This window comes from Myxocyprinus asiaticus, chromosome 40 (assembly GCF_019703515.2).
Source record: "Myxocyprinus asiaticus isolate MX2 ecotype Aquarium Trade chromosome 40, UBuf_Myxa_2, whole genome shotgun sequence".
Lineage (NCBI taxonomy): Eukaryota > Metazoa > Chordata > Actinopteri > Cypriniformes > Catostomidae > Myxocyprinus > Myxocyprinus asiaticus.
Window position 1 is genome coordinate 18113614 of NC_059383.1, and position 121896 is coordinate 18235509.

The following is a 121896-nucleotide window of genomic DNA, read 5'->3' on the forward strand; positions in this document are numbered from 1 at the left end:
TCCAGACCTGATCCCCATTGAAAACCTCTGGAATGTGATCAAGAGGAAGATGGATGGCCACAAGCCATCAAACAAAGCCGAGCTGCTTGAATGTTTGTGCCAGGAGTGTCATAAAGTCACCCAACAGCAATGTGAAGGACTGGTAGAGAGCATGCCAAGACGCATGAAAGCTGTGATTGTAAATCAGGGTTATTTCACCAAATATTGATTTCTGAACTCTTCCTAAGTTAAAACATTAGTAATGTGTTGTTTAAAAATTAATATGAACTTGTTTTCTTTACATTATTTGAGGTCTGAAAACACTGCATCTTTTTTGCTATTTTGACACCTTGTCATTTTCTGCAAATAAACGCTCTAAATGACAATATTTTTTATTTGGAATTTGGGAGAAATGTTGTCAGTAGCTTATAAAATAAACCGCCTCGGTGTGGAGTGCTTCTATTGTTTTGTTATTTTTGTTTGTTTGTCCTGTGTTTAGTAATCTTTTTTCAGTCAGTTTTACCAGAGACGAACTGCTGAACATTCGACAGCATACACCAGTCAATATATTCCCGGATTTTGAATATTTGGACATTTTGTTTGACATTCTAGTCGGAGGCGTGGCTGTGTTGTTTAAACACGCTAGGAGACGCAGACAAGGGAGACGAGCAGGCGCGCTGGTCAGGCTCCGTCGGCGCGGCTTTCGAACAATGCTGCCGAGCATTCATCTAGCAAATCTCCGCTCTCTCCCTAACAAAACGGACGAACTACATCTCCTCACCCAACAAACAAGGACTTTTCAACCTCTGCTGCCTTGTGCTTCACAGACACCTGCCTGAGTGAAGCCATTCTGGACAGCGCATTACATCTGCTGGGCTTTCAGCTGTTCAGAGCAGATCGCATCGCGGAGTTAACAGGGAAAACGAGAGGCGGTGGAACATGTTTTACAACAATAAAAGTTGGTGTACAGATGTTAACAACGTTAAAGAGTGTGCTGTCCTAATTTGGAAGCGCTCTTTATTAACTGTAAGCCTTTCTACTCACCACGGGTGTTTTCCTCATTTATTCTGGTGAGTGTGTATATCGCACCAAACGCGTTTGAACACAGCGCTGCAACAGCTGGCTGATCACATCACAGACACGGAACAACAATACCCGGTCTCAGTTATTATTATTCTTGGGGATTTTAACAAAGCAAACCTCACATGTGAACTGCCCAAATACAAACAGCACATTACATGCCCAACCAGAGACAGAAATATACTGGATTATTGCTACACAACAATAAAGGATGCATATCGCTCTGTTCCTAGAGCAGCTTTGGGACTATCTGATCACTGTCTAGTTCAACTTCTTCCAACCTACAGACAGAAATTAAAATCTGCTAAGCCTGTATTAAGGACTGTAAAGAGATGGACCAACGAAGCAGAGCTGGAACTACAAGCCTGCTTTGACTGCACTGATTGGAGTGTTTTTGAGGCTGCAGACACCAATCTGGACTTATTTAACATTTAACAATGACAAACCATGGTTTACAGCAGAACTCAGGCAGCTTCGTCAGGCCAAAGAGGATGCTTACAGAGTTGGGGATAAAGTCTTGTACAATCAGGCCAGGAACACACTGAATAAGGATATCAGAGTGGCTAAAAGAAGATACTCTGAGAAGCTGAAAAACAAGTTTTCAGCTAACAACCCTGCATCAGTGTGGAGTGGCATGAAACAACTTACGAATTACAGGACTCCTGCCCCCAACCCTGTGGTGGACCAACAACTGGCTGACGACCTGAAAGTGTTCTACTGTAGATTTGAAAGGCCCAATCTCACACCCCACACCCACTCTGACCTTCACTTCACACAAACACCAACACCTCCTGCAACCCCCCTCCTCCCCCCTCCTGCTACTCAACCTGCACTTAAGATCTGTGAAGATGATGTGAGCCACGTCTTTCGACAGCAAAGGATAAGGAAAGCACAGGGCCCCGATGGTGTTTCACCTGCATGTCTTAGATCCTGTGCTAACCAGCTGGCCTCCATCTTCACACAGATCTTCAACAGATCACTGGAGCAGTGTGAAGTCCCATGCTGCTTCAAACGTTCCATTATCATCCCTATCCCAAAGAAACCAAATATCACAGGACTTAATGACTACAGACCTGTCGCCCTGACGTCTGTGGTCATGAAATCATTTGAGAGACTGGTGTTGGGCCACCTGAAGAACATCACTGGACCCTTTCTAGATCCCCTTCAATTTGCTTATCGAGCAAACAGGTCTGTGGATGATGCAGTCAACATGGGATTGCATCATATCCTGCAACATCTAGACAGACCAGGGACATATGCAAAGATTCTTTTTGTGGACTTCAGTTCGGCTTTCAACACCATCATCCCAGCGATTCTCCAGACTAAACTACACCAACTCTGTGTTCCCTTGCCTATCTGTCAGTGGATTACCAGCTTTCTGACGGACAGGCAGCAGCTTGTGAGACAGGGGAAACTCACTTCCAGCACCTGTACAATCAGCACTGGTGCCCCCCAGGGATGTGTGCTCTCCCCACTACTTTTGTCCCTCTACACCAATGACTGCATTGCCAAGGACCCCTCTGTCAAGCTCCTGAAGTTTGCAGATGACACCACTGTCATTGGCCTCATCCGAGATGACAATGAGTCTGCATACAGAAGGGAGGTTAAACAGCTGGCTGTTTGGTGCAGTCAAAACAACCTTGAGCTGAACACGCTCAAAACAGTGGAGATGATTGTGAACACCCCAACACTGACCCCCTCACCATTCTAAACAGCACTGTGGCAGCAGTGGAGTTATTCAGGTTCCTGGGCACTACCATCTCACAGGACCTGAAGTGGGAGACCCACATTGACTCCATTGTGAAAAAGGCCCAGCAGAGGTTGTACTTTCTTCGCCAGTTGAGGAAGTTCAACCTGCCACAGGCGCTGCTGATACAGTTCTACTCAGAAGTCATTGAGTCTGTCTTCTGCACTTCAATAACTGTCTGGTTTGGTTCAGCTACGAAATCAGACATCAAAAGACTACAAAGGACAGTTCAGACTGCTGAGAGGATTATTGGTTGCCCCCTGCCCCCCCTTCAAGAACTATACACTTCCAGAGTGAGGAAAAAGGCTGGAAAAATCACTCTGGACCCCACTCACCCTGTCCACTACCTTTTTGAACTGTTGCCTTCTGGCCGACGCTTCAGAGCTCTGAGCACCAGAACCGTCAGGCACAGGAACAGTTTTTTCCCTCAGGCTATCCATCTCATGAACAGTTAAATTGCCCCATTGAGCAATAACTATGTGCAATACACAGTTTAGTCTTTCTTATATTTATCCAACACATCCAACCTCTTCTGCCATTTCATTCCTCTGTAAAAAAAAACAAAAAAAAAAAAACATTTGCACTGTACATAACAGATTTGTATTTACACTGTACATAACAGATTGTATTAGATTTGCACTACTCATGTGTATGTGTGTATGTATGTATGTGTGTGTCTGTACGTATGTGTATAATTCTTTTTTATTTTATTTTTTTTATTATTATCTATGACTTGCTGCTGTTTTTGTACGGTTGTACACTGGAAGCTCCTGTCACCAAGACAAATTCCTTGTATGTGTAAGCATACTTGGCAATAAAGCTCATTCTGATTCTGATTCTGATTCTGATTCTATAAATAGTAAATCCAGAGAAACTGATAATTTTGCAGTGGTCTCTTAATTTTTTCCAGAGCTGTATATACTGTATATTAAGTAAAATTATTAATAAATTGCACATTAAATTTTATATTAAGTACATTAAAGTGTATGAAAGTAATGTTTATTTACTATACATAGCCTAAAGTTCTGTAAATGGTCATAAGACTATATTACATAATGTTTGTTCATATATGTACATTACCATTCAAAAGTTTAGGGTCACTTACTCATTCTTTATTTTATTTATTTTTTCACATTTTAGAATAATAGTAAAGTCATCACAACTATGGAATAATAGAAATGGAAATGTGGGAATTATGTTGTGACTAAACAAATCCAAAATAAATCAAAACTATGTTATATTTTAGCATCTTCAAAGTGGCCACCCTTTGCCTAGAATTTGCAGACATGTACTCTTGGCATTTTCTCAACAAACTTCTCGAGGTATCACCCTGGAATGCTTTATAAAAAGTATTGAAGGAGTTCCCATATATATGCTGGGCACTTAGTGGCTGCTTTTCTTTATTATTCCGTCCAAGTTATCCATTTCAAAAACTTTTTTTTTTAATTAAATTTTAGTTTTATAATGAAATAAATTAATATGTTGCCACAATGATATTTTTGTCTTCAAAACTAATTTCAAACATTTAAGCATACACCTTCAGATCAAAAGGTTTTTTAGATCATGAGAAACATTTCAGGCAAGTGACCCCAAACTTTTGAATGGTAGTATATATGATATACACCGATCAGCCACAATATTAAAACCACCAGCCTAATATCGTGTAGGCCTCCCTCGTGCCGCCAAAACAACTCTGACCCATTGAGGCATGGACTCCACAAAACTTCTGAAGGTTTTCTGTGGTATCTGGCACCAAGACGTTAGCAACAGATCCTTTAAGTCCTGTAAGTTGCGAGGTGGGGCCTCATGGTTTGGAACTGTTGGTCCAGTACATCCCATAGATGCTTAGTTGGATTGAGATCTGGGGAATTTGGAGGCCAAGTCAACACCTTGAACTCTTTGTCATGTTCCTCAAACCATTTCTGAACAATATTTGCAGTGTGGCAGGGCACATTATCCTGCTGAAAGAGGCCACTGCCATCAGGGAATACCGTTGCCATGAAGGGGTGTACGTGGTCTGCAACAATATTTAGGTAGGTGGTACGTGTCAAAGTAACATCCACATGAATGCCAGGACCCAAGTTTTCCCAGCAGAACATTTCCAGAGCATCACACTGCCTCCGCCGGCCTGCCTTCTTCCCATGGTGCATCCTGCTGCCATCTCTTCCCCAGGTAAATGATGCACACACACCCAGCCGTCCACATCTAAAAGAAAACGTAATTCATCAGACCAGACCAACTTCTTTCATTGCTCCATGGTCCAGTTCTGATGCTCACGTGTCCTTTATAGGCACTTTCGGTGGTGGACAGGGGTCAGAATGGGCACTCAGACCGGTCTGCGGCTACGCAGCCCCATACGCATCAAGCTGCGATGCACTGTGTGTTCTGATGGCCAGCATTACGTTTTTCAGCAATTTGTGCTACAGTAGTTCTTCTGTGGGATCGGAGCAGACGGCTAACCTTCGCTCCCCTCGCACATCAGTAAGCCTTGGGCGACCATGACCCTGTCGCTGGTTCACCGGTTGTCCTTCCTTGGACCACTTTTGGTAGGTACTAACCACTGCAGACAGGGTACTAACCCTGTCAGTGGTTTTAATGTTGTGGCTGATCAGTGTATGACGTAATACTGAAACATTTGGCACTCATTATTAAATGACCTGCAGCGATTGTGTCACTTTTGAAGACATTAATTTAACAGCTGGTGTCATATGGATGAAGTTTATGCTGACTCTGTGATTTTTGGACCTTCAAAAGAGAAATCACCATTCACTTGCATTTTAAGGACCTACTGAGCCAAGATATTTTTCTATTTTTCTTCAAATGTGTTATGGTGAAGAAAGAAAGTCATACACACCTGGAATATCATGAGGGTGAGTAAATAATTAGAGAATTTTCATTTTTGGGTGAACCATCCCTTTAACAACACCTTTTTGCATTTGTAGATGAGTTATTAGTCATTAATAAACCTCTTTACAAAGGGAAACTTAATGTAAATTGTTACCAATACTCTTTGTATTTTGGTACAAATTCTGTACTTGAAATGAATTGAAACTTAATGTACATTGTAACGCCTATCAGGTTACTAGGAGAGTGAGCTATTGGATCATTTATTTATTCATAAAAACAATGCAGCTGATACATTGTAAACATATCAGTAAGTGTTTACATGCACACCAATATGCTGATAACTATTAAAATGATCTAACAACACAAGAAAACTGCTTTTACATGAGATTTGAAATCTTCGGGTTATTCTCTGCTTTTGACATCAAAATGCACAATGCTTATTAAAGGAACATTTCACCCAAAAATGAAAATTCTCTCATCATTTACTCACCCTCATGCAATCCAAGATTTGAATGATTTTCTTTCTTCTGCTAAACACACACAAAGATTTTTAGAAGAACATCTCTGATCTGTAGGTCCATACAATGCAAGTGAATGGTGGCCAGAACTCTCAAGGTCCAAATACCACTTAAAGGCATAGTAAAAGTAATCCATACGACTCAAGCGGTTTAATCAACATCTTCTGAAGTGATCTAATTGGTTTTGTTTGAGAACAGACCAGAATGTAAATCTTGATAGCAGTCTTCTTGCCGATCATGATTTCAAGCTCGATTACACTTCCTATAGCGCCATCTAGTGCTGCGCGCATGCTTGAAATCATGATGGTGTCTAGAAACTGCGATGACATGATATACGGTGAAATAGGAGTTATTTACTGGTTTGTTCTCACCCAAAATCGTTTGGATCGCTACTGAAGACATTGATTAAACCACTGTAGTCGAATGGATTACTTTTATGATGCCTTTATGTGATATTTGGACCTTCAGAGTTCTGGCCACCATTCACTTACATTGTGAGGACCAACAGAGCTGAGATATTCTTCTAAAAATCTTCGTTTATGTCCAGCAGAAGAAAAAAAAAGTCATACACATCTGGGATGGCATGAGGGTGAGTAAATGATGAGAGAATATTCATTTTTGGGTGAATTATTCCTTTAAGCATAATCAGTGTAAGATTGTAAATGTGCTCATTGTTGCTTTCAAAATGTAAAAATCATGGTACATTGTGCAACTAAAATTTTAAATAACTTATACATGATAACAATACATCATCATGAGTTGTAAATAAGAAGCTGTTACTATTTCAGGCAAATTTACAGTGGATGGCACTTGACCCAACAAACCCATTTTGGGTCCTAACAATTTAGACATGAATAATGCATGCTTTTTATTTCAGCCTGATAGGTCTGTATAAATTATTCATATCTCTCTAATCTATTAGAGTTAATAAGCTCATACATTTGTTGAGCTTCAAAATGGTTTTGGGGACTATGCATGGGATTTGAATGGCATTTATTTGAATTACATTTGCACAAAAAGTTCATAACATTCATAACAACATTATGTTGTTTTGTCACAAGATGTAACTTCTACTATGGTCTTTGCCAATTTAAACTATTGTGAGCAATAATCAGTTTAGTGGAAGACTACTATGACTGTTTGAATAAGACAAGGCGAGTTCTGGTCAGTCTGGCCAGACAAGTTCAATTAAGGTGTCCTTAATCATTCTTAACTCTCCCCCTGCATGTAAAATTTTATTATTGAATTATTCATGCTTTTCTCTTTTATTTTGTCTGACAGCTGCATAACTGCTATCTACAGTCTAAAATGACTCATGAATCTTCACTTTAAGACAAGTACACTCACATAGCATGACCTCATTTTAAACTTTTCTTCATACTAAACTTAGTGACACAACAATACAAAGTTAACCTGTCCTTTGTGAAAAGAAGACAAAACATTTTCTGGCAAATGAAACTGGCTGATCCTGTCATCTTTGTTGTTTTCTCTTTAACAATGCTGCTGTCAACTTTGTACATGCGTTTCCGGACTGGCTGTGAAAATGTGATGTGTACAAATAATTTAAAAAAGTAATACCTATCAACAATCCTGTTTCCTTAGCTGATGGCCTTTAACGTTGTGTTGTCAGCTATGAATTCAGACCCCAAACCCTTGAAATAGGTGCATTCATTCTTATCATTAACTTCAAGGTAAACACATTATGTGATAGTGTCAGCTTTGACATATTTACAATTGTCAGTGCCGGTGTGACTGTGGGCAAGGATGGACCTTATAAAGATGATGAAACACTGTTATATTGAGTGCAAGGTCATGTACTCCTGTTGTACTTGCAGAAGTACCTGCATTCTCTATGCAGAGTTGCTGCTGTCGGCTGTGATTATTGTTTATCACTTATCGGTAACAGTTCTTGGGCACAGTTTTTCTTGCCCCAGAGCACCAAAATTTTTACATTAACTAAACAGGACATGAGCTTACATTTGTAAAACTTTCAAGCTAACGACTAGAATTTTAATGTTCCTTATTAAAGCCCCACTCACTGTCAGGATTCTGGGCTAGGGTTGTCACGATACCATAATCATATCTTACGATACTATACCGGCTAAAGTATCACGATATCAAGTTGTATCACGATACCACACGATAGTGTGTTAATTCTTAACACAGTTTGTCATAGCAAAGGTGGTTCTTAGAAACTAGCCATTCCACTTGTTCCTCCGGAAGTGGTGAAAATAACTGATGGATGAATTGGGAGAAGGTTCAAATGGACTAACTTGTTACCTAATACATTCTCAGTTTGACATGAAAAAAAAGAAAAGAAAAAAATCTTCGCTGCATCAAAACAGCCAGTTCATATGGCAACAGCTTTAAACTTTTATTCCATTATTTCTGTGATTATTTGATTGCTGGTAACATAAAAATAAAGATAGTGTAACGCTGAAAAGACTGTTTTGAGCAGCTGTTTCATTATAGACCATTTTCACAGACTGTGATGACGCGTTTCCGCATTATTTGGCAGCATAAATCTAGCAAACATTTTATGATAATTTTTTAGAATATTGATTGTACATTTATAACATTATTCTTTGTGTTATATTACCCTGGAATTAGTTTTAAAAAATGAATTACCACAGCTGTGAGCAGTAGCAGATTTAGGCATGGGCGACATGGGCGGCATCTTGCGAGGGGCGGCATGAGGCAGCCACTTTGGGGGCTTGTTGAAGCTGGTTTCGCCCAGGGCACCAAACAAGAACCGCCACTGGCTGTGAGGGTGTTTTGATTACAGCTGGTGAGAGAGTGACAGTAAATTTGGCATCTTCTCTCATCTGATTGTCTTAATCCACTGCTCTAATTTTTTTCTTCTGGAAAGTCTTTCATATGTAATAGTGGACTTTTTCTTTTGCTCTTGGAGCAAATGTGTGAGTAAAAATAATATTTGCTGTGGTCTCCCATTCACTCCCATTCACCGCTGTCAAAGTTTACCCTGCAATTGTTTACTTCCGCATTCCAAAACTCGGAGTGTGAAAAAGGTCTATTACAACCACTTCAGCCCCTCTCTCCAGGTAAACAGCAGCGTGAGTGCAGATTACACACACACACACACCAGTTTGATCGCACGGCACAGGGACGTGATCTAATCATAAGTGTGAAATTTGCGAAGTTACCGCCACCATGCATTTGTTCTTGGAAAAATGTTTAACAAGTACAATGTTCAATTTTTCAGAGAAACAGTAAATCTGTATATGTTAAGATAAAGCGTTTAGGTTAAATTAAGTGGCACTAACCCGTGTGTATTTTGCAGAGGCAGAGGGATGTGCCGAAGGTGTTTAATAAGGTTGCTGGTGTTTCCCCTTTTGGCTAGAAATCTCTGTCGACATTTACGGCAGATGTGTTTTCCTAGTCTCAGGCAAAACCCAAAATAATTCCAAATCTCGCTACGTGAATTGTGTTGTGTAAAAAGCATCTCACTCTCCAAAGTTTTACTTAAATCCATATTATCCATTAGGAGACATGACCGCCAAAATAACACACTGGGATTCAGGCGTGTGTGTGTTTGAAGCATGGGGAAACCACTCATTGAAAAATACCATATAAGGGGGAAATTCTAAACAGCATTTTGTGCTCTTAAAGGGCACTGTGTGAAGGGGACGCCACTCGAAAAAACTATATTTTTAATGTTATTGCAGACATAGGTCTGATTCAAATGAAGGTTTTAGTGAAAATAATATTTACTATTGCACATACAACATAACTTATGGTACTACCGTATCGACGGTACTACAGTTTAAAAAATACTGTGGCACCACCAGTATTTTTAAGCTTTAGTATCGCGATACTACCATAGCACCGGTCTACTGTGCAACCCTACTCTGGCCATTGCTGTGTGATCCGCTGTGTTTGTGTATGGGTGAGACTTCCTTCTCGCTGACGGCCATCACGGAGCAAGAGCCCATGCAACTTGGTCATACCCCGTTGCCTCAAAGGGAGAGGGACCGCCAGCATCGACTGGGGTTATTCGTGTACTGTGGGGGAGAGGGCACATTGCCTCAAACTGCCCAGTAAAAGCAAGGCACTCACCAGAGACCAGGGGACTGCTGATGAGTGCCACCAACTCTAATAAGTCCCCCATGCTCCTTACATCTCTTACTGCCATTGTTGTCTCGGGTCAAATGCGTTGCCAGGTCTCAGCCCTCGTTGACTCTGGAGCGGAAGGTTGTTGGATGTGGACCTGGCTGTCGCCTGGGGTGTTCCTGTGGTGCCAGTAGATCCACCTATTAACATCTGCTCCCTCAATGGCTCTTCCATGGGCCAGATAACTAGAGCCACGTTCCCGGTGAGTCTGAGGATTTCTAGTAATCATGAGGAAGAGATTGTGTTTTATCTACTATGGACTCCTTCTAACCCAGTATTCTTGGGCCATCCATGGTTGATAAAACACAATCTGCGCATAGACTGGGCTGGCAATGTTGTTACTGAATGGGGAGCCTTTTGTTCTTCCCACTGTCTCTGATCTGCACTGTCATCTGTCTCTCCCTCTGTTTGTATGTTTCAGGAGGAGGTGGTCGACCTGTCAGGAGTACCGGCAGTTTTTCATGATCTGAGGGCGGTCTTCAGTAGATCCTGGGCCACATCTCTACCTCCACATTGCCCGTACGTGATATTGATCTCCTCCCAGGCACTTCACCACCTCATGGGAGGCTTTCAACACCCCCATGGGGCACACCCAGCTGTCTTCCAGGCGCTCGTTAATGACGTGCTCCAGGACATGATTAACAAGTTTATCTTCATTTAACTAGTTTATCTTCGTTTAACTGGATGACATATTGATTTTTTCTCCATCTCTTCAGGTACACACGGGGCATGTCTGGTGGGTGCTGCAGAGGCTGCTAGAGAACAAGCTCTTTGTGTAGTCGTAAAAGTGTACATTCCATGCACAGTCAGTTCTGTTCCTGGGGTACGTCCTGTTGTCTGAGGGCATGTGCATGGACTCTTCCAAGGTGATCACCATTACAAACTGGCCAATCTCAGATTCCCGCAAAGCTTCGCAGAGGTTTCTGGGATTCGCCAATTTCTACCAGCATTTCATACGCAGTTTTAGCCAGGTAGCCGCCCCTCTTTCGGGTCTGACCTCCACCAACACCAAGTTTTTATGGTCAGATCAGGCTCAGAAAGCCTTTGATATCCTTAAATCCAAGTTTATTTCTGCCCCCATTTTAGTCGTTCCGGATCCGACCTGTCAATTTGTGGTGGAGGTCAACTTGTCAGACGTGGGCTTGGGTGCTGTTCTCTCTCAGCGCTTGTTCGAGGATGGCAGGATTCACCCCTGTGCATTCTATTCACACTGCCTCACACTGGCAGAACGGAATTACGACAATGGCAACCATGAGCTGTTGACTGTCAAGCTCGCTTTGGAGGAGTGGCGCCACTGGTTGGAGGGGGCAGGTACACCCTTTCTGGTATGGACCACAAAAATCTTGAGTACTTTTGGATTAAAATCTCACCAAGCCTGCTGGGCTCTCTTTTTTGGTAGGTTAAATTAAACTATATATCCTACCGACCGGGGTCCAAAAATGTCAAACCTGATTCGCTCTCCCATCTGTTTATGACCTCTAGTTTCTCGGATCCTCCCGCCATAGTCATTCCTCGGCACTGGGTGGTGGCTGCTATGCCTGGGAAGTTGAATCAGAGGCGCAGAGGGCGCTTCTGGAAGTGACGGCCCTGTAGAGAGAGTACGAGCAGGTCGGTTATTTGTGCCGCGGTCAGTCCACCCGTCCATCCTGCGGTAGGGTCATTCTTCCAAAGTGGCCTGCCATCCAGGTGTGAGCGCTCCGAGGCTGTTATTCAGCAAAGTTTCTGGTGGCCCGCAATGGGGCGGGATGGATGACTTTTCGTGTTGGCTTGTCCTGTCTGTGCTTGCGGCAAACATTCTAACCGCCATCCAGTGGGGATTTTAAAGCCTCTGTCTGTGCCTTCAAGACCCTGGTCACGCATCGCACTTGACTTTGTCATGGTGCCACCCATCTTCCATGGCTTTATGGTCCTGTTGATGGTGGTGGACAGGTTCTGGAAGTCTGCCCACTTTATTTCGCTTCTTGGACTCCCCTCAGCTCGCAGGACAGCGACCGCTGTCATGGATTACATCTTTTGGATTCATGGCATTTTGATGGATGTGGTTTCCGACAGGGGTCCCCAGTTCGTGTCCCGGTTCTGGAGGGAGATTTGTCGCCAGCTGGAGGCTTCGGTTAGTTTGTCATCAGGGTTTCATTCCAAGTCCAATGGCCAGACGGAGTGGACTAAGCAGAGGGGATGCTTCATTGTGTGACCACTAGGAACCCCTCATCCTGGAACAAACAGCTTATATGGGTCAAGTATGCTTACAACTCACAGCCAGCGTCATCTATGGGACTCTCCCCATTTCAGCCTCCTGTGGCTTTACAGTCCTTTTGACGGTGGTGGACAGGTTCTCGAAGGCTGCCCACTTTATTTCACTTCTTGGACTCCCCTCAGCTCACGGGACAGCGACCGCTGTTGTGGATCACATCTTTCGGATTCATGGCATTCCGATGGATGTGGTTTCCAACAGGGGTCCCCAGTTCGTGTCCCGGTTCTGGAGGGAGTTTTGTCGCCAGCTGGGGGCTTCAGTTAGTTTGTCAACTGGGTTTCACCCCAGTCCAACAGCCAGATGGAGTGGGCTAACCAAAGGGGATGCTTCATTGTGTGGCTGCTAGGAACCCCTCATCCTGGAGCAAACAGCTTACATAGGTCAAGTACGCTTACAATTCAGCCAGTGTCGTCTACAGACCTCTCAGGTATATGGTAGGCCAGAAGGTCTGGCTGTCTGCCAAAGATATACCGCTCAAAGTGTCCTCGTAAACTTTCTCTCAGATTTATTGGCCTTTTTGCTGTGGCTAAGGTCCTCAGTCCAGTGTCCATCCGCCTGAAGCTGCCCCATGCCCTGTGACACATACACCTGGTCTTCCATGTCTCCAAAGTCAAACCAGTCTTGCGATCCCCGTTTCAGACCACCATTGCTTCTGGACCCCCTCCACCTAGACTTATTGATGGGGTCCTGGCTTATCCGGTCAGTTATTTACCGGATGCCAGGCGTCAGGGCCGAGGGCATCAGTATTTGGTTGATTGAGAGGGGTATGGTCCGGAGGAGAGAAGTTGGGTTCTGGCCTGGGACATCTTGGACAACTCTCATCCTTGAGTTTCACCGACATCGCAGGGCTGAGTCCCTTGAAGCGCCAGGCGATGCTTCCTCTGTGGGGGGGACTGTCGGGACTCTGGGCCAATCGGCCATTGCTGAGTGATCCACTGTGTTTGTGTGTGGGTGTATGTGCAGATGGCGTACCGCCTCGTGTTCTTTCTTGTGTTCGGTGTTTTTGACATTTGTCACGTCATGTGCCGCCGCACATGTGATACCCATCGGGGTAATCAGCATGCCAGTTGGAGGTGTGATTATCATCACCTGTGTCTCGTTAATCTACGTATATTTCTTTCCTCTCCACTCACCAGTTTGTTGCTGGTTTATCTCCAGACTACATCATTTTGCATCAGTCTCAAGTATTCAAAGTGCCCTGTGGGGGTGTTGAAAGCCTCCCATGAGGCAGAAAAGTGCCTGGGAGGAGATCAATAGCATGCACGGGCAATGTGGAGGTAGAGATGTGGCCCAGGATCTACCAAAGACCGCCCTCAGACCATGATAAACTGCCGGTACTCCCGACAGGTCGACCACCTCCTCCTGAAACACACAAACAGAGGGAGAGACAGACGACAGTGCAGATCAGAGACAGTGGGAAGAACAAAAGTCTCCCTATTCAGTTTTAGCCATTACTATTATTGAGCGATCTCCCGCTCAATAATGTTTATTCTGTCTACTCTGTCAGCAATAATTCGCTTCTTGTATTTATTTTTGTCCTTTTTATTTTTTATTTACTATTTACACTGTTCTCCTCTCTGCTGCCAGCCCAGTGTCTGCCTCCTCTGTTTCCAGCCAGTCCCCGCGGACCTGCTGGTGGTGATGCTTCACTGGGTGCCTGATGTGTGTTCTCTCCCTGGATGTCCTTCAATTCCGCTCTGCGAGCCATCCACAGACCTTTCCTACTATACTGCTTACTCTAATTTTCATTGACTGTTTCAATACATTTTTGATCACCTGCATCTCAATACCTTGACACTCACAGTAAAGCGCTTATTTGTTCTTTGCTCAGAGTCAAAAACATGTTCTACGCGAACGATCATACAGATGTAGGTAAATTTGCACCAGCTCGTTTATATAACTACACACCAGTTTGTTCATGTCGACTAATCTTAACTGACTGAATGGGAATTAGTTGTCAGTTTCAAAGTAGACGGAGCTCCAGGTCACACCTACCGATTACGTGGACCAATGGCAGAAAGATGGTGTTTAGCAGCGGGTAAGACGTTTTCCTCAAATTTCACCCTGGTGAGCTGTTACAAATCACCGAAGCAAACTCAAAAACACCTTTTTTGTCATATTTTGTTCTAAAAGACACAACACCCTTTCGTACTTCAAATGCCTTTAAACGGCTCCCAAGAACACTGAGTTCTGATCGTGAGTCGTGGCATTCTGCAGTCAAATACTTTTGAATGATGACCACAAAACTGTGTAATTGATTGTTGTCCCCTGGCAACCAATTTCCTACATGGTGCTAGTATCTTGTGTCACTCTGTACTCTCTTTTTTCTCACATAATAAAATAATTTCATCTTCATCTTCAAAATCAATTTCTATTTATTTATTTTTTGGAATGTAGCCATGTATAAGCGATTTAATGTATAGTCAGCTAATCATTATCAAAAAATAAACCCCTTCAGGATGATACAAGTCACACTGTCGATGATGCAACCCTCATTCTAGGTTTATTTATGACTATGATTGACTGACTATACTACATTATTCTTTACATACTGATCTCACTTATGTTGCACTTTATTTTACTTACAAACATGTTGCTGGAAAGCCTGATTTAGAATACAACATGTTTAGTTTAGTTTAGTTTAGTTTAGTTTATTGTTTATTGTCATTCCAAAACATGGGCTACATGAAAGGAATGAAACTAAGTACTGAGGTCCCGGTAACAACAGCAAAGAATAAAAACACTAAAATATCAAATTAAGCAGATCAGATAAGTACTATGAATAAACAATAAAACAATACAACCATAGACTCTCAAAATTAAGCAAAGAGTAATCTCAAAACAACAGCAAAGGATAAGAACACTAAAATCTAAACTAAGCAGAGCAGTGCAATAAAGTGCAATAAAGTGCAATGACAATAAAACAATACAACCGTAGAATCTCAAATTAGCAATGGTAAAAACAGTGCAAATGAGTAGTATTAATAAATTAATAAATATGAATATAATTATGGATATAAATATTCAAATGCTACTGCACATAAGAGACCATAATCTATTAGTATTATTGCACATGAAAGAGTCTTTGGTGTATGAATGTTATAGCACATTAAAAAAAGTTTTTGAATCTGACAGCTTCTAGAGAGAAGCTGTCTCTGAGCCTGGTTGTTCTTGCCCTAAAGCTGCGCAGCCTTCTACCTGAGGGAAGGAGGGTAAACAGTCCATGAGCAGGGTGGAAAAGTATTTCATGATATGGTCAGCCCTGTTCCTACATCTGCTGGTGTAAATGTTCTCAATAGTTAGAAAACTGCATCCAGTGATCCTCTGTACAGACTTAACTACACGCTGCAGAGCCTTCCTGTCTGCAGCAGAGCAGTTTCCGTACCACACTGCGACACATGATGTAAGGATGCGCTCCACTATGCACCTGTAGAAGGATATGAGGACTGTGGTACCTAGGCCAGCCCACTTGAGCATCCTCAGGAAATACAGTCATTGATGGGCCTTCTTTATTAAGCTAACAGAGTTAGTGTGCCAGGTGAGGTCATTATTAATGTGTATCCCCAGGTATTTGAAGCTGGGGATGACCTTGACAGCTGTTCCTCCGATGTAAAGAGAGGCAGGAAGGCTCCTAGTGACTTTCCTGAAATCCATAATAATTTCCTTTGTTTTCTTCACATTGATGCAGAGGTTGTTGGCTCTGCACCAAGCCTCTAGTTGTTCCACCTCTAGCCTGTACTCTGTCTCATCCTTGCGGGAAATTAGTCCTATCATTGCTGTATCATCCACAAACTTAACAATGTGGGTGCTCGGGAATGTAGCTGAGCAGTCGTAGGTCAGCAGAGAATACAGCAGGGGGCTCAGGACACATCCCTGAGTAGAGCCTGTGTTGAGGATGATGGAAGAGGAAGTGATGTCATGGATTCTGACAGTCTGTCTCCTATTTGTTAAAAGGTCTAGTACCCAGTTACATAATGATACACTCAGCCCAAATGTCTCTAGCTTGTGTATCAATGTTTGAGGTATGATTGTATTAAAAGAGGAACTAAAATCTAGGAAGAGCAGTCTAACATAAGAGTCCCTGCTCTCTAAGTGGGTGAAGACCAGATGTACAACATATGAGATGGCATCTGCAGTTGATCTATTCCTCCTATATGCATACTGATGGAGGTCTATGCCAGCGTCAATTTTACTTTTTATGTAGTCCATGATCAGCCTCTCGAAGCACTTTATGACTATCGGAGTTAGTGCTATAGAGCAATAGTCATTCAGATCTGACACTGTCGTGGTCTTTGGAACAGGGATGATGATGGCAGATTTGAAGCATGATGGTACCTTTGTTTGGGAGAGTGAGATATTGAAGATGTCAGTCAATACCTCTACAAGCTGGTGTGCACAGTCTTTCAGGACCCAGCCTGAGATGTTATCCTGACCTGCAGCCTTGCCGGGCTTGATTTTCAGGAGGGACCTCCTGACATCCTCTGTGGTTACGCTAGGGGACTACTCACCTGGTCTTAGGGTGAGTCTGGTGCTTGGAGAAGTGTTGAGGGCTTCAAATTGAGCATAAAAGGTGTTGAGAGCATCTGGAAGAGACGGGTCCCTGGGGCATTCAGTGTCTCTTCTGTTGTAGTCTTTGATGGTCTTGACCGCCCACATGCTTCGGGGGTCATTGGTGGAGAAGTGACCCTGTATTTTTAGAGCGTATGCAGCTTTGGCTCTTTTTATGCCAGCAGTCAATTTCCTTCTTGCTACCCTAAGCACAACTACATCGCCAGATCTGAATGTAGAGTCCCGGGCACGCAGAAGAGATCTGACCTCAGCATTCAGCCAGGGTTTCTGTTTAGGGTGGATAGTAATTGTTCTGGTGGAGGTAACATCATCCACACACTTACTAATGTAGCTAGTGACAGTTGATGCATATTCCTCCAGATCCATCTCTCCAGCGTATGTTGCTGCTTCCCTGAAAACCTGCCAGTCGGTGCAAGCAAAGCATTCCTGAAGCACAGAGCTAGTGTCATTAGGCCACACAGTGATTGTCTTTTGTGTTGGTTTCATTGTTTTCAGCACAGGGCTGTAGGAAGGGACAAGCAAGATGGAAATATGATCAGAGAGTCCGAGGTGGGGGCAGGGGACTGCTCTGTATGCTCCTCGTCTGTTTGTGTAAACACAGTCAAGAGTGTTGTCTCCCCATGTCACAATGGTGACATACTGGTAAAACCCGTGTGTAATATCCGTCAAGTTGACGTGATTAAAGTCTCCCACAATCATGAAAAATGCCTTGGGGTGTTTATTTTGGAGAGAGCAGATGCTGACATGTAGCTCATCGAGCGCCTCGCTAGCTTTAGCACTCGGAAGGATGTAAACAGCTACAATATGAACTCCCGTGTTAGATAGTGTGGCCGGCATTTAACAATCAAATATTCAACTACTTCAGAGCAGTGGCTGCTAATGATGGAACAGTTTGTATACCAACCTTTGTTGATAAATACACAAAGTCCTCCTCCCCGAGTTTTCCCCGACAGATAATTCCAGTCGTCTCGGAAGAATAGCATGTCGCTAATCTGAAAAGCTGAGTCCAGCATGCTACTATTCAGCCACGTTTCAGTCAATAAAAGTACACAGCAGTTTCTGTGTAGAGAGGTTCACCCATGAACTCTTTGCATCCATCAGTCTGTGCTTCCATATTCTCTTTGTACATGCAAATAAGGTGGGGGGATAGTCACCAGACACCTCAGTATATGTCCAGCACTGTTGGGAGCAGAGGTGTGACAATGATGAATGTAACTTGTAAGAGTTAATGGGTTTTGGGGGTCATCAGGTTGTCACGTAATAGAAATTCTCCACCATGGAAATAGAGCCACCTCAAAGTGTTCATACAAAAAGACTTTTAACTCAAATATTTGTCCATTGTCCATTTCTTCATTATCTATTTTTTTTTATTTAATTTTTTATAAGTAGGAGAGGGATAATGGACAGTAAGCCCTCACAGGGTGATCAGGACCCTCACTTGTGGAATTGGGCATTCCAAATTGGGAGAAAAAAACAAAAAAAAAAAAACAAACAACAAATGGGAACTCAAAACAACATCAAACAAGAACTGACAAATGAATGCAATAATCTAAAGGGTATTTATACTGTACAAACAAAAGCTAATGAGGGAATGGAAAACAGGTGAGAACAATCAGGAACAGATGGCAGTGATGAAGGCAGTGCACACTTGATAACGTAGTCCGGGGGAAACACTTCAAAATAAGAGTCCTAAGAAACACGAGGGAGATAGACTGTGACATAACCCCCCCCCCCCTTTAAGAGGCAACTCCTGGCACCCCAAAGATGGCTGAGGAGGGTAGGAAGATACAGGTGAGGAAGGGGACCCGGAAGATGACCAGGTGGCCAGGGAGGAGACCCCAGGGTAAGGTTTGGGTCCGGAGGTCTGGGGGGGCCATCTCAGGGTAGAGACTGGGTCAGGAGGTCTGGGAGGCGGCCTCAGGGTAGGGATAGAGTCGGGAGGCCTGGGAGGTGGCTACAGGGCTGGGACTGGGTCAGGAGGCCTGGGAGGTGGCCACAGGGCCAGTACTGAGTCAGGAGACCTGGGAGGTGGCCACAGGGCCGGGACTGAGTAAGGAAGCCTGGGAGGCAGCCACAGTGCCGGGACTGAGTCAGGAGGCCTGGGAGGTGGCCACAGGGCCAGAACTGGTTCAGGAGGCCTGGAAGGTGGCCACAGAGTGGGGACAGGGTCAGGAGGCCTGGAAGGTGGTCACAGGGCCGGGACTGGATCAGAAGGCCTGGGGGCAGCCACAGAGCGGGGACAGTGTCAGGAGCCACAGATCGGGGACAGGGTTAGGAGGCCTGGGAGGTGGCCACAGGGCCGGGACTAGGTCAGGGGGCCTGGGGGGCGGCCACAGGGCCGGGACTGGGTCAGGAGGCCTGAGAGGTGGCCACAGGGCGGGGACTGGGTCAGGAGGCATGGGAGGCAGCCACAGAGCAGGGACAGGGTCAGGAGACCTGGGAGGTGGCCACAGAGCTGGGATTGGGTTATGAGGCCTGGGAGTCGGCCACAGGGCAGGGACTGGGTCAGACAGTGGAGCCGCTGGAGGAGGGGCAGGCAGAGCCGCTTAAGAGGAGTCATTGGGAGGGCGGCCAAAAACGGAGGAGCCGTGGGAGGCTCGAGGGGTGAAGCCATGGAAGGCGGAGCCGTGGGAGGCTCGAGGGGTGAAGCCATGGAAGGCGGTGCCGTGGGAGGCTCGAGGAGAGCTGGCAGCAACTTGAGAATGACCTCCGTGGTCGTGAGCACGGGCAGAGACTGGGGAACAACCTCTGTGGTCGTGAGCATGGGCAGAGATTGGGGAATGACCTCCGTGGTCGTGAGCATGGGCAGAGACTGAGGAACGACCTCCATGGTCGTGAGCATGGGCAGAGACTGGGGAACAAACTCCGTGGTTGTGAGCACAGGCAGAGACTGGGGAACGACCTCCATGTTCGTGAGCACGGGCAGAGACTGGGGAAGGACCTCCGTGGTCGTGAGCACGGGCAGAGACTGGGGCATGACCTCCATGGTCGTGAGCATGGGCAGAGACTGGGGAGTGACCTCCGTGGTCGTGAGCATGGGCAGAGACTGGGGAGTGACCTCTGTGGTCGTGAGCACGGGCAGAGACTTGGGAGAAGGTGTCCTTTTCCTTCTCCTCCTTTTCCAGACAGCTGGAAGCGTAGTTACGGGAGCAAGTGAGGCCACAGGCATTGGCTCTGGGACAGTTGAGGCTACAGGCATGGGTGCTGGCTCGTTGGCCGTGGCAGGCTTGTGCGCTGGCTCGTTGGCCATGGCAGGCATGGGCGCTGGCTCGTTGGCCGCGGCAGGCATGGGCGCTGGCTCGTTGGCCATGGCAGGCATGGGTACTGGCTCACTGGCCGTGAGTGCTGGCTTGTTGGCCGTGGCCGTGGAAGGCTTGGAGCACAGAGCCATGGAAGACTTGGAGCACGGAGCCGTGGAAGGCTTGGAGCATGGAGCCGAAGATGCAGGTTTTGGCTCAGGGTTCCCACCATAATCCACTGTGAAAGGGGAACCGCAAAGTTCCAGAGCCTTCTCAACATATTCACGAGCGTTCAGTGAGGATCAGTCAGAGGCATCAGTTCCTTCAGTGCACTATTCAGACCGGTCCAGAAGAAAACCACCAGAGAGTGGTCTGGATAGTGCACTAAATTCACTTGTTCTAAGAACTCATGGACGTGATCCTCAACTGGACGGTCCCCTTGCTTGAGAAGCAGAATTCGGACAACCGTTAGATCCATGTTGGGTCAGTTCTTCTGTAGCGATTGGTTGCTGAGATGAGACAGGAGACGTAGGATCTATTTGCAGGCTTTAATGAAAATGATAATAGTGAAATAACAAACGGGAACTCAAAATAACAACAAACAAGGACTGACAAAGGAATGCAAAAAACTAAAGGGTATTTATACAAACAAAAGCTAATGAGGGAATGGAAAACAGGTGAGAACAATCAGGAACAGGTGGCAGTGATGAGGGCAGTGCATACTTGGTAACGTAGTCCAGGGGAAACACTTCAAAATAAGAGTCCTAGGAAACACGAGGGAGATACAGTAGACTGTGACAACTTGAAGCAAACAATCCTGAAGTGGTATCCTTTGCAATAATGTCCGACTGACTGAACATTTCCGTTCTTAATACACAGTTACTTTTTAAATGTTACTTTCACACATAATTATTTAATGATGTAAAAAATAAACAAATAAATCAAATAAAAAATAAAAAGAAGAGGCCATGGAATTCTATCAGACAATAGCACAGTGTAGGAGATTGGTTGTTATAGTGTCAAATACAGTTTAGCAATAATTATTCAATATTATAGTACATAAGACTGCAGAATGCCACAATTGACCAATCAGAATCAAGTATTCCAGAGAGTTGTGTAACAAATGGTGACCAGCTGACAACATCATTCCTAAAATATTTTCATGTCTCTTTTTTGCACAACTTTAAACATTTTTTGGGAACACATAGCATTAATGTAAAGACAAAAATGCATTTATTCTCCACCACAGAAATAGAGCCATCCAAAGTTTTCATTCAAAACACATTCAAAACACATCAGAAGAATCAGAGGCCTGTGGCCATTAAGGGTTATCTTTTGTTTGGTTTGAGTGAGAACGAGTCACCACATGAGTTTTCTCCATCTGCTGGCAGAGCATCATCAGATCACTTAATGAATGCTAGCCTAGCTGGTCTGGCTCTCCTGTCTGGAGCTTTAGAGAGAACTCTCTTAATGGCTCGTCATTAGTGACTCTACCTGGGAGAGTATTGCTGAAGTCTTATTCTTGATGATTCTCAGATTCGAGCCAAGGATTCACTTTAATGATTGCTCAATAGAGTAGTAACCAACAATAAACATTCACCTTAGTTTAGAATAAAAATGGATTTTGTCGTTGCTTGTCTGAATGTGAAATGTGTCAAACATTGGTGTTGATATAAAAAAAATATATATATAAAATATTATGGGAGACTCAACTATCAGAAGCTGCTCCTTAATGTAAAATTCATAGCTGATTTGCCTGGAGGAACTTAGATCTTTGGCATAAATGACTTTTACAATTGCCTTATTTTCTTATTTTCTTTTTTAGCAGTGGCTCAGACACCTGCTTGTTGTTTCTACCTTGAGAAAATGTAACACTCACACTAAAACAATCATGAGGCATTTGTTGGCTTAGAGAGAGACTCATTAAGATATATATTCCAACACAGTTTCCTTCTCAAAACATGTCATTTGTGACAGCCCTGATGAAGAGATGGGTTTCTGAATTAAATATTGATCTTCATCTCAGAGTCATGGCCCTGCCACTTTTGGACTGTTGGATTTCGGGTCTCTAAAGACCAATTAACTTGAAGGTTTGTCAGTTTTCATGCAATTATGAATCACTTGGGTTTAAATGACTTATACCAAAAGGCAGTATTATAGAAATGTATAAATCAAGGTAGCAAGTAAATGTTTTGAAAGATTCAGTATACTCTTTTACAATGTACTTTACTGTTATTACAATATACTGTAATGTGCTTTTCAATACATGGTGATATACTAAAGGATCTGCTGCTGTTGATTATTTTTTAGGGGAGTAGCCAACAGCATGGCTGTTACATTAAATTAGATAATTAGGTAGGTCTGTGGCAAGGTGTAAGTAATAACTGGGAATGTTAATAATTGTCATTTATAATTATGTAGCCTAGTTCTGCCTGTAGTTCAGTTTAGTGCTAATTTTTTTTATTTTTTTTTTATGTAATGTAAATTATAGTATTTCATTTAAAGTTACCCTTGGAGATTAGTCCTGTTTCAAAGCACCTGTGACCTTGTTTCAGTTCGTTTCTTAAATAAATCTCACTTAGTCTATGCAGTATAACATTAAAAGAGCAAGGGTAGATTCAATATCTAATTTTATACGAATGAAAATGAGGCTGTAGGTCCATTCAATTGCCAGGTCTTAATGTCTTAGGTCACATTTAATTTTTATAACTAAGTTCTTTTACCACTGGAAATGGAAAGGCATTGTCAGAGGAATGCATCTTTTGAAATGTCACAATGACACTAGAGGATTAAATAATTTATTAGTTTAAATATATCTGTCTTCCTGTGTGATTTCTGCAAACTCTAAACATAAAATGCATGAATAAATCACATTTTACATGTGCTGTGATCTTGAACATACACCACAATTTAGAGTGGAAATGAGATGATGTGAAAACATTTGATCTTGATTTCTTTTGAACATTCTGTTGGTTGAGGTCTTTGTCATACTGCTGTTTGGCTATTGTTCAAATCCCGATAAAATCCGCAATGTTTACAAATCACTACCAGATGGTTGAGAATATGCCTTGGCATTATTTTCTAGCTCCTCACTATCAGTCTCACCATCTTTACCCTGTTCCCTCTTTTCTCCTCCGTTGTATTGCAATTCCTTATTTTAAAATGATTTTGCTCTTGTTTGGTTGTTTTTAGGATTTCTATGTGCTATTCTATGTCTCTATTGACCAGTTCTCCCAAATCTTAATACATCTAGTGCTCATAGTGTAACCTCAGCTCTGACTTTTGCTTTGTGTTCACTAACCCGGCACAGAACACGATAACAGACTCTGTGCTCATTGTCCTTGTGGTTAAAATCAATCAGAGGCCAGCTTTCAATGTCTGCAAGGTCAGATTGGCTGGGAACTAGAAGAGTGATGCTAGAACAACTAGAACATTTGGAATGGGTGGATTGTCTAAAAGTGTGTGTGTGGGGTGGGGGGCAGTGGTTCTGGCACCCTTCACTTCCTACTTGCCTCAACAAAAAAAAACAAAAAAACACCCCCACACACTTTTTCATCATGCACACTTAATACAAATTCTGTCTAAGATGATGTCTGAAAAGGCTGTCGGCTACAATTAGATGGGTAATCTGGCAACAAGATCACACAGGAAGTCGGCTTGTTGCTTTCAAATGTTCCAGTACCTGGTCCTGGACATCGGCACCATTATACATTACTGACAAGCGGCATCTCCAATTACCTTCTCCTGTGGTGTGACCAGAGACCCGTATGTGTAAGCAACTAGAGAGATCCAGGATTTCGTCCTGCGGTGAAAGAAGGGAGTAATTGCATTTGCATAATCAGTGACAACTGTGATTTGGATATCCCATTTTCCTACTAAGAATACATTTTTACTCGACTGAGGGTTAGGGTTTGGGGTTAGAGATAATAAAATATGCATTCCTCTTCACTGCATTACATCATTTACAACAAAAAACAACTTGCTTTACATCTCACTTTTGGCACCCCTCTGTGGGCATTTCACACTAAAACTGGTGCCCACACGTGCCCTCGTGTCCACTGGGGGCAGTGCTTCCAATTTTGGTAATCACAGACCGACTTTACCTCATGAAAAGACAACATACTCTTTCATGGTGAGATCAGTCTGATCTGGGACACCTAGAATCAATTTCTTGGTCTATCACAAGCAAATCTACAGTATGTTAACATTAACATATTCTATCTGGGTTGTCATGTGATTAGGTCAGTCAATTTATTAAAAACATGTTATCATTTTAATAACATGATATGCCAACACATTTTTCGAATTAATCACAATTAATCACATATATCAGTGTTTGCTGTGAAAAGCCCCCAAATAAAGATCTAAATAAATAAATAATTCAATTCAAAGACCACATTATTGTGGCAGACAAGTAAAGGATTGATTAGACAATACAAAAAGTGGCTTTAGAAGTCAATTTATTGTTTCATTTCCATATCACTGAACATAAGTGTCATGTGTATTTTGTTGATTCATGTTTTTCATGTCTTTTATTCTGAAAAGTTTATTTCTAGTTCCTGTTTCATGTCATGTGGTTCCATTGTCATGTGATTTCATGTTTTCCCTCCATGTTCACGTGTCTTGTTTTCATTGGTTCATTGTCTTGTTATCTTGTTATTAGTTCTGTCTGTTCATTGGTCATCTTTGTCATGTGTTCTCCCATGTCCAGTATTTAAGCCTCATGTTTTCCTTTGTCCATTGTCAGGTATTGTTGAATGTAACTCAAGTCAAGTCAAGTCAAGTCAAGTCAAGTCAAGTCAAGTCAAGTCCATGTTTATGTTTTGTTCATGTTTGGATTTACGTTTTTGCGATTTCATGTTTGTAATAAATTGCACTTGGGTTCTTCAATTCATCGTCTTCATCATTGTCAGTACCGCCAGCGCAACATTACAATAAGCCTATCACTGGCCTACAGTCCACAGCAATCAGTTCATAAAACTGTCCAAAGTAAACATGGCTGTTCTTGCGTCAGTCTGTGCTAGTTTTGTTGGTCTATGTACACATGCATAATGGATGCTTTGGGAGCATCTCACTCTGGTTGTATTTTACTGATTTCCATTTCATGCCATTAACACTGCTTTTTTGGAGGCAATGTCAAGTTAAATGTAGTTGAAAACTTTGAAAAATGCATCTCGGGACCACTGCAATTTGTCATGCTCTGTCCAACTGTCTTTGAACAGCTGTCGGTTTGTTGCCTGTCCAGCTGTATTTGTGCTGATTGCCCACTGATGATTGTGACACACAAAAATTTTAAGGTGAAACTTTAAGCTTGAATTGCTCCATTACAGTAATATATTTTTTGCATAATTTATGTACGGTCAGATGGCATAATTAATTGTGTTTATATTTAACGCATTGTTATGTAATTAATTGCATTGAATAAAAACTTTAAATCGACAGCTTTACATGTGATAAGGTCTCTGTTGTTGGTCTGAAGTGTTGATTTGACTGTCGCAGTAAACTGCAAAAACTGAAAGTGAAACATTGTCCCAGAATACTTTAATTCACCCTTCCCACCATTCTTCTCTCAATGGCTATATTTATAGCTGAACTCTGAGGTGCCCCTTTCTACCCATAGCCTATTTCCAGATGGACCATGTGAGCTGCATTGGCAGCATTGTGATTCAATCTGGAGACCTGCAGGTCTCTCAAAGCCTTGAGGTATCTCTGTGTTTTCCTCTGCCAATTGAGCCTCCATTCTCTGTAATTAGTGAACACAACCATGGGAGTTGTATACATTTGGGTGTGGGTGTGTTTGCAAGGAGGAGAACATTAATGGCATTGCATTTAGGTTTTGATGATTTCCATATCACAAACATCAGCAATTATTTGCTAGAATCAAAATAAATGTGATCAAGTTAGCAATGTGATTTCATTTGTCAAGTTTGAAAACATTTTAATCCATCATCCAAATATAGTTTTGTTTTTGACTAGTTTTGTAGATGCTGAGAGGTATTAATGAATTCTATTAACACATGCTGGTTGATGTATGTTGCTGCATGAATTCACAATTCCTCTGTTAAGATGTCATGTAAAAGCAAGTCTCTCGTCCATATTAAGCACGTCCTTGATTTCACTTTTCCACTAATGCTGTAATGAATCAAATCCTGCCCACAGCATTATTCTCTCTCTCTCTTTCTCATTCTCTCTCAGTCTGTTTTCATCTCCCCCATCTCCCCCTTTTATACCTCATCATCCAGTATATCGGTTAAATCTCCCATTCCTCTTTTATTTTTGACTTATTAGGGTTGTCACGATACCGTAATCATATCTTACAATACTATACCAGCTAAAGTATCACGATACCAAGTAGTATCACGATACCACAAGATAGTGTGTTAATTCTAAACACAGTTTGTCATAGCAAAGGTGGTTCTTAGAAACTAGCCATTCCACTTGTTCCTCCAGAAGTGGTGAAAATAACTGATGGATGAATTGGGAAAAGAGTCAGATGGACTAACTTGTTACCTAATACATTCTTAGTTTCATGTAAAAAAATAAAAAATAAAAAATAAAATCTTCGCCACATCAAAACAGCACGGCAACGGCTTTAAACTTTTATTCCATTATTTCTGTGATTATTTGATTGCTGGTAAAATAAAAATAAAGATATTGTAACATTGAAAAGACTGTTTTGAGCAGCTGTTTCTTTATAGACCTTTTTCACAGACTGTGATGACGCGTTTCCACCTTATTTAGCAGCGTTAATCTAGCAAGCTTTTTATATGATAATTTTTGAAATATTGAGTGTAAGTTTATACCATTAGTCTTTGTGTTATATTGCCCTGGAATTAGTTTAAAAAAATGAATTACCAGCTGCGAGGGGGTTACGATTACAGCTACTGAGAGAGTGACAGTAAATTTGGCATCTTCTCCCATCTGATTGTCTTAATCCACTACTCTCTTTCTTTTCTTCTGGAAAGTCATTCAAATGTAATAGTGAACTTTTTATTTTGCTCTTGGAGAAAATGGGTAAGTGAAAATAATATTTGCTGTGGTCTCCCATTCACTCCCATTCACTGCTGTCAACGTTTATCCTGCAATCGTTTACTTCTGCTTTCCAAAACCTGGAGTGTGAAAAAGGTCTATTACAACCGCTTCAGCCCCTCTCTCCAGGTAAACAGCAGTGTGAGTGCAGATTACACACACGCACACACATGTTGGTGTGGCTATCCTTATGAGGACTCTCCACAGACATAATGATTTTTATACTGTACAAACTATAGATTCTATCCCCTAACCCTACCCCTAAACCTAACCCTCACAAAAAACTTTCTGCATTTTTACATTTTCAAAATAACATCGTTTAGTATGTTTTTTAAGCAATTTGAATTATAGGTACACTAGAAATGTCCTCATAAGCCACATTTATAGCATAATACCCTTGTAATTACCAGTTTGTAACCTAAAAAAATGTCCTTGTAAACCACCCAAACCCTCGGCTCAGGGACGTGATCTAATCATAAGTGCAAACTTTGCGAAGTTACCGCCACCATGCATTTGTCTTTGGAAAAAAAATTAAAGAAGTACAATGTTCAATTTTTAGAGAAACGGTAAATCTGTAAATGTTAAGATAAAGCATTTAGGTTAATTTAAGTGGCACTAACCCGTATGTATTCAGCAGAGGCAGTGGGATGTGTCCGAAGGTGTTTAATAAGGTTGCTGGTGTTTCCCCCTTTGGCTTGAAATCTCTGTCGACATTTATGGCAGATGTGTTTTCCCGGTCTCATCAGGGAATTCCTTTTCCACAACCTAGTTGAAGCTTTTGTATCATAACGGCAATATTATGATTGGCAATGGTGTTTGAGCCCCGCCACTTTAGGTGCGCATTTGCCCTATATAAGCGGGCGCTCACACACCATTTCTTCAGATTTTTCTGACTGAGTACAAGAACGCATCACTCGTACCTCGAAACTCGGCCAAGTTTGCAACGACTCGTTCCCTTCATCTCAGGGAACCGAGGTTACAAGAGTAACCGGAGACGTTCCCTTTCGATTCAGTTCACGAAATATTGCTGAACGCTTTGGGGAATGGAGTCCCATCACGCCGCGCTACGTAACGTAATACCCTTGGATGCACCAGGGTATAAGGCCTGTCGGGTGGTGACTTAGTTAATATCTCTTAGTGTGTATGAAAATGAGTAACCCCACATAGTGAAAACCAGATGGGAAGTTAATCTTAGTCTGAGAATGTGTATGAGTTATATAATACACACAGTATAATTTAACCCCTTCGTACCAGAGGTAGTGAGGAAGGTTTTATTATTTTTATTGGAAGTGCTTGTGACTTCTAGTGGGAGTATTGGGTAGCGGCCTACACAGGCGACTGTGTATTACTGTAAAATACAACAGGTAGCCCGCCCGTGATAAGGGACTCGGGCTCACCTGCCAGGTGTTGGAATAGTAAGTTCTCTAGACAAAGAGGACTCATGAAGCGATGGATGCCACATCTAGGTTATAAAACCTCACAAACGTGTTTTGAGGAAGACCATCCTGCTGCAAAGCATATATCCTGTAGGGATATACCATTTTTCATGCCCATGAAGAGGCTATGCCTCTAGTTGAATGCACTTTCATGCCAATAGGGCATCTCATGCCCTGTGATTCACAAGCGAGGGTGATCGCATCAACGATCCAGTGAGATAGCCTTTGTTTGGAGATGGACATGCCTTTTGTGCATCCTCGATAACTAACAAATAGCTGTTCTGACAGTCTAAACTGGCGGGTGCGCTCCACATATGTGTGCAATGCCCGTACGGGGCATAATAAATGTGCTTACTGCTCCTCATCCGAATTAGACAGTCTAGAAGAGAAAGCTTGTAGGGGCACTATCTGAGCCCTAAAGGGTGTGGAAAGCACCTTTGGCACATAGCCTTTTTTGGGTTTGATGGTGGCTTTTGAAAGCCCGGGACCGAATTCCAGACATGAACTGTCAACTGACAGTGCTTGTATATCGCCAACCTGTTTGACTGAGGCCAGAGCCAACAGCAGTGCCGTTTTTAAAGAGAGCACACGTAACTCAATGGATTCCAAAGGTTCAAATGGGGGGCTCGTGAGCGCCCTCAGCATTCAAGTCCCATTTTGGAACCGTAGCAGAGCGAGGGGGGTTCAAGATTAGATCATGTCTGCCTATAAAGGAGCCAGCCTCTTGGGCATGAAATGCCGAGATGGTCGCTACATAAACCTTAAGCATTGACGGAGTAAGACCTGCGTCCAACCCCTCTTGAAAGTAAAGAGTACCAATCCGCAAACACATGCCATTTTAGTGGATAAAGGCGTCTTGTAGATGATGCTCTAGCCTGCAAAATGGTGTTTATTACAGACTGAGCCAATTCTGTCTCGTTTGTTTCGCTCCGTTCAGGGGCCATATGTGTATGTTCCACAGCTTCGGCTGGGGATGCCAAATCTTGCCCTGTGCTTGAGAAAGCAGATCCCTCCTCAGCGGTATTTCCCATGGAGCGCCGCCTAATATCTCCATCATTTCCGGAAATCATGGTTGGTTGAACCGTTTCCTTGTACTGCTGGACTTTGCTGATGACAGCGTGGCGGAGACGTGTGGCCACTTGTGGGCCAAGGCGTCCACTCCCAGCGGGGCTTGGGACATGGAGTACCAAAGAGGGCAGTAGGCTGTCTCTGCGGAGGCAAATAGGTCACTTCCGCTTTGACGAACAGTTCCCAAATCCTCATAACCGTTTGAAGATGAAGTCTCCATTCCCCTGCCATCGGCCCCTGGCACGACAGCAAGTCTGCTGTTCAAACAACCCGGGACATATGTTGCGCACCGGGAGAGGAGATGGCGCATGCTCCACATGAGGAGGCGTTGTGCCAGGCTCAACATTGGTAGTGATTGAGTGCTGCCCTGGCGATTTATGTACGCTACCACTGACATATTGTCTGAACAAATCAGGAAGTGATGATTCACTATGTCAGAATGGAAAGCTTTCATCGCAAAGAAGACGGCTAGCATTTCCAAGCAGTTGATGTGCCATGCTCGTTTTGCACCTGTCCAAGTGCCAAAAGCCAGGCGTCCATCGCACAGTGCGCCCCAACCTGTGTTGGACGCATCTGTGGTCACCACTTTTAGTCTGAAAACCTGACCCAGCATCACACCCTGCTGATAAAGGTTTGGAGCTGTCCATGGTACTAGAGCAGCCAGGCAGCGTTGAGTCACAGTGATGCGCATGCGCCCCTGACGCCAGGCGTGACTCGGTATATGGTGTTTGAGCCAGCACTGGAGAGGTCTCATGTGTAAAATACCTAATGGTATGACGGCGGATGCTGCCATAAAACCCAGCATTTTCTGAAAAGACTTCAGTGGAAATGTTTGACAGACTGAGACAGACACTGGTAAATGGTCTGGACGCGCTCGCTCGTGAGGTGCGCACGCATGCTCGAACCCCCAAAAAGGAGATTTGTTGGCTGGGAGAAAGTGTGCTTTTCACCCTGTTGACATTGATACCCAGGCTGTTCAAATGGTGATGTGTAATGTCCTTGTGCTCACATAGCAGAGCCTTCTGATCGGACCAGTAAAAGCCATTCACTGAGGTAATTTAGAATGCGCATGCCGTTCATCTTCAAAGGGGTGATAGCCGCATCTAAACATTTTGTGAACATGCACGGTGCCAGAAACAATCCAAAGGGAAGGACTTTGAATTGATATGTCATCCCTTCAAACACAAATCTGAAGAACAGCCTGTGGCATGGTACAATTCAGATATGAAAGTACATGCCCTTTAGATCTATTGATGCAAAACAGTCCCGTGGCCAGATGTGCGATAAGACCTGTTTCTGAGTTAACATCTTGAATGGGCATTTTGACAGCACGCAATTCAAGTGTCTCAGATCTAGGACCAGCCGAAACCCGCTGTCTTTCTTCATAAAGAAAGGGTAGCAGCTGTAAAACCCTTTGCGGCTGTGGCAGCTCGGAACAACCTCTATCGCGTCTTTTGCGAGGAGATTGTGAATTACAATCAACTGAAACAAAAGTCTGTCTTTTTGAGAGGTAACTTTGAGAAACTTCAGCTAGTGCAAGGGGCTGTTCAAACTGAATGTGTTTTTGCGTCTGCTCGCACTGTTTTTCAATCGTTTTCCATGCAAACATTCGCTAGAAGGATGTCTTTTGACAACTGCGGCACGTTTTACTGTGATTTTAGCATCTCTCACAGGAGCGCTGCATTTTTAGACGCTGTGTTAAGTTAAAAAGAACTTCAACTGATAAAAATGCATCTCAAGACACCTGCGTTCTGCTCTATTAGTTGTGGTCTGTTTTGCTTTTTTAGCACACATTTTTAGCACACGTTTTTTTTGCTGAGAACACATCTGTCTGAACGGTTACTGAAAGTAATGCTTTAGCCAATAGTTACATGAATGCTATTCATACTCGAGAAAATAAATAAATGCTTATCTCAAAGTCACCAGAATTGAACGCTTTGGTGTTGTTTTAAAAAAAATAAAAAAATAAAAATCTCCCGGTGGAACATGCCTCCGGACCCCTGGAGGTGAGCAAAAACGCCCGCCCTATATACACACACAGTACTGTGCAAAAGTTTTAGGCACTTTTAGGCACTTTAGGAACTTTCAAAGTGAGGATTTCTTAAAAAATAATGACATAAATAGATTTCATTTATCAATTAATATCATACAAAGTCCAGTAAACAGAAAAATAGCTAAATCAATATTTGGTGTGAACACTTTTGCCTTCAAAACAGCACCAATTCTCCTACTTACACCTGGACACAGTTTTTCTTGGTTGTTGGCAGATAGGATTTTCCAAGCTTCTTGAAGAATTCACAACAGTTATTTTATTTATTTAGGCTGTCTCAATTACTTGTCAATTACTGTCTCTTCATGTAATCCCAGACTGACCCGATGTTCAGTGGGGGGCTCTGTGAGGGCCATGCTATCTGTTGCAGGGCTCCCTGTTCTTCTATTCTATTCAATTTGCAAAAGGAATGTTTGGGAGTATTAGATGTATATTTCCTAATGTGCCTAAGACTTTTGCACAGTACTGTGTGTGTGTGTGTGTGTGTGTATATATATATATATATATATATATATATATATATATATATATATATATATATATATATATATATATATATATATATATATATATATATATATATATATATATATATATATATATATATATATTCATTATAATTTTCTGACCATTACTTTGTTTGTTTGTGACCCCTGTGCTTTTTAAGCACAATGAATGATCAATGAACAATTTGTTCTGAGTTAGATTTAAATAAATTTGTTTGGTTGGTGTTTTTATGAGTGAAGCCAATTGTGTACCCATGCCTTTTAAAGTTTTGCTGAAAAAGTAGAAAACAACTGGAGACTAATTGGTAGATTTTGCATTCTTGTTTATGATTTAGTTTCTGTGTTCACAGAGTGTGCTTTTTACTTTTTTTTAACTTATTGCATTTTTTTAAGGTGGTAGATAACATGAACAGAGAGGAACGTACAGAGACAAGCAGCTCCATGGCCACACAGTCACCTGGAGCATCATTGTCTGTAACACCAAACACTGTGACCTCTGACAGCTCTTCACCAGTGTTCCTTACGTATCACCACCTCCCATCTCCTTACTTCCTGTAAAATCCCAAATTCCAGAATCTCCAACTCCAATCGTTGCCCTTCTCGCATGCACCGTCACCAAGAGGCATTGCGCAGCATTCCTTCCAGTCACCATCTCCATCTCCTACATTGGATTTAAAAAATATTGGCTTAGATTTGTTTTGTACATACTGTTGAAAGAGGAATAAAATGTTTTGGGTGTACCATGTTTTCATTCATCAGTGCCTTCACAAATATACACAGTCACTACACTACACTGACGGCAATAGACAGTAATTAACCCCATTCTGTTGTCTCCATACATATTTACATTGATGGGCAGCCATACAGAGTGATCATTCTGTAATAACATTCTTTTGTCTCAATACATAAAGTGACATCTGCATTGCTGGGTGAACATAATTACCTGATTTTGTAAATGTGAGCAATTAATTTAGCTACATTAACAAAATTAGCCTACGATATCAGATATAAGCCTATTTAATGAAAGTAATGGTCCATGTTTAATAAAAATGTTAATGAAATGAAATGTTTAATAAAATTAGAAAAAATATGTAAGAGATTGATGTTCAGTTTAGTTTTATATATATGTTCTCATATTTATATATTTTGTTCTAATGTGACAAATAATAATCTCAAGGTTTACTGGGTTTTACAAGATTCTTTTCTTTTTTTTTCTTTTTTTTTTTTTTTTGCAGTGTGGGTTTTGGTGAAGTGTACTGTAAACAAACATGGTCATGTGTGTCCTCTCTGCATGCATGTTTTAAGACCTCAAATATGACCTTGTTCTGGCAAACTACTACTTCTCACAGCTACTTCCTTGCAAGGTGCGTCTGCGTTTGCATACTTGCGTGAAGTATGTTTGGGCCTTAACTCAATGTATCAATGTCCAGTGCACGCTCCTCACCCTCGCTGGGGGAGGGGCTTCAGCATCTTCCATGGACCATTCTTCCGATGCTGTGAGGGACACGCATCATTGTCATCGTCAGACCCGCCGAATATGACAAAACCGTGCTCATTCATAAAGAGCTGGAGGTCGTCACGTGCGTACTGCACTGGTGAAGACACTGCGAGATCCTCCTTGGTTTCTTCCAGCTCTACCTTGCAGCCCTGCCGTGCTTCCTCATGTGGTCCCTCGAGACTTAACACAGAAGAAGCAGTCAGGAGGGCGTGTGAGGTGGGATCGTCCCTCAGAATGAGGGTGACCCTAGAGCAGAGAGTCTTGAGACTTATGTCCTCACAGTGAGTGCAGTCTGTCCCTGTGAGAGCTGCTTCAGCATGGGTGGCCCAGACAGCGAAGCAAGCTCTCAAGTTGGTCTGACGGAGCAATGTGTCGCTCACAGGAACGCTTGTGATACAAGATGCATACACACAAGTGGCTCTTTTATTTTTACAAGTTTTTTACATCACTTGGATGGAATATTACAATATATATAGTATATGAAAGGATACAGCTCCTGCTTGGATGCTGCGGTAAGAGGGTATATGTCTCGCTGAGTGAAGAACCCGATCCGGGTCTTTGTCCATAGTTCTGAATCAAAGCTGTTATAGACTGCTCTCACTTCTCACACTTAACAGCAAGAAAAGAATAATGGACAGATGAAGGGAAGAGGTGAAGCATGCATGCTAACTGGCTTCTCAAAAATTCTCAGCTCAATTCGTCAGTATCTTCTTTGGCCTGATTTATGCAATCCATAACAGATCTTCAACTGATATCCTGCCATGAATGAAACTGATAGAGAAACTTCATGGTTACTGGTGTAACCTCCGTTCCCTGATGGAGGGAACAAGACATTTTGTCGATGTAGTGACACTAGGGGTCACTCTTGGGAGCCCGAGACACCTCTGGTCTTTGATAAAAGGCCAATGAAAATTGGCGAGTGGTATTTGCATGCCACTCCCCCAGACATACGGGTATAAAAGGAGCTGGTATGCAACCACTCATTCAGGTTTTATGCTGAGGAGCCAATATAAGGTCCGGCCATTTCAGCGGGTAGTTCAGCGTTGTGGCAGGAGGGACACAACGTCTCGTTCCCTCCATTAGGGAACGGAGGTTACACCAGTAACCATGACGTTCCCTATCTGTCACTCACTCGAATTAGTGTTGATGTAGTGACACTAGGGGTCTCTATACGAAATGCCACAACTGGCTGAACTTTGTTATGTGAACTGGCGGTGTGTGGTGGGCAGACTGCTGTGTGCCTCATAGCCAGCGCACCAGGTCGACACGTAACCTCCCCCAACATAGTTATGAGTGTCGAACGGCCCTTTTTGGGGACAAGTCGACTACCCAAAGATAGAGACAGGCTTAACCCAGTCGTGGCCTCTTTTCCCCTTCCCTTTTTCCACTCCCTAAAAAAGAAGGGGGATTATCCAACTGGGCTGCCAGGTCTAGTCGGGGGGTGTCTCTCCCAAGGGGAAGACACCGCGGAGACCACACCTCGCCAGAAAAGCGGAGGGGCATTCTGTCCACTGGGGGTCGGAGGTTGGACTCCGGTCCGCCTGGGGAGGAGCAGCTGTCATCCACCTGAGAGGGTGGAGGAGTGATCAGGGACCACGTGACAGTGCATCAGAGAACTGGTGAGTGAACTTTTTCTCTCTCTCCTCTCTCTCTCGTGCTGTCACTCCGTGTTGGCCTTTCCCTCACCTTTTTTTGGTTTGTTTTTGTTTTGATTTCCCCTCCTGTCTCCTCCCAGGTCGAGGAAGGTGGGGATGACCTGCCGGCAGGCGGGGCGCAAGGCACGTCCCCCCACCCTGGGGGGGGTACATCATGCCGGGGGCTCCCCGGCCTGAGGCAACGCAGGGAGGGGTGTAGTGCGGAGGAGGGCAGGGCCGGGCGGAATGATGGACGCCCGGACCCCAATCAGCCTGATGAGGTGAGCAAGGGATAAAGGCAACCGAAAACAGCAGCTTGAGAGAGAGAGAGAGAGAGAGAGAGAGAGAGAGAGAATTACAGGCAGCTGCCCTGTGTGTGGTTATGTTTGTATGTCTTTTTATTTAATTAAATATTATTTATATTGTTATGCCGGTTCTGGCCTCCTCCTTTCCCTTGTACCCCCTTTACATTGGTGCCGAAATCCGGGAGGGAGGAGGGATGCCTGTCGTATAGTCCTCGACACTGCTGTCCACCCAGGGGAGCACCGCTGCCATCTGCCCGGGGGATGGAGTAGCCCTACCGCCCGGACGCGGGGAACGGCTACCGTCCGTGAGGCAAGGAGGGACGGGACTCCCCAACCGCCTGGAGCGATGGAGTCGCTGCCAGGGGTGGGGAAGAGTCCCCACGTGCCGCCAGAAAAGCGGAGGGGCGTTCTGTCCACTGGGGGTCAGAGGCTGGACTCCGGTCTGCCCAGGGAGGAGCGGCTGTCGTCCGCCTGAGAGGGTGGAGGAGTGATCGGGGACCACGTGACGGCGCATCAGAGAACCGGTGAGTGAGCTTTTTCTCTCCTCTCTCTCTCGCGTTGTTGCTCCGTGTTGGCCTTTCCCTCGCCTTTTTTTTGTTTTGTTTTGTTTTGTTTTCCCCTCCTGTCTCGTCCCAGGTCGAGGAAGGCGGGGATGACCTGCCGGCAGGCGGGGCACAAGGAACGCCCCCCCCCCCCCCCCCCCACCCTGGAGAGGGGCGGGGGATGTGCGTCATGAGGCAACACAAGGAGGAGTGTAGCGCGGAGGAGGGCGGGGCCGGGCGGAATGACGGACGCCTGGACCCCAATCAGCCTGATGAGGCGAGCGAGGGATAATGGCGACCGAAGACAGCAGCTCCAGAGAGAGAGAATTACAGGCAGCTGCCCTGTGTGTGATTATGCTTGTGTGTCTTTTTATTTAATTAAATATTATTTATACTGTTAAGCCGGTTCTCGCCTCCTCCTTTCCCTTGTACCCCCTTTACAGTAGACAATGCAAATGTGATACATTTTCTTGGAAATGTAAGTCTGAGTATATTGCTTGTCAGTTGAACATGTGTACATGTGAATGGCATGTTTTAGTAAAAATGCAAGTTACAAAATAATTATATTAGTTTTTATAAATATTGTTAAATAAAAATTTTAACATAGGTAACAAAATCTTTAAAAGAACATTGCATTAGTTGTGCATAGATTACCCACAATAATGAGGAAATTGAGTAAAGGGGTGAACATTGTTAGAGTGTGGATTTGTAGTAAGGAGAAAAAATGTTGGCCCTCGCCCCTTCAAAGTTGCCCATCCCTGCTCTAATGGTTATCTCACTGAATGGAGCATTAGCTTACACAATTGCAACTTTGTCTTAAAGACCTTAATACTTTATTTCTTGCAATTGCAACTGTATTTCTTGTAATTGCAACTTCATGTCTCACAATTGTGACTTTATTATCGCAATTGTGACTTTATTTTTCATAATTACGATATATAAATACACAATTGTGAGTTTAAGGAATAGTTCACCCAAAAAAGAACAATTCTCTCAGCATTTACTCACCCTTATGTCGTCTGTCTGTTATGACTTTCTTTATTCCACAGAACACAAATTAATAGAGTTTAATGGAGATATGATGTCTGTTTGTCCATACAATGCAAGTGAATGATGACCAATTTTTCAAGCTCCAAATAGGACATAAAGGCAGCATAAGGTAATCCATAACACTCAAGTGATTTAATCAATATCTTCTGAAGCGATCCAGTCGGTTTGATCACATAATTACGACTTTATATCATGTAATTCAGGTTAGAATTACCCTTTTTATTTTTTATTCTATGGCAGGATAAAGGCACCATACATTACAAATCGTTTTTTCCACTACTTCTTATAACCACCTTTAACTTCACCATTACTGAGTGTTGAACCAAGTTAGATTGGTTGAATCAATAAAATGCCGTGTTGCTTCAAATTAGATTGCAGTCTTCCAGCTCAAATATGTGAAGGTCATTCCACCCCTGAAGACAGAACCTGCTCTCTCTTTTCTCGCCCTCTCCTTCACCTTCACTGGAATTCTGGGGAATGAGGTTAACTCAGATTTGTCCCATCAGTGGTTCAGTTAATGGATGTGTTGTGTGCTCTGTTATGGAAGAAGAGGGCTATGGGAAGCTCACATCAATGATTCATAACTGGTGTTCTAACCCAACAGTGAAAAGAACATAGCATTGTTTTCAATTGGTAATATTTATTATATGAATGTGTGTCAGCATGCAAGTGCATATCTGTGGAGCTCCATTTGTAGTGATAATGCATGTTTTATAGAGGCCCTGCTGTGTATTGCTCTGAACACCCTCTCTCATGGGACAAGGTATATGGCTCTTGTGAGATTACTTTGATATCTTGCTGCAGTGTGGAGAGTGTCCCAGTGACATACCCTTATGTTTGAGTGAAGCAGCAGGGTGTGGATCAAAAGTATGATATTTGTTATAGATCAGGTTCCAAACTAGAGTTGAGTCATTTAGAGACAAAGCTGAGCTTTATCGCCAAGTTATCTACTAGCCAAATGTGTGTGCATGTATGTTTTTGAGGGGTTGCGTGTGTGTGCAGTTAGGACGAGAGAGAGGGAGAACAGAGTGATGGCACCAAAGCCGGTTTTTGCGATCATGGAAAAGAAGGCAACTGTTAGTTTATCACTCAGAGATGCGGTGAACGGCTCGTAAATCGTCCCGCGGTCTTTAGTTCTTTAATGGATAAACTCAGTGTGCTGGTCACACCCGCGATGGTGGAAATACACAACAAATCCAACGTGGTTGGACTACAGCACAGCAAATCTCATTCGTGGTAACAGTACGTTACAGTAATACCTTGAGTATTATTAGCAGCAATGAGCGGACTCAGCAGTCCATAAACTGTACAAGCAATAACCTTGATACACAAGAATAACACACTATAATAATCTATCTCTGCCCAGACGTAAACATCTTACTTGAATCATGTGAGGATGCAGGTAGAATGTGTGTTCGTCCATCATTTGACTCTGTTCCTCGAAGCTCAGGTGATGACAGGAGGCTGTTTCCTCACTCTGTCAGTGGGCATACAGCGGCTGATTCTCAGCAGGCTGGCGGAGAAAACAGTGAAGTCGACTCGGTTGAAGAGTGAAGAGAAATCTTCTTTCTTCACTTTTGCAGGCAAACGGGTGAAGATGTGATTGCTCGGTGGTCTCCTTCAGATCTTTTAGTGTGTTCGGTGGACATGGAGAAATCTCAACTCGTCCAGCGAGATGGAGTTTGTATGGCCAAAGTTTCAAGTTGTACGTTACTTCCTTGTGCAACGACGCTACCTCTGAGAGCAGCAGAGCTGCGTCTAGACACGGCACGCAATGTTGCTGGAAGCAATGCCCAGAAAGATCTCTGAGGTTTTTCTACTCCCGATGACGTTATGGTTGTGTTGCGCATTCTGTCATGCACCTCATCCAATAGGAGTTGAGAGTTCGATCCTTCAGAATTTCACACATAGGTGTAAAGTGAGCAAGGCTTCATAGGATTTGTGGTCTGTTTTGGACTCCCTTTGTTTGATTTTTAGCATGGTTGTTGTAGTCAGGCTTTAAGACTGTATGTAGGCCTCAGTAAGGCTTTATGACTTTATGTAGGCCTGCCTTTGTCTCATATCTGAGTACCCGAGGCCCAACATAATAAACATGCACAGTAACTTCCCTTGACAACGGATCATGATGGGTAAATGTTCGATTTATAAAAGCATGACAACCCTACCAGACAACTTACTGTATCCAATTCCAAGCATTATAGCAGGTAAACTTCACCAAACGGAGAACAGATAAACATCCATCCAGACTGCAGTGATGCCATCCTGAACTGTGTGATTGGGACTGACTGAACTAAACAGCATCCTCAGCCAGAACAAAATTTTGAGACAGCTTAAAATACAATTTATTTTTATAGGCTTACCATAGTGAATCAGGGTGAGGTAAGCACATTGTTTTGAACACTGATTGTTTATGTTCTTAATCAATAATGGCAATTTATTTATTTATGTTTTCATTTTTAACCAAAAAATCTTACATAGTGCAGTTTTAAAAACAAAGCATGTTTCCCACATTGTTTTACTCACAAAATTAATGCAAGAACGGATTTTAATAATTTTCATTAGCACCAATCTATATCCAACAATAATGTAATAAACAACAATATTTATCTACACATTTTTTCTAAAAGATTTTAAAGCAAGTTAAATGCCACACAGTGAGTCCCCTGAACATATATGAGCAATGGTGAACCATTCAGAGTTTTAAATCGATTCATTCGTGTATATATCAGCTCTAACACTATTTTGCTACTGAGATTTAAACTTGAGATGCTATTAAAACATCAGTGTCAAAGCTCTCTGCAGTTCGTGAGACAAGGAGGGAAAGTAGCAATATGAGTATAATGTCGCGCTTTTCGGGGGAACTTAATGGCCAAATAATAAGTGCATTAAAGTCATTGCAACATTCACAATGTTGCTTAATTTTATATGATAAATATAATGTTATCATGTTGCAATCACTAACTTTATATTGCCCTGTAAAAACTGGAATGGGAGCATGTTTGTATAATTCAGCCAACTGCAATGCTACTAGTTCATTATCTACACATAAACAGTTGCTTGCCTTGCTCAGGATAATTTTTTCAGCATCCCACCTCCAGCCTGCCTACATTATTTTCTGAACAATGTGCTTGGAGAGGAAGATGGTCAGCTCCAATGCAAACAAAAGCCATACCTGTAGACCTTCATACCTTTTATGCAGTATGTGAACATGTGAATTCATTAAATGAGGAGAATAGTCTACAGAGAAGTCTGTAGAATAGTCTGTATATAGATATTATCACAGTATAGCTTTTCAAAAAACATTGGAATTGTATGCTATAAATATACCTTTGGATGCTTAGCACCTGGAGCCAACTCAGCGCCCGTTTCCAAAGAAAACATTCAATAGTGGAACAGTTTGTGCTAGTAAAACCACAAACACAGCAAGATATCCGAAATTCATTATTTTCTCTTCTGGACTGTAATCTGCATTATTTGTCATTCTGCCATGGCAGGAAATTTATTTTTACATCTTTATCTACCTCTGCTCTGACAAAATGTGTGGAGCATATGTTCATCATCTCTCTGCCATAAATCAAACACAGATAGAGAGTGCCATAAGGACAGAGAGAGAGGCACAAAGATATCATTGAGATATTCTTTGCTGTTCTCAATTTTTTCCATTTGAAATTAGATATATCCCTCATCTAACTGATGTCTAATATCTAAAGGTTCCTGTATTTGTGGCATTTTAGCATTCTGCTTCTTTAAGCTGTTCAGTCTATTTTTCCTTTCCATTTTACATTTTTCCTCCATATTCCTGCTCAGTCTTTTCCCTCAATCTAAAAGAAGACCGCTCCGGCTGGGCGCCTCATTTGGAAAGATAAGCTGGAAGACACGATGCAGGGAAGCAACGAAAGGGAACATTGTTCATCAGTTCCACAGACTCATAGATTACAGAACAATCACAGCAGCAGCTTTGGCCACATTTTCGCTGCCTTGGCTGTGCAATTGAAGCCTCATTCCTCAAGGGACTACAGGCATCTACAAAGACCCTTGACTGTACATTCCCACTTTTGAAGCTTTTTTGAAGCAGATTGGCTGGGATGCCCTTGGTGGTTCTTAAATTGGACCACAAGATGGTTAAAGATGGTATTATGCATTCAAGGACACTGTTTTTCAATACATTTGTGTAGATGAGACTGTGCACCTTGAGATGTAAAAGCATGTCCCTGAACATTTGAATCTTTGCAGTCTTACCATTGATTCATTTTCTCATTTGTCCAAAAAATAAATAAATAAATAAATAAATAAACACACAAATTAAAAAAGTAAAAATGCAAAATATATGAACATTTTTAAAGGTACACTCAGTGATTCCTCAGAAACACTGTTGATATTCGAACTCAACTGACAAAACAAACACACCCCTGCCTTCAGTGCTCCTTTGGAAGCTCCGCTCCTCAAATTCAGTAAGTTGCTGCTGCTAAGATAACTTGCAGAGAAGATGAGACGGTTTTATGCACAACAGCTCCAGACACTCACAACTCTCCTGCTACTAAATCTAACATCACTGAACGTACTGTTCAAGATGGTGCCGAGTATGGCTGCTGCGTTGCAAGCTCTGACCCAACATTGCAGTTTTTTTGTTCTTATGTTTTTTGTCTTGGATGTTGTCTGCCTTATCTTCTACGATAAACAAACACTTTTGGACATTGGTTCTGCAATAGCACACCGAAAACCAGACTTTAAATTCCTCAATGCCGACCTGCTGTTTACAAACACACCAGCGGAGCCGTTTGTCTGGGCTGCCCGGCTGCAGAAACATAGCCAGAAAAGAAGAAGGAGAACCGGCGTTCTCATCAGACTAAGACATTGCGCAAAATTGTCCCCAGCTACCCAGTATTCTACTGGCAAATGTTCAGTCTCTGGACAACAAGCTCTGCGAGCTGAGAGCACGGATCTCTTTCCAACGAGAGAGACGAGGGACTGCTGCATTATCTGCCTTACAGAAACTTGGATGTCTGCGGAGATTCCAGACCCAGCCATCGAACCCACGGGGTTCTCCATGCACCGAGCGGACAGAGCGAAAGACCTCTCAGGTAAAACAGAGGTGGTGGTGTATGTTTTACGATCAACAAATCTTAGTGTGATCAGAGGAACGTACATTCTATCAAGTCTTTCTGCTCTCCTGATCTGGAATTTCTCATGCCTCTGTGTCGGCCATTATGGCTACCGAGGGAATTCACAGCGGTCATTATCACAGCTGGGTACATCCCGCCACAAGCCAACACAGACCGGGCACTCAAGGAACTGTATGAGAGTATAAGCAAGCAGGAAACCATGCACCCTGAGGCCGCGTTCTTTGTGACTGGGGACTTTAACAAAGCCAATTTCAAATCAATCGCACCAAAATACTTCCAACACATCAGTTGCAACACACGAGGGGAACGGGTTTTGGACCATTGCTACTCTCCCTTCCGGGATGGCTACAAATCCCTCCCCCGCCCACCATTTGGCAAATTGGACCACTCTTCCGTTCTGCTTCTGCCTGCTTACAGGCAGAAAATGAAACAGGAAGCACCCACCCTCAGAACAATCCAGTGCTGGTCAGACCAATCAGAATCTGTACTACAAGACTGTTTTGATCACGCAGACTGGGAGATATTCCGGTCCGCCTCTGATGACAACATCAAGGTCTACGCTGATACCATAACGTGTTTCATCAGTAAGCGCATAGAGGACATTGAACCGACCAAAACTATATGGATCTACCCGAACCAGAAACCATGGATTAATAGCGATGTTCGTGCGGTACTTAATGCGCAGACCTCCCCTTTTAATTCTGAAAATGCGGAGGAGCATAAACAAGCCAGTCATGCCCTCCGCAAAACTATCAGAGCAACCAAACGCCAATACAGGGACAAGATTGAAGGACAGTTCAACACCATTGACTCTAGAAGCGTGTGGCAGGGAATTAACATCATCACGGACTTCAAGGGTATAAAAACTCTGCGTGAACACTGCTGCCTCTCTCGCGGATGAGCTTAATACTTTTTATGCTCGTTTCGAGGGAAATAACACCGCCCTCACGGAGACAGCTCTCGCGACCAAAGCTACAGAGGTTAGTTCACTCTCCATCATTGTAGCGGATGTAACACGATCCTTCCGACAGGTGAATATCCATAAAGCCATGGGTCCAGACGGCTTTCCGGGCCACGTCATCAAAGCGTGCGCGAACCAACTGGCTGGTGTTTTTACGGACATTTTCAACCTTTTCCTCTCCTTGTCTGTGGTCCCCACATGCTTTAAAACATCCACCATTGTGCCTGTACCAAAGGAATCCAAAATCACTTGCTTAAATGACTGGCGTCCTGTTGCTCTGACCCCCATCATCAGCAAATGCTTTGAGAGACTAATCAGAGATTACATCTGCTCTGTGCTGCCTCCCTCACTGGACTCACTGCAGTTTGCATACCGCAACAACCGCTCCACTGATGATGCCATTGCATCTACACTACACACTGCTCTCTCCCACCTGGAAAAAAGGAACACTTATGTGAGAATGCTGTTTGTGGACTACAGCTCAGTATTCAACACCATAGTGCCCTCCAAGCTTGATGTGAAACTCTGGGCTGAAACAGCTCACTGTGCAGATGGATCCTGGACTTCCTGTCAAGTAGACACCAGGTGGTTAGAATGGGCAGCAACATCTCCTCATCACTGACCCTCAACACTGGAGCCCCGCAGGACTGTGTTCTCAGCCCACTCCTGTATTCCCTGTACACACATGTCTGTGTGGCAACACACAGCTCCAATGCCATCATTAAGAATGCTGATGATGCGATGGTGGTAGGACTGATCACTGACAATGATGAATCAGCCTACAGAGAGGAGTTGCACACTCTGACACGCTGGTGTCAGGAGCACAGCCTCTCCCTCAACATCAGTAAATCCAATGAGCTTTGGTGGACTTCAGGAGAAAAGACAGGGAACACAGCCCCATCACCATCAATGGAGCACCAATGGAGAGAGTCAGCAGCTTCAAGTTCCTCGGTGTCCATATCACAGAGGAACTCACTTGGTCCGTCCACACTGAGGCCATTGTGAAGAAGGCTCACCAGCGCCCCTTCTTCCTGAGACAGCTGAGGAAGTTTGGAATGAACCACCACATCCTCACACGGTTCTACACCAGCACTACAGAGAGCATCCTGACTGGCTGCATCACTGCCTGTTACGGCAACAGCACTGCCCTGCAAAGGGTGGTTCGAACTGCCAGACACATCAATGGAGGTGAGCTTCCCTCCCTCAATCAAGCTTGTCAATAAAGCACAATACAACATACTGTATATTTTATATATAATATTTTTATTGTATACTGTGTATTCTATATTGTGTGTATGTGTATTCTATATTGTATACAATACTGTACATTGTATATTATTATTGTATATTGTGTTGTGTAATTATGTGTATAATAGACATAATTGTGTTGTGTAAAATTTGATGTTTATTGTAAATTGGTATATGTTCATCACTGTCATGACTGCTATGTTGCTCGGAACTGCACCCAAGACTTTCACCCACTGTTGCACTGGTGTATATGGTTGTGTGACAATAAAGTGATTTGATTTGACATCACAACAACAGCATATATGGGTTCTGTGAAACATAGCAAAATTTATGTTACCCACCTATCGAGAAGAAAAAGAGCAACTTCTGCATCCATCTTCAAGCCTTTTACCTCTCTGAGGTCTCTTCACCGCAGAAAAGCCTCGCTGATGTTGACGCGGCTCCTAGCCCTCAACTTATCATAATCCTTCTTTTTTAGTTTATATTCGTCTGACCTTTTTCTCTTTGTCTGTTTCTCAGCCATTTGTTCTCCTTGGATTTTAGAAAGTTTGCATCAGTCAGATTTGCTCTTCTAATGAATTTCCCTCTCGCTCTGCCCCCACCCCATCCTGTGCACATGCAAGAACCACCCCCTGTTGATGATTGGCTGGAGTAGTATTGTGTGGATCGGTTCGATCCACTTTGTTTTGTCCCATTTACAGAGCCAGGGCTGTGTACAAATACAAAACAAATTTCAGCCCACCCACAGAACGGACAGCTAGCAGACTGTGAGGAGATATTTGCAGAATTTGACAAAAAGTGTATTGGATTAGAATTACTGAGTGCACCTTTAAATATAATATAATATAAAATCATAACATAAATACATCTTTTTTTCCCCCCACTTTTTATTTTTCCAAAAGGTTTCCAAACAAAACATAAGTTGGGATTTCCGATGGCTTTTTTTATTTTTTATTTTTTATTTTTTTGCCCTCTGAATCCAACAATGCTATTTTTGCACAGCAAAAACAAAGTAATAAAAGTTATTACCACTGTTCACCCAGGCCCTCAATTCAGGGATTCCATCTATCTGAAAACTGATTCATTTGAAGTCTTAATTTATATATAATATTTTCCATAAAATAAATCTCCGTAACATTCCTCATCCACTCCTCAATCGTTGGTGGTTCTTTATTGAGCCATTTAATTGTAATGGTTTTTTTGGCTACCGCCTGAAATATTCTTATCAAGTACATTTGTTTTTACCCTCTACTGATGCTGGCTGAACTCCCAAGATAACTATCAAAGGCACTCTAGGTAAATACATTTTCAAAATCAAGTCAAGTCAAATATCTTTGTCCAAAAATTGTATATCACCAGACAGTTCCAAAATATTTTAGTGTGGGTGGCTGCTTGTTCTCTGCACTCTCTCCAGCAGGCATTAGAATGATATGGGCTAAATTTTACTACTATTTGAGGTGTTCTGATGAAACGACAGATAATTTTCCATTGAAATTCTCTCCATAGGTTGCTGTTAATCACTTTATGTGTTTCAGCATATATCTCTGTTCAAACTGCATCTGAAATATCATGTTGAAATTCTGTTTCTCATTTTTTCCACACATGATGGGTATTATCATTTATCCTAACGCTCTGTAAATACTACAATTTGGTTTAGACATTTTTCCCATATAAGACCCCGTTGGTCTGCATGCCTGGTGATCAGTGCACTAATTTGCTATTCTCCTCATTTCTATAGGAGGAGGCATGACACAGGACAGCTCGGAAGGGATTTAAAGATGTTTGCCTGACAAGCAAAATAATTTTGTTATCAGCGTTGTCTTCATCTGTCACCTCAAAATAAACAAACAGTGACAGAGGGCATTATTTATTCAGAAAGCTTGTGGAGCAAAGGTAGCTTGTGTTTTATATTTAAAAGCATGTTGCTTTGATTTCTTAGAGCAGTGAATCATTATACTTTTTTCATTTTACTTCTTTCTGCTACAATTGATGGCTTAGCACAGGATTCTAAAACAAATTTTACAAAAATGCAAAACTTATTTTACAACAAATTTGTTCCTGAGTGTATTCATTCATGGATGTACACACTAAACCAAGTTGACTGTTTGACCACTAAATGTTTTTACATTATTAAATCCACTTTCTTATTTTCAATTTGTGGTCACTGAGGGTTCATTTAGTTTTGAGTAAGAGAGATGTCTTTAATCCACAGAAAAGGCAATAAAGCCTAGATTAAAGCAACATGAATGCAAATGTGTTAGTTTTGATCTCTCTTTTCAGTTATGCACTTTTCTCTCTAGACAGTAACACTCACTTATGTCTATCATTTAGCATTTTAAACCCTTTATGTGTTTAATGTTCTGGACTTTCAATAATAATTCATTGCACATGCAGTTAAATGTTTTAATGTGATTTGGTATGTTTTTCAATGTGAGCAACAGAAAATGTTTTAGGAATAAGAAAGCTATGTGTATAAATGTGCAGTGGATAATTAATTCAGTTTTCCAATTAAAGATCTCTGTGGGAGTATTTTTCCTCAGGGATTTATGAGCTTCAAATGAAGTAGGTAGTGAAGTGGAACTGTATATGACAGAAGTGATGAAACAGGCTTTGTACATGAGAGTTCAGACAATTATCTGATTGCTGTACTGTTAGTTTAACTAATAATAGTGCATTATTAAAGCTGAATTGTGTAATTTGTGCAATGTTAAAATAGTTTCCTTTATCCCAGCTTAATGTGCAGAGTCAACGTAAGCCATTTGTAGGTAGATTTGGCAGTGGGGGGGGGGGGGGATATAATATAAAAAATTTGAGCAAAATATAAATAACTGAATATGCAACATTGTCACACGGAAAATCAACATGCTGCTTCCGAATGGTCATGTTCACTGAAATTGACCCAATTCTGCCGAAATACTGACAAACGCTGTCCCCATCTGCCAAATTACTGACAAGCACCGTCCCTCATCAGACATTTTTGTATCAGTTCAAACATGTTTTCCTTCCCCTGTGGTGCTACTTATAAAGCATCGTGCATTTATGACTAAAATTACAACTTGCTTTTGGCGCCACCCTGTGGACATTTCACCTAGAAACTGGTCAACAGTACTTCCAGCTTCGGTCACTGGGGTAGAGGGTTAAGTTTCGGTAAGCACAGACCTCAACAGAACTTTTGACCTCCTATCACCGAATTTACAGTGTGATCAGCCTGGACTTTGTTTGCATGTTAATTTGAAGGCAATAGATGTAACAATAAGGTTTGTACATTTTTTGACGATTTCTCACCATTATGATGATAACATTATTAAAATGCTACTGCTGATGATGACTTTTGTTGTTGCAATACCTTTTTAATGGACCATTTACTCCACTTCTTGACCCTGAATCATTTTAAACCCTTCCTTTTGTCACCTCATTTCACCTTGTCATCCCTCTAAATGCATTATATAATATAAAAATATTCAGACAACAAAAAGATGCATTTTGGAGAGCTATGACATAAACAGGCCTGTAACAAGTCACTGGATCTGTCGGAAGGAAGAAGCGGGACTCAGCTTATTTTTTTCTCAATGAAGCCATTTATTTACAATAAACAACGTGGCTTTTCAGCACGCACACTTAAACGCACACACACACACTCAAGCGTTTGAAGCATAGCTCTCTAACTCCTCTGGCGGTTTGGATTGCCCTTTTATCCCTCTTCAGTTCTCACCGCAACACAAAACAGCCATTAGAGGTGATTTCCCACAGGTTTCAATCCTTACCGTTCTTCCTCTCCCGGCCTTGCTCTCCACAGACATCGCTCGGCCATGCCCACATCACCACAAGGCCTTAAAGGGGTTTTTTTGTTTCAAATGTCTTTCCTTAGAAAGTTGCTTGCATAAGGATAAATGCCCAGTTGATTGGGAAAATAAAATTTTCATCTTAGAATGGTTAATTTCCCTGATGAGTCTATATTTAGATATTTATTTATTATTTGTTTGTTTTTTTATTGTTTTTTTTAGCCTAACTCCTACCACACTTCTTTAATCATATGATACATAATTCATTTATGCAACATGTATATGTGTTGAAACAGGTCAATTTAATTTCCTGGCTCAAGGGCAAAGGCGCAGCAGATTTTCTTCTGTACTGAATCCAGGCGGATTCATTTCTATGATGGCAGTAAAAGTAAAAAACAGATGGATGTTGGTGGTAATCATGAGTGGAGTGGTAACAAGGAGAGAAGGGCTTTCATGCTTAGTTTGCAAGTGCAGAAATGTTGTCAAGGGGGTTATAGGGCTCCAATGTACAATTACTTTCTGTATATCCTACCCAATGTCTAAACCAACTTCCTGTTACTGCCCCCAAAATGAACATTTGGACCCTTGCCCAGTTTCTACAAAACAAACAAAACAGGGTTACATCAAGTTCGAGGATGTAAGAATGCAATGAAATCAGGATTACATGTTTTCTTTTTTTTTTTTCTTTTTTTTTTTTGACAGGTTTGGCTAAGAAGTTTCACCCAGACAGTAATTTGAATTCCAATAAGAGCTCAGTTCATCAGTGTATGAAATTCCCCATCGACATCATGCTCAATTCACTTTCCTGTCAGGGGGCACGCTAACCCTGGTTAATCAAAACTGCAGAGTAAGGATAGAACATGTCTGTATCCTTGCTGTCAGCACATGTATCTCTTCTGTCAAATCTGTTTTAAGCCCTAATAATAGCAACAATAGCAATTGTTGCATTCATATACAGTACATAATTTAGCCTAATTTGGTGCCTTTTACAAGCTATGAACATTTTATATTGTGTTTACTGGATATAGTATAGTGATTAAAGACCTTGGATAATGGCTCAAAGGTTACAGTAGATACAAACCTTGAAAAGGCAATTCAAGAACTCTACCAGCATGCTCCAGAGAGACTGCTCTAAATGTATTTTACATGGCTTAGATCTGATAAATGACAAATCATTTAATATCATATAACATTTACTCAAATCCATTTTATTCATACAGCCTAATTAAATTATTGTCTTTTGCCTGGTCTCTTGTGACATTAAAGTAAATTATTGAGAATCAACTCAAATTATGTGGCGAAAAAGCACTTAGTGGAATACTAATTTAATTGGCTCAAATAGTCATGAATTTTAGAGGAATAATTTGGGTCTTTGTTTAATGCATGTTGACAGCACTTAACAAAAAACATTCTATGGTATGGAATGTTCACAGAAACATTTAACATATTTTATATTTGTGTTGACAAATACAAAAATTATGCTTTCTGATTTTCTGTAGCTGTCTGTGTATAAGTAATAGTAGTTTATGACTTCCATGAAGATCTTTTCGTCCATTAATCTCTCTGGAGATTTCTTAAATGTTGTCACTTTATTTTCTGCGATGGGCTTGTGTCGTTTTTATTAAGTGACAGTAACAAGATCCACTTTTACAAGATTAAAAGGGCTCTATAGCAAACATTTTTGTACAATGTGCTGTTTTATTTTTTGTGCTCTTGTCTTTCTCTGCAGAGATGGATAAAGGATGGATCAAGGCAGGATAAAGGATGCACTTATAGGCACAACTGTGCGATTGTGCTTTGATTTTCTTGTTGAACAGACTCCCAAAAGATGTCTCTAATCTAAAAAAAATAGTTACCTCTCTCACCTGTTGAGTTTTTAAGCTGATTAAGGCTGACAATTGTTCTGGTGTTACTGTAGTGGACTGCAAATACAGCATCTCTGCATTTTAACTAACTGGAACATATCAACACCTGCTGTTGTTTGTGTTTTACTTTTTCAGTCACTACTCACCATTACTTTTTTTTTTTTTTTAATGAAAGTCATTGATTATCAAGTAGCAATATCTTTCATTTGTCAAATTCATTTCAAATCCTGGCTTCATTTTCCATTGCAAAGGCCTTGAAGCATTTAAAGGAGCCTGCATTCACCCTGACTGAATAGAATTAGACTTTATCCATTAAGTAATGATGGCATCCATATGTTACTGTATGTCCCTTTTTATGCAGTCTATTCACCAACCCTGAGTGTCACTCAAAAACATTTAGTATTTTACTGTCTGTGTGATGGCACTGGAACAGAATGGTAAGTACGTCAAATCAACCATAATTTTTTTCATGGGCTCCATTCTTCTTAAAATGACCTCATGAAATATGCATTATAGATTTCTTTATTGAAACTTTTCCTTTATGGAAGTTTGACCTTTGTTATGAATGGTAAATGTGGTGAATTTGAGCCAATAACCATGTGGCTCTGCCAAAGTTGCTTAATATACAATAATATTAGAACTTTAGGTACCAGTCCCCTCACTTGGAGAGTCTCTTTTATCTCTCGGCATTTCTTGTCTCATTTTTAATCAACATGAAATCAAAATTGACCTTATTTATTTTTGTGTGAAATATGTGTTCCTTGTCTGTTTATTGTAAATGATTAATATTCTTTGTAATCTCTAAATGGGTTGTGAATGGCATGACATGTTGACTTTAAAATGTAACAGTTTCTGTCCTGTCAAGATGAGGTCACTGTTTAAGTTTGATGTTGTTGAGATGTCTTTGGGAGTGCACTAAACTCAAATTGCTTTCTTCCTGTAAGCACTGCTTCAGTTGCTAATAAAAAGGTTAAAAATAAAAACAAAATAATTAATACATTTATTTGTTGTTTCCTTCATATGCCTTAAAAATAAAGGTTCCAAAAAGGGTGTTTCCACTTTATCTATCTATCTATCTATCTATCTATCTATCTATCTATCTATCTATCTATATATATATATATATATATATATATATATATATATATATATATATATATATATATATATATATATATATAACTGGATTGCTCATAGAATTCTAAACTGCCATCAGTAGGTGAAGCCACTGGAAGTGCTTTGGCGGCCATCTTACTCCTCCCTACCAACAGAGGGCATTGACCACCAACGGACGAAACTCTCAAGATAACCCGATGTGCTGTGTTCAACAGCGAAACAACGTTCACTTAAGGATGTGGCAAAAGTGCCCACATGTAATTTATACAGACTATGTACCTATTAAGCACAAATGAGTCATTATCCACATGTAGAATGGGGATAACGATCATAATCTTTAATAATCAACAGTAAAAATACAACATCAAAGTGTATAAATTACCCCCTTTTTTAAAGCAAAAGTGTCCAATAGCAACAACTGCAGATTGTTACAGGATGCAATGTTTCTCTGCCTTCATAGAGTTTAAAAATATATATAATCACTGAGATCAGTGATTGTTAATCAAAATGACTAGATTTGTGTTGATATTATAACTAGACAGTACCTCTTCAGAATAAATCCAGAAGAGCCAAATATAAAAATGTAGTACAGTATATATACACACAAGATCATATGCAGTGTGTAGTATATATATATATATATATATATATATAGCCAATCAATACATCAATATTTCCACAATCCCCTGATCTATTAAATCATAATCAGAAAGAGGTTTATTGGCATTTATGCACACTCAAGGAAATCATACATACAGTGATGTGAAAAAGTGTTTGCCCCCTTCCTGATTTCTTATTTTTTTGCATGTTTGTCACACTTAAATGTTTCAGATCATCAAACAAGTTTAAATATTAGTCAAAGATAACACAAGTAAACACAAAATGCAGTTTTTAAATGAAGGTTGTTATTATTAAGGGAAAACAAAATCCAAACCTACATGGCCCTGTATGAAAAAGTGATTGCCCCCTAAACCTAATAACTGGTTGGGCCACCCTTAGCAGCAACAACTGCAATCAAGCGTTTGCGATAACTTGCAATGAGTCTTTTACAGCACTGTGGAGGAATTTTGGCCCACTCATCTTTGCAGAATTGTTGTAATTCAGCCACATTGGAGGGTTTTCGAGCATGAACTGCCTTTTTAAGGTCATGCCACAGCATCTCAATAGGATTCAGGTCAGGACTTTGACTAGGCCACTCCAAAGTCTTCATTTTGTTTTTCTTCAGCCATTCAGAGGTGGACTTGCTGGTGTGTTTTGGATCATTGTCCTGCTGCAGAACCCAAGTTCGCTTCAGCTTGAGGTCACGAACAGATGGCCGGACATTCTCCTTCAGGATTTTTTGGTAGACAGCAGAATTCATGGTTCCATTTATCACAGCAAGTCTTCCAGGTCCTGAAGCAGCAAAACAGCCCCAGACCATCACACTACCACCACCATATTTTACTGTTGGTATGAGGTTCTTTTTCTGAAATGTGGTATTACTTTTACGCCAGATGTAATGGGACACACACCTTCCAAAAAGTTCAACTTTTGTCATGTCAGTCCACAGAGTATTTTCCCAAAAGTCTTGGGGATCATCAAGATGTTTTCTGGCAAAAATGAGACGAGCCTTAATGTTCTTTTTGCTCAGCAGTGGTTTTCGTCTTGGAACTCTGCCATGCAGGCCAGTTTTGCCCAGTCTCTTTCTTATGGTGGAGTCATGAACACTGACCTTAACTGAGGCAAGTGAGGCCTGCAGTTCTTTGGATGTTGTTGTGGGGTCTTTTGTGACCTCTTGGATGAGTCGTCGCTGCGCTCTTGGGGTAATTTTGGTTGGCTGGCCACTCCTGGGAAGGTTCACCACTGTTCCATGTTTTCGCCATTTGTGGATAATGGCTCACACTGTGGTTCTCTGGAGTCCCAAAGCTTTAGAAATGCCTTTATAACCTTTTCCAGACTGATAGATCTCAATTACTTTCTTTCTCATTTGTTCCTGAATTTCTTTGGATCTCGGCATGATGTCTAGCTTTTGAAGATCTTTTGGTCTACTTCACTTTGTCAGGCAGGTCCTATTTAAGTGATTTCTTGATTGAGAACAGATGTGACAGTAATCAGGCCTGGGTGTGGCTAGAGAAATTGAACTCAGGTGTGATAAACCACAGTTAAATTATGTTTTAACAGGTGGGGCAAACACTTTTTCACACAGGGCCATGTAGGTTTGGATTTTGTTTTCCCTTAATAATAACAACCTTCATTTAAAAACTGCATTTTGTGTTTACTTGTGTTATCTTTGACTAATATTTAAACTTGTTTGATGATCTGAAACATTTAAGTGTGACAAACATGCAAAAAAATAAGAAATCAGGAAGGGGGCAAACACTTTTTCACACCACTGTATATATTTATTCAATAACAGAAGCTTCCAAGTACACACAAAAATTGATTATTAAACTGAACAATACAATACAAATTCGAAGATATGTGGGGACAAATCTGCTAATGGATTTAACAACAATCCCACAGCAAGGCAATTTAAGTCAGCTTTCAAAAGAATGGTAGCAAGACATGCCATCAGAGCTAGTGGCAACTGTTCTCCACTGGATAGTACAGTGGTGCTGGAGGCAACACCTTCTGATATGCTGGAATTTCAGCAAAGTGACATTCAGCCTGAAACAGAAGACACAGAGAAAAACATCACTGTAAGTCTTCCCAGCTTGTCCATGTTCAAAGAGGGGTACATGGGGTACATAGCAGGCTTTGTAGTTAAAACAACTATGAAGAAGATTCAGTGTGCTACCTGTTTATCAGCACTCAGTGTCGAGAGCTCTTCTCAAGATGAACTTGGACACACACTGATCATCATGAAGTCCCGAGGTGGACTTATCAGACTATCAGACAGCGTTCTGCAAGACAGCTGTGAGATTTATTCAACAGCACATACTGATAAGGCAGGCACATCTCTGAATTTGACACCAAATTTAAATCCAGGGTCTCCACAAAGGTTCTGGAACTCCATGGTGGTTCTGTATTCAAGGAACTTGAGATACACATGCTCAACCCAGAACCATACAACAATCACAAACAGCTTAGGAAAACTCTGGGCAAGCTTGTACTGCAAAAAAATCAGTAAGATATAAAAATCAGTTCCTACTGCCAGCAACCCTCTCTGCAAGAGCCAAGCCCATCCCTAGAAATAAAATTTTGACAATGATTATCTTTATATTCTGTATATACAGTTGTGCACAAAAGTTTGCATACCCTTGGAGAATTGGTAATATATGTACCATTTTGTGAGCAGGGAAAACACATTTCTTTTCATATTCAACTGTAGGTTATAACAGAGTGGCACAATCATAAAACAAAACATGGCAACAAAGAAAAAAATGAAATGACCCCTGTTCAAAAGTCTGCATACCCTTAGTTCTTAATACTGTGTGTTGCCCCCTTTAGCATCAATGACAGCGTGCAGTCTTTTGTAATAGTTGTCAATGAGGCCCCAAATTCTTGCAGGTGGTATAGCTGCCCATTCGTCTTAGCAAAATGCCTCCAGGTCATGCAAAGTCTTTGGTCGCCTTGCATGAACCACACGTTTGAGATCTCCCCAGAGTGGCTCGATGATATTAAGGTCAGGAGACTGTGATGGCCACTCCAGAACCTTCACCTTTTTCTGCTGTAAACACTGGAGGCTCAACTTGGCCTTGTGCTTAGGGTCATTGTCATGCTGGAAAGTCCAAGAGTGTCCCATGCGCAGCTTTCGTGCAGAAGAATGCAAATTGTCTGCCAGTATTTTCTGATAACATGCTGCATTCATCTTGCCATCAATTTTCACAAGATTCCCTGTGCCTTTAGAACTCACACCCCCCCAAAACATCAGTGAGCCACCACCTTGCTTCACAGTGGGGATGGTATTCTTTTCACTATAGGCCTTGTTGACCCCTCTCCAAACATAGCTCTTATGGTTGTGACCATAAAGCTCTATTTTGGTCTCGTCACTCCAAATTACAGTACGCCAGAAGCAGTGAGGCGTGTCAAGGTGTTGTCAGGCATATTGTAACCGGCTTTTTAGTGGCATTGGCGCAGTAAAGGCTTCTTTCTGGCAACTCGACCATGCAGCTCATTTTTGTTCAAGTATCGTCGTATTGTGCTCCTTGAAACAACCACCGTCTTTTTGCAGAGCAGCCTGTATTTCTCCTGAGGTTACCTGTGGGTTTTTCTTTGTAACAGTTCTTCTGGCAGTTGTGGCTGAAATCTTTCTTGGTCTACCTGACCTTGGCTTGGTATCAAGAGATCCCTGAATTTTCCACTTCTTAATAAGTGATTGAACAGTACTGACTGGCATTTTCAAGGCTTTGGATATCTTTTTATATCCTTTTCCATCTTTATAAAGTTCCATTACCTTGTTACGCAGGTCTTTTGACAGTTCTTTTCTGCTCCCCATGGCTCAGTATCTAGCCTGCTCTAGCCTGCTCAGTGCATCCAGGTGAGAGCTTACAAACTCATTGACTATTAATACACGGACACTAATTGCAATTTTAAAAGCCACAGGTGTGGGAAATTAACCTTTAATTGCCATTTAAACCTGTGTGTGTCACCTTGTGTGTCTGTAACAAGGCCAAACATTCAAGGGTGTGTAAACTTTTGATCAGGGCCATTTGGGTGATTTCTGTTATCATTATGATTTAAAAAGGAGCCAAACAACTATGTGATAATAAATGGCTTCATGTGATCACTATCCTTAAATAAAAGACTATCCTTAAATACAATTTTTTTCAAAATCTTTCACAATTTCTGCCAGGGTATGCAAACTTTTGAGCATAACTGTATATATTTATATATATATATATATATATATATATATATATATATATATATATATATATATATATATATATATATATATATATATATAAACAATATGTAACAAATATTTAAAAAAGAGAGATGAGAAATGTATTATATATACATTAAAAGGGATAGTTCACCCAAAATTTAAATTCTGTCATCATTTACTCAACCTAATGTCCTTCCAAACCCTTATGACTTTTTCTCTGGAACACAAAAGATTATATTTTAAAGAATGTTTTTGTCCATATAATGAAAGTCAATGGTGACCAAAACAAGCTGTTTGCTCACCATTTACTTTCCTTATATGGAATACAAAATATCTTCTTTTGGGTTCTGCAAACGAAAGTCACATGGACTTGGAAGGACATGAGGTGAAGTAAATGATGACAGAATTTACATTTTTGGGTCAACTTTTCTATTAACATTAAAAGTTATAACTATCTGAAACACAGTAATTTTATAAGACTATTGTTATACTGCATGTTGCAAAAGTATCTACATTGCAAATAAAAACAGATAGTATAATCTTTTTTACTCAGCTATTGTTGTCTATTCTCTTACCTGTTAAAACAGCTCTTCAGTGAAGCCAGGCTGACAATTGTCTCCTCATACAACTTTTTCTCCTATTGCAAACCAATTCTGGTTTTATCTAACATTCAGTGGGATGATTATTAAAAATCCAAAATGCAAACTTACCTTGTTTAACTTTTACAATATCCATGTGTTCCTCGTGAATTCCAATTGACCACTTTAGAAATTATGCCTGCAAGTTGGGCCATGTTCAGGCCTGCACTGCAAAAAGTACATATCACTCACAGAGAATTAATGCAAGCCCACAATATATTCACCTGTTGTATCACTGATGTTGATCTGTAAGTAGATATCCAACTTGACCAAAAAAGCTAAATAGGTGAGCTATACTGTTATTCAATGTGGTTATTTTCCTAAGCTAACGTTAGCTACATACTAATATTAATTTGCCTAAGAAAATAACCACAATGAATATTCAATGTAAACAAAAGTTACACTGCATAATTATGTATTCAGAATAATCACTTTAAAGCCTGCAAAACATATGTTTGAAAATGTCTACCAATATCTTACCTCAGTTTCTTAAACTTGTTTCTATTGAGGTAAAACGTGCACCGCTGAAGGTAATGCTGCTGCAATAAAGAGTAACATAACACACTCGCATTTTCAATAAGCAGGGACAAAAAATGAGAGTCCAAATAAATAACTATTTCATGTATAGGAAGATTGCATTGTGATGCTGTATATGCAGACTTCAAATGTTTTAAAAAGTGACTGGATGGGTACAAATTACTCACCAAAAACAGATGATTTCCCATTAAGACCCATAGGGAGTACAGAATGTTAGAGAATACAAAGATGGTGGCGCAGTAGCTTCACTGTTGTGACGTCATGAGCAATCCAGTTCTATATTATAGATCAGTGGGTGTTTCACAGCGATGCCATAGAAGAACCATTTTCAGTTCCCCAAAGAACCTTTCAGTGAGAGTTTCTTAAAAGAACCATTTTAAAGAAACCTTTTCCAGTTTAAAGTACATTTTCCCACTACAAAGAACCTTTTGTGCAATGTGAAGGTTCCATGGATGTTCCATGGTTCTTTATGCAACCATACATGCTTAGAAAGAACCTTTATTTTTAAGAGGTTCTCAGAGGATTAAATATATTTAATATGAACTTAAAATAAAACAACAACTCAAACATCAACAAAGTTGATATCATAACCCCTCATTCAGAATTCTGTTTTCTTTTTCTTCTTTTTTTCCCCCAAACTATTAAACTGTGCTTATTTACCCTTTGAGACTGTGTAAATGATCCTATTTTTAATTAGTAACAATACAACATAATTGGAAATGCATGAAGAACTTTTGGGCAAAGCAGCCTAAGCCTTTTGAGAATAAAAGAGGGATAATGATGTAATGCTGCTACTTTCGAATGAAATACAATTCCACATAGAATTCTAACTTTGCTAATGTATCTCCAATACTGAAAACATTCATGAAAGTATGATAAAAGATGACGTGATGATGTGCTGAATGAAACACTCTCTGGTTGATGTGTATGACAGGTGCCCAGTATGGAATCCGGACCATCGACAGGCAGGGTTTGGAGGGTTACTTTTGAAATGTATTCCACTACAGATTACAGAATACATGTTGTAAAATGTAATTTGTAACGTATTTCATTAGATTACTCAAGGTCAGTAATGTATTCTAAATACTAAGGATTACTTCTTCAGCACTGGTAGATTTTTTCACTTGTTTTGACTATAAAAACTCTGCCAGTACAGTAAGACAAAATACACACGTTAAAAATACATTCTCTGAAAAACCTAAATATCTTATGCAGTGTTGTTTCTAAAACAAGATAATAAATCAAACTGATCTTGTTTTAAGACTTTTAGATGTTTTTACAGGAAAACAATATACAAATTATTATCAAGATAAGATTTTTGCCCTAATATCAAAGGTCTTACTAGAAAAAAAGAAATTATGATCTAACGTTAATTTTCTTAATAAAAAAATATGATCGTGCATGTAAAATGGCTAGAAATAGCATTTTAGATTAGCGTAAAGCTGACAATTTACACAAGGTTTATTTCTATTTCTTCTGCTCCAAACTTACTTCAAACTTCTCTGTCTGCTCATAAGAATGTAACACATCATAAGAAAGTGTTTCATCGCTGCTCAAATGGTCTTTGGATCGCATCATTTATATGTATAAATGTTTTCCATCTGAAAGGACTAAATATTAAATTAAACAAATGACAATAAAATGCAAAATAATCTCTTCAGTAATCTAAATACTTTTTGAATGTAACTGTATTCTAATTACCAATTATTTAAATTGTAACTGTAGTGGAATACAGTTACTTATATTTTGTATTTTAAATACGTAATACTATAACATGTATTCCGTTACTCCCCAACCCTGTCGACAGGTAAATAAAAGTTCCAGTATATATCTTAATGAAGTGAACAGTGGTCATTTTGTCATTGTCATTTTGACAAATGTGCCAGTGATCTGCCACTTAGCAGACATTTTTCAACCATAGCAACTTACAATTAAAATTGATTGCCAGCAGTTGGTAGCTCATGTCTACTCATGCCCACTGCTTCATATGGCATTCAGGACTCCACTTTTGAAATGAGGACTTGACTCTTAATTGACTTCAGACTCAAAATCAAAATGCTTATATTAGCAATGACTGAACAGAGTTGTACTCTGTTGTAACTCAGTACAGAGTCACGTACCTCTCTATCATGTCATATTTAAGCAATATCACACGAGTGTAACGGGAGCCAGCTGGTTTATGCTGTGCAGTATGTAAACCTCAATCCCCCGGCCTCAAAAGGTGCACTAGTGGCTGATGCTAGATGCTGTAGCCTTTAGCCTCCTCGTTAGCATTACAGCCTCCCATGCTGGAGACGCTGGTTCAAATCCTCTTTGGAGCAGGTCGAGCAGGACCAGTTACAGTGGTGCTGTGACCCGGATGGGAGTGAGGTTTAGGGGGGTGAGTGTAAAGGGAGCCAGCTGGTATGTGCTGTGCAGTATGTAAACCTCACTCCCCTGGCATCAAGAGGCGCACTAGCGACTGATGCTAGAGGCTGTAGCCTTTAGCCTCCTCGTTAGCGCGCCCACCTCCCATGCCAGAGATGCCGGTTTGAATCCTGTTCAGAGCAGGTCGAGCAGGACCAGTTACACGAGCAATAGTGCAATATGGCCCTATATCAGCATTGCTGTGATTTGGCCGCAGGCCGAGTGCCGTAGGTAATCACAGCAGTGCTGATTTAGGGCCATATAGCACAATTGCAAGTGTGATATTGCTTATATACAACAGTTCAATGAACAACTAAATGTAAAAAAAAATTGGAAAAACTGAGTACGGTCACAAAAAAATGCATTTGTGCATGGAACTACTTTCTTACATGACGGATCAGAATCTGCCGTTGCTGGTTCAAACCAAATGATGTGTCCAAGCCTCTCAAAAACATCAGAACTACTAGTACCACAGCTTGGGCTGTTTCTATCATGTTATTGGAGAAACAAGGATGTGTGTGTGAGAGAGAGAGAGAGAGAGAGAGAGAGAGAGAGAGAGAGAGAGAGAGAGAGAGAGAGAGAGAGAGAGAGAGAGAGATGGAGTGTGTGCGATCACCTGTTGATGATGCTGTAGTCTGTTAGTCAGCTTTCTGAAGATAATGTCATTTTGGTGAAATGCATCCTATTTTCTCAGTGGAAAAATAGCGGCCCTATTTCGCGGTAGTCGGTGCGCAAGAGTCTCTCACTATAGAAACCGCAATGTCCTCTGCCATTTTGTCCTCTCCAATGTGGAAAGAGGTAAGAGCCTTGAGTTTGTGTAATTAATCAGTCTGTTATGTCTCAGCTGTGATAAGCCTTAATGCTGAAGTTGTTAGTTTAAAGCTATTTCCTAGTTTTAGCAGTGTAGTAGTAATACGAGCAATCACGGAGTGTTGTTGAATATAAACACTGAGTGATGCTGACTCACTTCACATCATCAACTGGCTCATATTACACACAAATATGGTCTTTTGCCTCCACCTGCTGGCTAAAACATGTAATGTCACAATATTAAATGTAAAGAGACAGATAGCTCTTAACACATCTGCACTGCTCTTACTCTTTAGTTTAGAATGGCACGAACACAAGCGGAGAGATACACACAGTGTGAGACCATCAGTACTCATGGAACATCTCTCATCCAATCAGATTCGAGGACCAGAACTAACTGTTGTATATACGATACTGTGCAAAAGTTTTAGGCACTGGTGAAAATGTTGCATAGTAAGGATGTCTTCAGAAATAATGCCATAAATAGTTGTCATTTATCAATTAATGTCATGCAAAGTCCAGTAAACATAAAAAAAGCTAAATCAATATTCGGTGTGACCACCTTTGCCTTTAAAACTGCACCAATTCTCCTAGGTACTCCTGGATACAGTTTTTCTTGGTTGTTGGCAGATAGGATGTTCCAAGCTTCTTGGAGAATTCACCACAGTTCTTCTATCTATTTAGGCTGTCTCAATTGCTTCTATCTCTTCATGTAATCTCAGACTGACTCCATGTTCAATAGGGGGTCTGTGGGGGCCATGCAATCTGTTGAAGGGCTCCATGTTCTTCTATTCTAATCTTTTCTATTTACAAAAGTAATGTTTGGGAGTCTAACATTTATATTTCTTACTGACACACTAAAGCTGAAGATATACATAACTATCTTAAGATAAATGTTTTTTGTGAAACACCTTATGTGCCTAAGACTTTTACACAGTACGGTATGTCTACACATAACAGGTACAGGTAAAAAAAAAAAAAAAAAAAAAAAAAACAGAATGAAATCATGGTCTTTGCACCAGGTTATGTACCTCAACAGACTGCAGAACTGCATGCATCCTTGAAAGGTTTGTCTCTGGATGGATGGATACATTATTCGAGCATTGGTCTATTTTTAACTCCACCCTACACCACTCTCACTGGCAAAACACACCTGCCAGATCTCTGAAGGAGGGAAACATTCTGGACTAGATCGTCTGTATCACTCCAGTCGTTCAATGGCTGCAAGGCATGTGCCCACCTCTGAAGCGCAAGAAATGGGTTAACGTTATCAACAGAATAGATTTATAGAAAGCAACCGATAACAGTTGTTTTTGTTGAGTTGACGGATGCAAGAGACATAAAAGTGAAGGGGGACTCAATTTTTAGGACGCATATACATTTGACCGGATACATTCGACAAGGATTTTAAATGCAACACACCCTAGGGCGCGCGGCGGAGAGCGCCTGTTACGCACGAGGCGAGCGTGAGACTGGGGCATTTCTGAACAAATCAGTTAAATGTTTGAACTTTATTGAAAAGTACGACTCTGGTTTTTTGACCGAGCACTTATGGATCTTTAAGAAAGTCTGCTTTGGTGACAATGGGGCTGTCACATGCCAGAGGGACCGAGAACAGATAACTGGGGCAGCTGCAAATGTAGTTATTTTTCGCGTATACATTTAGAATTAGTGCTCCAGTCTAGGCTACTACATATGGGACATCCAACGGCTATTACTCGACACGAGCAAATTTCACAACACTGGCATTGTAAGCGCCCCGAGACTTCGCCAGTTACAAACATCATTTGAGGAGGTGAGTGGATTTAATACCTTTCACAGGATTTCAACACTTCAGAGGACGAAGATCAGGCTAGACGTACAAAAAACAGGTTATAGCACCTGTTGTGATGGGAACATGATGGCGAACTACGTAGATTATGGATATTTCACGAGCCGTTCCGCACCGAGTGACATTTGTCGTTTTTTATTAGATTTTTTTATTATTATTAAATAACTGCAAAAAATTTGCCGTGCCATTTATTTATTTAATTAATTATAATATACAAAATCTAGCCTTAAATTAGGCCTTATGTACATTTATTAAATGTATATATTTAAACATATTTTTAATTATATTTTTTTATTTCATATAAAATCATTTATTATTATTATTATTATTATTATTATTATTATTATTATTATTATTATATAAAATGCCGCCCATTTAATAAATTCGGTCGCAATTTTCAATGCTAAAATTTCAGGGGTTTGTTTAAATTTGTTGGATTAAGGCGTTCATTCATGGTAAAACCAAGGTGATATTTGAAAGACTGGTGATGTATGGCGCATGTGAGTTATTGCATGTCACTTCAGTCTCCAGGGGCGATGGGACGAGATGCTACAAGCCCGCACTTCACGCTGTTCCGCTGGGCTGTCCGTGGGAAGGCAGCTGGGACTGCAGTTGTCGGTAGACAATGCCTTCAGAGATATATCTAGTCCTGTCTAAAACTGCTGTTATAATAAAGGATAATGGGCCCAGAAAAGTATAGATTAGAATTGCCTTTGCGCACCGTAGACGTGTCCGGTTCATCGTCAAGTAACGGAGAAGAAGAACTGAGATGTGTGCACCTGACGAAACGATAGAGAGTCACTCTAAGGATTCGCTTTTGATGCAACTCCCCGCTGAATCCGAACCGTGGAGGCAACTGTGGGGCAACTCATGGTTTGCATTTGTGCTCTTGCCAAACGACGTTTAGCTCACGAGCACTGCTTTAACAGGGGTGAAGTGTAGAGGAAAATCTCTCTATGGTGAAATGCCTTTTCTTTTTGTTGGTCAGAGGCTGGTCTAGTTGGAATTGAGGCGTCTGTTGCTGAGTGAAGTTCTGAGCATGATGGCAACCTGGCCCCCTTACTCTGTGGAAAGGTCATTGTCATCTCTGGTCTCTTTGTTTAGTGAGAATTCTTCTACTCACTTAGTAGCCTATAAAATAGATTGGACAGGACAAAGAAGCAAAACCCAGCTAACAATTTGATGTTCTTAGAACGTTTGCCTAACATTGCCATTGTGTAAATGTTAGTTGTAAGTTCTGTGAACGTTTTAAACGTTAATTTTTTTATGTTTTGAGAACGTTTTTTTCTTGGTTGTAGTAACGTTCTAGTAACGTTTGAAAAATTGTGGAATTTTTTTTTTTTTTTAACAATGTAGTAACGTTTAAAGAATGTTCCACTAATTATATATGAATATAATTTTATGCTAACATTTTGAGAACATTTATCAACAACAGAAAACACTGAAACAATGTTCTGTTAATGCTGCTGCAATAATGTTTGTTCATAACTTTGAGAGAATTTGTAAAGAGAATGTTAGCCAAAGTTCTGAAAGTGTTCCCTGTCTTTCTCATGGAATGTCCTGACAAATTATAGAAAATCCTATTTTGTCTATTTGTATTGGTAGCTTTGTGACATCTCTTGAAGGATAATTCAATTGATATTCCGGTGGTCATGTGATATAGTATTATTGGATTTCTTTCTTTCTCTGGTGTAGGCACTGAATCACTCACTTTCTTTGAGTACGTACAGTATATGACATGCTATGATCAGGAACTTATGCAGTGTGTTGTTTTTAAGATATTTTACCTTGTTCTTAGTGTGTTATCATGCTTGAGTTTATCTTCATTCTCTTTTGAAGCTTGTGTTCTGGCTCTTAAAATACATCACATGATTGATGTTGAGAAAAGATAATATGTTGTACTTAACTAGAACAGCTGTGGGAGGGTAAGACTGTATTTTTGACATGTATGACTGTTATGGACACACACTTGTGAGGTGAAGTGTTAAGTGCTTTACTGCATGTAAAGGGTCCCCGGAGCAGTTCTGACATTTCTCTGATGCAGCTTCGCTCATGGTGCAAGACAATATTTCACACATTTCTCTTTATCTTTTACCCCATCTCTTTTGGAACATAATTTAAATAAACCATAATCTCTAAGTAAACTTTAATGACTAACAATACTGTATTTTAATGCTCTTTTGCATTTCAGAGTGATTGAGCTTGTGCGATTACCTGCGTCTGTCATGACTCCCAAGCAGTAGTGCAGTGTTAGTCAGCTTGCTGAAGATAATACAATTCTGGTCAAATACAGTACATCCTATTTTCTCTGTGTAAACTCAGGTCCCCCCTGAGTTTTTTGCAGTAGCCGGTGCACAAAAGTCATTCACAATACAAACCGTTCTCTCCTCTGTAATGCGGAAACTCAGGTATCAGGTAAGCACCATGAGTATGTGTGGTTACCCTGTTGGATGTGTCTCTCAGCTGAGATAAACCGTAATGCTGAAGCTGTTCCCAGCTGTTGTGTAGTAATCCGAGCAATCATGGAGTGAGAGACAATGCCAATGTCTTCAAAGGAACCACTCGCTGAATGATGTGAATGATTCAATGCATGCCAAACTTTACTGGCTCATAACACATAAAAATGGTATTTTATCGCCACCTGATGTCTAAAACCTTTAATGTCACACAGACAAATGAGAAGATATACATCAAGCTCTTCTACACATAGCTTTTTTATGCTGCTCTTACACTGTAGTTTAGAAGGCCACAAACACAAGTGAAGTGATACAAGCAGTGAAGCGTCTGAGTGCTGATGGTTTGAGACATCAGTACTGATGGAATGTCTCTCATCCAATCAGATTCGAGACCGGAACTAACTATTGTATAAATCTCATACCTGACCTAATTCACAAAAAAATATTGTAATTTAAGAGAGTTTTGTACTAGGTTTTTGAAACCAACACACAAAACCACTGCTGCAGAAAACACTTTTATGTAATTAGACTTTTAACTCACCTTATAGTTACTCAACTATAACCCTTTTGACAACTTCCCCATGTGACAATTAGCCCCTGTACATGTTATTGTAGAGATAACATCCTGTATCACCTTTGTAATAAGCCATCTGAAAGCAAACATAACACAAAGTAAGGCCTAAAATAAAAAATACACTGTACATAATCATAAATACACCCAAGCCCACATTACATCCGCATCAACTAATATACTTACATTTATATTTTATACTTTGGGATAAATGCTGGGGTAGCAGTTAGGGTGGCAATGCTTTTTCTTAGGGTGGCACTTGCCACCCCATGCCAACCCGGTAGATCCACACCTGTCAGCACCTTTTGAGCCTTATATCCGAGCGAGTGAAGTGGTGTAATCAGACGAGGTTTTTAAGGTGAATGTTACATGGAGGTTTTAATGAGTAAAATGTACATCCCTAACCTAAAACTATATCTAAGCAGTAGTGTCAAAAAAGCAAATGATATGTGAACAAAACAGACATCCTTACCCTAAACCAACACCTAAACCTAATCGATAGTGTGGAAAAAGCAAATGCGACATGAATAGCACATTTTCTGAAGCAACGACGTCATTTTGTGTCGCTTCAATGACAGTGCCGTCTCGCGTCCTGTTAGCTTCCATGTTAGCTTGCATGTTAGGCTGCCTCCAACCTGCCGAGTCTGAAGTCCAACACTCTATCAGTGGAAGCTGATCACAGTGGAATAAGTGTGGAAATGTCGGTGGTTTTGTAATACAAGCGTTTAAATGTGTCGTTTTTTTTAAATGATGTGTTATAGTAAAAGTGTTTCAATGTTAGTGTCTGAGTAGGGCAAAACAATCTGTGTTTATATAGGCTAGTCATAATCAGCTGTTGTACTCAGGATTTGGGTGAAAGTTAATAAAACGTACAGCTGATGTAGCACCGTTGGTGTTACTTTCACCAAGAAACTGCGGCAAAACTTATAACGTGGCACTTAAAAGTTAGTTTGTAAAAATGTAGTTATAGTAACGTTCATTCTATGAGACTAGGTTGCCTGGATCAGATCCAGAAACAGATGTGCAAACCTAAAAAGCCAAAGTAGCACCAGCTACTCACAACATGTGAAAACCTCACACCTTTTCTGGTGCTGGTAGATGTGTTGATCCCAGGAGAACTTTGTGAGACCAGCTAAAAGGTGGCTGTGAAGAATCCATTGCGTAATACTTATATGATCATATGTTATTTATCATAATAATAATGGATGTCACTTCCACTCAGTCTCTTCTTCTCTCATTTTTCTTTTTTAAATCAGACATTATGCAAACTCTCCCTGCCACACTTAGGGATTAATGCTGTCACTGCATTTCGGTCAATATCTGTTCAAATCTGCGTTCGCAAACTGCCTCAGAAAACAATATAGACCAGATTAGGATTTAAAGGACTTCAGAATAGGATTAATTGAGAGAGTTTGTCAAGGTTACTTTGGCAACCTCAGCATAATAGTCTTCAGTTACCAAAGCAACAGCACACAATTCAGCCTTGGTTATATGTAATTTGAATGTCTTTTAGCAAGTAAATGCCAAGATATTATGCATGATGTGAACTGACAACACATTCTAAAGAACCTTATGTTGCCAGAGTCACCTTTTCAATCACCTTATATTAACTTAATCCATTGGCCTCCATTTTGCATTTTTAATAAGCTTCATATGTATTAACATTTGCCACACAGGTCAAGTTATCAAAGTGAACCAAATGACTCATCAATGGATATTTAAATATTCATGTGTTGCTGCCCTATGTTGAGCCCAGTATCAATCAAACTCCTCCCAAGGCTGCCTTAAGCTAAAGCCATTGTTAATATCTATGGTAATTACATGTCCTCACTAAAAGCGAGTTTTATGTTCCCCTAAACAGTTGAGTGTTTGTTTTTTTTTAAGTTACTTTTTTGACATTAATAGTTAGGTTAGTGGAGAGAGACAGGAAATGACTGGGGAGAAGAGGGATATCATGATCAGGAAAGGACCTTTTGTTGGACATGGATCGCCCAGGATGCTACTGCACCATATATCAGAACTCTAGTGTTTATTTCACCAGGAAACTTCCGTGATACGCACAACGAGCCATATAAAAATAATTTTCCAAAAATGTAGTTATTGTAAAGTGACTATGACACCAGGTTGTGTTTTTCAGATGTGTCTGCAGACTTGCAAAGAATCTCTCAGGTCAGTGCTCCAGTTTAACTACATCTCAGTAAAACAGACAAGAGAATCATGACATATTCAAAGCTTTCTCTGATGCTGTGACCGTGAAAACAATTCAAAACACACAACAACAAAAAATAAAAAAATATTCTCATCTTTTGTCTGACTGCTAGAACAGCAACACAGTATCAATCCATAAACAACTGTGCTACTATATTAAACGGGTAACTTATCTACCATAACGCTATCATTGTTTTACTGAATAAAAGCTGTTTTGCAACATAGGGTAAAATCGATGACTTGAAAGAATGAGCTTTCAGAAACACACACATTTGTTTCTCACTAAGCTAGAGAAATCACTTATGTCTCTTGACTGTAATACTGACATTGCTGACAAAAATGAAAATAATTGAATGAAATGCTCACCCAGTGTGGTCATACTGTAAACAGTAAATCAGAGTGACAAAAGTAGCATTCTGAACACAAGGTGTGTTTGTATGTATTTGTGAATGAAGTAGCTTGTTAGAGACATTTATTCAAACCATGGCAGTCTCTCTGAATCCTGACCTGTTACAACAGCAGCAAGGTGGGTAGGCATGTACCATGAATTTACAATCTGTGTATGTGTGTGTGGGTCAGAGTATGCAGTTGAAACATGAAGAATGAACTTTGATTGAACACACTCATAGTTGCAAATTTATGCACACTTTACACTGCCAAATTTTTTGTGTATGTAACCTGTATTGTACACTTGGTTTGGTCTGGTCCTTGTTTCTTTGTCTGGTAACTTTATTTCAACAACAGGCATGAGTTCATTACTCATTTTTGGAGGCTTCGCTGAGGCTGCAGACAGAGAGTGGATGCATGCTCATCGATTCATCTCCGTTGTTTGTTATTCCCTTGAAGGGTGAAGATGCCTTTTCACCATGTAAGAGCAGGGCTGCTCTACACAGACAACTACCTGAGCAACTCTCTCTCTGAAACCAGTGAAGAGCAGCTTGCCAACATCTCCACAGAAGAGCTTGGTGGTGAGTGTGTGTGTGTGTGTGTGTGTTCACCAAATAAGAAAGACTGTTTTGTTTTGTTTTGTTTTTTGTATTGTTTTGTTGAAAACAAAAGGAACATTTTGGAGGATTCTTCAAGCAGCTCTTTTCTAATGACAATTTAAAGCAACCACATCTGACAAGCTCCAAAAAGCACATAAAAGTGGCAATTTACAAATACAACTTTTTCTTTGTATCCTGTTTTCACAGTTTTTTTGTTTGGGTAACCAGAGGGTATTCAGAAGAACCTCAGGGTTTAGCCACTTGTGCCTTCACTATGATAAACATTACAAAATCCATCTACACGTTTGCTACCCCACTATAGTCCCCTGCGACTGTTAATCTCACTTTCCTCATCTGGAAAGTCTCACCAGTCATGGGTCAAGGCACTGCCCCAGGGTACACAAGAAGATCGATGGTCTGACTTGTTCTTTGAGGGTGTGGTGAATACACTGGTTTAAGCTGTGAAACTCTCATCAGTGAAATTACTCTCTGAATTAAAGCTTCCAATACCTCCTTTGAAAATGCATGTTTTGACAGACAGAGACTGAGGGCTTCCCACAATGGGAGGTGCCATGTTTTGCATATTTATAAGATGAGGGGTAAGAAGTATGAGTGGTAATTTCAGATAATTGATTGTGGTCTGCCTTTGCCAAAATAAAAACTTTTAGAGATATTAAATAATGAGGCACTGGGTCAACTAATCTATTCGGACAGAGAATTGATAACTCAAATTGAATAAAGTCTGGTTTCCATAATGTTATGAACCTTTGGACATTTGTCTCAGTCTGGTACCAAATCACAGGCAAGGTAGAAAAGAAGATAACATTTCATTAAGGCTTAGACAAGGGCCTTGTGGGAAACAAAGACGACATGGGGAGGATTTGGCTGTAATAATGGCAGAATTCTTTATTTTTAGGGGTCCCAGAGACCCCTAATGCTTGATATGTAAACAATAGTAATTTCAAAATCAACCGATTATTTTCCTTTCAAATTCTTTTAAGATGTTCTTTTGACCAAAACCCAGCAGACAGACATTATTGAATCTTTATAGGCATGCACTTTTCAGTAAGGTGATTGTTACATACTATACTAAGTGTAGTATATGTTTGGGGTCAATTTGACCCCAGCAATAACTCAAATTAAGATAAACAGCTGGCAGGAGTATACTTCTACAGTGTATAAAATTAGAACAAAAATATGTGAAGGATCATTGGATTTATTCATATTCATACCTGGGGTCTCTGAGGCCCCAAACATAAATTATGTAAAACATTTTCATAGAGAATGTTTGAACCATATTATCAATTTGTTTATAATCTGATAAGATTATGTAATGATGTATCAATACATCAGTGTTAAGTATGTTTTTAAGATATTAAAATAGCCTTGGGGTCTTTCAGATGCCAAACAGATCTTGAAGGTTTTGTGAGGAAATAAACATAAGGGTGTTTTATTGTAGAACTGTGCAAAGACACACAGGCTTTTCGTAAATGCATGGAGTGCACGCTTCAGCATATAAAAAAGCACAGCACATTGGCTTCTTAATCCCAGAATAACACCAAGATGGGTCTTTTAAAGAGCAGAAAAAAAGAGTAGCTAAAGAGTAGAAATGACATGAGATATGTGTATTAGTTTTGTAATTGAAGCTTGTGGCTTGTTTTGGGGGCCTTTTACACTTAACACCTCAAAACCAGGTAGTGATGGTGGATAAACATTCAGTCACAGCACACGCACAGAATACACAGCTTTGAAATAGACTAAGCTATATTTAGGATTTCTGCTTAATTTGTGTGTAGCACAAGTTTTGTACATCTGAAAAAGCTGAAAAGTGTCTTTAAGCTCACCGATAACATGAACACATTTATTTATTTCCCTTGTGGGTTTAATCAGAGTTGATTACATTTGAATTTGAACTGAGGTACAGTATTTGTGTTTACTTACTGTTTGGCACCCCATTAACACTGAAATGATTATGTTCTTTTCTCCATTTTTCTCTATCTATCTGTGTCCCTGCAGAGATTAGAGAGGCATTCCGTGTTCTAGACAGGGATGGGAATGGTTTCATCTCTAAGCAGGAGCTGGGTATGGCCATGCGCTCTCTGGGGTACATGCCCAGTGAGGTGGAGCTGGCTATTATCATGCAGAGACTGGACATGGACGGTGAGTCAGACTCTCTTTCTCTCTCTGACTCGTGCTTTTTATATTTCTCGCTTTTTCTCTGGTTTATTTGTGAGCTAGCATCTAAGACACATTTTCATAGCCATAGTTTTTTAGAGGGGTGGTGAATGGACAGCAGGAGGTGGTTGTGTGACGTCATCAGCCAGGTATACGAAGTAAAATGTCCAAACACAATACCTCAAATATACACCGTTAATATAGTTTTGCATAAAAGTCTACAAATGTGTTCTTGTACTCATGCTGCTTATGTATTACAGTTAATAAAAGCATCCACAAATACAAAACTGAAAATGTAAGGAGCGATAGCGAGACAAACAGACCCAAATGCAGAGGAACAGTTCAAAGGATTTATTTACAATAAATGTTAGCAGTTGCTGTGGATGTCGAGGATCCCGGCACCAGCTGTAGCAGTGGGGAGAGATGACAGAGAAGCGCGCGCACTGTGGCCGCACCCGGGGCAATCCGTGAAGAGTGTGTTCGTAGAATGAGTGTGTGCGATGTGGAAGTCAGGAATAGATTTGTGGAATACTCTGTTGAAGCTTAGTGAGGTGCAGAACAACGGCCAGCAGGGTTGGGCGATCTCACTTCCGACACGCGGACAAAGACGAGGTATCCTCCTCCGTGGAAACTCAGCTGACACGCAGTGAACTGGAAGGCAACCACACACCTGACACGCATGCAACCAACAAATACACGAGACAGGACAAACTAGGCAGAGAGAGTGAGGTTAGTTACTTAACACCAAACAACAATACTGCAAGACATTCAGTCAGCACTGAACTACATTTAACATTCAATCAGCGAAGGACATGACACACGAGGGGATTCAAATAGGCAAGAACAAACAAGGGGCAGGTGCCGCTCGCAGCAGAAAGTTGGCATGATCAGCGTTCCCATGGAAACAATCCGGGTTCCCATGGTAACACTGATTCCGCATGCCAGCAGCACCTGAAACACATGAGAGTGAAAACTTCAACATGCTTGGAGCAAAACAAACAGAACATGGATCATGAGTGTCCGGATCCTGACACAGACCAAAACCAAACCAGACAGGAAGTCAGGATCCAGACACCATGCTCCGGACACGAAAAACAAGACAGACAGGGAACGATGATGACAAAGACCCAATCTGACAAGGTGACAGGATGGTGGACGGTGGTAACTCGTGCACGTTGGTCACTAACAACTAGACCCATGCGCTCACACAAAGAACGTACACGAAACAAAAGAATGATGATGCCACAGTCCCATCAGACAGAACCCAACCAGACAAGGTGACAGGATCATGACAGAAAAACCTTTAATTTACTGTAATGCTCAAATAATGCAAGTCATTTTTGTGTAATCATAACAATATCCACAAATGCAAAAAAGCATGTATTTTACAGACAACTGTCATGAGTACAAATGCAAACGTTCGCCAAATATTTGTGCATTAAATACTACACAGAATGACCTGTATGTATTTGTTGTATTGTGATCTACAATGTAGTATTTATAATGTATATTTTAATGCATGCATTCGCGGGAGGTGTTCATATATATGTGGCTCTTGTGCCTGTATATGTAGGCAAGTCATTTGCGCTTCACAAGCCAATCAACTATTTAGCCCTTTTCGGTGAATCACACCTGCAAAATCCTAAAACTTTATATCTAGGTTTAATTTATATTTTGAATAGACTTGAAAAGATTTTTGAACCCCACAATGTTTTCTCTTTTAATCGTTTAATGTAATTTTGAGTGTGACCATGGTTTAAGGAGTGTGTACCTGTATGCTGGGTTGGAAACCACAAGGATTAATAGTGGTGTTTTCATTATTACATCACATGTTGTTCTGAAAGCAAAAAGAAACAAATGAAACACGGACTGTAAGCTATCATCTGTGCAGCCTGTCTGAAGAAAACTGGGCGCGTTTACTCGAGTGATTAACTGAACGTGATGTGCAAATGGCTTGTACATGCGGCACGAATTTCTTGGGTATACTGCAGTCTCGTCACATTTTAACTTTTTGTTTAGCCTTCCATTCAGCTCAAGAAAACACCCTGCGTGATCACGAGGAAGGATCACATCAAGATGTAGATTGGAATGCAGGTGCAGAATTTATATAAACAAAACAGTCTACTCCTCTCTCGCCCAGTGGTTACCCCTCCAGTTGCCAACCTCTGTCCTAGATTCACTGTGCATTATCACATTGAGAATCAATAGATGCATCCAAAAGCTGGAGAATGTTGCTTTCAGAGGCTGTATACAGAGTTAGGATGAAAATAAGGTGCATTTCAAACTGTTCTGAAACCAGTCCAGACAGACAGCACACTGTAGGTTAAGTCATTCCCTAATTAGGGTGCAAGGGAGCATCCTACAGCTTTCCTATGTAGCCATGTGCAGTTACACCTAACATCTGGTCAAAAGTTCAGTTTCAGGCTGCAGATGATGTTTGGACCACTCAACATGTTTGGCAGACATGGGACAATGGTAATAAGTACACAGATTCAGAATTTTTCATGCAAAATTTTATTTTAATGCTACACTCTATAACTTTTGGCCCTCTAGCGGTTGAAGCATAAACTGCAAGTTACTTATGAGGAACACTGTTTTGGTAATTACATGAGTTGAGCTTCGGCTCTGCTCTTCTGCACAGGTGAATCTGATGGTTTGATGGTTAGAGTTGATCATCTTATCAGAGCGAATGTAACTAACAACAACAAAACACACCCCCTCCCCTCAGTAAATAAATAACGAAAGGAAGAAAAAGATGGATGTCCAGTAAATATGTCTTTTGAGCTGGTAATTAGCATATCTTCCACTATTAGCTATTGATTTGGGGAATATTAAAAGAATCAATGATTACGTCCAATCAAAGTCTCTGGCCAGCAATGAGTTGATCGGAATGTAAGATTAATTCTTACAGTAATACTACTTTATAGACTTTGAAAATAATATCACAAATAGATTGAAATACTGTTTATGAGCATGTAGCTTTTAGGATTGACAGATTTCAAAGGACTGATATGATTTAATCAAGTACACAGTCAGCTTTTCTTTGAATACAAACAAGACTTTATTAACTAAACTAAAACATACAACTAAACTAAAAAAACAACTAAACTAACACGAACAAACAATCATAAGTTGGTGTGTGAACTCTGACAGAGGATGAATGAAAAATTATCTGTAACAGAAAAATATGGAGTCTATAAACCTTGCCTTAAAACCACCAATACTTCAGTAGTACTCCGTGATTTGAGATCAGGTTACTTAAATTATATTAAAGAGACACCAGCACTTTCAGCGAAAGTTTGGAGGTACTTGTACTTGTGCTGCATTGTTTGGCGTTGAAGTCAATGTCTTTTGGCTCGATTTGTGGAAGTTCTTTGCCTGTTGCGTCGATGGATGGGTGAGGGAATGACCAGGTGGAGCAGCAGAAGCGAGGACTCCCGCAAGGGAGAACCTCGCTGAACTGATGTCCAAGTGTGTGTGAAAGAAGAGTCGAAGAAGAAGAGAAAGTTTGTCCTAGGCAGGGAGGTTTTGTTTAGTTGAGGTTGGCTGCACCCCAAAGGTATCTTGAGCCAATCAGAGGTGTCTTTTGCTGGGTCACATGGCCCTTTCTGTTTGTGAATTTCCCACTCAAAAAGTGACCATTTTAATCATGAATTTCATAAGAGAACTATAACTGCAAATAATCCAAAAATACTTCACACAATCTTTCTGGAATTTAAGAGACAATTAATTACATACCCAACACTTGTACTTTCTTATTAAATTACTGTTATAATTCAGTTATAATGCATGCTAAAACTTCCTAATATTTAGTTTGTTAGTTTTAAAAATGGATAATACATTATATGTTATGAAAAATATAATTGTCGGGGTTATCATCTGCATAAGATGCAATTGTCAATTTCTTGGTAAAATCCTTCACATGGCTGTGTATATTTGGATAGAAAAGCCCAAAGTCCATGTCAAATGTTCATGAATTAAGCTTCATTTGAGATTGTAAGCCAGAAACATGCCTCATGATTAGTATAATCATTCTAAGTGTTGGTTATATTGAAGAACAATGGAGGCCTTCAATCTGTGATTTCACGGATTTCCATAACGATCATAAAAAGAGTTCCCCAGCAAATGGTCTGGTCAGTCATGTGATGAGTTGGGGGTTTATCTGATGAACATCAAAGACCAAGGAGTTTTGCTGTGCTTCCCCCCACAGTTAAGATCTGCCAGATGCGACAAACTCATACTTGCTGGCAGCAGTCCAATTTGCTTTATAGCTCAGGAGAAAGTCAGTGTAGATTCTGTATTTAAGCCATTCTGTGTAGAACTGTTCAATTCCTCTTAGTTCTCTTCTGCCTCGAAGTCCTACACTAGTCATATTAGATCAATCAAACAGTAGAAACTATTATAACTTAGCTAGCAGGCAAATAGACCAAGGTGGTAACTGGTTTAAAGATTGGCATTGTTACCAGCATAAAGTATTTTTTTCCCCATTGTCCTTCCTTCCTTGAAAATAAAATTGAAAGCACTGCAGTACAATATCCCATAATAAAATGCCCCATTAGAGTGGCTAAGGCTATCAAACAAACTACCGCGCTAAGAGAGCTACCTGTCTAACTATCGGTCTAATAAAATATCTTGCCTGTCGTGCAGAAAAGCTCCATCTTTGGGTTGCTTTTAAATCCTTTAAGATCTCGGATTTGTCGCCACCTCTGAAAAGCCAGTCCAGTGTTGTTTCGTGTTTTATTACAGGCTCTGTCACTTTCCATTTTTGCTTGCAGACAGGTGATTCCCCAAGGGGTTGCCTTTTTGAATGATCCATGGTCAATGTTGCTCATTTGTTGTGGCTACAAGCTTTCAGCTTCAAACTACTACCACACCTATCACCGCACATATACATACGCTGTAGTTGCTGGACGTTCTTTTCTTTATTTACGGACATGACGTAAACACACAGGGACGAATGATGGAAATATGCAATTTACCGCCAAATCCCTCCTGACAGCTCTAAAATATAAATAATTATTATAGGCTTACCATAGTGAATCGGGGTAAGGCAAAAACATAGTTTGGAAAACGGGGTGTTGGTGTACTTGCTCATTAAATTTTGTTCATTACTAACAAAAAAATATCTTACATAGTGTAGCTTTAAAGCTGCTGTAAGCAATTTTATGGAAAAGTATGCAAAAAATGTTCCTACTCCCTTAAAGATTTAATGAAATAAGTGTCCGGATATATCTCACCAGTGGCAGCTGCAGACTTTGTAAACAGCAAACAAAAATGTGTCCGTGAATCACGGACATTGACGCTTTTCACCTGTCAATCATTTTGCTCGTTCTCTGTTGTATTTGAAGTGGATCATTAAGGCCACACTGTAAAAAGTATTAAGTGATAACTACTTAAAGTATGGTAACAATATTACACTTAATATTTTTAAGAACTTTTCAATAGTTTTTTTGAATGAAATCTCCTTAAATCATGTGAAGTTACCCAAATTAGTGTAACGTTGGTGTCAGGAGTGGAAGAGAGACACGCAGGAGTAGATTCTTATAATCTTTTAATAATAAACACTGGAGTGAAAACAAACATCAAGCTCAACATGCTAACATAACACAACAATAAATCTTAACATCTAAACTTAACTCAACGTAACACTTCATGAACTGACATTGAATGAACAAAACAGGATGGTATTTATACAAACAGTGTAAATGAGGGAATGGAAGACAGGTGAGAAAGATGGGGAACAGATGGAAGTGATGATGGCAGTGAATTCTAGGAGATGTAGTCCAGGGAAACAATTCAAAATAAGAGTCCTCAGAACAGAACTGTGAATAACTGTGACTGTGCTTTTTATTCATCTAATGATATTAAGCTAATTTAGTCATTTTTATAAGTTTAAAAATTATAAAAGTGCCATTTTACCACCTTAAAACACTTTAAACGATTTTTACATGATGCATTTTTTTAATGCTTTATCAATTTATATTTTAAATATTATTCCCACTCAAAACATTTATATATGAATTTAGATATATTTAACCAGATCAATAACTTGTACAATAACACAACAAGATATAAAACCAAAACACACACACCCCTACGGTGAAGTGCTGTATTTATTCTATCAAACAGTAAGCAATGTACATTACACTAAACAAACTGTTTGAAAAAAGAAAAAAAAAAAAGAGAAAATGAAAGGAAAATAAATACATAGTTTAATTAAAATACACAAATAAAAGCACCATTTAATGAAAAACTAAATTAAGGTCAAGTTTACAAAGGTCAAATTACTGTCAAATTTGTGCTGTTGTCAAAGTCTTATTATGACAAGCCTGCTCTAAAAGGAATAGTTCGCCAAAAATGAAAAATCTCTCATCATTTACCGTCATGCAATCCCATATGTGTATGACTGACTTTCTTCTGCAGAATACAGCTCTGTAGGTCCTTACAATGCAAGTGATAGTTGACCAAAACTTTGAAGATTCTAAAAGCATAAAGACAGCCTAAAATTAATCCATATGACTCTAGTAGTTTAATTCATGTTTTAAGTAATCCAATCAGTTTGGGGTGAGAAAATACCAAGATATAACTCCTTTTTATATGAATCATGACATCAGCAGTTTCCTTGGTGATCATGAGCAAGGAGTTTCATTTTAGTCTGTTCTTACCCAAAACCGATTAGATAGAAGTAATTTTTTAATGATTTTATCATATTTAAAAGGTATTAAAATACTGGAGTGTAATTTTAAAAGGTTTTAATGGCTTAAACCACTAGACTCTTATAGATTACTTTTATTATGTTTTTGTGCTATTTTGATCATTGCATGATTTACTTACAGAGGTGAAATCTGTGATTTATATGTGTTCTGCAGAAGAAAGAAAGTCATACACATCTGGGAAGGCACAATTATGAGAGAATTTTCATTTAGGGGGGAACTATTCCTTTAGGCTATACAACATATCCTAAAATAACTTTTCAAAAAGAACACATCCATGATATAAAACTGCTAGACATTAAAGAAAATGTAAAATCTCAAACCTTTAAATGTTTCCCAAAAACAAAAACTCCATACATGACACTTGGCTAACAGGACTGGACTATACCCACACTTGCTGTTAAACTTATAACATTCTCCAAGAACATGTCTCTAAACAGATTTGTTTTTGTGGGGAAAAAATTAAATAAAAAATCTATTCTGGAATAAAACTTGTCAACAAATAACTTGTCTTGCAAAACCAATGAGAGTTATGCTTGATATAAACTTGTATTATTGTTGAACTTTAAGAACATACCCCTCTATTCAGTGCATTCTGGACCAAAACCTAGTCCAAAAAAACAAAGAAAAGGATTTGCTTGCAAAACTCTAAATAAGAAGTTTGTTTATAAGTGCTTGCACTTTGGTGGATAACTTGCACACATCCAGTTCTAATAAGATCTTCTGAAAGGCATCAAATGTATACCTCAGTTGTTTGGGATAGCTGAGGTTTAGGGCATATGTGAGTCCCAGAATAAAAACACAGGCTCATTAGCCATATTTACCAACCCAGTCATGACTTGGACCCCCTGCAAGATGATGCCGAAGTCCTCCTGCTCACCCCTTGTGCTGACCGTAATTTTCATTATGTGCTGCAGGAGATCTTGCTGAACATCTGCAATAGAGCACTACAGAACACAAACACACAAGCATTTGATACTTCTCATGTTGCAAATATTTCTAGCCTGTCAGCATTTTAAAAAGTGATGCATGTATATATTTTTTTTTATGATAAAATACTCTTGTATCTCGTTTTAATATTCTGAGACAACTATTAGTAACCATATGTTGGCTGATTTCTCTGAAAAGTTTAAACATTGTGACTTTTCGACTACATTCATAAAATCCATTCTGACTGGCTGTCTGCAATGCAACTCTTATGTGAAGGTGGTGCACAAAAATCTGTTCATCAGATAAAGTTTTGTCAAAAGTTACCAGGCTGTAACAATGAACACCTAGTCAAAACTATTACTAGTGTATTGTACCTATCATCTCCTTTTGTGTTTCACAGAGAGAAATTCATCCTGGTTTGGTATTTATTTATTTATTTTTAAATAGACAAAGTACTAATGCATTTTTTTTTTTTTTTTTCAAAACATCATAAATGTTCACATGCTCTATGAACAGTATGCTAATGGCTGCTACCTAATAAAAAAAAAAAAAAAAAATAGAGCAAATGGCTAGCTTTGCATGCTTGTGCTGAAAGCCAAGAAACAGAGTATGGCCGAGTAATAGTCTACACCCTGCATATTTGAAATTTACAGGTTTAAATATAAATAAACTAATAAAAATAAAACAAGTAGACCTTGTTGCTATTTCTATACAAACCATGATGTCTTGGCCAATAAGTGTAATAATCATGTTACCCATCACCCCTTTTCATCTTGGGTCACACAAGTTAACAAGTTAGTTGGAAATGTTCATCCAAATATTGTGACGTTACAGGCCAGCTGTACACCCTACATTACACCCAACATGCATAATTAACACAAAAATACCTCGACAAGCACACATAATCATTAGTTGTAGCGCATGTTGCGAGCGTCACTTAGGGTGACCAGATGACCATGACAAAAAGTCGGGACAACCCCCCTTAAATTATTAGTAGTTCAGATTAGTTTTCATTACAGTTTACAGTGTTTACCATCAGTTCGCACACGCAGAGTGATGTAGGTGTGTCTGCTGCATTTACTTTGCCATCATACGTAATTACAAAATGTATTTAGCTGTGCTGATTAATTATGCAGAAAATATTAAACTTGATATTATTTGAAGAAATTGAGAACTAGTAATTGAAATGATACACAGTATTATTCTCTTTAATTAAAAAGATGGATGATAAAAAAATATGTATTATTGTATTTATTTACACATTCATTTCCAAATTAATGTATTTCCTCATTATTTATGCATTTAATTATTTCCAAATCTATTTATGCATGTATGTATTTCCACATTTATATATTTCCAAATTTCTTTCTGTATGCTAATGAGGGGGCATGTTTTCTCCCTCAGACACAGCAATTGAGCTGAGTGCTCCAGAGTGAAGCTTGGAGGCCACAGTGACATCTTGTGGTTGACAAAAGGAAATGTGAGTCTACAGACTTGAAATATAGCCACAGATGGGTGTGGATGTAAATTGTAAAATAAATAAATAAATAAATGAGGAAATACATACATGTGGAAATAAATATGGAAATAAATAAATAAAATAATACATAAATAAGGAAATAAAAGTATAAATACTCATTTATATCACATTTGAAAATACATTTATATGTACACATTTTTACATATATTTTACATTTATTTGGAAATTTATTTATTTTCAATTTAGGCGGGTTTGCTCCTCCATAAAGCTTCATCAGAGGTTGTGAAGCATGTCTTTTCATTTTATAGATTTTAACTACCACCTTAGACCAGGGGTTTTCAATCCTGCTCCTGGGGACCCACAGCTCTGCATATTTTGTAAGTCCCCCTTATCTGACACACCCAGATCAGGTCATGGGGCTTAATTAACGAGCTGATGATTTCAATTAGGTGTGATAATTTGAAATGTGCAGAGTTGTGTTTTTTCCTCAGGGCATTTTATAGAAGATTAGACAATGTAATCTTTATCGGCGCAGGAACGCACGGCCCATAAAAAATTTGGGGAAAATACTGGGCTGACAGACAGCAGCAGAAGTGGGAGGGAGCATTGAAGGGGAAAGATCAGCACCACTGATTATGGGACTGCAGGAATTAATGTTTCTCATTAGTTGTTGCAAGTTGCTCATGGAAAAAAACACAGCAAATGAAGTTCTGTAACTCCATCGGGACGTGGGACACGGGCCGTAAAATCAGGACTGTCCCGGTTTTATCGGAAAAAAAAAAGTTTTCAATCTACTAAAACTGAGATAAAGCAAACAGTGACCATTTGTTTAGTCTGATCATGTTGGTTTTCAAACCATTTCTGAAGCACATCTAGCATTTCCGCTTTTTTTTTTTTCAGGTTACATTTAACATGGCATAACAATCCCCCGTTTATGTGCCATCTCCACGCGAATGGGTGAAGAAAGGGGGTAACAATAATCACCCTTTTTTTCATCAGACCATCGTCCACATTTCTCCACAAAACACCGCACATTTAGCTGTCTCTTATTTTACACACCTGATTCAACTAGCTCATCAGGACAGGCTTTGACATAAACTGGGAATATAAAATAAGAGAGCCAGCCAGAATGTGCAATGTTAGTGGTGCTCCAGATCTGGACTGTACCTTTAACGATACAATTAAAAAATAAAAGGAAATTACAAATTATTAAGGCTTACCTTTTAGTGTGTACATCTGTCAACCAGTCTGCCAAAATGTCATCAAATCAGCAGTTGTTCACTTTCAAATGAATTGGTGTCTGTAAATCAAACCAAAATATGTATAGGAAACCCATAGTGACAGCCATCCTTACACCTACTAGGTCGTTTCCATCTAATTAAATGAATATTCTCCCACGCTTCCTGTATTTCTTTCAAATGCTCCCAATTAAGTCGACAAAGAAAATTCTGGTACAGCAAAATAGTTCCATAATATCATTTATTTGGTGTAAAAAAAAAAGACCTAGACTAAGATATAGTTTTCTTTGTCTACCCGCTAAGCGTGGTGGCTTGGCAGCACCACCATTCTTACTTTATCAGTTGGTTGCACAGTCTAAATTTATTTTGGAATGGTTCATAGATGACCCTAAATCTACCTGGCTCGGGTGTGAATCAGTTTCCTTAGATGGGATCCCCCTGTGGAACCCATTATATATTTCTCCTGGAAAAGTTTCAGTGATGTTTAAAGATAACATAATTCTAAAGAATATGTTGATTACATGGCGACAAATCAGGAAACTAGAAGGATACAGTAATTGTTTTTCTTTATTAACTCCTCTTCATGAAAACCCCAACTTCCCACCTGGCCTTTGGGCTGGACTCCCTGATTGGAGCCATAGGGGCATCAAAGTAGTTGGAGATAGGGTTCAGGGTGGTTCAATTCTCACATTCCAGCAAGTAAAAAGCAAGTTTGGTGTAACCAATGATGATTTCCTTAAATTTCTTCAGGTTCTGAATTTTATTCTAAGTTAAAAGGGTTTTTCCCATAGAGTCTCTGTTGGTTGATGATATACAGCTCAAATTTGTTACTAAATGGCTTAATAATATACTTCGCAGCCTCAAGGCAGACAGCTCTGAAAATGTTAAAGGCCAATGGGAATCTGATTTGGGCACTATAATAGAACCAGAGACCTCCTAGCGCCCTAGCATCTAATTCAGCCTGGAAGAGACAATTTAAGATCTTGCACAGACATTATATTACTCCTGAACCCATGCACAGAGTGAATTCAGATATGTCAGATCTCTGTATTAAATGTCAGTCTGCAGACGGTTCATTTTTTCATTGCTTGTGGAGCTGCCCTCTTGTCCGGCAGTATTGGTGTACGATTGTTCAACAGCTTAATATAATTTTTAAGCGCCCTTTACAACTTGGTGCGAGGACTTGCCTACTGGGACTAAATGATGAGCTACTTGCTGATTTTTGTAACAGAGACCTTTTCCATATTCTATTGCATTCTGCTTGGAATTGCATCTTAGTCATGTGGATCAATGATAAAGCTCCCACTTTAAATCAGTGGCTGCATACTGTGACAAGCATCATCCCTTTTGAAGTTTTCTCCACAGCCTTAAAGGATAAACCTTTCTTATTCTACCAGATCTGGGACCCTTTTTTTGAATATTTGGGAGCCACTAAATCTCAAAGGTTGAAGTTGGGACTGATAGACCTGGCCTGGAAAAAGGACATGGAATTATAGCTTGGTATGATATTGTAGTGCAAATGGTACCTGGCCTTCTAGAGATAAGGGTAGGCCACTCCACCTATCAATGCTATGTTTTATGGTTTGTAAGAGGGGAGCATAGTTTAGTCTGTAAAGATCTTTTAACTGTGGGGAAACATTTATACCTAGATATGAGAAGCCTGTTGGGGACCAGCGAAATGGTCGTGAGATGCCTGGGTCTAATGTTTGTGAGCTACAAAGAGCCATGGCTTCACTCTTGAAAAATGTATCTTGTAGCCGGAGAAAGGACCATAGTCACTGATTAGCTTTATCAATTTGGGAATTGATTGTCTTGGGGAGTCTAGATGAATCAAAACATGTTAGCATACAGCGAGATTTTGTGCTGCATGCCATTTAAAGAGACTCCTTTTATGTTGATATCTTGTCTTATGATTGCAGCTAGGGGTTCCATAGCCAAAGCAAACAACAGTGGGCTCAGGGGGCATCCCTGCCTGGTACCCCATTCAATATTAAAATTACCGGACCTGAGCCCATTAGTAATTATGGCTGAGAGAGGAGAAATGTACAAGATATGGATCCATTTAATAAAGTCCTCCCCTAGCCCAAATTTTTGAAGCGTAAAAAAAAGATAAGGTCATTCCAGCCGAAATTCCAAAAGCTTTCTTGGCATCAAGAGAAACAGCCAAGGCCTCAGAACTATACAGAGAGGAATGATGAATAACATTGAGAAGTCTTCTAACATTATGAGAAGAAAACCTCCCTTGTATGAAACCAGTCTAATCATTAATGATGACAGAAGGGAGGACATTTTCTAAACGTGAAGCCAGGACCCTTGCTAGAATCTTCAAATATAAATTTAAAACAGATATGGGCCTGTATGAGGAACATTCATCTGGCGATTTACATTTTTTAAGTACTAAGGAAATATTTGCCTCCATTAGAGATGGAGGGGGGGCACCAGCCTCAAACAAGGATTGTAGCATTTCAAATAACGGGTTGATTAGAATGGTGTTGAACTTTTTAGAAAATTCTGCATTGAGACCATCGGGACCCGGTGCTTTATTGCTAGGGAGTGATTGGATACAGTTCTTAATTTCACTTCGAGTAAATGGTTTACATAAAACTTTCTGGTAATTTGTAATTTGTGGTAGATCCATCTTTGCAAAAAAGTTAATCATGTCTTGCTTTGAGTGTAGATTAAATTGTGAGGTATATAGCTGTTTGTAATATATTTTAAATATATTTTTAATTACTTTATTATCACAGTTAACAGTGCCCTTCGAATCTCTAATGCAGGAAATATTCTGGGTATATGCCCTGTTTCAGAGAAGATTAGCCAAATAGCGATTAGGTTTGTTAGCAAATTCATACATCCTTTGCCTAAAAAAAAAAACAAAAACAAAAAACATGGATTTTTCAGCTTTCTTTGTTAGTAAGGACTCTAAGGCAGTTTTGATCATCTGTATGTCATTTCTAAGTTCGTCAGATGGGGAGGATTTATATCTGGCCAGAAGGTCATGAAGTTCCAGCTCTAGTTTTCTTTGCTCCTTTCTACTGTTCTTTTTTAGCCCAGCTGTGAGCCCAGGGGTCTTATTTTCTTTAAAGATATGATTCAACTGTTCTTTTAGAAATGTTTCAAAACTGGGGTCATGATTCAGAAAAGGGCTGTATCTCCAAGGTCTATTCAGAAAGGCAAAATTAGAATTGCTTAGGCCTATAAAGGTGGGAGAATGATCCGATATAATAATATCACCAATACTACAGCACTTTATGTTACTAAAAGAAATGTTAGAACAAAGTCGATTCTACTGCTTGTTTTATGTACAGTTGAGAAAAATTTTAATTCCTTGTCATTAGGATGTAAAACGTGCCAAGCATCAACCAGGCCAAGTTCGCTGCAGGTATCTGAAATAGCTTTGGCTTGTTTAGACATTGGACTTTGCACTGGTGGGTATCTATCCATCCCTGAAGAGAAATAAATAAAATAAGTCCCCGGCTATTACAGTGTTGTCACAAAGCCAATCAGCAAATTTAGAGAAAACATGGGAAATGAGATCATTAGACTGTATAGGTGTAATGTTCAGGAACGACACTTTCTGGCCATGAAGACAGACCTTTAACATAACAAATCTACCAGATTTATCAGAGATCGTTTGAACATCAGACAGAGGCAGGTGCTTATTAATTAGAATGTCGACCCCCCCCCCCCGCTTGTGCTAGTAAAAGATTAACTAAACACCTGTTCTACCCAATCACGCTTTAATTTAGGATGTTCGGTAGTGGACAGGTGGGTTTCTTGTAAAAGAGCTATGTGAACATGTTCCTTTTTTAAGAAGCTTCAGTTTTTTTCCTCTTAACAGGGTTGTGTATTCCTTTCATGTTCCAGCTGCAAATTTTAAGTATGAATTTGTCACTCGCCGTTTTATATTAAGAAAAGTATCTTGGCTAGAAGCAGATGAGAATGTAGATGGCATCCCATACTCCCACAAACTAAGCAGAAACCCACAGTAAAAACAGAAATTAAATTATTTTGTATTGCTAACTTTCAGAACCGAACTATGTACAAAACCCAAAAGGTAGGGACAACAAGTAAACATAGGGGTCAGACCTTGGCCTATTACACCCATTAAGGGCACAAGCTAACTTCCCTTTAAATATGGGGGAAGATGCTGGACCAGCTTTTAAACTTCAACTGCCAGCCTGCAGCTCTATTAAAATATATGACATAATTAGTAAATAAGATATTAAGTATGTGAATATCTATAGGAGAAAAATGAGGAGGGCTGGGAGGTGGCACTACCAAACCCAATGTAAATATGCTGAAATTTATGCTCACAGCCTCCATGTATTAACCAAACTTTAAATTGTCTGTAAAGCTCCGCAGATGACCACATTTGTATGCATAACAAAATATGGAGAGATTTTCTCAGTCAGTAGGGGCCCGGGAAGGAGACCATCTGGGTTGTGAGACTTTTTCCAGAAAGGCTGCAACATCCTTGGGCTGTCTGAAGAATCTCTCCTGCCCGTCATATTTAATCCTGAGGACGGCCGGATACAACATGGCAAAAATGATTCCCCTGTCCTTAAGCTGCTGTTTGACTGGGTAAAATTCTTGTCTCTTCTTTATCACAGCTGTAGAGAAATCCTCGAATAACATGATTGGGGCGACGTTGTATGAGCATGATGCAGACTTTGTCCTGAAAGTTGTGAAACTTTACAATAACGGCGCAGGGCCACTGTCCCCTATTTTCCAGGTCATTAATTTTATCCAAGGCTTCCTCTAGCTTGTTCTCAACTTCAGTGAGTTTAGCAATGTGGTTCGCTACAGCGTCCTCGGAGTCTGAGATGCGGCTTTCTGCTTCAGTGATCCGTGTATCGAGTGTGACGATATTGGACGAACAAGCTTCTAGTTTCTTAAGGAGGCTTCCATGCTTTTAAGCACTTCAGTGGTTTTTCTTTCCACTAAACTTTCGGCCTCCACTTGACCTGGTCCGCCATGTTGGCTTGACTGTTCTGAGGCAACTTCTGATTTAGCGGATTTCACCATGAGGGTGATCTTCCTTTGAGTGCTTGGCATTCTCCGACTTCTTGCTGAAAGTTCTCACTCCGTTTTGCCATTGTATGTCTGGAATAAAAACTAAAAACAGTAGCGAGCTGCGGGAGACCAGGCGTTGAGTTGCTACTCTGCCATTTGCATCACATGACCCCCATCCAATATTTTTCATACAATGCAAAGCCATAATTTCAAATATAAAATATCCGTAATATTTATAAATTTCATGTTAATTTTTTTAATCAAATTTACTTGACACGTGAATCACTTTTTACAGTGTATAATTTATAATGTTTGTCAGTTGAGTGCGCTTTTGTGCCATGTTGAATTTGACAGCCACAGGAACAAACAATACTGCTCTTTTGCTCAGATTTGGTCTCAATATTAACTTTGGAGGGCGGGGTTTTGGAAAGCGAGGGCATGGCTAATTCAATGGCACAGTCACATGAAAGCTTCAGAAGGCTAAAATTGCCTACAGTACCTATAACATGGTTGGCAGTGATTGAATGATGCTGGCCATTACTTTGAATCAGAATTTGTTTATGCAAATTTTTGATGTAATGCCTGTAATGTCACAAAAATATGAATAACCAACACTCCTGGAAAGAAACAATTCAATGAAAAAAATCTGACACATATACATATGTGGACATCAATATTTATTTGGTCTAATTTTTTTTATATTTTTTTCTTAGGGGCTGCTAGTTTCAGATCAAAAAGGGGAATGGAAAATGCACTCTAGAGATATGTGTATTCACTCTAAAATATTTGATTACATGCTTGGTTTTCGGTTACTGATGCCATTGTAGAAGTGTACTATTCACAGTCATCCATTATTTATTATACAATGAGCTACAGTGTCTGATAATTTTGGCTTACTGAGATGAAATTCGTAGTTTTTGTCTGGTCACGTGATCTCAACATGGCAGACCCTATGAGTCAGCCCAACTCCATGTCAAACACAATAGCTTTTTATTAGGCTTCTGATGTGATTCTCCTGTGATATCACTTCTCATGTGATTTTAAATATATTTTTCAAAAGTACTATTCACTATTTCCTTTAAGAGCAGTGGCACATTCATAATACTGTTCTAATCTGGAGTAAAATGAGACTCAAAGTATGTTTTCCTCAAAGACTTCTGTGCAGCTTTGCTGTGTCAGTTCTAAGATTTGTACACAGTACAGTTATATACGACTAATTGAAAAGATGTTCTTTAGTGCTGCCTTCAGTCTTGGTATTGAATACAGATAGGAATGATCAACTTTATTATACTTCAGTAATAATTATGCAGGATTCAGTGGAGTGGAGTGTTGCGCTGGGATTTGAGGCAAAGTGAGAACATTTATATTTACATTTACATTTATTCATTTGGCAGACGCTTTTATCCAAAGCGACTTACAAAAGAGGAATAATACATCATAAGCGATTCATCTTAAGGAGACAGTGGTACGAAAAGTGCTGCATTACAAAGTTTCACTAGCATCAGAATAGTAGTATCAAAGACAGATTAGAGTGCAACAACAATATATGTTATTTTTTGTATTTATTTTTTATGAGTGAATGGTTAAGTGTAAGGCTTCTGGTAAGAACTTAGCTCTGCAGTGGCTGTTCTGTATGCCAGCATCAGAGTCTTGAATTTGACACGTGCATCAACTGGCAGCCAGTGAAGAGAGACAAGGAGTGGTATAACATGCGCTTTCTTTGGTTCATTAAAGACCAGACGTGCTGCTGCATTCTGGATACCCATTCAGGGGCCTAAGTGCCCATGCAGGGAGGCCTGCAATGAGAGTGTTACACTAGTCCAGCCTAGTTATGACAAGTGACCGAACAAGAAGTTGTGTGGCATGTTCAGAGAGGAAGGGTCTTATTTTCCTGGTATTGTAGAGTGTAAAGCTACATGATCATGCTGTCTTTGAGATGTGGTCTGTGAAACTGAAGTGGTTATCGATGGATACCCCGAGATTTCTGACCATTTTGGAAGGCGTTACTGTAGTTGAACCCAGCTGCACGGTGATGTTGTGTTCAACAGCAGGGTTGGCTAGAAAGACGAGGAGCTCAGTCTTCGCTGGGTTAAGTTGCAGGTGGTGTTTCTTCATCCAGGCCGAGATATATGCCAAACAGGCCGAGATTCAAGCAGTCACTCTGGTGTCGTTGGGCTAGAAAGACAAGTAGAGCTCTGTGTCATCGGCATAGCAGTGGTAAGAGAAACCATGTGCCTGAATGATGGGTCCCAGTGATGTTGTTTAAATAGAGTAGAGAAGTGGCCCAAGCACTGAGCCCTGAGGTACCCCAGTAAGTAGCTGATGTGACTTGGACACCTTACCCCTCCAGGCTATCTTGAAGGACCTACCTGAGAGATAGGAATTAAACCAGTCAAGCACAGTTCCTGTGATGCCCAGAGTAGAAAGGGTGGAGAGTAGGATCTGATGGTTGACAGTACGGATGATCTGGATCCAGCTCTCGCCTGTTTTAGCGACTCAGTGACAGACAGCAGGGCAGAGTGTCCACTTTTGAAGCCTGACTGATTGTCATCCAGCAGCTCGTTCTGCAATAGATAGGCAGAGATCTGATTGAAAACTGCCCTTTGAAGTGTTTTCGCCATGAATGGGATGAGAGAGACTGGTCTGTAGTGTTCTACTTGTATGGGGTTAAGTGCAGGTTTTTTAAGCAGCGGGATTACTCGAGCCTGCTTAAATGTAGTGGGAAAAATGCCTATAAGTAGGTATGTGTTAATTATGTGTGTGAGTGCAGGTAGGATGGTTGGAGAGATGGCTTGGAGAAGGTGAAAAGGAATGAGGTCAAGGGAACAAGGTGGTGGGGTGGTTGGAGATGAGGAGTTTAGAGACCTCAATGTCAGTCAGAGGAGAGAACATAGAGACATAAAAGCTGCATGCAGGAGGCGGGTGTTTGAAAGGGTGTGGTGCTGAGAATGTATTGCTGATGGCTGTAACCTTATTAGTGAAAAATGTGGCGAAGACATCTGATGTCAGTGAGGTGTTAGGCGGTGGAGGGGGAGGACAGAGAAGTGTGTTGAATGTTCGAAATAAGCTGCGAGTGTCTGTGGTGCTGTTGATCTTGTCCTGGTAACAGGAAGTTTTTGCAGATTTAACATTATCTGAAAAAGATGCAAGCAGAGTCTGATACATACCAATATCTGCTGGATCTTTAGATTTCCGGCATCTCCTCTCAGCCACCCTGATGTCAGTCCGATGTTCACAAAGAACATTAGAGTGATAAAGTAACAGCACTCACTGACTTCCACTGTCACTCTCAGCTGGTGTTTAATGCCTTTTTTGCCCTAAATCTCAGACCAGCAATTATCTTTCAGGAAGGAACAAAAGCGAGAATGAGAGAGGGACATTGACAGCTGTTAGCATGCATGCTCAGCTTTTGCGAGCCCATGGCTCACATGCCATAAGTAAGGCTTTCAAAAGATTTAATAAGGTCAGATGTAGGGTCAAGAGCATGCATCCTTGATGATAATTAAATTCACTTTAAATTAATTATGAAACAAAGCTTTGTGGCTGCAAGTGAAATCCCCCCCCCCCCCACGCATTCTCTGATATTTGCTCTATTTAATTCAACTGCTCAAGAAATCAAAGGCAGTCAAATTGTAAAAGTACAAATCATGAAGCCTGTTGCCCTAATAGGTAAATCAAGTGAATTAGAAAGTATCACATTTGTAGCCTATTACTAAACTTAAAGACCCTGAACGGTTTCATTAAGCTGATACGCACCAGTAAAAACTGCACAATGAAGCAATCAGCATAACATGAATCCTATTAAAGTAAAATTGTTCCTTAGAGATAGATTAGATAGATGTACTGATCCCTGAAATGTTGTTTTCCCAAAAAATCAGTTCTATTCTATTCTATTCTGTTGTAATGATATGCTTGAGTTCTGCTTGTGTTAAATGTTACATTGTCGGTTTCACCTCCTCACATTGTGCGCTGCTGTCGAGACTGCAGCAGTCTAGCAATGCTGTCAGCTTCAAAACTCTTACCTTTTCTATGTTGAGGCTACTCTCAACCAAACTTTCTATTTCTGATTCAGGTGATGGACAGGTGGACTTTGATGAATTTATGACAATACTGGGACCCAAACTCCTTTCTTCTGAAACCAGAGAGGGCTTCCTAGGCAGCACTATAGACAGCATATTCTGGCAGGTATGAAAAAATATTTCTCTTTTCCCTTTCCATCTATTTCTCTGCTCTTTTCTTTTCCTCCCCTTTTTTGGTGTATATTTGTATTCTGGGTACAGAGATGAGATTACGGATCACACTCTGCTTTCCCCACCTTCTTCCTCTGTCCTGTGACCAGAGGTGGGTAGAGTAGCCAAAAAAATTACTCAAGTAAAAGTACTAACATAAATAATTACTTGAGTAAGAGTAAGAAAGTATCCAATTAAAAGTGTACTCAAGAAGTGAGTAACTCGTTACTTGCACAAATGACATAATGGGCGTCAACTCCCCTATATTCCATTACATAATACACATTTAACATGTATTACAGAATTATTATTATTATTATTATTATGAATAGAAATTCTGTAGTCATTCACCATCATGTTGTTCCAAACTCGTATGACTTTCTTTCTTCCATGCAACACAATAAGGAAATATTAAGACAGAACGTTTGCGAGTCACTATTGAATTTCAGTGAATGTGTTTTTTTCCTCTATATTTTGAAAGTGAATTGTGACCAAGACTGTCAGTCTGTAACATTCTGTCTAACATCTTTTGTGTTCCACAGAATACAGAAGGTCACACGGGTTTGGAACAACATGAGGGTTGGGAAATGATGACAGAATATTAAATTATGGCTGAGCTATCACTTTAAAGGGATAGTTCATCCAAAAATGAAAATTCTCTCATCATTTACTCACCCTCATGCAATCCCAGATATACATGACTTCCTTTCTTCTGCAGAACACAAATTGAGATTTTAGAAGAATATTTCAGCACAATTCAAGTGAATGGGTGCCTAAATTTTTATGCTCCAAAAAGCACATAAAGGCAGCATTAAAGTAATCCATAAGACTTCAGTAGTTAAATCCATATCTTCAGAAGTGATATGATAGGTGTGGGTGAGAAAAAGATCAATATTTGTCATTTTTGCTAGACATTCTTCTCCCTGCCCAGCAGGTGTCGATAGAATGTGAATTTCCAAAAACACAAGAAGAAGAATGTGAAAGTGATCTGTTTCTCATCCACAGCTATCACATCGCTTCTGAAGATATTTATTTAACCAATGGAGTCTTATGGATTACTTTTATGCTGACTTATGTGATTTTTTGAGCTTTAAAATGTTGGCACCCATTCACTTGCATTGTATGGACCAAAAGAGCTGAGAAATTCTTCTAAAAATCTTCATTTGTGTTCAGCAGATGAAAGAAAGTCAAACAAATCTGTGATGCATGAGGGTGAGTAAATGATGAGAGAATCTTTATTTTTGAATGAATGAATGAATGAATGAATGAACATTACATTTATATAGCACTTTTCTGACACTACACTCAAAGCGCTTCACACAGTGAACAGGGGACTCACCTCAACCACCACCAGTGTGCAGCATCCACCTGGATGATGCGACAGCAGCCATAGTGCGCCAGTATGCTCACCACACACCAGCTATTGGTAGAGAGGAGAGAGTGGAGTGATAGAGCCAATTAATGGATGAGGGTTATTAGGAAGCCATGATTGATAAGGGCCAATGGGGGGAATTTGGCCAGGACACCAGGGTTACACCCCAACTCTTTTCGAGAAGTGTCCTGGGATTTTTAATGACCACAGAGAGTCAGGACCTCGGTTTAACGTCTCATCCCAAGGATGGTGCCTTTTTACAGTATAGTGTTCCCATCACTATACTGGTGCATTAGGACCTACACAGTCCACAGGGTGAGTACCCATGTTTGGGTGAACTATTCCTTTAAGGGCTCTTGTCAGATCTGGATGAATTTTTCAATAAGAAGAAAAAATTATAATTCTATGGATGATTTAAATATCCTGTTATAACATATAACATAATTTGGTCAGATGAGGGCGTCCTGCGCCAAGAAACGCTACCCAGATTGTATTGTAGTTTAAAGATACTAAAGTATAACAAATAAATACAATAATGTACATTAGATAAAATGTGTTTACTCTTTATAATAACATATATATTATTCACCATACGATTGCCTCATGCCCGCACATCTCTCACGTGCGCCCCGCTCACAGAAATGCTGTCTGTTAATGCTCCAGTTGACAATCACGCAAACAGCAGACAAAAAGGCATTTACACTTCATTTGGATGTTTACATGGATTTATACATTTAATCAGCCCAAAGTAGCTTCCATAGTTGCCAGTGCCAGGGCACGGGGTAAATGCATAAATACTGCTCATGACATGCGAGACAAAGTGCACTGATACGCATATTGCTGCACTGATTTAAAAATGTACACTTAAAAATGTATGTCATAAGAGCCCAGTTACAGAATCACCTTGAAAATGACCATTCAATTCTTAAATGGTCCTTAAATCCTTAAATTGGAGCTGCAATTTTAATCTTGAAATATCCACTTGTCTTGGTGTTAAATTAAGGCATTGCATGACGAAACTATTATTTTTTTTTTGAAGAGCATGATGCTGCAGCAGTGATAGACTCGGCTTGAGTGACAATCTGTGACAGCGTGCGCAGCTGTAAACTTCCGCTATCCTAAAAATCCCATTCAATAATCTCTCAATAAGTTACACATTAACTAAAATTAAACACAGTAATGTAACGATGCCGCCCATTGTAACGAAGTAAAAGTACATTTTATAGCTTTGTGAATTAGTCATCATACACATTTGAACAAGGATTTGGAATCTATTTCTATCTATCTCTGCTTCTAAAAAAATAAGAATTCAAAGTCAAATAATAGCTGACTTCTTGACTTTGAGGAAGCAGTTTTCTTGTGTATGTGTTATGTGTTCTTCATGAAGGAAATAGAGCAATGTGTGTGTGTGTGTGTGTGTGTGTGTGTGTGTGTGTGTGTGTGTGTGTGTGTTTGTGAGTAACAACAAGGTTGCAGACACCGGTTGTCTTGAAGGTGATTTAAATGCTCATCTGAACACAACTTTAGTGGAACACAGTGACTCATAACAGCAACAGTAATCCATGTAACATCATCACACCAGCATACCAATCACCCCTGCTGTCTCTGATTTTATTATGAGACCCATACAGATTTAATATTGGCACAATGACATAACCTCCTGAGTAATATTGTGTTTTATTAAAGGGTCGAAATTAACTCTAACTAAATCACACGAATTAGCTGGGAATAAAATGCCCAAATACTTAATGCCCTGTTTGGGCCACTGGAAGGTGCCTGGCTGAAAATCCGTTACTGGGCAGTACACTGTCAGAGCCAAAGCTTCGGATTTAGACCAATTAACCTGAGAACTTAGAGAAGGAACCAATAATCCTGTGGAGGCAAGGCATAGATCTAATGGGGTCAGAGACGAATAATAAAATATCATCCACATAAAGCAAAAGCTTATGCGCCACACCTCCCGCCATCACCCCTGGAAAATCATCCTCCTTTCTTATCGTGGCTGCTAATGGTTCCAGGGCAAAATAGAACAATAATGGGTAAAGAGGGCAACCCTGCCCGGTGCCCCTATCCATTTGTTTGTACCGCCGCTACCAGGTGTCTATAAAGTAAACCCGTACCTTTCCAAAATCGTAAAAAGATAATCCCATTCTACCATATCAAACACCTTTTCAGCGTCAAGTGAGATGGCAGCGACCAGAGTCTAATCATTTGCCACTGACCACATGATATTGATGAAATGCCTAATGTTATCAGAAGAGCTACGGCCTCGAATAAACACCACCTGATCTATATGTATAAGAGATTTCATAACTTTATGTAATCAGTTAGCCAGAATTTTTGACAGAATTTTAACGTCTAGCTGGATCAGGGAAATTGGATGGTAACTCTTACACTCGTTTGGATCTTTGTCCTTTTTAAGAATCAGACTGATCCGGGCTTGTGTCATGGTTGGCTTGTGTTAATGATTCTGTATAAACTTCTAACAAAAGTGGAGCCAGTTCTGTAGCATAAGATCTAAAAAATTAAGCAGCAAAGCCATCTGGCCCCAGAACCTTGCCTGGATGCAGGGCCTTAAATACCTCGTCAAAATCCACCAAGGTTATCTCAGAATAAAGATAATTTTTTTGCTCTAAACTCGTCAGTTTAGGGAGTTCTAATGGTTCCACTAAGTTTCTAAAATCTTCATCAATACACGAAGACGTGGAACTATAAAGATCAAGATAGAATTCTTTAAAAGCATTATTACTATCAATGGCTGAGGAAAAATTTCACCACCAGCAGATTTCATTGAGGGAATGATAGGAAGAGACTCTCTCTGCTTTATATATCTAGCCAAAAGCTTCCATGCTTTGTCCCCCGACTCAAAACATGACTGTCTTGTACCTAAATAACCAAAACTCCACATTCCGTGACAAAATAGTATTACATCTGTATTTCAATCGGGTCAATTCTCTGAGGCCATCAGATGACATTCGGCACTTCAGTTCTGTCTCGATACATTTAATATTCTCTTCCAACTCCACGAGTTCTCGTGCTTTGGATTTTTTGATGAATGAGGCATACTGTATGATCCGACCCCTAAGAACCGCCTTAAGTGCCTCCCAAGCCACACCCACAGAGGATACTGAGGACCAGTTGGTCTCCATAAAAACATTGATTTCAGCCTTTAACATTTGTTGAAAATCAGGATTTTGCAAAAGGGATACATTAAAGCACCAACTATATGATTTCTTTTTCTCTGTATGTGGCAACACCTCTAAACTCACCAGGGCATGATCTGAGACTAAGATGTTTCCAATTGAGCAATCCACAACAGATGAGATAAGGGACTTAGATATATATATATATATATATATATATATATATATATATATATATATATATATATATATATATATATATATATAAAATCTATTCTAGAATAAATCTTATGGATTGATGAAAAATATGTATAGTCCCAACCAGATGGGTTCAAAAGTCTCCAAATATCTGTAAGACCAAGATTTTTACACATCCTGTGAAGCATCAATGTTACTCTAGGGGGCTAAAACACTTTTGCTTCACTATGATCAAGGACTGAGTCCATCAATAGATTAAAGTCTCCTCCTAATATTATATCATGAGGGGTGCCAGCGGCTTGCAACATCTCTTCAAGATCTATAAAAAAGTCCTGATCATCAACATTAGGTGTGTAAATATTAGCCAAAATCAACCTTTGCCCCTGAATTTCTGCTAAAACAATAATGACTCTTTTATGACTAATGACTAATTTATCTTTACTCTGTTTGAGACATTTGAATTGTAAATGTTTACTTATCAATGTAATGACCCCCTGCACTTACTTGAGCCTGCACTAAAGAAAACATGTCCACCCCATATCTTCCCAAATTTTTCAGCTTCCTGCGGGGAAAGATGCGTTTCTTGAAGAAACACTATATCATATTTCTTACGTTTAAGAAAAGAAATAAACTTCCTTCTTTTTTGGGGGTGCCCCAACCCATTCACATTCCATGTGGAGAGAGACAATCTACTTATATTAACATTTGACATTTTGACATATCAGAAAACATAGATTGTGTGTCAAAAACAAGAATATAAAGACCACATTCCCCATTAGTACCCCACATATCCATCTAAATTCAAAAAGTCCATGTACGCCTTCGAGAGCCCCCGCAACAACTTTGCCATCGGATTGCTCAAGTCCGGTGCTTCTATATAAATTTTTGTATTTTTAACAGAAAATTACATAACAGAAAATATTCTGTAAAACACACTCCAGCCAATATTTAAAATAAACACAAAGAACGTGTAGATTCATTCACAGAATTGTCTCGAAGGTGTGTTCCTCCACAAAACAAACTCCAGCTGCTAGCAGAACCAGAAAAAAAAAAAAAAAGCCATTCAGTTTCCTCGGACAGTCAAACGAATGTTCAGTGAGCCGGCTCTTTCATAAGTGCAGCAGATGACGTAATCCTTCCAATGTCCAATAAAAAATACTCCACAAAACAAACTCCAGCCAATAGGATGCACAAGAACAAAGAATGGGCAGATTCATCCACAAACTGTCCCAAAGGAGTGTTATTCCACAAAACAAACTCCAGCCGCTAGGCAGAACCAGCACAAAAAGAAACAAAGAAGGTGCTCAGCTTCCATGGGCAACCAAGTGTATGTACAGCGAGACAAGCTCACTCAGGGGCCACATGAGAAACATCAAATGGCTTACTCACCCATTGCCTCTATGAAGGACATTGCTTGATGTGGGCATGTAAATATTTTGTGGCCATCCTATTCTCAATTTGGCCGGGAACATCAGAGCAAAAGCGATCTTCTGTTGATGTAAGAGTTTCTTGCATTCCTTGAATCGATTACGTTTCTCTCTTGTCGAATTCGCAAAGTCCGGGAACAAGAAAATGTTATGATTCTTCTAAGAAAGCTTTCCTTTGCCCCTCGCCTCGCGTAACACGAGATCTTTATCGGATGATCTCAGAAATTTGGCCAGAATTGACAGGCCCCGAGCCTGTTTCCCTCAGCAGATCTCCGAGCCGGGACTCTGAGAGCTTGCTCGATTTCCAGCTTATTATTGTTATATCGAGCAGACTCGGGAAGAGCTCGTCTAGGAATTTTACCATATCTCTGCCTTCTTCATGCTCAGGAATTCCAACAATTCGGACGTTATTTCACCTACTGTGGTTCTCCAAATCCTCAAATTTTTAAAAAACTTGTTCCAAATCAATCTTGGGCACCAGCGGATTAGCAGCTAATTCTCTCTCCGATGACTCCAGCTAATCGATCCATCTCTCGACGTCCGACAATCTTGTAACCAACCTCCACCACCATAATCGATCAACGTATTAGAGCCAAATCCTCTAAGTCGGCAACAACTTTTGTCAGCATCACAGACATGTTGGACAGTTGACGCTGGATTTCTCCCGCCGCACCATCCAAAACGAGTCCCTGGTCCGCAGGCCCGTCAGAGGTTTCAGCTTGAGCACATAAGTGTCTTTTAATATCTCCAGAACCTGAGGATTTTGACTTCTTTGCCATGTTGACTTCAAAGAACAGATATGTAGCAGGATGTGTCAAATCTCACCGGTTTATGACATAAAAATAATTAAAAATTAGCAGTGCGCAGAGATCGCCGTTTACACCTCTGCTCCTCGCATGGCGTCACGTGACTCTTAGTAATACTGTGTTTTGACTCAGGAAATGTTGTTAGAATCCCACAAGTTCCTACTACAGAAATCTGTCACGCAGATAGTCCTGTGAGTGAAGGTTTTTAGAACCCAGTTGCAGAGACTTCTTTACTGAAAATAATCTAAAGTACGAGGAATCACAATAGAAACAAGACTAAGACTCACCAAACTCAACTCAGTACAATTAACAATGCAAGACAAAAGACAGGGAGAACACGAGGGCGAGGGCTCGCTTACACGCTCGCACGCACAATGAACTAAGACAAGGCAATAACAGGGAAATCACATTTCAAAATAGAAGTCCAGCCCTCTAGCGACCCCTACAAGCTGCTAGGGGAAGTTATATGTGACAGAGTCCCCCCTTTAATGGGCGGCTCCTGATGCCCAACACAAAAGCAAAACAAGAAACAGTGGGTGCAGCGATTTGGGTGGTGGCTCCAGAAAGGGAGCTGGGTCCGGAGGCCAGGGAGGTGGTACTAGGAAGGGAGTGTGACAGAGCCATGGAAGACTTGGGTTGGGGGGGGGGCAGAGCCACGGAAGACTCGGGGAGCATAGTCAGTGCAGTTGAAATGGACTGGAGCCAGAACACCCCATCAACAGGTATTGATTTATAAATCTGTGCTGCAGAATTAATTCATAAATCAGTCACAAGGCTTTTGTTGTGATCTGTTGTTAGTACATAGTGTGTCTGTTTGTGTGTATGTGGTTTTTGCAGTGTGCTTATTGGGGTGTCATCACTGTTTGGATTTGCATGTTGACTAGGATGTTTTTTTTTAATCCCTGGAACCTTGAAGCCCTTGTGAAACATGAAAGACTGTGCACTTATTAGTGGGGGTATTTTAAAATGTTCAAGAAAAACAAGATTGTCAATGGGGACATCTGAGTGGAGCCAAGAGCTACAGGCTATCATGGATTATCTGGAACACATAGGCATAAACAAGCTTGTTTTCCCCACCCTCAACACAAACCTGTGGTGTGTGTGTGTAGTGTTGCTGCCAGCAGACCCATTTTCACCCATTAGTGGAAATGATTTGAGACAAACAAGTCAGCATAAACCAGTAACACCCAAGATTAACACCACATTCTTGCTGTCTGTAATGTCTATTACATATGTATATTCTCAGGCCTTACTATTGTTTCATATCTTTTTTACTGGAGACTTGAATTCGCCAAGTAGTTAAAAAACATAAACAAACCGAAGGGGCTATTCACACAGGAAGCGTTCTTGCATCAATGTTTTTTTTAATTTTTTTTATTGTTGGTCTATGTACTCATCCATCAGTTGGAGGTCTTTGTGTTGTGTCCCGCTGTTTGTTTGTTTTTCAGTGTTCAGCGCTATGAACGTTGCAAGAAGATGTGTCAGGTTACCAGAAGGTCAGGTTTTAAAGGAATATTTTGGGTTTAATACAAGTTAAGCTCAATTTGTTGCATAATGTTGATTACCACAAAAACATTTTTTGACTCATTTAAATAATAATAATAATAATAATTTTTTTTTTTAAAAATCACAGTTACAGTAAGGCACTTACAATAAAAGTGAATGCAACTCAGTTAAGCTGTGAATCAGCCAGCCCTGTCCTACATGTCCAGTCCAAATGAATGACACTAGCATCTCTCTTTGCCACCATCTGCTTGTATAATCAGCAGCATCAGTAGGGCTAGAGCCATAGTTGTCTTATAGTAAACTAAAACCTCTGTGTAGGCATTTAGAGCAGGGTGACAAACTCAGCAGGACTGGGTACACAAATATTCACTTTCTAGAACAGTTTGTGCTGACTAGATCGAAGAAGGAAGATTACCATTGCCGGCACTGAATTAACAAACCTGCATTCAGTAAATGCCAGACCAATACCTCCAAATTAGCTCAAATTAGCAATTTAAAATAAATATTACTATTTTACTGTATGTACAATTGTCCAGTTACTGAAACATTTCATGAAAAATAGATAAAACTTAAAGCTTTTTTAAGCCTAAGTAAATGTTAAAGGGATAGAAAATGATCTCATTATTTACTCACCCACATGATACCCCAGATGTGTATGACTTTCTTTCTTCACCAGAACACATTTGAAGAAAATTAGAAAAATATCTCAGCTCAGTATGTCCTTAAAATGCAAGTGGATGGTGATCCGATTTTTGAAACTCCAAAATTCAAAGACAGTCAGCATAAACATGATCGATACGACTCCAGCCGTTAAATTAATGTCTTCTAAAGCGATACGATCGCTTTTGGGGGTGAAAGAAAGATCAGTATTTTAGTACTTTTAAACTTTAAATCATCAGTTCCAATCAGCTTCACAAGAGGGTGGAGATCACAAGGTCTCTCGTGTGATGTATTACCGTTGCCATGATACGGACGTAATCTCACGTTTTCCTCTCGGTTGAGACATCCAGGATAAGCACACAAATGCCCATTGTGAGTAAAGAAAGAGATGAATACAGATCTAAACAAAAACAAAAAACAAGCTAATGTAAAGCATTCCTCCTTCTCACTTGTAAACAACGCTGCTCTTCCGGCTGTGACTCACGTGCGTCCATTCTCGCGTGTTTCAAATGCCAATGTGATTACGTCACACATGCGTACCGCTTCTGACTGGAAGCATGATTTAGAGTTAAAAAAAGTGCTTACAGTTGAAGTCAGAAGTTTACATACACTTAGGTCGAAGTCATTCAAACTAATTTTTTAACAACTCCACAGATTTAATATTAGCAAACTATAATTTTGGCTAGTCGTTTAGGACATCTACTTTGTACATGACACAAGTAATTTTTCCAACAATTGTTTACAGACAGATTGTTTCACTTTTAATTGACTATATCACAATTCCAGTGGGTCAGAAGTTTACATACACTAAGTTAACTGTGCCTTTAAGCTGCTTGGAAAATTTCCAAAAACAATGTCAAGCCTTTAGGCAATTAGCCAATTAGCTTCTGATAGGAGGTGTACTGAATTGGAGGTGTACCTGTGGATGTATTTTAAGGCCTACCTTCAAACTCAGTGCCTCTTTGCTTGATATCATGGGAAAATCAAAAGAAATCAGCCAAGACCTCAGAAAAAAAAATTGTGGACCTCCACAAGTCTGGTTCATCCTTGGGAGCAATTTCCAAATGTCTGAAGGTACCATGTTCATCTGTACACAATTGTATGCAAGTATAAACACCATGGGACCACGCAGCCATCATACCACTCAGGAAGGAGACGCATTCTGTCTTGTAGAGATAAACGTAGTTTGGTGCGAAAAGAGCAAATCAATCCCAGAACAACAGCAAAGGACCTTGTGAAGATGCTGGAGGAAACAGGTAGACAAGTATCTATATCCACAGTATTGGAGTGGCCATCACAAAGCCCTGACCTCAATCCAATAAAAAATGTGTGGGCAGAACTGAAAAAGTGTGTGCGAGCAAGGAGGCCTACAAACCTGATCCCGTTACACCAGTTCTGTCTGGAGGAATGGGCCAAAATTCCAGCAACTTATTGTGAGAAGCTTGTGGAAGACTTCCCAAAAAGTTTGACCCAAGTTAAACAATTTAAAGGCAATGCTACCAAATACTAACAAAGTGTATGTAAACTTCTGACCCACTGGGAATGTGATGAAAGAAATAAAAGTTTAAATAAATTATTCTCTCTACTATTATTCTGACATTTCACATTCTTAAAATAAAGTAGGGAAAGTTTTCTACGATTAAATGTCAGGAATTGTGAAAAACTCAGTTTAAATGTATTTGGCTAAGGTGTATGTAAACTTCTGAATTCAACTGTAAATATTTTTCTTTTTCGCACCAAAAGCGATCATGTCAATTTAGAAGACATTAATTTAACAGCTGGTGGCATATGGATGACGTTTGTGACTGTCTGTGAGTTTTGGAGCTTCAAAAATCTTGTGTTCTGGTGAAGAAAGAAAGTCATACACACCCAGGATATCATGAGGGTACGTAAATAATGAGAGAATTTTCAGCTTTGGGTGAACTATCCCATTAATGTAATTCCAAATGTTAAATAATTTAAAGGAATAGTTCACCTTAAAAATATATCCCAGGTGTGTATGACTTTCTTTCTTCTGTAGAACACAATTGAAGATTTTTAGAAGAATATTTCAGCTCTGTAGTTCTATACAATGCAAGTGAATGGGTGCCAAAATTTGGATGCTCCAAAAAGCACATAAAGGGAGCATAAAAGGAATCCACATGACTTCAGTGTTTTAATCCATATAGTGTAGGTGAGAAACAGATAGATATTTAAGTCCTTTTTTGCTTGAAATTCTTCTCCCTGCCCAGTACGGGCAGTATGCATGAAGAATGTGAATTACCAAAAACACAAGAAGAAGAATGTGAAAGTGATCTGTTTGTCACCCACACCTATCATATCGCTTCTAAAGATGGTGATTTACCATTGGAGTCTTATGGATTACGTTTATGCAGACTTATGTGATTTTTGGAGCTTCAAAATTTTGGCACCCATTCACTTGCATTGTGTGGACCAAAAGAGCTGAGAAAAAAGGTATACACATCTGGGATGGCATGAGGGTGAGTAAATGATGAAATTTTTAATTTTGGGTGAACTATACCTTTAAGGTGTTAAAATAAAAATAAAAATAATAAAAAAAATTGCATTCTATTTAATTCCATTGTGCTGCATCTAGCTGCTTTTTAGTGCAAGAACGTATCCTGTGTGAATTTATTTATTTATTTATTTATTTTTTTGGTGACTAGTTGGCATTGCTTCTGCTGCCTAAGTGTTACTGGTGGGCTGCACAACTGGGCAAAGCTTACAAAAATCGAATCACAAATTAAATGTATTTCCAGTTCAAATAAGATGTTATTCTAATGTAGCCAAGTGGAGAAATTTCATGTAATTTAACTCTGGTCATAAATTGGATGTGGCCCCTTTAAGAGTTTTGCCACTCCTGAGGATGCAGACTATGATGACTGTATTGCCATCTGCAATACAATAAAGAAAGGAACAGCTTTAGAGCCTGACTTAGTGATGGCTGATGAAAAGTGCTGTAGGGTAAGACAGATTTATGTTTTAGAGTGTGGAGTAGAGGAAGGCAGTAACCCTCAAGGAAATACACCTATTCTGCCGGGTTATACAACAGCTGAACTGAAGGATTTTCAAATGAAAGATCCCACTCTCAGTTCTTTCAAGAACCTTTTGGGAACGTAAACAAAAGCCCACTACTCATGAGAGATCTGGCCTATCAAAGTCTGTACTGTCACCGATAAAGCATTGGAAGTGCATTAGAGAGCTGGATGGCTTGCTTTATCGCATTGTAAATGACTAACATTCTGGTGAATCGTGGTTTCCAACCAAGGATCAGAGGGCTGATACCACTGCAAAGATCCTTTTGAACGAGTGGTTCATGAAATATGGTGTGCCTGAACGATTGCATTCTGATCAGGGCAACATTTTTGAAAGTGCCATGATTGCCGAGCTGTGTAAAATGTATGGTGTAAAGAAAACCCATACCACACCCTATCGGCCTCAGGGTAACGCTCAGTGCGAGCGCTTTAACAGAACGCTCCATGATCTATTACGTAGACTTCCCCCTGAAAGAAAAAGCGTTGGCCAGAACACCTTCCTGAGTTGGTTTATACTTATAATGTAACACCACATGCATCCACTAGATACTCACCACATTGCTTGCTGTTGGGAGCCAACCCGCATCTTCCAATAGATGCACTGCTAGATCAAGAGCAAACTGTGGACAGAAAACATAATTGGTTAGTGATTCACCAAGACAGATTGAAAGAAGCTCATGAAAAAGCCAGGGAATACACCGAACACAAGGCTGCTGAGAGACTTGCCCCTTTGAATGACAAGGTCTTTTGCCGTGTGAATGATGTGGGTCAGCAGGTATATTGCGTCATAGACCTTTGAGTAGAAACAAAATACAGGATTCATGGGGTCCTACTGTATACAGATTCATAGATGTGTAGGGTACTACACACACTATTGAGCCCCTAGAGGGTGGTCCTAGAAAGAGAGTCCATAGAGTTGACTTGTGCCCTTGTGTTAACTCTGTTCTTGAGCCAGAGGTGCCTGAAACCTGTTCTCCCACAACACCACAATCGAGGGGAGAATCGGTTTCTGAGCAGGTTGAAGTTGTGCATTCTGATCCTGATTTTGTTGTGCTAGAAGAGGTCACATATCCTAGTCTGCAGGAGACAGAGAATGTGAACCCTGAAAACCCTGTGTCAGCCGCTGAAGCCCTTATAGATGAATCTGTACTGATTTCAGGGAACATTGAACAACAAGGTTTGGTACCAGAGAGAGTTGAGTCTAGCAATGACACAGCTCCTACAGTGTCTGGTCCAGAGTGAGTTGAGCCTGACACTGGCACAGCTCCTAGAGTATCTGAACCAGAGATCGAAAAGCCTGTACCAGTACCAAGAAGAACTAAAAGAGCCAATGCTGGCATGCACTCAAACCCATTTAATGAACCAAAATCAGCATGCAATGCTGTTTCACTCAGTCCTGAAGTCTTCTCTCAGGTGTTAACAAGCCTGGGTAGTGCGTCCTTTAGAGAAGCTTTTAAAGAAGAGAAAAATATGTATTAAGTCATCGAGGACAATTACTTTTACCAGGGGAGAAAATTTCATGTCATTTCACACTGGTCATAAATTGGACGTGGCTCCTTTAAGAGTTTTGCGACACCCGCTGTGTGCTGGTGAGAACGTGAGAGCATACATTGGGCAAGAGAGCTCCCGGTTTTGTTCATCAGTTGATAATTCTTTGGGATACTTATGGATTGTATGTGTGGAGTTTGATCACATTTTGGCACACATGTGATGACTGGCCTCTACCGTATTTCATTATACCGTATTTCTTTCTACTGACTTTTCATTGTGCTGAAATTCAGTGAATAATTTTTGTTCTCATTTGGAACATTTTTCTTCATAGTTTATATATTTGTTTATATTTTTTATTCCCTTTTTTTTATACAGCCCCATGACTGTTGTTTTGTTTTTGTTTTTAAAGCAGCCATCAGAATAAAACCCCAAAAAGATATTTTTGTATCCTGTGTTGTTCCTTTACAACCACGGCTACACTAATTTAACAAGTTATCAGTTTTCTTGCTGATTCACCTTCTGGAGAGTAAAGCATTTGTACAAAAAATGCTGTATATAAAGTGCATTATGCACCATATCTTGAACAAGATGAATTATTAATGAATCAATCAAACTCACTTAGAATGCTGACAATTCTTGTTAACTTTGTCACATTGCTGGACATTCCCACATTGTCTCACCAACTCTTATTGAAAATCACTGACTTCCAGACGTTTGGTCTCTGCAAATCGCTGTTCGTGTGAACGTCACTTTTAGGGGTAGTTCACCCAAAAATTACAACTCTTACATCATTTACTCAACCCCATGTTGTCCCAAACCCATATGACTTTCTTCCATAAAACAAAAAGGAAATGTTAACTTCAGTCACAAATCACTTTTATTAGGCTACATCTTTTTTCCATACACTGAAAATGAATGGTGACTGTCATTCTACCTAACCTCATTAGTATTCCACAGAAGAAAGAAAGTCATATGAGTTTAAAACAACATGAGGGTGAGTAAACGATGACAGAAATTTCAGTTTTAGATTAACTATCCCTTTAAGACACCACTTTTTGGGAAGAGATATGGTGTATGTAGTGCTTTAAGTGTTTTAAGATAATACCTTTTCTCTCATAGCTGCTGGTCAGTAATTATTCTGCTGATTGCCTTCCCTCCTCTAGGACACTCCGGCTAATGGAGAGCAGAAAAAAGTAGGACATATAATTTTCCTCTTTCACACTGAGGCTCATTAACATGACAAGATAACAATCAGGCCCAAGAGCAGATGGGTCGTAACCATGTCAAATGTTTACAAATGGAGACTGTGACAGAGACATTGCATGTCTTAAATATCATATTCGGTTTTGTTTGTATGAGTGTATTTGGCTTGATAGTGCTGCGTATGGGGTGCATGCGTACTGTACATGCACAATTGTGTGTGTGTGTGTGTGTGTGTGTGTGTGTGTGCAGTATGTGCTGTGACCATAGGAATCTGAGCAATGAAATTTAAAGCAATATTTAGCCAGGTCATGGTGCAAGTAGTTGATCTACCACAGCCGCTAGCAGAATAACTAGAGATGATATTGGTCCAGGATTTGTGGAGCTGAATGAAAATGAGACCATGCAGAGTAATGAATGGCTGATAAACTCCAGGCCCTCCTGTTACAATCGCCCTTCTCCCAGATGCAACGTATACGCCCGAATACCATCTGTTCAATTCACACTTTCCAAAGTGACAGTTGCAGAACTGGCAGCTGAATTACAGACTGTTAGTGCTTTGGAAATTATTTCACAGACAACCGTTGTTTATGTGTGTGTGTGTGTGTGTGTGTGTGTGTGTGTGTGTGTGTGTGTGTGTGTGTGTGTGTGTGTTTGTAGTTTAAGACTATAGATCAAGTTATAGCTGGGTTATAAACACTGAAGTTCTTCAAATGATTTTTCAGTGCCTTTTTGGCACACAGAAATTAGATACTGGAGTCACTGATAAGACACTACAGATGGTCCCCCCTGATGGCTTGAAGGAGTGATATAGTATCGACTGGCAGACTGTGAGAGATATTCTGAATCATCTTGTCCTGATTAGAGATCAGCTTACTTCAATTCAACTGTGGCTTTGAGGGACCACTAGAAAAAACACATTTGATCAGCATTCTAATGTAAAAAGTAGGGCTGTCAATGGAAAAAAACTGCACATTAATTTAGTGCAACTGATGAAAAATTATCATCAGCTGCACTAAATTAATGTGCAATTTTTTGGGCACCTCACCGAAACACTTACCGAGAGCAGGCAACACAGAATGAGTAAGGGGCTGTTCACAGGACGTGTTCTTGCATTCAAAAACACCTAGACACAGCACAATAGAATGGAATGCAGATGTTGCAAGACACGTTTTTAATAGTTAACCTGTTTTTAACGCCGCTCATGGTGCAAGATGCTTAAGAAACACAACGCAATGGCCAAAGGTATCCTTGTTGCACATGCTTAGAACTTTATAGGTCACACAGAATGCAATAATGTGTCTGGTGTGAAAGGCAACTAAGTGTAGCTCAGACAGATTGACAAACTCGAAACAGCAAAACGGATTGCTTTAGACGGTAGGTCAGTGATTGATTCATGATATGGAAATAAAACAAACAGTATATTGACCTCTGTTGCAACTTTTTATAATGTATTTTCAATGCTTCACTTGTCTGCCACAATAATGTAATGTGATTTATCTTCATTTGGGGGCTTTTCTCAGCAAATATTGAAATTGATATATGAGATTAATAGCGGTTAATTTGATTGATTAAATAGCATATGATGTAAATAATTACAATTCATAATCAATTGAAAGCACTATTAAAAGTATACAAAAATACACAAACATTAATCAGTGCGAAAAAGTTTATGAAATTCTCTTGTACTGTGCTCCAAGCTGACATCTCCCTTCGCACTTCTCTGCTATCAGTGTAGCTTATCGCTCTACATCAATGCTAATGCGGCTCTGAGTTATTGAGGAGGGCAGGCAGACGGGAGTGGGAAGGAAAGAGAGCAGAGCTCCTTTTTCACTGTGACAAATGTGGCTAGACACCTTCAACACGACACTTACCGCCCTCGTTCCTTGCTCAGTGGGTCAGACAAACACATCAGCCTCTGACAGATTTCTTCATGGCCCATCTCCCCCAGCGAGCAGGTCCGCTTATGCTTGAGACATGAGAGCTGGCCACATACTAGACACACTTTTAACACCATGTTTAGGTGTTGGGGGTGGGGGGGTGGGGGGCAGGGTTTAGGAGTAGATGGTGATCTTGGGGTGTTTCAGACACAATGGGGCGAATTTACTAAACAGGTGTGCCACTTGAGCGCACAGTATTTGATTGCAAAAACCAGAGTCTTTTTCACTAACCAGCCTCAATCAAGTTTGATCAGGCTCTAAATGTGCTGAAATAGTGCTACAAAATCAATATTTAAAATAAATTAATTGTCATTCTTTTCATTGCAAACATAACTTAACATGCAACAAAACATCACACTTCCATTCTATGTAAATTTGGTTTGTTATAGATTGCGTCTTTTTCACAAAAGTCTGTGATATTTGCCTGCTGTGATTAACGCGCTGTTACAGCTCATGGAAGCAGGCGGTACATGGAAATTTATTGAAAAGAGATGCTTGTGTGAATTTTCTATTGATCATGGCAGCAAATTGCAATCAGCACTAATTTTGGCAGTGTGTTTGTACTGTTACCTGAATTGCATAATTCCTTCAGTGAATCAAGTGCTAAAACGATGCAGACAGCATGTGCAAATAAACGCCACTAGCTACACAGTGAATTCCCCCTAAGTATGTTGGATTTACAGTTCAAAAGGCATGTATTGAATACAAATAGTTTATGCAAGTCATAAATTATGACAAGTGCAGCTGTTTTGACTCTCTGAATTGGTTTATTATTATGAAATTAGTTTGTTCTGACTTTTTTTATTAGAGCTCCCCCAAATCATTTCAATGAGATGTTTACTTTCTCACATTAATCTTATACCTGTCATTAAAATGAGAGCGCTTGGGTAATTGAAATGTTAATCACCTGCTGTACTGGGTGGTTCTTCAGGATTGATGGCCAAAGATAGGAATCAATGCAGGTTTTTAAATTGCACCACTGCAAATTAAGCAACACAATATGTGTTAATCTATAATAAGGAGAGCCCCTTCAGCTGCTTGTCAGATCAAACAAACTGCTTACAGCCAGCAGTCACACATACATTAGCATTTACTCACAAACCACAGACTTCTTTCACAGTCTTTCCTTTATTGTGTCATTAGATAATTGGGTGTGCAAGATAAAGATTTTATCATGTTATCATGGGGCAATACATTTTTTTCTGTGAGTAAAAGAGGGTACTGTATTCATAAATCAGCATTTAATTTCCATGTTGTATGTTAAACAATAATCTAGGCTATTTTAACTGGAGCTCTCTTGGCTTTCTAGGTTTGTAAAATGTTTGGGTGATATCTCATGATCCAGCATTGTATGAAAGACTGATAGATGGCATTTTTGCTTTAGTGTTATTGCTTTGTGAATTACATTTTGCTTGTTGCTTGTGATTATCAGTGTTGGGTGTGATCTAATTACTTTTTATTCAGAAAGTAGTGTAATGCATCACATTTTAAATTCCTGTAATCAGATTACAGTTACTGACTTTCAATTAAGTTAATTACAAACTTCAATTGGGGGCCTGGGTAGCTCAGTGGTAGAAGACATTGGCTACCACCCCTGGAGTTCACTAGTTCGCTAGTTCAAATCCCAGGGCGTGCTGAGTGACTCCAGCCAGGTCTCCTAAGCAACCAAATTGGCCAGGTTGCTAGGGAGGGTAGAGTCACATGGGGTAACCTCGTGATCGCTATAATGTGGTTCGTTCGGGGCATGTGGTGAGTTGAGCATGGATTTCGCAGTGGATGGCGTGAAGCCATATATATATATATATATATATATATATAGAAACAGACAAACCCATCACCCTCTCATGGGGGCCGGTTACACCGCTTAGACTAGTTATAGCGTAAATGCGTAAACAACTGAATATTTGAGCGTTGCACTATTAAACCATACGTTTAAACTTAATATTCACAGAAGCCTCCAACCAGGAGTAGCGGGTACGGTAGGAGAAAAAAAAAGCAATTGATTGAATGACATTGTTTATGTGACAGACATCCTTGAGACATTCAGATGTTGATATTTAAGAGAGAAAATATTGTTTAAAAATAAAGACTTCTAGTGATTCTTCAGCAGGAAACCCATCTAAACTATATACTTTCCTGTGTGCGTCGTTGAGTGTTACTGGCTTGCCAAGTTTCCACACATACAAAATATATATGATTTTAAAATGAATAAATGCCAGTTTTTCCATTCTGTTGTATTAGTATTTTTGTTAATTCTCGTATTAATTTTGCAAACTGTTCCTGAATATTAGACGATTATTTACATATTTAAATATACTATGTATTATATTTACTGTTTTTTTTTTTTTATGCATCATATTTTAATAAAAATGTTATTTATTACCAATGACAGTTAGGTGCAACAAAAAGGGTTGCACATCAACAGCAACAAAATAAACCTAAAATGCACAGCTTTTCAACACTTCTGTTTACAAATTTGAATAATGCTGGATCAATAAATGAATCATAATAACATCATATTTTGCAACTACACATTGCTTTACACTTAAAGACAGCTTACAACCTACTAGCTAAGTCATGCGTTAAGAAAATCTGCAATCAAATGAAGTAATGAATTAGTTATGCCTAAACTAAAGAGTAGTTAATAAGCCCTTAGTTTGAACTTTACATTCCAACTTAAATGAGACCTTACACAAAACTGGTGCAATCCTACCCTTAAATCCCCATACCCGACCCAGAATGCTCATTCTCCAGCACATGCTCTCCCTCCTGTGAGCTAATTCTACCAATCAGAGACCCACATGCAGATTGTGACGCTCAAGGTGAGGCAACGCTGTTTACGAAACTCCCTGGTTAAGATACTCTCTGATGTAAAATGAAATATTGTCAAAGTATAGGAGCACACTGTGATACATGTTGGAATTTGAATTAAATTAGCCATACCTATGGTAATGGGGTAGGTAGTTTTCTTGGGGTGGATGGTGTGTTGTGGAGGCGGGGGCGGGGGCGGGGGCCCCAAAGAGTGGTTTTGCTTATGGCCCCAAAAACTTCAGAAACGCCACTGTCTATACCATCTATATACCTGTAATTAGAAACAATAAGAGAAAAACAGCCTGATGCAAGGAATGCCGAGATGAAACCTTCACCTTCCGTCACCAAGATATCAATAGATCTATTTGACGTAGCTTTGATTCAGAGTCAGAGAACATGTGTTGGAAATAGAGCTGAGTTTGGATGTTGAAAAGGCTCCCATGAGAGAGTAGGCTATGTATGTGGATGGGTGTGAATAACTGAATGACAGGGATACAAACTCAGTACTGTCATCTTACCCCTCAAAAGAGAGAATCCCAGCTGATAGTGTCCAACTGAGGCTTTACACAAGGCTTTGTTTAAGTGGCGTCTTCCGTCAGTCCTCTGTGATAACATCTCTACAGCTTTGATTTTTCATCTTTCCTCTGGGGGGCAGAAGTGAGTGCAATAACGGAACCATCATGAGCTTCTGAAGGTCAGGAGGACTGTGTGTTGTCTGTCTGTTGTGTGCGTGTGCGTGTGCGTGCGTGCATGAGTGTGTGTTTCCATTTCAATTGAAGTATACAGAATGATGATTCAGAAATGTTTAATCCTCTGTATGTTACTTTAGTGTTTTAAATGTGTATATTTATGTAGTCATTTGATTATAACTGTGTAATACAGACTTACACTTACACTAGCTTTGACCCTTTTTTTAGTTGGTTAGCAGGTTCTGAAAGGAAGGCGGCGTAATGAAATAACTGTGTATTTACATGATGCACATTTTATATGCTGGAGCATCAATGAAAATAATCAAATGTACAACTTGCAAATAGTCTGGAAGAAATTAATTTGAAAGGATGGAATCATGGAGTAGGACACTTTCAGCAATGTAATACATATTTTCTCATAGAGTTCAATAATTTATTGACTAGACAGAATAACACCCCCTGCCACCAAAGCTCATTGAAGGATTCTGAGAAGACCCATGACACAGACTTTGCTTGGAAATTGGAAAAGTTCAGGGCTGTCTCTCAGTGATAGTAAATTATTGAATCAACCCCCAAAAAAATTCTCTCTTTCTCCTAATCTTTTTCTTCTCCTCTTCTTTATTCAGCTTTTACCTAGCTTCAGGTAGTGTAGCACTGTCTCTACAGAAATGTGGTTCAATTATTTATTGTAGTATAAAATGAGAACAGAGCTGCAGTTCTAATTAGACTGTTTTTTGTTTTTTTCTGAGACAAACTCTTAAATGTGTTATCTCTTATTGCTGACCACAATTAGCAAAATGTCATGAATCATTTAATCAGCGGACAAAACCATTTGGAGTTTTGACAGCCATGTTTGGTGGGAGGCTTGTAAATATGAAGAACTTTTGTATGCATCAACGCTGATGTTGATATCTCAGTTTGCGTCAGAAAGATAAATATACCGCAGCATTGCCCAGTGTATTACTGATTGATTTAGGGTTCTGAGTAAGTGAGCGAGTGTGTGATTGTGCAAGCTAACAAGTGATTAACTTGTGATTTTGCGAGCGAGCTCACTGGCTAATAAACAATGCTCAACTGGTCATTATCATCATTTCCAACTAACTTCACTTTCAAAAGAAATTCTCCGATAATAAATCACTGCACATCATACTTTCTACGATCTGAGCACTGCCCCACAGAGAATCTATGACAAGCCAGCCGTGCTGAGATTTGATGACAGGCCTCTTTTGTTTCCACCCTGCAGTTTGACATGCAACAGATGTCCCTGGAGGAGCTCAAACACATCCTATTCCAAGCCTTCAGAGACCATCTCACCATGAAGGACATCGAGAACATCATCATCACAGAGGAGGAGAGTTTGAAGGAGAACTCAGGAAACTGCCAGACTGAATTTCAGGGAGGTAAATAGCAAAGAGAACAATCGGGTTTCATGTTAATCGACGGATCCTGCAAGAGTTTGTGTAATTTATACTCATACTGATTCAAGTTTACAGACACTGGGGAAAGCCTGAATGGGGTGTGGCGTGAAGTTTTGACAGTAGCTTTAAAATTCACTTCTGTATCAGTTCAATGGTTTTACAACCTTCACATGGGAAATAACTTGTTGTGTTGGCAGTGTTGGTTGTATACTGATGGTTAAGGGGCAGTGTTGGGTAGATTACTTCTGATATGTAATCTGGTACTGATTACAAATTATACAACTATAATTGTAATCAGTAACATAATCTTTTAGATTACACTTTTAGGTAATCTAATCTGATTACTTCTGGATTACTTTTTCACGTTTTGATTAATCTTATTTTAATTGTATTACCAATTTACGCTCCTTTCATTAAACATTAATGAACATGAAATCAACAATTTCCTATTTGCAAGTCACTGAGAGTCCAGTTCTTGTGTTTTGTAATCTGATCACATAATCCAAATTACATGTAGTCTGTTACACTGTTAAGGGTTTAAGAATGGGTGACCCAGGAATTTGACATTTACTGCAATCAGAATCATGCATCATCACATTTGTTCCCTTTTTGGATGAAAAGCGCTTGCTTAATGGAAGGCGACTGGTAAATGTCTAATTTGTTACTCAGTTATGTCCTGAATTTTGACCATATAATTTTACCAGCTGTTCAACCAGATGTTTTCATCACCTGACAAAAGTAAGGGAATGATTGAAATTTAGAAATGGGGAAATGATCGTAAAGGCTTGTATCCAGTTATGTCTCAGTGTCTTGCCTGAAATTTAATATTTAATCTCAAGTAGAAGCCTAGAATAACAAAACTAACTTTTTAAATGGAATGGAATCAGTTAGTTATGCATGGCCTGAGAAGAAGGTGAATTCAATTAAACAGTTTCATGCCTCAAAATCCAATTAGGCTGTCTAAGTGTTTTAAAATGTGTGGATTATTAGCCTCCACTGTGGCATGCTTTTGTAATGTTGAAATGTTACACTTTGCTTTTTGTCCATAACAGTTCTGATAGAATATTTTATTCTATGTCTGTGTGTGTCAGATGCAGGCAAAGAGAGAGGACAATCAGTAGCATGTAATGTTTATTTAGTCCACTGAGGCATCTTACTGGAGCCATATGAATTGCATCCTCTGTTTCATCATTGTTTATTCTTAGACTCATTATGCACAGTGTCAAACAACACTGCTGGATCACTCTCTCTGTTTGGATGGTTTTTGCTTATTGTGTGCTCTCATCTCTTCTCATAATGTCTGATGCTCTGTTTCCAAGTCCAAAACTACTTGTAGCTGCACTCTTCTCTTCTCTTCTTTTACATCTCTTTCATCTTTGCTCTGTTCTGCTCCATTAGTGCATTCTAAAAAGAAGAACCGGCAGACGTGTGTCCGCAAGAGCCTCATCTGTGCTTTCGCAATGGCATTCATCATCAGCGTCATGCTAATCGCAGCCAATCAGATGTTGCGCAATGGCATGGAATAGACCACCCCACTGTGAACCCTGGGTGATTCGACCTCTGCTGGTACTGTACCCCCCTGAGAAACAAGCATCAGAAACTGCTAAAGCAATTCCACTTTTTTTTCTTATCATCCAGATGATGCATGTGAATTTGAAAAGCAAGCTCCCTTTTATTTTTAATATAGCACGTACACTGACTATGTTGAACTTTGCAACAAAAGTGAGGGATCATTTGTCCTCCATCATCAGTTTGACAGGGACATGCAAGGGCTCCTCATTTGATACAGTTTAATGCAATAACATCCTGTGCCCCTCTGCGCTGTGTTTTTCTCATTCTCTCTGCTTGAGAAGCCAGGACTTGTCTTTGTACTGTATCTCACTCCAAGCCATGTCAGATGGGAACGATGAGGAGTAGAGTGATTGGCAGCCTGTCCAACAGAGTCACCACAGGATATCTGGCTTCAAGAGTGTGTGCATGACAGTGTGTCAGTGTTCATGTCAAATGGTCTGTCCACTCCTCTGTTGCAGCTCATTTATGGAATTTATGGAAGATATATTTTAATGTTCAGTTTAGTCAAAGGTCTTTGACAGAATAGGTTTAAATATTTAAGGGACTGTGGGGTTATGTTTTGAATGGCATACTACCACACTGCTTATTCTATTTTTGCAGTATATAGTGAATTTGCTGTGGACAGTCTGCACATTTTCTAAAAAGAAATAAAAAAAAACCTGGATTACCCTCTAGATCTGGCAAAATGCCTAGTATGCAGTAAGAGCACACTCATTTTAGATTTTAGACAACATTGGAATAAAAAATGCAAAACTATTTATTTCCAAATTCTAACTGGGTGACACATGCAACATAGTGACAAGTTGTGACAACAATGTAGCATACTTCTATCAGAAACATTTGCCCACATACTATTCTTAAAAAAGTAAGAAGTAGGCAGTATAGGCAGTATATACTGTGCAATATGCATTAAGCAGTATGGTAATATTCCATTCTGAACATAACTAGTGTAACCAAAAGCAAACTAAATCATTGTCATTTATTTAATAATGTGGTTCCATTTTGTGGTATTCCCTGTGTACCCTGTGAAAACATCATGGGTTTTATAAGGAAATGAGAGGTCTATGTGCTTCATTCATTCCATACCCAAGTACTTTCCGGTGTTATTTATTCATGTGCATCTAGTTGAGAGAAGACTGTAGAATACTGTTGTTGTTGTTGTTGTCGTTTTTCTTTTTTCTTTTTTCTTGGTGTATCAAGGTCTTCTCAATATCTGCAAAAATTGTCTGGATAAAACACAGTACATCGAACTTCTGCGGAAGTGTCTATGCTACATAATTGGACGTTTTGGTCCATTTTAAGTTTGTATTCACTCTCAGGCTCAGATTGTCAGTGAATGCAACATACATTGATCTAAATCCAACAAAAGCAAACTGTCAGTTTATATCTCTATAATAAGCACCTTTTTCTTTTGTTACAGTCTAAAGCCGTGTGTGTAATATAAATATTCGTATACATGTTGTTCTGTATATTTATAATATGTGTGCATATCAGTTCTCTTCCCCATGTTCCTTATTAATATGTATACTAATGATCGTTTGTCATGTTCCCCTGTATATTGCATGTGTATTTATGCATATAGAGTTGTCTTTTGGATGTCTGTTTGACTGTGTCACATTTGCATGTTCCCAACACTGGTCCAGTGCTTTTTTATGGTCTGTACTGCTTGCTGGCATTTGCTGTGGCCATCAATCTAATTTCTGAACTCCAACCATTTCTTTCCTGTGAGCCATCTTATCTGAGAGAGGTACCAGCAATCTGTGCCAAAATACACAGGAAATGAATGAGAAAAACAGGTTATTGGAAGCATTTCTCTGGACAAAGTTCTTGTCAGCATTCTAGTATGTCAGAATGGCTTGATTGAAGACTAAAGATTTTTACTCTGTCAGCCTGAATGGTAAGGAATGGAATGGGGAAACTTCCAAATCAATGACTCCATCTAGAGGTCTTTCTTTTTAAATTATTAAGTGACAGTGGTAAAGATGTAATTTTCAATTGTAAAGTAACAGTAGTAAAGAAGGAATTAGCTTAAACCAAAAGGAAGTTTAAAACGGGTGTGTGGAAGTAGCATTTACCATCAGTAGAACAGAAAGTTTTGAAAGTTTTGTATTCGCTGACATTTAAATTACGTACTTTTTTTCTTAAAATCCAGTGTAAATTCCATATAATCTATTTAATATGCAAAATTAATAAATGGGTAACTTGTCGAATGTTACTCATTTTGTTTAATATACTCTGTTATAATACTGTTGATTTCCTTTTGATTATCACAAAGGCAAATTAGTTTACTAAAGTTTCAAAATTCTATGCATCATTTCCAATTGCCAAGTTACTCAATGTATGCCATGCTTGTTGTCAGAATCTACAGTCTCAAATATTTGCAGTGCACTTGGCCTCACCCTCTATTTTATGGGCATTAGGGTTATTCATTTTGAATACATAAATTGGTACAGTTTTTTTTTTTTTTTTTTTTTTGCTGTATTTTCTATTTTGTTCATTTTATATTAGTTTATGTTTTCTATTGTTACTTTGATATAAATATATTTTTTTTAACTTGTAAAGATTGATTGAATCTATAATTTAACTCTCAAACCAAATCCTATCTGAATTTGAAGCATGCCAAATAAATCATTTTATGTATGTATTTTTATGGAGTATATCAAAAGAAAGTTTATTAATATGCAAAACAATATACATATTGCATGCAGGATGTGGATTGGCAGTCAGATTACAGCAATATGGTTTCTAAATACAATTGTATCATTATGTGTAAAGAATATAAAGGAATAAAAGAACATTATTTATTGAACATGACAAGAAACATCTCTTTGGTTCTTAATATCATTTTAGTCTTGGCACGTTTGGCCAGGTGGAAAAAAAAACACTTTCACACACTCACTAGTTTACTTAATTTGTCTACTAACAATGACCAACTGTTGACATACAGTATAACACTTTTAGCCATGGTGGAAATGACACCACAACTAAGGAACAGCTTAAATTTGTGTTTAAATTGAATAAAATTCATCATTTTCACAAACTAAATATTGAAATATTTAAAGATTGAAAGTCAGTCTGGGGCAAGGGTAAAACAAAGCAATCTTTACATAAAGGGCTTTTGAAGAGTAAGAATAATAAATGATAAAAGCATTGTGAAAGGTTACCAAGAAAAGTCGATTTTTGTTTTGTTTTAATAAACAATTTTTAAAGAAATAGTTAACCTTAAAAAAAAAAAATCTCCCATCATTTACTCACCCTCATGCCATCCCAGATGTGTATGACTTTCTTCTGCAGAGCTCAAACAAAGATTTTTAGAATAATATTTCAGCTCTGTAGGTCCATACAATGCAAGTAAATGGTGGCCAGAACTTTGAAGCTCCAAAAAGCAAAAAAGGCAGCATAAAAGTAATCCATTAGACTCTAAAACGATTGGATTGCTTCAGAAGACATGGACTAAACCACTGGAGTCGGGTGTTTTACTTTTATGCTGCCTTTATGTCCTTTTTGGAGCTTCAAAATTTTGGCCACCAATCACTTACATTGTATGGAACTACAGAGCTGAAATATTCTTCTAAAAATCTTCATTTGTGTTCTGCTGAAGAAAGAAAGTCATACACATCTGGGATGGCATGAGGGTGAGTAAATGAATTTTTGTGTGAGCCAATCTTTTTAGACATTAACATGCCAGTAAGTTGTCTTTGGCATTAGGGGGCAGCATTGCGAGGTGTTTCCGACATGGAGATAACGCAGTTTCAGTTTCACAATCAAAAACGTCAACAACATCAGAATTCGCAGATGCCCTCCTGAAGGAGCTTTAACATCGCCTACTTTCCCTCGAAACAGGTAGCAGTGACATCTGAGCACTTTTAATGCTGTCTGTGTAATGTTGTGTGCGCTCCAGCCCTATTGGATGGTACTGTTACAGAATAGAGAAGTGATTTGATGACCGCGGTAAAGATAATTTGCGGTTTGAAATTCAGACATCGACTGGCTATAAATCCGTTATGCGCTGTCGTAGACGTAAATAATGTCGCATGTGATTTTTCATGATCTGTGAATTCGGATGACATCATCCTCCGGTCCGCAATCGGTCATTTAAATTTTACGACTCTTAGAAGACTGAAACCACTCTCATCTTGACCAGTCTTCTATTTTTCCAGTTCATGATTTGTGAATTTTTTCACAGATCAGTTTTTGTCATTTAACCAATTTTTTTTAGTTCTTGGGTCAACAGTTTTGACCAGTGTTATAGGCTTTGAGAAGTCACATTCTTGAAACGCATAATAATTATGATGGAAAAACAATAGTTTTACACACAACTGGATTTGTGAAAAATTTCAGAGATTGATTTGACAGTTTGTTGGCTTTGTTTTTTTGTTGACAAATCAAATTTTGATATCATCTAGCTAGTCATTTTATTTAACCCTTGTGTGGTGTTCGGGTAATTTTTCTCAGTGGGCCTAGGCTTGGTTACTTTTCTTTCATTAGCCATCTGAACTCACAAAAAGAAAAAAATTGGAATAGATTTGATACGTTTAGCCCCGTGACAAAAAAGGAACACTAGTGGTGTTCCAGGTCATTTTTGACCCACCATAGGAAATGAATGGGAAAGACTAAAACACAGAGCAGTTATAACACTAAGCCTTTAACACTGATTTCTCAGGTAAACTGTTGACTCAAGAACTCAAAAAAGGTTTAAATGACAAAAAATGATCTGTGAAAAAATTCACAAACCAGGATGGTCTTTTTAAGCCTAGTGTGACCCGTCTAGGTGCTCATTTTGTAGAATTATAAGATGTTTATTGGTTTTATGGCTTAGAAAATTAGTATTTCACAATGCCAATATGCAAGAAGCCATAAAACTGAGTAAATTCAATCTGTGAAAGTTTTCACAAATCCAGTTTTGTATGAAACTAGTATTTTTCTATCATAATTATCATGTGTTTGCAGAATGTGACCTCTCAAAGCCTGTAACTCCAGTAAACTGTTGACTACAGAACTAAAAAAAGGGTTAAAGGTGCATCCAGCGATTCCTGAGAAACACTTGATATTCAAACTCAGCTGCCATAAAAAAACACACCCCTCCCTTCAGTGCTTTTTTGGAAGCTCTGCACCCAAATTCATGCACGCAAGACGGTCTTATGCACACCAGCTCCAGACACACACATCTCTCCTGCTACTAAATCTAACATCACAACAACAGCATATATGAGTTCTGTGAAACATAGCAGAATTTATGTTACCCACCTATTGAGAAGAAAAAGAGCAACTTCTGCATCCGTCTTCAAGCCTTTTACCTCCCTGAGGTCTATCCACTGCTGTTTTACGGACATTTTCAACCTTTCCCTCTCCTTGTCTGTGGTCCCCACTTGCTTTAAAACGTCCACCATTGTGCCTGTACCAAAGCAATCCAAAATCACTTGCTTAAATGACTGGCGTCCTGTTGCTCTGACCCCCATCATCAGCAAATGCTTTGAGAGACTAATTAGAGATTACATCTGCTCTGTGCTGCCTCCATCACTGGACCCATTGCAGTTTGCGTACCGCAACAACCGCTCCACCCTGATGATGCCATTGCATCTACACTACACACTGCTCTCTCCCACCTGGAAAAAAGGAACACATATGTGAGAATGCTGTTTGTAGACTACAGCTCAGCATTCAACACCATAGTGCCCTCCAAGCTTGATGAGAAACTCTGGGCTCTGGGCTTAAATAGCTCGCTGTGCAGCTGGATCCTGGACTTCCTGTCAAGCAGATGCCAGGTGGTTAGAATGGGCAGCAACATCTCCTCATCACTGACCTTCAACACTGGAGCCCCGCAGGGCTGTGTTCTTAGCCCACTCTTGTATTCCCTGTACACACATGACTGTGTGGCAACACAAAGCTCCAATGCCATCATTAAGTTTGCTGATGATACGACGGTGGTAGGTCTGATCACTGACAATGAGGAAACAGCCTACAGAGAGGAGGTGCACACTCTGACACACTGGTGTCAGGAGCACAACCTCTCCCTCAGTGTCAGTAAGACAAAGGAGCTTGTGGTGGACTTCAGGAGAAGAGATAGAGAACACAGTCCCATCACCATCAATGGAGCACCAATGGAGAGAGTCAGCAGCTTCAAGTTCCTGGGTGTAAACATCACTGAGGAACTCACATGGTCCTTCTGAACTCTTGATCTCTCACAATCAATATACATCAGCACTGCACTTTATTAATCTTATTATCTCACACTGGACTGTCATAAATTATATTCTCTTAACAACACACTGGCAACTGACTATCAACCGACAGCCTGAATGTCAATACAGTACAATACAACCTACTGTACATTTTATATATACTGTATATACTATCTTTTATTGTATAAAGTGTATTCTATATTGTGTGTATTGTATAATGTACATTGTATGTTATTATTTGTATATTGTGTTGTGTGTAATTATGTGTATATTAGATTTTAAATTGTGTTGTGTAAATTTGATGTTTATTGTAATTGGTATATGTCTCATCTGTGTCTCATCACTGTCATGACTGCTATGTTGCTCGGAACTGCACCCATGAATTTCACACACTGTTGCACTTGTGTATATGGTTGTGTGACAATAAAAGTGATTTTGATTTGATTTGAAAAGCCATGCCGATGTTGACGTGGCTCCTAGCCCTCGACTTTATCATAATCCTTCTTTTTTAGTTTATATTCGTCTGACCTTTTTCTCTTGGTCTGTTTCTCAGCCATTTGTCCTCCTTGGAGTTTAGAAAGTTCGCATCAGCCAGATTTGCCATTGCTCTTCTAATTAATTTCCCTCTCGCTCTACCTCCACCCCCCATCCTTTGCACGTGCAAGAACCACCCCCTGTTGCTGATTGGCTGGAGTAGTGCTGTGTGGATCGGTCCAATCCACTTTGTTTTTGTCCCATTTACAGAGCTAGGGCTGTGTGCAAATACTAGATTTTTTTTTCAGCCCACCCACAGAACAGACAGTTAGCAGACTGTGAGGAGATATTTGCAGAATTTGACAAAAAGTGTATTGGATTAGATTTCTGAGTGCACCTTTAAGAGACAAAAATTGATCTGTGAAAAAATTCACAAATCATTGAGGTTTATTTGAACCTACTATGACCTGTCTAGATGCTTTAGAATTATAAGCTGATGGCTTTATACAGGCTCTGATGGCTTTATCTATTGACACAGCCTATTGTTATTATTACACAAGGCAATGGGGGTAGAGTGACCAAATGTGATTGTGAAAGTTTTCACAAATCAGGCTCTATCTAATACAAGTGAATTTGCATGAACCCAGATTGCGTGTTTACTGGAAATAGCTGTTAAAAGTGAAGAGCGCATATTTTTCATATTCACAACTCAAGGAATTAAAAAGGGTTGACAGGAAAACAAACTGCAGTGTAAAAATTCACAGATCAGACTGGTCAAGAAGAAAGTGGATTCAGTCTTCTAGGTGTTCAACTTTTGGAGCTATTTGGATTAGAAAATGAAGAGTCATAAAATTTAAATGACCTATTGTGGAGCGGAGGATGATGTCATCCGAATTCACAAATCATGAAGAATCACATGCAACATTATTTACGTCTACGACAGCGCATAACGGATTTATAGCCAGTCGATGTCTGAATTTCAAACCGCAAATTATCTTTACCATGGTGATGTGATGACACTTTAGCATTCTAGACAAGAGGTTGGAAGAAGATATACTTTGAATTAAAGGTATTTCTGTCCTGTGTTTATTCTGAAGATGTTTAGTACTGTGTTACTCTAGTCTCATGGATTGAAATTCAGATAAATCTTAACATCGTAATATGTCTATATGTAATGTATTGTGTAATGTGTAACGTACTGATGTCAATATATAACTTTGTGTTGATTGATATTCCATTGATCTTACAGTAAGAGAATATCTCCTCCAGAAGCAGGGATGGACTCTGTTCCCAGCTCAGACGTCCCTGTGGCCATTTTACAGAAACAAATTAGTTCTTCCAAGAGCCCTGAAGAAAAAGCGAGA

The 121896-nt window shown here is 39.9% G+C and overlaps 1 protein-coding gene and 1 long non-coding RNA gene across 3 annotated transcripts; one reads left to right on the forward strand and one right to left on the reverse strand.

The window, feature by feature from the left end:
- Positions 1–54091: 54091 nt before the first annotated feature.
- On the reverse strand, positions 54092–57708 carry LOC127431160 (uncharacterized). Its single transcript, XR_007895535.1, has 4 exons — positions 57503–57708; positions 57095–57190; positions 54351–54665; positions 54092–54220 (listed from the first exon to the last, which is right to left on the reverse strand). It is a non-coding gene; the product is annotated as an uncharacterized LOC127431160 (long non-coding RNA).
- Positions 57709–61974: 4266 nt separating this feature from the next.
- Positions 61975–116680, forward strand: LOC127431268 (calcium-binding protein 8-like). 2 transcript variants are annotated; one of them, XM_051681642.1, is made up of 6 exons: positions 61975–62570; positions 68688–68809; positions 70844–70987; positions 90452–90564; positions 112130–112286; positions 113703–116680. In XM_051681642.1, exons 2-6 carry the CDS (start codon positions 68695–68697, stop codon positions 113828–113830), a joined length of 657 nt encoding a protein of 218 aa, XP_051537602.1. In that variant the 5' UTR covers positions 61975–62570; positions 68688–68694; the 3' UTR covers positions 113831–116680. The 2 variants fall into 2 exon arrangements, with proteins under 2 accessions (XP_051537602.1, XP_051537601.1); XM_051681641.1 differs by lacking the exon at positions 61975–62570 and adding an exon at positions 63606–63680.
- Positions 116681–121896: the final 5216 nt, after the last annotated feature.

What these genes read in the sequence shown, in the direction of transcription:
- LOC127431268 (XM_051681641.1), top strand. Translation starts at nt 63,646, where the DNA reads ATGATGGCAACCTGGCCCCCTTACTCTGTGGAAAG. An exon ending in CCCCCTTACTCTGTGGAAAG is followed by an intron (nt 63,681 to 68,687) that starts GTCATTGTCATC and finishes ATTCCCTTGAAG; the next exon opens with GGTGAAGATGCCTTTTCACC. An exon ending in TAGACAGCATATTCTGGCAG is followed by an intron (nt 90,565 to 112,129) that starts GTATGAAAAAAT and finishes TCCACCCTGCAG; the next exon opens with TTTGACATGCAACAGATGTC.